The following is a 116,012-nucleotide window of genomic DNA, read 5'->3' on the forward strand; positions in this document are numbered from 1 at the left end:
CTAGGGCATCCTGCAAGTTTAGAAACGCCATCTGCCTGAATTGCCAAAAGAAGGGTCACCTCGCTAGAGTCTGCCAAGCAGGGCGCACTTTGCCTCAAAGACCTCCACCACCTTCTAATTCCCAAAGGCAAGTGGAGGACTGCTATACCTGCTACCATGCTAACCATACTTCCCAAACCCCTGATAAAATCAAAATTTCTGTTTTCCTAGAAGGTAAACCCTGCAGGATGGAGGTAGACACGGGATCTGCGCTCTCAATCATCTCCTGGGAAACCCTGAAGAAGATCCAGCCCAGACTGTCAAAGAAGCAGCTTCAAAGATGCCACCTGACACTGCGGGACTACCAGGGCAAGAACATCCCTGTCCTCGGGAAAGGCAAGTTTCTCGTTCAATTCCAAGCCTTTAAAGGCCATTTGCCTTTAGTGGTTGTTAATGGTGCCCTCCCCAGCCTGTTGGGGCTAGATTGGTTTCCCTCCCTCGGCCTTAGTGTAACTGGGGTCCAATTATTTTCAGATTATTCTGATGTGTTTAGCAGCGAGCTGGGTTTCTATTCTGGCACCCCCATCTCGTTCTCTGTAGACCCCCAGGCAATCCCTCTTCGCCTAAAGCCACACAGGGTGCCTTTTGCCATCCGTCCCAAATTGGATGCAGAATTAGATAAGCTACTTAAGCAAGGGGTCTTAGAACCTACTGATTTTGCCAAATGGGAGACCCCCATAGTCACCCCACTCAAGAAGGATGGCAGTTTGAGAATCTGCGCAGACTACAAAACCACACTCAACCGTTACCTACAGGTCAGCGCATACCCTGTCCCGGTTATTCAGCACCTGTTACACACCTTCGAACCCGGCACCATTTTCGCCAAGTTAGATATGTCCCAGGCATACCAACAGTTCCCTGTTGATGATCAGACAGCGGAATTACAAACCATAGTCACACATAGAGGGGCATTCAAGTGTAAACGCCTCCAATTCGGTGTAAGTGTGGCCCCGGGTATATTCCAATCACTCATGGAAAGGATTCTCCAGGGTCTCCCAGGGGTTGTTCCTTATTTTGATGACATCCTAGTCTCAGCTATTGACCGACCTCAACTCATACAGAGAGTCAGGGTGGTTCTAGAGAAGTTTAGGTAGCATGGCCTCAAACTTAAAAGGGAGAAGTGCACCATCGCCACTAGGCAAGTGGACTTTCTGGGTTATAGGATAGACGCCTCTGGCATCCACCCAATTGAGTCCAAGGTAAAGGCCATCCATGAGGCACCCACACCAACTAACAAGACGGAGCTCCAAGCCTTCCTGGGGCTACTAAACTTTTACGCCTCATTTCTCCTGCACAAAGCATCTGTCGCTGAACCCTTACATAGACTGTTAGATAAAGACTCACCCTGGCATTGGGGACCCAAAGAAGCCCATGCTTTCAAGTCAGTCAAATCCTTACTCACATCGGAGGCAGTCTTAATTCAGTTTGATCAACGTCTTCCCCTGGTCCTAGCTGCTGACGCATCCCCTTTTGGGATTGGGGCTGTCCTAAGCCACAGACTTCCTAACGGCTCCGAGGCACCAATTGCCTTCTTCTCTAGGACCTTCTCTACGGCAGAAAGGAACTACAGTCAAATAGATAAAAAGGCCCTGGCTGCGGTTGCTGCAGTTAAAAAGTTCCATGAATTTTTGTTTGGGCACCATTTTGAACTTGTAACTGACCATAAACCTCTCCTGGGACTCTTATCTGGAGATAAGCAAACCCCGCAGGTACTTTCACCCAGAATGACCAGATGGACTTTGTTTCTGGCCGCTTACTCATTCAAGTTGGTGCATCGACCTGGCAAGAACTTGAGTCACGCCGATGCTCTTAGTCGCTGCCCCCTACCAGTCCCAGTCGAAGACCCAGCACCGATTCATGCCATTTTTGAGGTCAACGAACTTCAACTGCCAGTGACAGCCGAGGACATTGCTGCGCACTCAAAAAAAGACAAGATAATTGCCCAGGTTCTGGACTGGGTGGGAAGGGGGTGGCCGGAAACTCAATGTACAGTTGACTTTACTCCTTTTAAAACCCGTCAGCAGGAACTGTCGAAGCTACAGGGATGTCTATTGTGGGGTACCAGAGTAGTCATCCCAGCCACCCTTCGTGTACCCATCCTGAAGGTGCTTCACGAGGGCCACCCGGGCATCGTAAGGATGAAGGCTTTGGCCCGCAGCTACGTTTGGTGGCCAGGCATGGATGCCCAAATCGCCAGCTGGGTAAGCTCATGCCAACCTTGCCAAGAAACCAGGGCTGCCCCACCAGCTGCCACGCCCACCAGGTGGGAAAGTGCTAGTGCCCCTTGGTCTCGCCTGCACATCTACCTGGCTGGACCGGTGCATGGCAGGACCTTCTTGGTGGTCGTGGACTCCTACTCCAAGTGGATAGACTTGGCCCTGCTCCCCACGACCACCACCCAAGCAATAGTTAAAGCCCTGACCCGTTTATTTGCCACCCATGGACTCCCTGACACGCTGGTGTCTGACAATGGCCCGCAGTTCACGTCATGTGAGTTCAGTATGTACGTTGCTAACTTGGGCATCAGACACATCCTTACAGCTCCCTTTCACCCCGCCAGCAACGGGGTGGCTGAGAGAGCAGTCAGGTCAGCCAAGGAGGCACTCGCCAGGTTTGGCCAGGAAAACTGGCACTCTAAACTGTCTCGTTACCTTCTCAGCCAACATACGACGCCTTGCACCACTACTAACAAATCCCCTGCCGAACTCTTGATGGGGAGACGCCTTAGGACCACCCTGGACAGGTTACATCCCCACTACTGCCCAAACACCCCTTTAGGGTCTGACAGTCTGGTCAGAGACTTTGCCTTGCATGACCTGGTGTACGCCAGGAACTATGTGGGGGATCCTTTGTGGGTACCAGGTCAAGTCGTGTCGGTCACAGGTCCAAGATCCTACAGGGTCCTCCTGGAAGATGGACGCTTGTGGCGGAGACACGTAGACCAACTCAGAAGGCGACGGAGAAGTGCGGCCGATACCAACCCAACCCAACCTGCCAGCGCCAGAGTCTCCCTGCCGGTGCCAGATGGAAGCTCCCTGCGGGACCCAGTCTTCCCCGTCGATCAGGAGAGTTTGCTGGAGGACCCGAGTTACCGGCTAGAATCACCGAGCCAACAGCCGAGCGAGCCAGCTTGCCAACCGGACCTAGAGACTCGCCCAGGTCAGCCCGAACAGGGGGAATCGCCGAACTCTCGGAACACTACGCCAGGTCAAGCCCGTGCCCCTACGACCGGCGAGGCGTGTCCCGAGGGCCTGGACTTGACACCAGCCAACAGTTTACCCGGGCTGCGACATTCTGGTTGCCAGCGCAGACAGCCTACTTACCTGCAGGACTACGCATGTTCACAGCTGGGGGAAAGGAGTGTTATGTCTGTGGAACTGGTTGGAGTTCCCAACCAGATCCGCTGTTTGAGCGGGAGCACCAGCCGCTCCCATTGGCTGGCTCCGTTTGACAGTTGGCTATAAAAGCCGGCTGTCGAGCAGAGCCAGCCCTGTTGTCGCCAGCTAGTCTGCCAGTTAGCAAGCAGACGCGACAACCCTTTATTCTCTGCAATAAAGCCTTGTTCGTTGTACGCTCTGGTTCCTGCCTCTTCCTTACCATCGCTCCACAACAATATGGTTAGTAGCCAATCTTGCACAACAGGGTGAACAACAATGTCACAATACTTGTTTTGATAACTGATGCACCATTTTAAAAGTGTCAGAAGAGTATAGCTAAATTTGTTTTAAAGAGATAAAAAAATGTGACTGGTCTGACCTGTACCATTTCTGATGTCTGTAACAAGAAAATCCAGTTCTAGCCTTGCAGCTTTAGTGGAGCAAAGAGAGAGCAGTAGTATAAAACTAGATGTTCGTGTAAAAAGGAAACATTTGGGACTAATACTATGGAGGACAAGTCTCAAGTAGATTGCTGAAAGGTATGTACACTGTGATCATTCCACAAGTGGTATAATAATGTTACTGAGATTTCAGACTGTCTTGTAAATGCAAATTTATCTTTCACTGTTTTTTGCCAAAAATTAGTAAATGATGCACATCTTTAGATTCAATATCAGGCTAAATGCAAAGATGTTATTGTTTTGGTTGCTTTATTGGATTGCTATCATTTTGGCAGATTGCTAAATGCATAAATATGCCCGATTCTTCTGAATTAGGAACAGACAGACTTAAATTTACCAACTAGGGGTTGGTAAACAATTGTAGGAGAAGATTAGCCAGGATGAAAAGAGGGATCAGTCTGGAATGATTATGTAAGTAAAAAGAACTAAGTCCAACTCACCCTGATTGCCACTGACCCTTCTCTAATCAGATGTTGACCATGAAATGAGAAGATTCATATGCATAGGCTTTTAGTAATAAATCAAATTGAACCTTCATATATGGACATAGTTTTTTTGCTATTGATCAATTTTTCAGCTGCAACTCCCTCAATTTTTTTTTTTTTATTTATTTTTTTTTTTTTTTTTTTTTTTTTTTTTTTTTTTTTATTTTATTTTTTTTTTGTATTTTTTTTTTTTTTAAAAAAAAAAATAACAAAAATTATAAATTTTTTTTTTTTTTATTATTATTTTTTTTTTTTTTATTTAAAACAAAAAAAAATAATTTTTTTTCTTAGGGGGGTGGTGGAAATATAACCTGTTAATAAAACCAAAGTACTTCTTTCCATAAAACAGACCCATCCATTCATCTTCTTCTTCCTTTTGTTGGCTCACTCAAAATTGCCACTACAATTTTCATATTTTGGGAATCTGTAAAGTGCAGGTATCTTCGAATGTGACTCTCCAATGCTATCTTCCTCATACTTACTCTAATACCATCTAGCTACATTTTACATTCTAAATCTACCCATAACCAGAATATACTTATTTCAATCCAGAAAATCAGATTAATTACATAACATTTGTTAGACACGTGTCATTAGAGTACTCCTTCAGTTGCTCCAAGTTTGTTTATAGCAATAGAACAAATACTTAAAGACAGCATTTTATGTTCCCCAAAAATTGATAGAAGAAAAAGAAGAAGAAAGACAATTTAGGGAGTAGATGGAAAAAGAGTAGAGAAACAATCACATTGACTTTGCTTCTCTCATTCTCATGTGACTTTGCAGCTTTTTTCCAATCCAAAAGTCTTATCCCTTCTGCTCTATCAGCGCCAGAAGAATAAACATGCAGGTGGAGATGGTCCCTGGGACAATAATACTGTTCATCCTCTTTCTGCTCATATTCTGGGCCTTCCAGTTTCAGCAAGCAAGAGGCAGGTTCCCTCCTGGTCCCAGGCCCTGGCTCTTTCTGGGGAATCTACTGCAAAAAGATGTTCTGCCTCTGTCTGAAACCTATCCAAAGGTAAGACTGTTTTGATATGACTCCTTTCTTAGTGGGAGAGAGATTAATAATTATTTGGGAGATTACCAGTTAGTCATAATTTGAGAGTTTAATTCTTTCTTTCCGTTATCCAAATGGAAGAAATAGCCCGGCCTCTCAAAAGCAGAACTGACAAAGATAGAATAAGTATACAAGTCAAAATAGCCAAGAAAATAATAAGAGAATGTCTAACTACTCTGAATGAGTTCAAATCACCTGCACCAGATGGTTTATGTCAGAGGGTTCTGTAGGAGCTGTCTCATCCACTGAATGTAACCTTTCAAAGCTCCTGTAACATACGAGAACTACCAGAGGACTGGAAGAAGCTGATGTGGCCCCAATCTACAAAAAGAGGGGGAAATAGATCCAGGAAATTATAGGCCAATCAACCTAACATCAATACCTGGGGAAATCCTGGAAAAGATAAGCAAGTGGAGGGTTTCTGAGCATCTAGAAACAAACAAGGTGATTAATTAAAAGCCAACATGGGATTCTTAAAAAGAGACCTTGCCAGACAAACCTTATACCTACCTTTGACAAAGTGACTAAATTGGTGGATCAGCAAAATGCTGTGATTATACTTGGTCTGTTTTTCATTGTTCTGTTCACAGTATTATATACATATTTGTTCTGCTTTTCATTGTTCTGATTACAGTAATTAGCTTATGACTTCAGAAATTTCACTTAAAATAGCCATGATATTTGGTCACGAATGAAGAAATATACCTATAAAAATTGTAAGAGTTCTGTATGTAGATATATATTTTAAAAGAACTATCTTCTCACACCCAACAATAGTGTCTTTGCTAGATATTTCAAGTTACTTCTGAATTCTACATATTGAAATCACATCTAGTGCTCCAATATTGTAAAGGGAATATTAATGCATGAATTGGTTTTACCTAACTCATTATCATAATGTTAACTTAGTTTTGAAAGTATATTGAAGAACCACTACCAGCAGGGGTGGGATTCAAATTTTTTAACAACCAGTTCTGTGGGCATGGCTTAGTTGGTGAGTATGGCTTGGTGGTCATGTGACTGCAACAGTCATAAGTGTGAAAAATGGTCATAAGTCACTTTTTTCAGTGCCATTGTAACTTTAAATGGTCACTGAATGAACTGTTGTAAGTCAAGGATCACCTGTACAGTAATACAAAAAGCTTCTTTGCTTGCAAAAAGCTGCCCTAAATACCAATCATTAGATTAAAAATACCTGCAAGCTGGAGTTACAAATCAGGCAGAGTGCCAGAGCACCGTGAGGAATTAAAATAGTTAAAGTACAATGATAACTATCAGCAGCCAACTCTTGCTCATAAAGTGAAACCCTTTAGCAGAGAGGTCATTTAAGTTCTCCATTTGCACCACTTAAAGATACCAGCCACTCATCTCACAAGATTTTCTAAGGAAATCATCCAGGTTTAAGGAAAGGTTGCATGCCCCCCAGAAAGGCAATTAAAAAATCAGTGCAAGCTATACCCTAATAGGACAGTACCAGATACCATTAAAGCAGTGAAAGAAGAACCCCTCCCCAGATAGAAAAAGAAACCATGAGGTAGGAAAAAATTCAAACACAATACAAATAATTAAAACATAACAGTAGCTGCTGCTTGTTAAACCAATTACCATAACAAATAGACATAGGATTTTTTTCCCCTTCTAAACAAAACTGAATAGGGGAAATTATCCCATCAATAAACACAGGATTAAATGTCACCAAGCAGAGATTTAAACTTCACCAAAAAACAGGTTTTGGACCAAAACTCAGAAAGGGTATGTAAACTCACATTTGAATGTCAATCTTTCTAGCTAGCCAATAAGTATTTTTAGGGAAGTATTTTGTCCCAACAGCAGTGTAAAAAGCTTAAAACAACCCTTCCCCTTAAAGTATCAAGAAAAAAAAAACCCTCTTTCAGAGACAGTAAGTTTAGGCATATTGCCAAGAATGTAATAAGGGTGGAAAAAAACAAAAAGAGATTGCTTCTAACTACAGGTTCTCCAAACTGCTTAGAAATTTAATAAGGGGTTCTATAGAATCGGTCAGAACCGGTAGAATCCCATCCCTGACTGCTGAACAACCCATGACACACTTCACTTAACAATTGCAGTGATTCATTTAATATCTATGGCCAAATAGGTTGTGAAATGGGGAACAATTCACTTAACATTGCTTGGCTTAACAATGAATATTTGGGGCTCAGTTGTGGTCATAAGTTGAGGAGTATCTATAACGTCTCACTGAAAATTGGTTGGCCATTGGAAGAAGGTTTTGCACCAGCCAAGTGCCCAGTGGAAGAAGGATATTTAGTTATTATCATCTGTTACAGGTTTTCAGCTGCTGTGCAGATAACTATATGCAAGGCATTCTGATTAAAATTGGCCTGAAGGAAACAGTTGGGATTGCTGCTGGAGTATCATCCTCTCTGCTGCCAAATGTCATCCTCTTGAGCAGATGGATATTATTTTTTGCTGAGTTGACAGTAGAATTTCTTAGACTCTCTTAGAATAGAATGAGCTGGAGGGGACCTTGGAGGTCTTCTAATCCAGCCCCCTGCTCAGAGGTAGTTGGTGCTTGATAGTTGATGTCAGCAGACTAATGCACACTGACAGCTGCTTATTGGACCTAGTTTTTGTCTTTGGACTGTTGAGATATGATCTGGTCATGGAGGTCACTGACATCAATCTATTGCTGTAGACAAATTTATTCTTATTTATTAAATTTATACACCACCCATCTCACTCTTGAAGTGACTGGGTTTCATGGGACTCTGGGCTTCAGATCACTCCCTGGTTGCCTTTTGACTCATTAGGGTAACCCTTATTATGGGCAGACGGGGTCTATTGCAATGACCTGCTCAGAGTATTGATGGACCAAATAGGATTTCAGGGTTTTTCCTTGAGAATCTGCCGAGGCCATAGTCATATATTTGGCCTTCTCCTGAGTGCCAATACTAGGGTGTACCATGGTTTGCAAAGGAACTCCAAAAGATTGAACACTAGAGTGAGTTCCTAGAACATCATTAGAAGAAGACTTGAAGCAGGTCTGTCCCAACGCAGGTTTACTAATAAATTTATTATATGCTATCGAGTCATTTTTGACTCCTGCCATCCACAAAGAGTTTCTCCATGATAATATATTTCTAGCCTGTTCTTTCAAGAGTCCCAATGATGCATTCTAAATCCATCAGCCTTACTGCTGGTCGTGCTCTTCATTTTCTTCCTTCTGTTCCCAGTATAAGAGCCATTTCCAGAGAGTTAGGGCATTACATAATGTATCCAAAGTAGATTTTGAGTCTTGTGTTTTGTTTCTTGAAAAAGGTCTCAGGTTGATTGGCTTATTGGTCAAAGACTTGTAAATCACTTAAGAATTGCTGAGCAATCAGAGTTCATAAAAATCAGAAAATTTTAACCACCCACAGCAAAACAAGCCAAGCTGAAAAAATAGTAAAATAATACCACAGCTTTTTACCCTTATGTTTCTCCATCGGAGTTAAAAAAAGATATTCTAGAAAGATATGCTTCCTTATTTTAGCTTGATTTCAGCAACTTTCTTTCTTATAATTTAACAATAAAGAAGTCCCCAAATGGCACAGATTTTCAAAAATGAGTAATAGACTGTGGCTGAAAAGAGCCCTTTTTAATATTTCATTTTAGTTACATTTCTTCCACTGTATCTCAGAACTAGAGCTTTTTTTGTTTTGGAATGTAGATTGACTTATTCCACTTGGTTGGCTGCTGGGTTGTTTTCTAGGTTTGCTTGGTTAGAACATCGACAGATTTTTCTTCTCAGGGTTGCCTTAATACAGTGGATATGCCATCAGTTCTTGTAGCCATTTGACTTCGTAATGATCATACGTGCTCATCTGAACTTCATCCTCTAGTCAGTGTTCTAACCAACTCTCCATCCCAATTCAGCACTCAGAGACAAAGTCTATCCAAGTAAGAATTTATTAGAGAAGTCATATTAGAACATAAATTCCTGCGTTTTACCCTGCTTTACTAAACTCACGCCCAGCCCCCTTACTGATGACCCTCAAGTCACACTCTCCAACCCACCTCCATTCTGAGCTCCTGCTAAGTCCAGTCACTCCCCTCCAAACTCTAACAACTCAACCTTGAGCTCTGGTGAAAGAATGTTGTTGTGACTACCCTCTCTTTTCACTTCGCTCTCATTCCTACAGTTACCTATCCTCCCTTGTGTCACACCCAAATCTGATTCAAGATGGATCTGGGGCTGACAGGCTGCCTCCCCTCAAGTGATAACAACCTGAAATGAAACAAGTGACAGGGGTTAGAATCCACAGCAACTAACCACCCCCCACCCCAGGTTCCGGTGCTGGGCATCCTTATGCGAGTCTTTATGGTAAAAGGGTGGATGGCTCCACTTACCATCACGTCCTCATTGCCACTCCCTCTGGAGCCAATCACTTCTGGGACCAGAGTTTCACCATCCTCAAATGGGAGAGGCTCCTTCATCATGGAGTTGGGTGATCCAATCAGCTTCTTCCCCTTCTCTCATGTTATCTGCAATGGCAGTAATCATATCCCAGTCTGATTGGTATTGGGCACCATAATGATCAATGTGTGCCCAAATCCAGCTGAGGAAGTAGGACAATTGGTCTGGGGTGCTGTTAAAGGTGACTGGGAATTGTGGCAGGGTAGTGGCTGGAGGGAGTACAGCTGCGGCTAGAGAAATTGGTGGCAGACCTGGAGCCAGCATCCACTGATATTGGATCCACTCATGATGGGATAAAAAGCCCTCCTGGGCAGAACATGGTCTGCAGGCAGCATCCCTGGAGGTGCTGGTGGGGCTTGTTGGATCAGTCTGGGTGTGCCTCCCTGCCTGCCTCTGTTCCCAAGGTTCAATCAGTCCAGTGGCCCTAAGAGTCACCCTACTGCATCAGGTGATTGGGCTGCAGCTGCAGTGGAGTGACTTCATTGCTGGGACCCGGGTTTTGGGCTAGTCACTGTGGATGCTCCACTCTGGCCTGCTACTGCTCCAGGTCCTGGATAGTGGAAGACAGGCTGTGGCAGCACGCATCCTGGCTGGACTGCATGTGGGGTGGTCTGGACCAAGGGACCCACATTCAGCAATTCAAATTTTCTGGGTAACCTGGCTAGCGACTGGCTCCACAATGCTAGCTTGGAGTCTCCACTCTTGAAAATCTCCAGCCTCTAGGAATTGTGGTGGTCTCCACTCATAGGCAGCCCCAGCTCCCAGTCGCCACTGTGCTCCAGAGGAGGGGTAACACCAATCCCTTGTTCTGTCAGCAGGGTCTGCCAAAGGGTTGGTTCCTTGAGTCTCACACCACTCTGGACTTCAGCCTGCGTGGCCTTGGCTGCTGCCACATCTGCCTCCAAGGGTAACAGCGGGTTTCACAGGCTTCCTCCTGCATGGGTCCGGTGGCCCCTTCACCAGTCTCTGGTTCTTGCTCCATCTTCCCTGAGTCTTTACACTCCCAGTATTTTGGGGCTCAGTATCCTGGGCAGCGGCACCACATTTACCCCCACCCTGAAGAAATTACATATCTTATCCAAAAAATGTCTTCTGTTCAGAATTGAAGAAAGTCCACTTGCCAATTCTGAGCTGACTAAAGGAGACTGACAAAGTCCTGCCTAATTGCCTGGAGGCTGTAGATTTGAAATGGAAGGAACCATCTCTGACTCAATCCAGCCAAGAACAAGAGGCTGTGGGCATCTCAGCCATCGAGATCTAGAGATGTTCCATCTCAGACTTGGATAGGACAGCTCTTCTCCATTCATGCATTGTACACAATGTCCAAGTTTTCTTGGCTGACAGCTGACAGCTCCTGCTCAATGAGCAGATGGCAACTCTGGTCAGGAAGGCCTTTGCACATAATGGAATATTGTTTACATGGAGCTATTGTTTAAGAACACCTGGAAGCTTCATCTGGTGCAGAATGAAGTGGCATGGTGTGGGGAAATGGTTATAACATACAAATCCAACAATGAGAGTACATGTGGATTAATCTTAATTAATTTTTTTATAAAATGTATTGGTATTTGTCATGGGAAATTTTTTTTAAAGTACTCCGAATTCATGCTGGAATAGTGAACAAGAAGGAACTTTTTATCAATCTTGGTATACATGTAAAAAAGCTGAAAACAATTGTATCAAAATACACATGTTAATTTAGAAGATTTTAAAGATGAATATGTATAGAAGGTAGAGGTATTTCTTCAAGATCACGTGAAGTGATAATACCATTTTATAATGCCTTGAAAAAGCCACACATGAAATACTGCATCCAGTTTTAGTTGCCATGATGTAAGAAATATGTCAAGACTCTAGAAGTACAGACAAGAGCAACAAAGATGATTAAGGGACTGGAGGCTAAAACAAATTAAAAATGGTTGCTAGAATTGGGTATGTCTAGTTTAAGGAAAAGAAGGACTAGCGGTGACATGATAGCAGTGTTCCAATATCTCAGGGGCTGCCACAAAGAAGAGGGAGTTTTAGAGTTTTGTTTTAGCCTCCAGTCCCTTAATCATCTTTGTTGCTCTTGTCTGTACTTCTAGAGTCTTGACATATTTCTTACATCATGGCAATGCACCTGAGGGCAGCAATGGATGGAAATTAGTCAAGGAGAGAAGTAACTCAGAACTAAGAAGAAATTTCCTTTCAGATAAAACAATTAATCAGTGGAACAACTCGCCTCCAGAAGCTGTGATTGCTCCAACACTGGAAATTTTTAAAAAGGGATTGGACAACCATTTGTCTGAAATGGAATAGAGCAGAGGTTGCCAATCAGTGGTCCACAGATCACTGGTAGTCTGTGAGAAAATTTCGGTGGTCCGCAGCACACCAGTGTCTGCAACAGGGTTGATACCAGTGGGGGATGGACTGATGTGCATGGGGAAGGAGGGTAGCGCAAGGGAGATCGTGGCATCAGAGCCCTCCCAGGTATTCCCTGGCCTGTGAGGGGAGAGTGCGATCTCCTGCACCCCTCCCCTCAGGAGCTGCAAAGTGCTTGCTGCTTCTCTGGCAGCCACCAAGCCTCTTCCCACTGTGCTTCTCTTCCTCCTCACCAGAAATACTCACATGCCCAGTGGGAAGGAGGAGGCTTGGTGGCTGCCAGAGAAGCAGCGAGCACTTTGCAGCTCCTGAGGGGTGGGGTCAAGCCTCCCGCTTGCAACATCTTCACCTGAGGGCATCACTGGCAGCCATTTCCTGTGGCTCAGGGGGTCCACACTCTTGCCGCTGCTGCTCAGTCTCCTCGATGCATGAAGGCAGGAGACAGGATGCAGCAGCCATGACATGGGTTTGCTAGGGAGATTGCAGGATTGCCCCATCTCCCCACCAGCCAGATGGTCTTCAGCACATGGCTCATCAGCCTCGGGACATCAGATTCCCACAACCCACTCAGAGGTTCCTTCTCCACCCCACCCCCAGGGACAGAGAGGGGGGAAGAGAGAGAGAGAGAGACACAAGACACACAGAGAGAGAGAGAAAGGGGGAGAAAGGAAGAGAGAGAGAGAGAGAGAGAGATGAGAGATCCCGGTGTTTTGTTTTCTGTGGGAAATGGGTCCAAATGACTTTTTGATGGTTTAAGATTGCAGAAACAGGCAGCCAAGCTAAATGCCTGAAGGACCCCATCCTGTCAGTAGGAGTCCAGGCGTTTCAGCAAGTGGCATTCTGGATTCATATTAGTGGTCTGCGGGATTTAAAATAATGAATTTGGTGGTCCCTGAAGTCCAAAATGTTGGAGACCCCTGGAATAGAGTATCCTGCCTGAGCAGAGGATTGGACTAGAATGTCCTTTCCAACTCTGTTATTTATTTATTTCTATATATGTTCAGTACTTCTTCTATGTGCACAACAATGGAAAGATTCGAGACTACCCACAATGGAATAGTAAATGCTAAAGATGATGGAGCTTGAGAGATGGCTAAACTGAGTGCCTTGAAACACTAATTAATTGTTCGGATATTTTTCATGAAACAAAAAAAATGAAATTATGATTTGATGATTATAAATGATAGATGGTAGAAAAAATGAAAATTACCTTGTAACCATAGATTAGGAGTTTAATGCAAAATTATAATGGTTGGGAAAAAAAATGGAAAGTCAATTTCTATTTATTTTGTCTTTCTTTTTTCCTGCACATTTGGCTTTGTTATTTTTTCTGTACTTCTTTCCTTTCTCTTAAATACTGCTTTCTGTAAGTTATCTTTCTTGTTTAAAAATTAATAAATTTTAGAGATCCTGTCAGCCATTAATTGAATCAGATATCCAACAATAAGACCTCAAATTCTACTGATTCACGCCTTTGATGGATTTTGTCCTCAGCTCAGTAAAAAGTATGGCCCAGTTTTTACTGTCTGGGTAGGAACAAAGCCAATGGTTGTGATTTGTGGACACGAGGCAGTAAAAAGTGCTTTGGTAACTCATAGTGAAGAATTTGGTGGACGACCTGCAGTACCTATCCTCGATCAAGTAACGAAGAGCAATGGTGAGTGTACAGATTATTTTCACTTTGATTTCAGATGTAGTTTTCATTTCTAGAGAAAAAAAAAAAAAGAAAGATTAACTTTTCCAGGCAAGTGATTGCGTCCAATTTATTTTTGAAGAAGAAAAAATGAAATAGCTAAAACTGTTGGAGATACTCAAAAATCTGTTTAGTCAAAATGCCGAATAAAGGATGAAGTATTAAAACATGAAAGAGCAGAGCACTGAGACCTGTGTTAAATATCTGCTTAGAAGCTACCAATTTCAGAATGGTCATCTCCTCAGTTCTTTTTAAAGCCAAATTTAAAAGTGAATTAATTAAATAGGGCCAAATCCAAAATTTAATAGTGAAAAACTTTCAGTCAGAACCAGCAGAAATATTTACAGATATGCTTTAAAATACATCAGATAATGCTAGATATGTTTTTTCTTTAGAGTTTCATAGTCATTAAGTATCAAGTTTCAGCTAGAAGATTTGACAAAATTTATTTCAACCATTAGTTTATGTTTCCTTTTTAAAAAGAAGGAGGGAGGGAAGGAAGGAAGGAAGGAAGGAAGGAAGGAAGGAAGGAAGGAAGGAAGATAGATTTGCCCTTTGCCATTTTTAGGACAAATTTCAATGCCAAAACTACAACATTGTGCAATACTGAAAGTATCATACTTACAGTGCACTTTGAAGCCATCAGATACTACTTGCTCATCTTGCTGATCTGCAAATCTACTTTGAGGGGGTGAATTGAAAGAAAATTTATTGAAATGAAGAACTCTTTCAAAGCTGGGCATAGCCTTACAACTTAAGATTCAAATGTTCTAAAATTAGTAGTTTGCAGGTAGGTGTTGCAATCAGGAGGCCTTTTCAAACTTTATCCAGTAATTCAGTTCTCATCAGATTGCTGTGAAGTTCCCAAATTGAGGATGTCAAATTTCGGGATATATTGAAGCAATAGAAAATAACACTTTTTCAAATATAGCTTTTGTATATGTATGTTGGTGGGAAGCACATAAACAGGTATACTGAGTAAAATGAAAAGCTCTTCTATTCTTTTCACGTGTTCATTACAATTATCAAAATCCTTTTTAACATTACCAAAAATATAAAGTTGGATAGAAAAATTCAAGCCCATAATCAAATTGAACTTCTTTTCCTTTTGCCAAAGTATCAATGACTTTTGAACAAAGAAATACAATTTTATTTGAGAAGGGTAAATGCTTTGTGGATGGCAGTGATAAGTTGCTCTTTAATTCTTTAAAAGAAATGTTCTAGTGTCTCTCACATGTTGTGCCAACTTTTATCCTTCAAGGGTTTTTGAGTGAAAAGAAATGGAAGACTATCCGTCGTTTTACTCTCACCACACTACGGAACTTTGGAATGGGACGGAAGTCAATGGCTGAACGGATATCAGAAGAAGCTCACTGTTTGGTGAAGAAGATGACAACCTTTGAAGGTGATCTTACATTGCAAAAGATTTTTATTTATTTATAGAATTATATCCCACCTTTAAGCATATAACACAAAGGAGTGCACATGATATGCCTCTATTTGCCTCGCAATAACAATACTGAGACATGGTTTATTTGTTTATGTATAAGTCCAGAAACAAATACTTTATTTTATTGAATTAATACTCTGCCTTATGTACTGGATTATTATATGCAAATTCTGTGAGGGGCAGCAGTCATAGCCAGTAGTCCTGCTTGTCAGTCCAATAACATGTCAAATATTGTTGCAACATCTGATTACTTTTCTCAGCATTTCCATTTGCAATAATGGGATGGGCAGATGACAAACTGAACTTAAAGAAGGGAAAGAAGAATACCTTTATTGTCATTGCATTCCATGAATACAACGAAATTTAAAAGCTACTCCAGCACAGGGCCCCAAACACCACATCACAATGATACTACAGAGGAATAATAATAATAATAATAATAATAATAATAATAATAGTAGTAGTAGTAGTAGTAGTAGTAGTAGTAGTAGTAGGACTAAATCACAAATGTACTGTTTGATTCAAGACAATTACTGCCTTGGAAAAGAAACTGTTTCTCAATCTATTAGTCCTCATTTTAAGACAGCTATAACGCCTCCCTGATGGTAACAGATCAAAATATGAATGTCCAGAATGAGAACAGTCTGTGAAGATTTTTAGTGTTCTAGGGAGGAGTCTGGTCTTCACAATCTCTTCCAAAGAAGAAAGAGAGCAACTGATGATTTTTTATGCTGTGTTTATAACTCTCTGGAGCATCTTCTTATCCACTGCAGAGCATCCAGCATACCACACTGTTACACAGTATGCCAAAATGCTCTCGATGGTAGACTGGTAAAAAGTAGCCAGCAACTTCTCACCCAAACCATTCTTTTTCAGCAATCTCAAAAGTGCAGGTCCTGTTGGGCCTTCTTTGCAATGGCCATAGTGTGGATTGACCAAGTAAGGTTGTTGGAAATATGAGTTCCTAGAAATTTAAAACTATGAACTCTTTCCACACAGTTTCCATTGATATATAGTGGGAGTGGCTCTGTTTTGCATCTTCTGAAGTCTATAATCAATTCTTTGGTCTTTTTGATGTTCAGGGTGAGGTTATGACTCTTCCACTACAAGACCAGTCTGAGAACCTCTCACCTGTAGGCTGTCTTGTCTCCTCCTGATAGGAGTGCCACCAACTTGATGTAATCTGCAAATTTTATTATAGAGTTAGTGGGACAAGAGGGAGAGCGATTGTAGGTGTAGAGTGAATACAAAAGGGGATTCAGCACACATCCCTGTGGAGAGCCAGTGCTGAGACCAAGAGTGGAGGAAAAGTAGCTGTATCTTCAAAAGTTGGAACAGTACCCTCCAAAACCTGGAAGTAAATTGACACCAGTCCATTCCTCTGTAATGAAAGAAATGATCCAAAAAATATCTGAGTAGACTCCCTTGCCTTTGGGAAACCCTAGCAAGGAATACAATGTGCCATTTTGGTGAAAAGGTCCACCATCATCAACATGGATGTATAAACCTGCACTGCAGTCAAGACTGTTATTAAGCCAATTGGCACTGAAAGCCAAAGCTGGGAAGAGGGTCTATAGCTAGGGATTATAAAGTCTGTTGGCTTGCAATAGAATAGAAGAATAGAATAGAGGAATGGAATGGAATGGAATCAATGGTGGGATTCAAAATTCACCACCACTGGTTCTGTGGGCATGGCTTAGTGGGCGTGGCTTGGTGGGGGTCATGTGACTGAATGGGCATAGCCAACTCGATGTCACTTATGGCAAGGTGGGGCAATACCTTGCTGTGACATTGAGTTGGCCATGCCCACTCAGTCATATGACCAATGCTGCAGAGACAGGCTGATTTCCTACATACCTCCACCCCCACTGCCCTTGGGCTGACAAAATAAAAAGCTCTTCTAAAGATTGTGACTGCCTGCTGAGCCTGCCTGCAGAATGTTGACAAAAGGAGGCTTGCAGGGGGAGTGGGGGAGAGAAGGCCAAGAAGGGAAAAGAGAAGGGTGGGGGGAAAGCACAAAGCCTATCCGGCTCCTCACTCCTGTAAGTCCCATCTGGAAAGTGCAGCAGCAGATACAGCATTCAACCTGGCTGCTTCTCTCCTCCTTCTTGGCTTCATACACTGAGCAAACACACAAACATCTCACAGCACCAGGATTGGGACCTTCTGTGTCGGCACCTGGGAGAGCAAGAAGCCAGCAGCCTCCACCTTTTTTCAGCATTAAAAGCCTGTAGCCGCCGCTTTTTGCCAGCCAGAACTGAGCTGGAAGTGGCAGCTGGAGGTTGTCACACTGGCAAAGAGGTGGTGGCTGCAGGCATTTTTCTGACAAGTGGGGTTAGATGCGGGCTGGCAGGGAGCCCAGTGGTGATGTCTCAGCCCTGGCTTGTCTTCCCCTTTGCCATCAGCCATGAGAGAAAGGTAAGGTCATGGGGTGAAGAGGCGGTCATGGAGGAGGAAGTGGGGAGATTGAGTAAGGGCCAGGGCCTCTGAAGGAGAACGAGGTGACATATGGTGAAGAGCAAGCAGGCAGCAGGCAGGAGGATGCCCCAGGAAGGTCAGAGCCAGGGACTGCCATGTCCCTTGGCCCCAACCTGGCCGAGACAAATGGCAATCAGGCAGAGGCTCTGGTACAATGCCAGAGCCAGGGAATGGTGATCCCCAGGACCTGACCCGAGGCAAAGGGCTAGTAGGCTGCAGCAAGTTACCTTTGGTGAGCAAAGCAGCCAAGGCACAGAGGCGAGGCACAGTAATTACCTGGCAGCATAAAGGCAAGATATATAGGGCGGCGGGTGGGGGCAGTACTCTCTTAGAACCAATCAAGGTGGTGTGATTGTTTCTATGAGAGCACGCTTCACACAGAGCAGCTCTCAAAGACCAGCCTCAGTGTCAGCGCTGGTGAGGTGAGTAGTTTTTTAGCTCAGCTGAGAAGGCAATCTGCCCTGCCACATGAATCACCTGTGCTAATAAACAACAGAATATAGGAGAGGTGAGAGGGCCCCCACTTTTCCCTATCGGTTCTATGAATCACTTAAAATTTTCCTTGGAGGTTCGCCCAAACCCCGAATACCACTCATGAATGGAATGGAATGGAGTGAGAATAGAATGGAGTCGAGTGGAACGGAGTGGAGTAGACATATAGCTCCAAGCCAGCCACTCAAGGCTAACTGCAATGTGGTTAGATCTGGTCTCGTCTGGAATTAGTGAGGGGCAAGCCCCACTGGCCTTGGCCTCAGCGTAGCACTCACAGGAGGCAGCAAGTGTTCAGGGGCTGTGGTGCCTGGCAGCAGCTACAGCTTGTTGCCCTCAACTCGCCAAACCCTGCCTGGCCTTGCAGAAGTTATCACAGGGGACAGGGAGGCGCTAAGCAACTTATAGCAGTGGCACCATGCAGGAACTATAGCAGACAGGTGGGGGTTGGCAGCACCAGACAAAATATGCCAAGCCATTGATGCCACATTTGGGGATCTGTGGGGCACACATACTGCTGAGGGTTAGCAAAGCTGTAGGCAGGACAGGCTTTGGCCCACTTTTCTAACCAGAAACAATTTGGAGCCTTCATTTAGATTCCCCTACCTGCACCCCTGCAATATAATTCGGCAGTGTGTGTAAGTGGTGAAGGGGCGGGGGACTAATTGAAAAATTCGGAGATTGTCATACCCTCAGAATCAGGTTATAACTCCCCTTTTCCAGATAGATAGTAACATTTAAAAGTCACTAAGCAACTGGCCACTTATTACCTGTATAAAAAAACTATTACAAAGTCTTTAAAGAAAAAGATTTGGAAATAAAAATGTGGTCACACAATCTCTTCTTTCTTTTTGATGTTACAGGTCATCCCTTTGACATAGTCCCTCCTATCACATCTACTGTTTCTGATGTTTTTTGCTCTGTTATCTTTGGGAATCAATTGCCTTATGAAGGCAAAACCTTCTCTGAACTATCAGAAATCTCAGACACATTCTCTGGATTCTTTGCAAGTCATCTAGGAATGGTATGTTGACTATATGTTCTTCTGCAAGCAGAGATTTCTTCTTATCAGTGATTCTTGCCAGTTATCGAATACATTGAGGGATGGTGGCCCAAGGTTGACTCCATCCTTTCTTTCTTTTTTTTTTGAACAAATTTTATTGATTTTCCAAAACAATACACAAACAAAACATAAAATATAATGACATAGGAATTTTTTTTTCTTAAAAAGCCAATACAACAACTTATTTAAAGACAGAATTATTCCAAGTTATCACATTTCCAAACAAGCACAATTTGATATATATATTTACCTTATCTGTTCATCTTCATATCTTATCCCAAACTTCTCTTTATTACTTCTTTTCCTTCTATTTATTCAAATTATATCTCTTTAACTTTAGATTGTATACATTTTTTATATCCATCTGTCTTATACATTTTCATTATTCTCTTCCAATAAAAAAACAAAAACAAACAAGACATAAAACATAAAAACATAAACATCTTTTCTGAAAGTTGCTTGATCCCGGGTTAAAACTCATCATACAGACACCTCTTCAAAAATCACGTTCCTTTTATATATCATTCCATATCTTATTACCGTTTTCCATTTTCTATATAGCTTCTTCCTTTTTAAACTCTCTTAATTTTATTCTACTCATCTCAGTTCAGGTCATAATACTTAACATTCTTTGTCTGTTCTCAACTATCCATTCATTTTTTCTCTTTAAACAAAACCTCTCCTGTACACTAATTAGAGTATGACGCCTTTAACTCTTTCCCTAACCTGATAATACTTAGTATCACACATAACTTGTATTGGGATTCTGTTTAGCACATCCTAAAGTCACACAATATATTATATAAAGAGAAAAAAGAAAAATTTTAATCGTACCTATTAATACTTATTTATATATTTATATCTTGAACATTTTATTCTATAAATGCCTATAATAACACAATCGTATGTACCTTACAGAATGCCTTTTTCAATTAAATTTACCCATTGTCTATAAATAAATTTTGTTTCTTCAAATCTTGCTTCCCATCATTGAGACTTCTCACCCCTTCCTTTCTCCCTTGCTTCTTTTTTTCCTTACCCTGTTCACCCCTTTGTTTTTCCACCTCCCTTTCCTTCTTGTGCTTTCCCCCTTCCTGTTGTTTCCTTATCTTATATCCACCCTTCAACTCATTTTTATCTTTTTTGGTTGTTTTTTTAAGTTTTAAAATCCCTTTTTCCTTTTCCTCTTCCTCCTTCTTCTCCCCAATAGGGTCACATGTTCATCAAAAATGGTTCCTTCTTTGTCCCAATTATCCTGCTGCGCAATCAATTCTCCATAGGAATGCACCGCCATTTCTAGAGATTGAAAAAGAATGTCCAAGGTATCTTTCCAGTCTTGTTCTTCCTTTTTATATTTTAGATATTCAGTTTTAAATTCATCCAAAAGTGGTGCCATTATGAAGAGGAAAATTTTTCCCAAACAACCACCTGAGTGTTTTTAAACAAAGAAAAAAAAGTTTCCCAAAAGATGCAAAGTCACCAAACAATCCAGATAAACTATTTCATTTAGCACTTTTTCCCTTCTTCCATTTCTTTTCTGGGGTTGCTATTAAATCACAAAATTCCAATTATAATATGTCTTTTGAAGTCTTATTAACGTTCAAATGGCTCTTTAAAATTCTAGGCAGTCTGCTCCTTATTCTCAATTTCAATTTTTTTCCTCTCCCTTCCCACTCACAGCAGAAGAAAAAAATTTCTTTAAATATTTAGAAATCCATATCCCTTTGGCATTAGCACAGTCTTTAGCATTTAGCATACCTTCAATGCGGGTTTCCGATTTCTCTCAAAGCTGTTCCGTTTGGAAGGAGAGTGAAAAGAAAAAAGTTTTCCTTTGATATCCATTCGCTGCTTACTCAGTCTGGGAACAATGTGTCTTTAGTAGGTGTTAAATACCAGGACACTTTCACTGTTCCTTTGTCCCGGTCAGCAAAATCAGTTTCATTTCTTCACAAACCCCTCCAGCACATTTCTTTCCCGGCTGGGCTCTTCAAAATGGCGGCCATAAAAGATCGCCGTTCAGTTGCCATCGGAGAGGGAGATTTAGCTGGCTAAGGAAGAGAGATGCGATGTCTCTCGTCCCTGCCAGAACCCCCCAGTCTTCACCACCTTCTACAAAGGTGGCTTAGCCCCGAAGCCAAATGGCTCGAGGCACTCAGGCAGTGAACACAGGCAGAAACTGTGCAGAGCCACGGAATCCTGCCTGCACTGAAGAACCACAAGCCGGAAGTGTCGACTCCATCCTTTCAAGGTCCGTAAAAGAAGGACCCAGATATTTTTTGGGGGGAAGGGAACTTGCCTTTAGGAGCCCCTTGCAGGTCACCTTGGCTAGAGCACCCATGGGTAGACTTGCCTCTATCTGCCAATAGAAGTGCCCTGCGGGCAGAATCGCCTTGCCATAAGGTCACTTCTATTGAATGATAGAAGGTCCCCGTTGGCAGAGTCACCAGCCGCTTCTATCAGCTGATAGAAGTGGCCTCGTGGCAAGGCGCAGCTGCGCCCGTGGGGTGCTCCTAACAGGAATGCCCCATGGGCAGCCACGCCTTGCCACGAGGCTGCTTCTATCGACCAATAGAAGCACCCCAAGGGCAGAGTCACCAGCCACTTCTATTGGCCAATAGAAGTGGCCTCATGGAGCACCCCGCGGGCAGCCACACCTTGCCACAAGGCTGCTTCTATGAGTTGTTAGAAGCACCCCGAGGACAGAGTCACCAGCCACTTCTATCAGCCAGTAGAAGTGGCCTCGTGGTGAGGCATGGCTACGCATTGGGTTCCCAACTGCAAACTCAATCGCGTAAGTGTACCATTGTCAGAGTAAATATCAGATGATCTCAAGATTCCCACTGCATTTCTTTTTTTTAAACAAGTTTTATTTGTTTTCCACATTTTAACATCTCTTTTTAATGAACAGCATGATTACAGGTTTCACCTTACATACAAATATGACCATAAGAACATTCAATTCTGTATTCAGTTTCTTATCTTAACAATACCTTTATGCATTTTCTATTTTATTATATTATTCCAAGTGCTTATCTCATTATTTAATTCACGTATATTAACTTCATAATTATTATACTTTAGTATTTTTAACTGACACATTTGCATAGTCTTCTTAAGTTCTAGTTAATAACATTCCTTCTATAAATTAGTTTCCCCCCTAAAATATCAGTTTAAGTGCGCCACCTCTAAGTTACATATTCATAAATTATCTCCCCTTTTAAATCCCATTAAATGCTAACATTTCATTTCATTACATTACATTAAAATTAATAATCCTATTTAAAACTACATAACATATGTAAATCAGATTCTGCATGGTTTCCCCTTTAAATTTCATAAAGTTTATCTATAATTTCAAAAAAACCCAAAAGCACATATAGTCTACTCATTTAAACCTTGATGTTAATTCAATTTCAGCTCTCCTCCTATATCATTTTATTTATTTCAATATATTTAATGCACATATTCTATTAATTATTCTATTCATATTAAAAAAATAAATAAAAAATCAGCATTCCAATCCTAAAAGTATGTCAATATATTTAATAAACATATTCCATATATTTATTGCATTTATCTCTTATACATAAAGGAAAAGAGCATTACCAAAAGATAACAATTCCATTTTCCATCTTATTAATCTTTATGTCCCTACTTCACAACTACAAATTTATTTATATTATTCCCCAGCACCTTGCAGAATCCCCTCTCCAAATGTCATTTAGCCATTATCTCTGTGTCTAGTTAAGCAATTTTCCCCCATTTTAAAAACATTCCCATATTTCTTTGTTCCCAAATCCTGTTTCTTTTTCCTTCTTTCCCCTAACATTTCCCCCTTTTTTATTTCACTCCAGTTTTTAATTTATAACTCCCTTCTGCACTTCTCCCTTCTATTTATAACTCCCTTCTGCCCTTCAAATTTCTGCTGATTCTTTTCTCCTTGCTACGACACCACTTCTATTGGCCAATAGAAGTGCCCCGAGGGCAGAGTCACTAGCTGCTTCTATCAGCCGATAGAAGTGGCCTCGTGAAGCGCCCTGCAGGTAGCCATGCCTCACCATGAGGCCACTTCTATCAGCCGATAGAAGCTCCCCAAGGGCAGAGTCACCAGCCGCTTCTATTGGCCGATAGAAGCGGCCTTGTGGAGTGCCCCACAGGCAGCCAAGCCTCACCATGAGGCCACTTCTAACAGCTGATAGAAGCACCCTGAGGGCAGAGTCACCAGCTGCTTCTATCAGCTGATAGAAGCGGCCTTGTGGCGAGGCATGGCTATACATCGGGTTCCCAAATGCAAACTCAATCACGTACTTATACTGTTGTCAGAGTAAATATCAGATGATCTCAAGATTCCCACTGCATTTCTGCTTCCCAAGCCAGCCACTCTTCTTTGTCCCCTCAGATAGCCCTATTTCCCCATGCCCCTGATTTCCCACTGTAACCAATTGGATGGAATGGGTCACAGGAGGGTTGCTAGAGAAACTGATTTCACCTATCACCTGCAATGGGCAGTTCCGGGCCCCTCCGCTTAGGCTGCCAATTAAAGGAACTTGCAGTTTTCTCAATTGCTCAACTGGTTTCAAAGGGAGGTCGGGGGGATCTTTGTGCCCCTTGTCATCCACTAGCATTTTTGAGGGGGAAGGTATGCTTCAAGGGGGAATGCGAAGATTGCTGTCCATAAAACTGCGAGCTAAACAGCCCGTCTTTCTCCTACCTTCTTCTCAAAGTTTTGCTTGCAGCCCGACCACTGACAGGTGGTTGAGCCTGGCTTCAGCTCTCCCTGGTGTGCTTGGTGGGGTATTTTGGTGTCTCTTTTTCAGACGGTACAAGGGCGAGTGTAATCCACAAATATATTTTTGGCTTCTGCACAGAAATTGTAGTCTGTGGTGTGGTTTGTGCAAATACAGTACCTACCTCGCCCCATTCCTGTAGTTTGCCCGTAGAATAAGACAATACACATCTCTTAAATCCCCCATTCCTAGATATTCCAGGACATTCAAATAACTTAAAAAAAGAGTGGCTAATACTGCCAGTCAGAAACACACTGCAGTTATTTCACCTATTATTTTTCAATGGATTTTTGTTATTGAAGAAAAAAAACAAAGCAGAAAATATAGATTGATGGGTTGAGTATGAAGAAATCTAGATATTTACAATAACTGCAGTGTGTTTCTGACTGGCAGCATTAGCCACTCTTTTTTAAAGGGTCCAACCAGGCATGCAATAGGAATGAAATATATACATGACTAAATATGGGGTGAGCAATCCTGTCACTAGATCAGGGACAGCTTAGTAGTTCAACTTTGTGCTTGGCCACAAAGTCTCTTGAATGACTTTGATCCATGCACTATTCTATCTTACTTTTTGTTTGAAAATTATTAATTAAAGAAGAATGCAGTATTCCCCCCCTTTGGAGGAAGGGTAGAATAAAATGCAAATAAATATTGGACTTGTGATTATTTGGACTCTGGGGAAAAGTAACACACATGCAACCCCCCTTCCTTTGTCTATGTATATTGTAATATTTAAGTTATTTGAATTTCCTGGAATATCTAGGAATGGGGGATTTAAGAGATGTGTATCATCTTATTCTGCGGGCAAACTACAGGAATGGGGTGAAGTGAGTACCATATTTGCACAAACCACACCACAGACTACAATTTCTATGCAGAAGCCAAAAATATATTTGTGGATTACACTCGCCCTTGTACCATCTGAAAAAGAGACACCAAAATACCCCACCAAGCACACCAGGGAGAGCTGAAGCCAGTCTCAATCACCTGTCAGTGGTCAGGCTGCAAGCAAAACTTCAAGAAGAAGGTAGAAGAAAGACGGGCTGTTTAGCTCGCAGTTTTACGGACAGCAATCTTCGCTTTCCCCCTTGAAGCATACCTCCCCCCTCAAAGATGCTAGTGGATGACAAGGGGAACAAAGATTCCCCCCGACTTCCCTTTGAAACCAATTGAGCAATTGAGAAAACTGCAAGTTCTCTTAGTTGGCAGCCTAAGCGGAGGGGCCTGGAATTGCCCATTGCAGGTGATAGGTGGAATCAGCTTCTTCAGCCGATAGAAGCGGCTGGTGACTCTGCCCTTGGGTCACTTCTATTGGCCAATAGAAGCAGCCTCGTGGCCAGGTGAGTGTGTGTGTTGCTCTAGGTGGGGGTGTGTGTGGGGAGAGAAAATTAAGTCACCCCCCAAAAGATGGCCTAGCCATTTTTTCGGTGCTCAAAAAAAAAAAAAAAAGACCCGGCCTTATTTTGTGAGAAACACGGTACTATTTCTCATAGTAGCAACTGAGGATATACATAAACAAAGAGGGGTGGGAAAACATAACTAGATAAGCTTAGTGTCTATAACATACGTATTTTGATATTCATTTGGTCAGGAGGCACTGCAGAAAATCAATAACTGGTCTTGCATAATGTTTATTTTTAACAAATAGAAATAAAAGGGCACTTAATAGAGAAATGGGTTTTTCTGTGTAGTTCTTAAAGCAGAGCACAAGAGATGAATTGGCAATGGTTAATTTTTACTATTACCATGTTTTAGGTGTACAGCGCTTTGCCAAATATAGTGAAATTCTTTCCTGGACCTCATAAGAAAGTTTTCTCTGGCTGTAACAAGGTCTGTGACTTCATTAGGAAAAAAGTGGATGCTCACAAGAAGACCCTGGATCCAGACAATCCTAGAGACTTTATTGATTGCTTCCTTCTTAAACTAGAAAAGGTACTATAGCAAGGATATTTTATTTGCAATGATCGTTCACACACAAGTACAAAACAGGCAGGGTTTCAGTTATGCACTTGTGCCCTATTTTCTTGAGACACCCATGGTGGTGAGCAAACTGTACTAGTGAAACAGTAGAAAGCAAAAGAACTGATGTCTCCCAACTGCCACAAATGCTATATGAAGCCTTCTATGAGTAGTGGCCATTATAAACAAACAAACTCACTCCTTAAGAAATGGTTGTGTGGATCTGCTCCGCAATGTCCTTTTCAGCACTGAAGGAGGCACCATAGATCACATCTGCATCCTGTCAGGAGTTGGTAAAGCCAGCTTGGTAGTAGGTAAAGCTGCAGAACAGATAAACGTTATCTTTTGGGGGGCTGAGAGTCCTGAAGATAATGATTTGGATGTGCTCGCTAAAATGATTTGAGCCAGGACAAAAACTGAGTGAGATTTAATTGCCTTAAAATAAATTAAATAATTACCAATCCATTCAATCTTTTGCACTTAAACTATAATTCAGTGGCAACTTTTGAAAAAGATTTCAGCGGCTACAATGGCAGTTGAATGGCAGTTTTAGATACTGTTTTTTTTAGTTTAGTTTTGTATCAAAATTAGGATAAGATTGAAACTTCTTGAGGATTGCAGTCTCCTATTTCAATCCTGTAATCCTCCAGTCCACTTCAAAACACACAAAATGACAGCCACGAAATCAGTAGTATGATTCTAGAACTTCTTGCATTGAGCTCTTTTTAAAATGTGGAAATAGGAGAATGTTTCTATGAAAGGACTCCTACTCATTTTTCTATTCTTAAAAATGGAGGAGAGGCTTACAGATATCCCTGTCCTTGTTGGACAGTCCCTGGAAAAACTCCTGTGTTCCTTCTACTGGCAAAGGAGGGCTGTGTTCCAACACAGGAAAATTACCCATCTGTTATTTATGTTCTTGGATACTTGGCAGTATCAAAAAAAAAATGCAATACTGTGCTGGGTTGTTAGACTGTAGCCAGCAAAACATTCAGTGAATGAGTAAAATGGATGCTGTTGAGTTATGAGAGAGCAAATTCCCCTTTGAACATTAAGTGGAGCAAAGCCTTGTGGCTCTTACTTATGCAGAACTTAAAAGAAATATGAAAGGGGACATCAGTGAACAAAAGTTTATAAATGAAATGTAATACTTCAGAGCAAGATTTCAAAAGCTCAGTTTGTGTGATGGAGATGGATGTTCTATTCCATGAAGAGGAGATAAGAGGAAATTTTTGTGTTACGATAGTTACCAAACTAGTAAGTTTCTGGAAAAGACTTGATGATACAGGACAGAAAAAGTAATCACTACTTCATTTGGATTTCAGCTGTTTCTCTTTTATTTAAATATTCATCCATCTGACCCAACCACACATTAACTTCATATTCAAATTAATATAGACAATATGGAAAACTCTATCTTAGATTATTCCCTGCTTACCTATAAGTTGGTCTGAAAGAAAAGTAAAATGAGAAGAACTAGGTAGAATTTTCATAACATGATGATGAAGCTATATAAACTGCTGCATCTTTATTTTATTTCTGCCTTATCTTACAGGAAGAAGATTCTTCAGTTCTCTCTATTGAAGACTTGGTTATGTCTGTGTTTGAGCTTTTTATTGCTGGGACAGATAGCACACGGATATTCATCTCATATGGTCTTAACCTTCTAGCCAAGTTCCCAAATGTCCAAGGTTGTAACATATGATTTTATGCACTATGCTTAAGTCCAATCTTAGTCAGTTTAGCTAAAGGTTGTCTAAGCCTAGAATCTCAAGTCTGGTGGTGTGGGGTATTCTGTTGCAAACAGAGGAATGTCATACTCTTCTGGTAAAATACTCTGGACTCACTCAATTGTATTTATGTCTGATATACAATGCAGATTCCAGACAGCAGAGCTAAATTCAAGTATTGGTCTGGCAAAGGTTTTGAATGCCCTAGTTTGCAAATCAGTATTAACAGAGGAGAAGCTTCGTAAAATTAAATTTACAACTCTTAAAGCCTTTTTGGCAATACAGTTGCAGTGAGCTTTGGTGCTTAGGTCATTCGATATGAGAACTCCAAGGTCCTTGACGAAGTGAGGTTCATCAACAAGGTCATATCTGCCTAGATTGTATTTGGTATATAGATTTTTTTTTACCAATGTGTTGGGCAGAGCATTTGTTGGTAGAGATTTGGAGTTGCCAACTGCTAGACCATTCAGACATATAATCAAGGTCTTTTTGAAGGACAGTAACATTGATGGTGGTGTTGAATAGTTTTACATCATCAGTGAAGAGGACACAGTTGCTAATAAGGTGATCACAAAGATCATTTATATAGAGTATAGAGAGCATGGATCCTAGAACGCTCCCTTGGGGAACACCATTGATAACTGGTGCAGGGTTTGATAGCGTTTCCTATTTTTACTATTTGTTGCCTGTTTGAGAGCAAGGCAGTAATCCGCTTGTGAAGGGATCCGGAAATGTCATAAGAATTTAATTTTAATAGCAGTTTGTCATGTACCATTGAGTCAAATGCTTTGCAGAAGTCAATGTAAATTACATCTATTGCTTTACCCTGGTCAAAAAATGTAGTCCATATGTTTTTGTAGTGTAGAAGTTGCAAATTGCAGGACAATTTTTTTCTGAAACCAAATTGTTTATTGGAGAGTAAGTTGTTTCACTCTAGGTAATGCATTGGTTAATAATTGATTCCATAAGTTTGCCTGTGACACAACACAATGAGATTGGTCTGTAGTTTTCAACCAGGGAGGGGTCACCTTTTTTGAAAATAGGGATGACTGTTGCTAAAGACCATAGGTTTGGTAAGGAGCTGGTTCTGAATGATAACTCATATATTATATTTAGGGATTCTGCTATGGTAGTGGAGAGCTTTAAGAAGAATGCACATAAACCATCAAGGCCAATAGATAAGGATGGTTTAAGATGGTGTATTGCATTTTCTATGTTATCTTCAGTAAAGTCAATTTGTAGATCATTGCAGTTAGTTGTCATACAATTAGGAAATGTGGGGCACGAGCCATTACTGTTTACAAAGACTGAACTGAAGAACATATTGAAGAGATTTGCCTTAATGGCTTCATCACTATAGTCTTTCCCATTAGATCTTTTAGGGATGGGATGGTTTTTGAGTCTTTAAGTTTGGTGTTTACAAAGTTATAGAAGGCACAGATGGATCTTGTGCATAGAAGATTTTCCTCTTGCTTGCAGTGGTAATAGGTGCATTCTGCCTTTATCTGTCAGCATAAGGTGTTGTATCGCTTTTTAAAGTTAGCTGCATATTTAGTTTTGTTTTTACGCCATAAGGATTTTCTTTTTAGATTGAAGTTTTCTTATTATTTTGGGTAAATTGTTTTTGTTGTTGTTGTTGTTTATGGGGGTTACTAATGGAACATATAGTTTAATGACTCTTTCAAGTTCAAGCAAGAAGGTGTTATAATGTTCTTCTGTAGTGTTACAGCCAAAGAACAGAATGTACAAATCAAGAGATGATAAGTCAGCAGCTGTGAGTTCATAATTGGCTTTTTAAAAATTGTATTTTGGAGATCCATCATTATAATCCTCTTTGAGAGGGTGTAAATTTAGACAAAAGTCAATTATGCTTATGGTCACTGTTTGAAAGTGGCTCCTGTATTTGTACACCATAAATTGAGTTTGAGCTGTTGCAGAAGATGAGGTCAAGGCAGTTGTTTAGTCTAGTTTTGTTATATACTAATTGATCCAGTCCCAGTGTAGTAACGGCATTCTACAGAGTTGTATGAATGGGTTCAGATTCATTTAGTGTCCAATTTATAGGAGGTAAGTTGAGATTACCAAGAAAAAAAAGAGGGTGTAGGCAAGAGGCAGCCCATGTCAGTAGTGAAGTTAGCTTGTTTGCATGAATTATATCATAGTCAGGGGCTTGATAGCAAATTAAGAAGTGGATTGAGGTTCACAGATGATGGTTTCAGGAAGAGCAAGCTCTTGTATAATTTGAATCTTTTTTAGATTTAGAGACTTTTTAGAGAATATAGCAACTCCACCTCCTCTACGGATTTCGCAATCAGACCGATAAACTTGATATTCTCTTACAGTGGTAATGGAGTCTGAAAAAGATTCATTCAACCACGTCTCACAGACAAATATAATGTCGAATGTGGCTGTGCTTAATAGGATGAGGAATTCATGCATTTTATTTGCTACGCGTCTTGCATTGAGTAGTTTTCTTTTAAGATATGAAGTAGTGGGTCTGGATTAGATGTCACCAACCTTTTGGACCTCAGGGACCACCAAAGTCATAATTTTAAATCCCATGGACCACTAATATGAATTTTGACTAATGGTAGTTTGCTGACATTTTCCCAGGGGCTCTGCAGAAAGCAGCAGAGACCCTGGGAAAATCCCCCCAAAAGTCTACAGGAAAATCCCCCACCCCGTTTTCCTACTGATCGATCATTCTTTATTTGAGATCACAGGATACCCTCTCCAGCTCCGTTCTCAGGGGGGAAGAGAGAGAGAGAGACTTTTGGCTTCATGCAAGGAAAGCAGAAGCAGCAGAAGTCTTTCTTTCTCTCCCCCAAATTCTGCTAGAAATTAATCTTTGCTGGCGCAGCCTCTTGGAGCAGGAAGCTTTGCAGGGTCCCAAAGACTCTTTTCTGGCAGAGTTTGGGGGGAGAGAAAGAAAGTCTTTTGCTGCTTTCCTTGCACGCAGCCAAAAGCAGAAGAAGCGGAAAGAAGCAGCCCGGTGGCCAGGCCAGGCACGTGGGGCAAGTGAGGCAAGTTCCCCCCTCTGCCCTTTCCCATCCCCTCACTACCTCATGTTGTTCACAATGCAAGCAATGCAAGCCTTGTGTTCCCCTGGTCCATGTGGGCAGTGCAACCTTGTGTTCCTGTGCAGCCTGGATTAATTGCTTTGGGGGACCTCTTTGGACCACCACAATTTTCTCATGGACCACCAGTGGTCTCCGGCCCACTGGTTAGCCACCACTGGTCTGGAGGAAGTAAAGGGCGTGCATCCCTAACATTGGATGTTTGGATGATTATTATTGTGACGTGGGTTGTGGCTCTAGCTTTTGATACAATCTGCATGATAATCAATGCATAGATTAGTATTACCTAATTAATGTAGTCTTTTGAGCTCAGAATGTTGTTCCCGGGATTGTACACATTGCTGTAAGGTTAGATCAGGGTGGTGAAGGTTTATTTGGTTGTTGTTGCTCTTTGAGAGTGAATTTATTGAGAAGATGAATTTGTGTTTGCTTGATGTGTTTTTGCAAACGACCCTGCAGAGGTGTGCGGTTATCAAGCTTTCTTTGTTTTTAAGTGCAGGACTGACATGGGAAATATCAAGTATTTCATCAGGGGAGATGGTTGATGCTTAATATTCTCTGATGGTGTTAATTGTTACCAGATTCCTCAGTGCTTTCAGAAGTGTATCTGCCTTGAACATAGCCCATATTAAACACCAGTACAGGAAATGTTCTATAGCGTTTTGTAGTATATCACAAAACAGTTTTATAACAATGTTTAATTCATGCTATGGTTTATAAAATTTGCCTAATTTCAATTCCACAGGTGTCATGGATCATAGGTGATTGGTTTTAACAATCTTTGAAAATGCATGCCATTTTTAAATACAGTTAGTCCTCCTAACAACCATTCATTCAGCAACCATTTAAAGTTACAACACCATTGAACAAGTGATAATACAAGTAGTCTTAAAAGTTCTAGCTGTCCCAGCAACTCTGTGACCATATGGTCATGTTCTAAGCACTTGGCAACCAGCTCGCTGTTCCAACAGTGCAGTGTCCGTTGGTCATGTGATCAGTGGTGGGATTCAAAAAAAATTACTACCAGTTCTGTGGGCGTGGCTTGGGCATGGCTTGCTTAGTGGGCATGGCTTGGTGGGCATGGCAGGGGAAGGATACTGCAAAATCTTCATTCCCACCCCACTCCTGCTTTCCAGCTCCATTCTCCTATGCAGGGCAACAAAAAGAAGACCCAGCTGATCAGGAGGCAGAGAATAGATGGGAACAGGGACAGTCAGAGGTGGTATTTGCTGGTTCTCCAAACTACTCAAAAATTCTGTTACTGATTCTCCAGAATTGGTCAGAACCTGCTGAATAACATTTCTGCATGTGATTACTATTTGCAATCTTCCCTGCTGACTTTCCACAAGCAAAGTTGATAAGGAAACTGAAAGGGAAGGTTGGAAGTCACTCCAGTAAATCTCTCTCCCCTGTTGGCAGAAACCACTCCAGGCCTTGTCATGCTTCCACCTCACCAGCTTCCCCTTACCACACAGCAGCTGCACAGCTATGCCATTACGTTGCCACATACTATTTTCCCATCTGGCTATATCCCCACTGTACTTGCAAAGTGCCTCTCTGGCCTCTAGAAATTACATATTCTCCCTCTGCCGCCACCGCTGCTTTCGCCTCTGTCTTAAACCCTGCCAGCTTCCAGGTGTCCTGTTTGCAGTCCTGCCCAAGGACACACCCCCTGCCCCATTACCTGTCTATCTGGAGCACCTGAGCCTGGCTTCTTGAGTCCTTTGGGGCACTGGGTGTAAAACCACATCCAGCCAGCCACTCCTTTGTCTGAAGGGAAGATTCCTGGTTCCTTGTGTTGCCATGTTTTTTTTTCTCCAATGGACGGTGGAGGAATCAAGAGTTTCCTGTATTTGTGGTGTGGGTTCCTGTCACAAAATTGGAGCTTTTGGCAAGGCTTCTTGTATTTTATGTTGGCTCATTGCAGGCTGATAAATATAATAGTTGGGGTAGAGAGGTTGTTGAGAGAAAGAGAAATTGTAATATAATGGCAAAATAGTTCTATTTTATTATACTGGTTGGAGGGTGGCTTCTGATAATCAAGAAATGCAAAACAGTAAATGTTTCCCCCTCCTAATCAAGGTGACAGTATTTAATACCTGAGGCAATAAGCAGTAGAAATTCAACAATACAGAATGAACCATTTTAGTGTGACTCTGTTGATACTTAGAGAGAGACACTTTTGCCTGTTAGCAGAGAGAAGCAGCCAGAGTCACTCTCATCTCTCTTGAGAGCCTGGCCAAAATTTCCTGTGCCACCATCAGTCAAAATTCAAATTAGTGGTCCACAGCAGGGGTCGCCAACCTTTTGGACCTCATGGACCACCAAACTCATAATTTTAAATCCCGCGGACCAGGAATGAATGGAGCACTGGATCAAGCACTTCTCTGGCTGGCGCGCTTTAGTTACAGGTGCAGGCAGAAATAGCATCCTCAGGGCCGTGCCACTGGAACAATGCTGGCACTTTGGGGATGAGACCCCTCCCCCCAACCTCCGTTAGCAAGATGAATAACATTGTGCTCTCTTTTGCACAGGAGTTTGGCGAAGCTATCTGCAAAATTGTCTCTCTTGAGGAGCGCTGGATAGTTTGTAGTAGTCACAAGACTCCCTTTGGTCATCCTGGAGCAGCTCATCCATGGCAGGCCGGTGCACAGGCCAGTCTGTGACTACTGCAGCTCTGGAACATGGGACCAACTTTCTCACCAACATCAGCAAGCCACTCTGGGGCGGATTTCCCTCCCCTGCCATTACTCTTACCTTATCTTCCAGTTCCAGCTCATGTGGGGGCATTCCTCTGAGGCCCACCAGTGGGCTGCGGCCCACCAGTTGGTGATGGCTGGTCCACAGGATTTAAAATTATGAGTTTGGTGGTCCCTGAGTTCCAAAAGGTTGGCGACCCCTGATCTATTAATCAATAAGTTAACTGATTGGATGGAATGACTGAATTTTTGAAGCATCCACCACCTTGGATCACATTCTGTATGGAATTAGCGGTGGATTTACCCAAACTAAATGAACAGTGGTACTGAATGGCCTGTTTAGCTTAAGGGCACATCGTGGGCCAATGTATTTTATGTTGATCTGTTTTCCCCCCCAATTCCAGGATGGGAGCAAAGTGTGGCAAACATCTTTGTGAATGACCCCAAAGTGCTGTGAAATTGGTAAATGAGAAACTAAAGTGCATTTTTTATTATCCATATCTAAAGATCAATGCATTTTGAGTTTGGGATAATTTTTAAATTAATATTTCTGCTTTTAAAACATGATTAATTGCAGCCAAAGCCCAAGAAGAAATAGATGATGTTGTGGGGGCAAACCGTAGTCCCTCCATAGAGGATAGAATGAAACTGCCCTACATCAATGCATTTGTTCATGAGATCCTACGTTCTCCTCAAATGAGCAATGAGAACTTCCCACGTATGACAACCCAGGATGTGAATTTCAGGGGACATTTCATCCCTCAGGTGTGAAAAATCAAATCATGATCTACCTTGCATGTAAATATCTATCTATAATTGCAGTACGATAAACTTTATCCAATAATTGTTGCTTATATTTTGTGAATATCATTTGAATTTTAGGCTATTGGGTTTTATAGAATGCTTTATTTATTTGCAAATGTCATCAACGATTTTACCTATCTCTCATCCTGCTAAGTTTCATTGATAGCTATTATGGTTCTTAGCTAAGTTAATTCTTTTTTATTTGCATCACTGACCTGAGGATATTTAGAAAGAAAATGAGCACTTTGTTCAACTTTTATTCCTAATTCTTGAAAAACTCTGTTTATACAGCCTCTGTTTATAGAACAAACCAAATGTACAGTCCACATGGGCCTTTCTGCTTAACAGTAGCAGGAAAAGGGAAATTCTACTCAGAACAAAAGGGCAGAGTATAACCTTATAAAACAGATGCAAACTTATAAAACCTGCCATCTACTGGTTGGCTGTAGTTGTTGCATAAAATATATGAACATGTATTCCAACACCCCCACTCAACAACTACTCCTTATATTAGTCCCATTTTGGATCTCAGTTCTATAAATCTCTTTCTTGTAAATGGTTTTGTCAAAGCATCTTCAATCATGCTATTAATTTCACAATACATAAGCACAATTACATTTTGATCAACCTGATCATTAATGTAATGATGTCAGACATCAATCGGCTTTGTTCTTGCATTGATATTCTCATTAGTTGGCAGGTTCGATACATCCTTGATTGTCCTCATATAAGTCTGTAGACTGGGATAGTGGCTCTCCAAGATCTTCAAGCAATTGACATAACCACACAACTTCTTGACTGGCATAGGCAGCAGCAATGTATTCTGCCTCTGTAGAACACAAAGCTACTGAGGTCTGCTTCTTGCTGGACAAAGATGTAGGACTATTTCCTAATTTGAACAAGTAACCACTTGTGGATTTGTGAGTACTTAGGTCACCTGACCAGTCAGAGTCCCTATCCTGTGAGATTCAAATCACAAATTGCAGACAGCTTCAGACTCAAGTCCTACGTTTGCTTGAAATATCTCATGACTCTTTTGACTGATGTCCAGTGTCTTTGATGTGGTTCACTCACACCATCTTTTTTACACTGTATTTTAATTCCTAGGTAATATGTCACATCTCCAAGATCTTTACTCTCAAAATGCAGTTTAAGCACTGCAGTCAACTTTGCAATTTTCTCATTTCTTTTGTGAGCAACAATCAGGTCAATCTATATAGAGTAAAATATACATGTGTTCAAAATCTGCACATTTTGAGTATAGACATGGGTCAGCTCTGCTTCACATGAATCTGTCATCTAACAAGACTTTGTTTATTTTCACATTCCATGCTTGAGCTGATTGCTTGAGTCTGTAAGATATTTCTGCAGATGGTGATTTGCACCTTATAAGATATGTGGACTCTGATTGGGCAGGTGACCTAAGTACTCACATATCCACAACTAGTTACTTGTTTACATTAGGAAACAGTCCTATATCTTGGCCCAGCAAGAAGCAGACCTCAGTAGCTTTGTCTTCTACAAAGGCAAAATACATTGCTGCTGCCTATGTCAGTCAAGAAGTTGTATGGTTACATCAATTGCTTGAAGATCTTGGAGAGCCAATGTCCCAGCTTATATTCTTAGCCTAACTTCATTCATACATTTCCATATACCTTTCCTTATTAGCAGCATCTTCATTTTGAATTCCAAGACTGGTAGTTCTGGTTTGTCAGATTTGCAAATGAAAGTTTTGTTGCAATTGTGTTACTGGTCATTTTCTTTTATTCTGTTGCAGTCTTCTTTCTGTTCTGTATCTTGCACTTATTTGCTGTATCTTGCTTATTTGCTATGACTAGGCCCAGAACCTGTTAAAAATTCTGTTTATATAGCCTTACAGAACAAAGTGTACAGTCTAGATGGGCCTTCTTGCTTATCTATGACAGGAAACAGGAAACTCTATGCAGAACAAAAGGACATAGAGCAAGGGTGTCAAACTCACATTATCATGGCAGCGTCAGGTAACGTATAGGACTTTTCCCCCTTCACTAAACTGGGCAGGAGCGTGACCAACATGTGATGCATCCAGCCCATGGGCTGCAAGTTTGACACACTTGACATAGAGTATAGCCATAAATGCAAATGTATAAACACTGCCATCTATTGGTTGGCTGCAGTTGTTGTATAGAATATATGAACATGTATTCCAACAATGTTGGAAATCTTTCCTCTGAATGCAAATAGTGGAAAAGTAGGAGAATCAAATATGTTTTTTTAATTTACATTTGCTTTTCATCAATCATAAAACAAAGCCAGTTTGGTCTAGTGGTTAAGGCACCCAGCTAGAAACTGGGAGACAGTGAGTTCTCATCCCCATTTGGACATGGAGCTAGCTGGGTGATACTGGGCTGGTTACTTTCTCTCAGCCCTATTAAGGAGGCAATGGCAAGCCACTTCTGAAAAACCTTGCCAAGAATGCTGCAGGGATTTGTTGACTATTTTTGATTTCTAATTAAATGTGTTTGGGTATCCATACAATGATTTGTAACTGTTGTGTGCTATCATTTTTACTGTGATTACAAAAAACGGCATATTGTTAGATAACTATAATTATAATCTAGCCATATAAGGAAATAGCAATCACACACTTCAGCTGAAGCAAAATGGATCTCTCCATTATCTGTGACATCATGAAATTTTTAAAAAGTTACAATGCACAGACAAGTTGAACTAGAATTTCAGCTAGGAAATTGTAGATTTCTTATATCAAGAATGGAACAGAATTCCTAGAAGTTTGGTGCTCTGAAAAATGAGCCATCAGCAAATATATAGTAATAAACCTAATTTATAAATCATCACATACACCAAAATGCCTGCAAGAAAAATACAAGTTGAAAGGAAAGTCTGTCAGAAAATTGTGAAGGACACATACGACATTATCAGTGAGCAACCGGACAGGTAGTCCTTGACTTATGATCACAATTGAACCCAACAGTTTATATTGCTAAATGAGATGTTTTAAAGTGAATTTTGCCCTAATTTATGATCTCTCTTGCCACAGTTGTTAAATGAATCACTGCTTATTGTGGTATTATTAAATCATTGTTTAGTTATTGGCGTTCTTGTTAAGTGAATCTGGTTTTCCCATTGATCTGGTTTCCCATTTGCTTGTCACAAAATCTCAAAAAGTGATCACATGACCCTGGGACACTGAAACCATCATAAATATGAATCAGTTGCCTCTGAATTTTGATCATGTGACCATGGGGATGCTGCAACAGTTATGTGAAAAACATTCAAACATAACTCTCTTTTTTCAGTGCTAATGTAATTTTGAAGACTTACTAAATGAATTATTATAAGTCAAGAACTGCTTCTAAGGAATTAAGTAGTCAGCCATTGTCTCTGTCCAAGTCTTCTGTTTTGGTCTGGGATGTTTTAATGCCCCAATCTCATTCTGGATATAGAATACCATACAGACACATGTTAAAGCCTCTCAAGTCAAATGATGCTAATGTACCAAAGCAATACAATATTAACACAATTAGGCGGCATTTCTAAAATAACTCAAAATAAGGCTTTTCTTCATCTGGAAAAAAGGAGTAAGCTGTTGAATAAATAACTTTAAAATATTCAAGTGTCTCTAATACTGTCACTCCAATTTTTTGTGACTAGATTTGTTTTGCTAACTTAAACAACAGTGTAACTTCAGAATTTAGGATCTATCTTGAATTTCACTTGCCATCCCAAAGTTGTAAATTTTAATTATATAAATTGGGATGAAGATAGTTTACACTGATGAAATATTAGCATGCAAATCAGTCTTGTTATGCTATACATTTCAAATAACATAATTTGTGTAAAGTCTTTAATCACGTGACTTGATCAAGCACCAGATGTGAAAAAATATTGTAAATTGGATCAATATTACATTTTATATCTTCCTCATTTTTAAAAGAATTAAGAATGGTCTGTTTCATTATGAGGAAAAACTTACCTTTGCTCTCCATATCTTGTCTTCATAAAGGGCACTACTGTTCTTCCATTAGGGGTTTCAGTACATTTTGATCCTCTCTGCTGGGAAGATCCAGAGACGTTTGACCCAAGTCATTTCTTGGATGAGGAGGGTAAATTCCAAAAGAAGGATGCCTACATCCCTTTCTCTGCAGGTAACAGAGAGGTTATGGCTGATTTAGTGACCTGGGGTTTTCAGTAGGGGTGGTATTCTACTGGTTCGGGCCAGTTTGGGTGAACTGATGTTAAAGTTTCACCGAACCAGTATTTCAACCAACTGCCTGGCCCCACCCCACCCCTTCCAGGAGTGTCCATGTGGCCCATTCTCGATGGAGGTAAGTGCAGGGTCCATGTGCAGGCTCTGGGAGGGGGAAAAACAGGCCTTCTGGAAGTCTGGAAACAGGCCTGTTTCTGGCTTCCAGAGAGCCTCCAAAGCCCAGGAGAAGTTGTTTTTGCCCTCCAAGAGGACTGGGGGAGGTCTCCAGATGCTTGGGAGGGCAAAAATGGCTTCTTCCAGGCTCTGGAGGTCCACCAAAAGCCGGAAACAGGAAGTTCTGGTAGGCCTTGCCCACCATGGCCACGCCCATCCAGCAACTGGGCAGCGAACTGGTTGCTGGGATTTTTGAATCCTACTTTGGTCTTCAGGGTTCGTCCAAAATTACCTATAATGTTTCTGAACTGTGACCTCACCTATGCTAATGGGCTGTTCTTTCTGCCTGCCCTTGCCACTAGCTATACCTGTTCCCAGATTTAAGACAAGCATCCCGAGAACATGCTTAGGCAAATGGCAAAATCATTCAGTAAATCTGACTGAAACAAGAAGGAGAGTGTCCAGTCTTTTAGAACCAGAAGACATGTGGTGATTGCTTTTTTTAGATAATAAAATTATTGAAGTTTAGAATTACAATTTTTTAAAGAAAAAGCTAACATAGTTAGAGTAAAAAGTAAAAGTATAAATAGTAAAATGAGAAAATATTAAAATTAAAATATCTCAAAATATTTTACAACATTTTTAAAATATGAAAAAGTTGAAATAGATATCAGTAAATCCAAAGACAACCATTCAAAATAACCACATATCACACCTTACCCTGGTCTAATAAACTCTACTTCTTTTTTAAGTATACAGAACAATCCTTCTCTGTAATCTATTCAGATGGTTATTGATCATTGCTACAAATTACTTCAATATACTCTTTCATAAATCCAGCAAAAAAAAACAACCAATTGTACTCTGAGATTCTCATTGTTATTTCCTTCTTAATTTAATAGTGTTTGCAGTCTTGTCTCTTTGAAGGTGACTAACTTCTATGGAAGAGTTAATAGACAATATCCAAAGTGGTTAGCAAGGGAACTACAAACTTAACATCTTGTGAATAACCTTGTCTCCCAATTTCACCACCCCACCACACACATTATTTTAATGTGAGGAGCAACAATCAGGAGAAACGGCTTAGGCAATCTTGTGAGAGTTGTAGGAAGCAACCTACTAAGCAACTCTTTATTTTGTGGAGCTGTCTTCAGTTGGATAGCTTCAGTGGTGGGATTCAAATTTTTTTACTACCGATTCTGTGGGTGTGGCTTGGTGGGCGTGGCAGGGGAAGGATACTGTAAAATCTCCAGTCAGAGGTGGTATTTGCTGGTTCTCTGAACTACTCATAATTTCTGCTACTGGTTCTCCAGAACTGGTCAGAACCTGTTGAATACAACCTCTGGATAGCTTCCCTGGAAGTGTTGTCTGTTGATTCAATCTTAGGTTATTCTTTCTTTAAAAATTAAACAACAGAATAGGGTTTGCAACCTTCAACAAAAGTTTGTGTCTTTCTCACTATGTCTTTCTTTTTTCTGAGATAATGCCTTATATTTCTGTAGCATAAATAATGTGGATATTTATTTGATTGATTGCTAAAACAATCAAACAATTCTCAATGAGTCACTGATTAATTAATTGTCAATAAATTAATTATCTTCTTCATTTTGTATGTGTGTGTGTGCAGGGAAGAGAGCATGTCCAGGAGAGGCTTTGGCAGATATGGAAATCTTCCTGGTCTTTGCCATTCTGCTCCAGCATTTCACTTTTGAATTGACGATGGACCCTGAAGAGATGGACTTAAAAGATTTGTTTATGGGCTCTAGGAAGAACGGAAAGTATCGCTACTTACGGGCCATCAAACGTAAAATTTAATAAGCAACAGAAATAAATATTGTTTCAACTTTCATCAGCCCAAACCTATATCATCAGCCCAAACCCCAAAATACTTGTGGGAAGAATTTATAAATTTATATAACAGTGTTAGAAATATTGTACAGGGAATCATATGTGAGCTTACCCAGGTCTCCAACAAATGAACCATTTGATTAATGAAACAAAATTGCAAACATTGCATGGAAAAGCTGGCAAATGATGAGAACAAAATCATTTAAACTCACAGCAAAGATACAAATTAATTAAACATTTATTTCAAATTGTAAACACACACAAAATTCAATTAACACAATGTAAATATAATTGTAACACTCACAGTTCAACCAAGAGACTCAATCTACATTGCTTGATGTCACATAATAAAAGTGGCAGCGTATACACCCACCCACTCAAACTTGTGGACTAGTTCCTTATAAAACAACCTCTCTGTTCTCCATTTTCTCTGTAGCAGAGGTGGTATTTAGCAGGTTCTGACCAGTTCTTGAGAACCCCAAGTTATTCTTCTGACAGACTTCAAATAACTTTTTGAATTTAACTACAAGAATATTTCCTGTGAGTTGTTCAAAAACAAAAAATTGAGGGGAGCCACACCTCCTCTCCCTGGCTAGATATACTTCCCTTGAAGACAGGAGGTAGCAGTCTGCCCTGAAAATGGGAAGCTACCTGGGACCTAAGTGAGTGCTGGAGCAGTGAAGTGGTGAGTGACTTGTTGACCAGGCAAAATACCTGGGATTTTTGCAAGATAACCCTGAGAAATAGAAGGAAAGAACTCTCATTTAAAATCGTGGCAGCGGCAAATGGAAAGTAAGAGGAAATTATAAGGTAAACAAAATTGAACTATAAAAGGACTATAATGGAATCAGAGACTAATTTTGGAATAAAGTACAGAAATTGGCATTAATCAGGCATTGGCTAGAATGCTGGACTTGTTGGAATTGATTATATTTTAAGATACAATAGCTAATGATTGAAAATTAGCGGAATAAATATAAGCGAAAAAAAAGGAAATAAAAGAACTTTAAAAAGTGGAAAGTGATGCCTCTTAATCTCCACCCTCTTGATCTCCACCCTCTTCTGTATTCCTCTTTTCTGTTGCTTTCTGACATTGTATCTATTTTTCACCTTATTTTTCCCTTTTTTGGTTGTTTTTTTAAGTCTTAAATTCTCCATTCTCTTTCCCCTCTTTCCCTTTTCTTCCGTTGCTTGTTCGTTAAAGATGGCTTCTTCTTCATCCCAATCTTCTTGTTCTTGTAGTTTCTGATAAGTAGAAATTGACATTTCTAAGAAATGAAAAACAGAGCCAGAAGCACCCTTCCCTTCTTGTTCCTCTTCTTTTACCTTTTTGAATTCCATTTTCAGTTCATCGACAAGTAATGCCATTGTGAAAAATTTTTAAACAACCCAAATGTTTTTAGCCTTTCAAATAATAATTTCCAAAAGTCCCAAAGTCACCAAGCAATCCAAATACACACAGACTGTTTCATTTAATACTTTCTTCTTTTTACACTTTCTCTTCCTGGGGTTACAGTTCAGTTGCAAAGTTAAAATGCATTATATTATAAAATATATATATTATATTAAATATAAATATATATAATATATAAAAATATATTATATTATATTATATAAAATACATTAAAATGTATCTTTTAGAAGTCTTGTTACAATTTATCTCTAGTCTTATAAATTCCAAGCAGCCTCCCCCAGCAAAATCCTAATATTAATTCTTTTCCTCTCCCTTCCCACTTATAGCAGAAAAACAAAAAAAATTTTTTCCCCCAATGTTCAGAAATCTTTATTGTCCCCTTTCCTTTAATTTTCCAGTTTAATTACCTGCTGATGCCAAAATGGGTTTTTCCAATTTCTCTTTCATCTGCTATCACCGTAAGGAAGGATAGTGAGAAAAAACAAACTTTCCCTTTTTACTTTCATTCGCCGCTTTTTTCAAGCCTTCTTTGGGAGTGATATCTTTAATGAAATTTAAATTCCAGGGTATTTAAATGTTACTTGTTATCCCGGTCAGCCAACACTTTCACTACTCAGCTTCCTCCTGCACATTCTTATCCAGATGAGAACTTCTTTGTGGCGACCATTGCTGACTGATGCTCCACCGCTTTTGGAAAAGGGAGTTAAGCCAGCTGAGGAGGGGTGTTTTGATTCCCCGGACCCCTGCCAGATCTCCCCTATCTTCAGTTACCTCTACAGGGTAACTATAGCCCCAAAATTGGCTGGATTGGGGCACTCCAGTGGTGAGCACAGCAGAAACCACGCATGATAGCGGATTCCTGCTGCTGTCGAAGCCCAGCAAACTGGAAGAGGGTAAAGAGGCTAGATTGGAGAAGAAAGGAAGGGAAAAGGGCAAGAGATGTTACAAAAGTTTTAAACAAGATGTAAAGAAACAGGATTTATTTAGAGATAATGGGTAAAAATATAATTAAAAAAGAGATTCTGCAGAGTACATAAGATTGTATTGTTGTATTTGTATTTGAAATAATGTTAGAAAACTGGAACATTATATGATTATAAAATGGGATAAAATATTAAAAGGAATGTGTAAAATGTTTAAGACTTAACGATAGAGTTTAATTTGCTATGGATTATTGTTTTAATTATATTATAAACTTATTATTTTTTCTTATTTTAAAATATAGTACGTAGTTTTAGAATGTACTAAGCAGAATCCGAATGAAAATTATATATTATTTTAAGTGTTAAATTTAGGGGGAAGATATAAAGGCATCATACTTCAATCAGTGATTACAGGAGAAATTTTGTGTTAATGTGATAATTGTGATAATTGAAACAGAACAGACAAAAGATATAAGCATAATGATTTAAAGTGAGATGAAATAAATAAAACAGAATTAAGAGAGTGAAAAGAGAGAAGCTATATAGAAAATGTAGAATGGTAAATAAGATATGAAAGGGTATATAAAGTGAGCATGAATTTGAATTTATGTCTGTGCAAAAAGATGTAACCCGGGATTAAGCCGCTTTCCAAAAAGAAGTTTTATATTTTCATGTTTTGTGTTTTGTTTGTGTATGCTTGTTTATTGAAAATTAATAAAAATTTTACAAAAAAAAGTGGAAAGTGATGCAAGAGCACCACCTAATGGTTTTAATGGCTATTTCCTATGATTATATTGAAAACTGGTCTTGCAAATGCGTTAATGGGAAATGAAATTAAAAAAGACTATAATATAACAATAACCCCAGAATATGCACAGACATACAAAAAAAGGGAGATTGAAGCAAAGGGACAGATGAAGATAATATCTTGGGACTGTTGGCGGATTAGGACTGTGATAAGGAAACAGAAGGGAAGAGAAGTTGATTAAAATAGAAGACATTTGCTTTTAACAAAATAGAGAATAACTCGATTGATTAAGTAAAATGAGTGAAATATGCAAAGAATTCAGATTGGAACTGCAAAATGTGAGAGGAATGATAAAAGTAAGCATAGAACTATGGGATATATTAGCAGAAAAATTAAAAATGGTGATGCAGTCCACAGAAAAACAAAGAAAGACCAGGGAGGAGGAGTTAAAGAAAGAGGAAGTTAGCCTAAAAGAGCCAAAGAACAATGGACATTGCAAAAAGACAAGAAAAAAAACTAAAAATAAGACATTGATGATAGATGTGATAAATTAAAAGGGAAATACTTCCAAGACTAAACAAAAGAAGAAGCTGTACAAGAAGAAATTGCAAAAGAGAGATCAGGAAAGGGAGGGGGAAAAACAAGTGAATGGGAGATGAAAGTAAAAATAATATTGGGGGGGTAAATGAGCTAAGAGAAAGGACTAGGAAAAATTAGAAAAGGGAAAATTGGCTAAAATTGGAAGAAACTATAGGGCTGAGAGATTTAGAGATGAGGGCTAAAGATAAAATAAAGGGAGGATACCACATGGAAATGTACTTTTTTTTTTCTTTTTTAGAAATATAGACTGGGGAGTTTTGAAGTTTAAAGTGTATTGAGAATCATCTTTAAAAATAAACAAATAAGCTTAATTGGAATTAAAGGAGAATAAGACCTCAGTGTAAGATCATTACATAATTATATACAAAAAATGATAATACAATAAGAGAAATTAAAATGGTTTTATTGTTATTGTATCCTTTTCTTTTTTAACATATATTTAATGGGAAATGATTATAAAATATTTATAATGAGATGGTTATATTATGATTAAAAGTGAGGAATGAAAATTAAATATAATTAAATATAATTTTATAGGCTAAATTTTATTAAATGTAAACAAAGAGGAAATATGAATTTTTTCTTATTTTTATTATATACATATTATGCTATATCTGAAACAGAAAATGTAATTGATTGTGCAAAGGATATTAGAAAAACAGAGAATATGGTAAACCAGAAATGATTATATTGTAAAGTATATATGTAATGGAGATTATTATGTTATGATTTTAAAAAGTGAGGTATGAAAACTTAATAAAATTACATAGGTAAAATATGATGTAATGGAAACAAAGAGGAAACTACAAATTCATTTGAGATAGGAAAAAGAGTCAGGCAGGGATGTCCACTTTCACCTCTGCTCTTTATCATGACACTAGAAATTTTGTTGAGGAGAATTAGATTGAATTCAGAAATAAAAGGATTAAGAATTAAACAAGAAAAATACAAGGTCCAAGGTTTTGCAGACGACTTTGTATTCTTCATAGAAGAACCAATAAAATCAGGGCCAAATTTGATTAAAGAGATAGAAAGATACGGAGAAGTGGCAGGTTTAACAATTAACAAACATAAAACCAAAATGATAACAAAAAATTTACTAAAGAATCAAAAAAAGAAATTAGTAGAAGTAATGGGAGTACAAATTGTTAAAAAAATCAAATCTTTGGGAATCTGGTTCACAGCAAGATGTTCAATAATAAAAGAAGATAATTATGTAAAATTGGTACAAGAAATAAAAAGGGACTTGGAAAAATGGGGAAAATACAATTATCAATGTTAGGGAGAATCGCAACCATCTAAATAAACATCTTGCCAAGACTATTATTTCTTTTTCAAACTATCCTAGTAAAATTGGACAATTTTTTTTTAATGAACTAAATAAAATTACCATGAAATTCATTTGGGCAGGAAAAAGGGTGAGAATAAAACTAAGCGCATTACAAGATAATAGTTGCAGAGGTGGATTTGGACTCCCTACCTGGGAACTATATTATAAAGCAGCAGCCCTAACGTGGATTAAATAATGGGCCAATTTGAGAAACAAAAGAATTATAACTTTAGAAGGGCATGATTTAGGGTGGCATGCCTTCATGTGGAACCCTGGAAACAAGATCTACTCTTACTTTAATAGACATGTAATTCGAAATTCACGAATGAAGATTTGGAAAGAGATCAAACATAGACATTATATGAAGATTCCAGGGTTGGTATCCATCATGGCGACATTGATCCACCCCATTGCTTTAGAAACTGGAAGAAAGATCAGATATTATGATGTTTTAAACTCCCAAGAAATATTAAAGACAAATCAAGAACTTAGAGAGCAAGGTGGCCATATTTACAACTTAAAGCGAGGTACAAAAAAGACATAGAAGAATTTGGAATTGAGGAAAAGCCGAACCAGTTAGATAAAATATTAGAGGGAACAGATAAAAAATTAATTTCCAAAATGTATAATTACCTATTAAAATTCAAAATGGCAGAAGAAATAGTTAAGGGCCCAATGATTGCATGGGCAAGGAATGTAGGGCACAACATCAACCTGGAAGACTGGGAAAAAATCTGGCAACAAAATTATAAAGTAACAAAATTAGCGGTCTATAAAGAGAATCAATACAAAATGTGTTACTAGTGGTACCTGGCACCCTCAAAGCTGGCTAATATGTACTCAAACCTAAGTCCGCTTTGCTGGAAATGTAAGCAAAGGAGGGGTACCTTCTTCCACGCTTGGTGGCTTTGCCCAAAAAGTAAAAAACACTGGAAAAAAATCAGAAATTGGATAAAAGAAATAACAAATATTCAACTAGAATTTAAGGCCAAAATATTTTTATTGGGAATGATAAAAGGTGATCATGCAAAAGAAATGAAATATTTAATTCTTCATATAATCATGGCAGCAAGAATTGCATTGGCACAATGCTGGAAGGGTGACCAAATGCCAACAAACAACATGATAATCCAGAAGATTCAGGACTGTGCAGAAATGGACTACTTACCCAAAAACTAAAGTATGAGGTAGACTCAAAATATAGTACAGTTTGGGAAAAATGGCACAATTGGATTAAGGATAAAAACCAGGGAATAGAAAGATAAGGAATGGAAAAAATAAAGTGGTTAGATTAAGAGTATTTACCAGAAACAGGAAATGAATATTAGAAAAATTGTTTTTGAGAAAAGAACACACCATTTAATTGATTAGAAATATATATATGTTTGATGTTTATTTGATTTGTTTTTCATACTGATTTCATTTGCAATGAAATGTTTTATATTATGTATTGATATACTTTTTAAAATCTTTTATAAAGTTTATTTTTAAAATAAAAAAAGGAGTGCCCTGTGGGCAACCATGCCTCACCTACAGCTACTTCTATCGGCCGTTAGGAGCAGCCGTGGGCAGACTCACCTCACCACCAGGCTGCTCCTAACAGCTGATCATAGTGGAGCGCAGACAGCTCCCTACCCCTGACAAGAACCTTTGCTGCAGACCCGGGTATGGTGGTGGCTGCAGGAGTGTTAGGAGTGGCCTGGTGGAGAGGCCAGACTGCCCACGGGATGGTTCTATCAGTTCTATCTATCAGGAGTGGCTGGTGGTGAGGCATGGCTGCCCGCAGGGCACTCTAGGCGAGGGTGTGCATGGGGGGAAAATTAAGTCACCCCCGAAAAGACAGCATAGCCATTTTTTCAGGGCTCAAAAAAAATAAATACGGCCAAGTAGAGCTTTCTGACATGCCTGTGGGAACGGCGCTTCGCAGCGGTGGCACTTTGGGAAGCTCTCCTTTCCCAACATGCCGTCGCTTCCTGCCCTGGGCTTCCTCAACCCTGCCCTATACTGGCTCCAGGAAAGAGGCAACAGTACCGCCCTCTAAGAAGTGAGTGCCCCAGGAGGAGAGCAACTTGGGAGGCTGATCCCTGGCAAGAGGGGCTGCCTGTGAACTTGCTGTCAGGCACGGCAACTACAAACTGGTCTGACCTGTACTATTTCTGATGTCTGCAACAACCCTGCAGCTTTAGTGGAGCAAAGAGGAAGAAGAAGGGATTAGACATAGAGAGCAGCAGTATAAAACCAGATGTTCATTTAAAAAAGAAATATTTGGGACTAACACTATGGAGGACAAGTCTCAAGTAGATTGCTGAAAGGTATGTGCACTGTGATCATTCCACAAGTGGTATAATAATGTTACTGAGATTTCAGACTGTTTGTCTTGTAAATGCAAATGTATGTTTCACTGTTGTTTACCAAAAATTGTCAATGGTATAAAGTCTAAGTTTAAAGTTTTTGGGGTTTGGGGAAGAAACCACAGAGTCAGGTAGAGTATTCCAGACATTGACCACTCTGTTGCTGAAGTCGTATTTCCTGCAATCAAGTTTGGTGTGGTTTACCTTGAGTTTGTATCTATTGTTTGCTCTTGTATTGTTATGGTTGAAGCTGAAGTATTCATTGACAGGTAGGACATTGCAATGTATGATTTTATATATTATACTTAGATTGGACCGAAGGTGGCATAGTTATAGGTTTCCTAGGTCTAGAATTTCAAGTCTGGTGGCATAAGGTATTCTGCAACGAGTAGATGAGTGGAGAACTCTTCTCATGAAATATTTCTGGACTTTCTCTACTGTGTTAATATCAGATATGTAATGTGGTTTCTAGACTGATGAGCTGTATTCGAGTATTGGTCTAGCAAATGTTTTGTATGCTCTAGTTAGTAGTGTAATATTACCAGAGAAAAAGCTATGTAAGATTAGGTTAACAACTCTTAATGCCTTTTGGGCTATGTAGTTACAGTGGGCTCTAGCACCTAGATCATTAGAGATGAGTACTCCAACATCCTGGACAGAGATTGGATCATCAACAAGGTCTTGACTATTCAGCCTGTATTTTATTTTCTGATTTTTTTTGCCAATATGTAAGACAGAGCATTTATTTGTTGATATTTGAAGTTGCCATTTGTTTGACCATTCTGATACATAGTTGAGGTCTTTTTGAAGGGTAGCAGTATTGTCGGTGGTGTTGAATAGATTTACATCATCAGCGAAGAGAACGCAGTTGCTCAGGATAGTTTTAGAAGTAGTTTGTCATGTACCACTGAATCAAAGGCTTTACAGAAGTCTATGTAAATAGTGTCTATTGCTTTGCCCTGATTGAGTTGTGTAGTCCATATGTTTTTGCAGTGTAGGAGTTGCAGATTACAGGATAGTTTTTTTCTGAAACCAAATTGTTTGTTAGAGGGTAGGTTGTTTGTCTTTAACTGGAGGATAATGGATTGGTTAATGATTGATTCCATGACTTTACAGGTGATGCAACATAAAGAAATTGATCTGTAATTTTCAACTAGGCTGGGGTCTCCCTTTTTGAAGATGGGGATGACTGTGGCTAGTAACCATAGGTTTGGCAAGGAGATGGTCCTGAAAGATTTTTCAAAGATTATGTTTAGAGGTTCTGCTATGGCAGTGGATAGCTTTTTTAAGAAGTAGGCATATATTCCGTCTGGTCCAATAGATAGAGATGGTTTTAGATTGTGTAGTACTTTTTAAATATTATCTTCTGTAAAATTGATATGTATTAGATCATTGTTTTTGTTTGTGGTTCATTTAGGAAATATTGGGCATGATCCATTACTGGTTACAAAGACTTGCTTTTTACAAAACACTACTGGATAATGGTTAATGTGAATTGGCATCAGATAAGAATCAAAGGAATTCAATGGAGGATGGACTTTTTAGAATAGATTTCTTTATTGGCCAAGTGTGATTGGACACAGAAGGAATTTGTCTCCGATGCTCTGTTTATTAGAAAGAGACTTGGTTTCTTTCAGGGCATTATAACTCCAGATTAATGATGCATTTGACCCCACTCTCACACTCAGCCTAGTCATCTCCTATAAATGTCATGTGTTATGGATTTGGGATTGTGTAATTTAGCCATTTGAGGTATCTTGATTCAAAAATTCTTGCCTCATGATGCACCATTTCACCCAGTTAAAGGTCATGATAACATTGTATTATAATCATAATACTGAATTCAGGGCCATGATAACCCAGTTGGGAAAAACAAAAAACTTAAGTTCCACAGGGTTCAATTAGCAAAAGTTAATTAATTACTCTTTCATATGCTGCTGTGTACTCACAAATAGAGGGAATGTGTAAAATGAGCTATTACTTAAAGGATCTAAGCCAGGTTAAAAACATGCCAAGATCACAGATAAATAGGAAAAAAAAGTAGATTTAATTAAAAAGAAATCTTTACTCTTCAAGCTGCAGAACTGGTGTACTTGGTGAGGGGAACTACAGTATGTGTGTCACAGAGTCCTTGGAATCCCCAACTAAGTCTCCCTATGCCATTCATATAAATCACTGAGGATAATTGATGCCAGAGATGTTTGAATTTCCTGTTTCCATTTATTCCACAATTAGCATTTCCCCCAGTAATAAGATTTAAAATGACTTTGAATGAATTTTAAATCCTAAATGACAAAGTCAAAATCATTTTATTTTTTTTATTTTTGTGCTCAAATTCTTCCAAGAAGTTTCTATGTAGCCAATGTCCACCAATTAAATTAAATGAGTACTTGCTTTATGGAGTCCTAATATGATTGATTAATATAGTAAAGCTTTTTTTGAGGATCATTTTTTTCTTGCATCAGTGTAAATACATATCTTTTAACTCAAGATATCATCCTGGATGTTTAAAGTATACTGCTTCCAAAAATGACAATGTAATAAATCTTAATCTACAATACCTGTCAAAATTGATTGACAGCTGTATCCTGAAGCCCTGCTTCTTTGGAAATGGACTTCAACATTTTCAAGGGAATAAATTGTTTGTATTCTGCTGGTGTAAATATTAATTAATGTGTATATTTAATAACAGGTTAGTAAATTAATTTAACTACATTAGTTTTTCTCCTGATTACTATTTATTCCAAATTTGGATGGGGATTTAATCTCCAGAAGTCCCAAATGGAAATGTGTTCCATACTAGCAGGCTTGTAGGCCTGCATTCCTATTGGTCCGGAAAAGCCGGGCCGTGATTGGACAGAACTAAGCATTCTGATTGGTTCTTATTCGGCTGCCGCGATTGGGTAAAACCAAGCACGGCAAGCTCAAATGCACGTCATAGGCTGCCTAGCCGCAGCCAGCTCTATAAAAAGAGCTGCCTCAGCTGGGAGTCTTGTCTCAGTATCTGGTTTCCTAATAAAGAGCTGTTGTCACTATTTCGAGTCTCGTCTCTCCTCGGGACCCACCGCCCAGACTTAACACTGGTGACAAGGATGGGATACTGAGACAACAGAGCTGACTAGCACGTGGCAGAGAGTGCATAGACGACCTGCAAGATGGCCAGCAGCGCCGTGCCACCCGCACCATTCAACCCGACCAGCGAGGACTGGGAGTCCTACATTGATCGTTTCCAAATGTTCTTGGAATCAAACAACCTGAAGGACGCCACCGGCAGCAAGAAGTGAGCAGTTTTTCTAAAACAGTGTGGACCCGCCGTTTTTAAAATGGCCAAGGCGCTCGCGAAGCCAACAAACGTCAAGACCATGGATTGGGATACCCTAGCTCCCATCCTCCGGAACCACTATGCCCCGGCGATGCCGATTCTCATCTGTCGGCATGAATTTTACCAGAGGGATCAGCGTGAGGGCGAGAGCATTGGAGAGTTCGTAGCCGACCTGAGGGACCGAGGAGGCTTGTGCGGATTCACCAATCTAGATGAGGCCATGCGTGACCGAGTCGTCCTCGGCCTGAAAGACCCAACTCTCCAAAGCAGACTGATGGCTAAAGGAGACATCTCCCTCGCCGACGCCGTAGCCGAAGCCACTGCAGCCGAGGCCACCTGTAAGTCAGTGGCGTGAATGCGACGTTCAAACGGAAATGACCGCCAACCCACCAGTGAGACGGCAACCGCAGCAGACAAACACGCAGCATCCACCCACCACGGCGACATCGAATCCCCCTCTGACAGCGAAGAGGAAGAAATTCACAGACTTCAGTCAGAACGCGAGCAACGAGACCGGCGCGGTCGTAAGTCGCGTTACCAATGCGCCGGCTGCAGAGGAAATCACCCATGTTCCGAATGCAAGTTCCTGGAGGCTGTTTGCCGTTTTTGCGAAAAACGAGGGCATATTGCCAAAGTATGCAGTAACAAACAAAATTCCAGCCCCCGACGATGGGGAAACAGCCCAAGAAGAAGAGATGGCAACCCCACCATAAACCGGGACCGCCATAATGACAGCCGATGGAACCGGGACAGCTGACCCAGGAAGTTTGTTGAGGCACCCAGAAGAGAAGAAACGCACCAAACAGTCACCATCGGCCACGTTTCATCAATAGATGCACGAAAGATACGTGTAGAGGTCAACATCGAGAATCAGCCTTGCACCATGGAGGTAGACCCCGGTTCCTCCCTCTCTATGGTCTCCTGGAGGACCATCAAAAGACTAATTCCCAGCATCCGCTGCCAAGAGCTTAGCGACCAGAAGCTAATATTAAGAGGCTATCAAGGTAATCGCATTCCGGTCATTGGCACTGGACATTTTCAAGTCTCGTTCAGAAACCACACCACCATCCTACCACTCACAATCATCGATAAAGACAGACCCAGCCTACTCGGGTTGCAGTGGTTCGCACCGTTGGGGATCGAGATGGCAGGCATCAACCACACAGAAGATGGAAACTGGGAAACAACGCTCATCCAGGACTTCCAAGAAGTCTTCAGTGAATATCTAGGCAAGTACAAGGGGTCCCCTATCTCCTTTAATCTCAGCCCTGACATTGCTCCCATCCGTCTCAAGCCGCGCCGAGTGCCTTTTGCACTCAAGCCTAAAATAGATGAACAATTAGACAAACTAATAGCGCAAGGCGTGTTAGAACCCATCGATCATGCCCGTTGGGAGACCCCAATTGTCACCCCCATCAAACCCAATGGCTCCCTGAGAATTTGTGGTGACTACAAGGTCACCCTCAACCATGCATTGCAGCAGAGCGCCTACCCGGTGCCAGTAGTCCAACATCTCCTGCACTCAGTGGGTGGCAAGGTCTTTGCAAAGCTCGACCTGGCTCAAGCTTATCAACAAATACCAGTTGATGCTGAAACCGCCAAAGCCCAAACAATAGTGACACATAGAGGGGCGTTCAAATGTAACCGGCTCCAGTTTGGGGTCAGCGTCGCACCGGGCATTTTTCAAAGTCTAATGGAGAGATTGTTGCAGGGAATTAAAGGAGTCGTGCCCTATTTCGACAATGTCCTGGTAGCAGCCCCTACCAAAAAACAATTAGAAAAATGACTGAGGGCGGTCCTACATAAATTCAAAGATGCTGGCCTCAAGGTGAAAAAGGAAAAGTGCCAATTATGCACTGAAAGGGTTGAATTTCTTGGCTATCTCCTTGACAAACAAGGAATTCACCCCACAGATAAAAAATTGAAAGCCATCAAAAACGCCCCCAGACCAAAGAACATAATGGACCTCCAAGCCTTCCTTGGACTCATTAATTTCTATAACATTTTTCTACCCCAGAAAGCAACTGTCGCAGAACCTCTGCATAGACTCCTTGATAAAAAGGCTTCCTGGATATGGGGACGGCGAGAAGAGCATGCTTTTCACCAGATAAAAAACCTTTTGACTTTAGACGCAGTCCTCATGCAATACAATGAAACGTTACCTCTGACGGTTACTTGTGACGCATCACCTTTCAGGGTTGGTGCCATCTTGAGCCATGTTTTACCAAATGGAACGGAAGTCCCCGTTGCATTCTTTTCCAGAACATTGTCCAAGCCAGAGAGGAACTATAGCCAGCTGGACAAAGAAGCCCTCGCCATCGTTTCAGCAGTAAAGAGATTCCACAAATACATTTATGGTAGGACATTTTCCATTATTACAGACCCGGTGGCGAATGGTAGAGCTGAACACATGGTTCAATTTACAAAAAAAACTCTGCACAAAATGGAACATGGCAATATCCACGAGAAGATCACCAGGATGCTTCTTCTACAACATATCACACCAAATACCACCACCAACAAGAGCCCAGCAGAGCTATTAATGGGCAGAAGACTCAGGTCACCTCTAGACCGCCTGCACCCTGCTTACACTCCAGAAAAACCCCTTGGTTCCAGCAGCAAGCACCGCACCTTCAAGGTAGGAGACACTGTATTTGCCAAAAACTTTACAGGGGACCCACTTTGGACCCCTGCAAAAATCACCCAAGTCACAGGCTCGAGACCACCGATGGGAGGTCGTGGAAACGTCATATCGACCAGCTAAGATCCAGGCTGGCTGCTTCCCCCCTCATAGACTCTAACCAAGAAATCAGAGGGGGGGGAACCTCAAGTTCAGAAAATGAACGAACTGTACAAGTAGAACACCCCCCACAGACATTAAACAAAAACCAACAATACTTACCAGCCAGAAGGGAGTCGTGGCAGACGGGCACTTCGCCTGAAAGCAGTGGCCGGACAAGCTCCACCAGCCCAGAGAGCCCAGGCGGGAGCAGCAGAGCAAACGACTCAACCAATCCACCAGGCAGGAGTCGCTGCCAGAGGACTGGCTCACTCTTCCAGGCAGTTCCATCTTGCAGCTTGAGAGCAACGCAGAGCCCGTCCGAACCCGATGGTGAACAGAGACACTGTGAACTGTGCAAGTCTAGTAGGCAGGTATGAAGACCCGCCTACTTGCGTGATTACGTTACCCCGCCCCTTGGACGGAACCAAGAGGGGAGGGGTGTTCCATACTAGCAGGCTTATAGGCCTGCATTCCTATTGGTCCGGAAAAGCCGGGCTGTGATTGGACAGAACTAAGCGTTCTGATTGGTTCTTATTTGGCTGCCATGATTGGGTAAAACCAAGTGCAGCAAGCTCAAATGCATGTCATAGGCTGCCTAGCTGCAGCCAGCTCTATAAAAGGAGCTGCCTCGGCTGGGAGTCTTGTCTCAGTATCTGGTTTCCTAATAAAGAGCTGTTGTCACTATTTCGAGTCTCGTCTCTCCTTGGGACCCACCGCCCAGACTTAACAAAATGCTTTTAGGTTTGCTGCTTTTCAGCACATCAGTTAAGGTACAGAGATGAACATAACAATAAGAATCTCAGCTTCTTGGACTAGAAAAGTTGAAATGGTCTCCACTGAGAAATGACTTTGTGACGGAGCCATTTTCCTGAATAGAAGTGTTTTCCCTGAATATGCTTTGGAAACATGTTTCTGTTCAAGTGATAGCTGAGCATAGAGGTACTCAGCGTAACACAGTAAAAAGCCATCAATCTCATCTCAATATATTTTTCTCACAGCTAAAGTGCAACAAGAGATTAATGAGGCAGTGAGCACAAATCACACTCCAAGCATGAAAGACACGTTGAAGATGCCTTTCACAAATGATGTGGGTCCACAGGGCTCAATGTTATCGGATTGGGAGCCTTGAGAGCTTTCCACAGGCAACAATTTGTGATGTAAAATTCTATGGTTACAATATTTTCAAAGTTAGCTGATAATAACTACTAGTCAAGATAGACTGCATTAGGAAAATGGATGATTAGGATGATTTAGGTGGTCAGAGATCTTACAAGGCAGTTCGAATAAATACATATTAATATGCATTATTTATGACATTGTAAATTGCATAGAGTCACTTTGGAGAGAGAGATGGGAAGTATATAAATTTAACTCTGTTACTCTGTAATCTGTAATGAATACATTAGTTAAAACAAATCTCTCTCCCTTCACTCCATTTCAAATGTTTGCAGATTGTCCCCTGCTGGCCTATTTTATTTGAGGCAAGTGAGGATCTTTCTAATCTGCATGAATCAACACCAGCTAATGTCATCTGATTTCTCACTACCCTCTTCTAGTAAATGTTTGTTGTGCCAGTCCTCTCCTTGGTGCAGAGAAGTTCAACCCAGATCATTTTTTGAATGAAAAGGGCCAGTTCAGGAAAAGAAATGCTTTCATGCCATTCTCAGCAGGTACCATCTTCTGAAACAGATGTGTTACCATGAGCTGGCCTGATCCATGTTATTTTTTTATCAGGCACAATACCAGCAGGTATACTTCCTAAATAAGCTATTTTCTTGTTTGCTATTGCAGGGAAGAGGCCTGCCAAGGAGTGGCCCTGGCTAGGATGGAGTTCTTCCTGTTCTTCAGCACTTTGCTCCAGAAGTTCACCTTCTATCTGGACGGGGACACCAAATACACAGGTGTAAGGTTTTCAGATAACAGATAATCAGAATTGGAAGGGACCTTGTAGGTCATCTAGTCCAACTCCCCGCCCAAGCAGGAGACCCTACACCATTTCTGACAAATGGCAGTCCAATCTCTTATTGAAAGTCTCAAGTGATGGTGCTCCCACAACTTCTGTGGGCAAGCTGTTCCATTGGTTGATTGTTCTCAATGTCAGAAAGTTTCTCCTTATTTCCAGGTTAAATCTCTCCTTGTTCAGTTTCCATCCATTATTCCTTGTCTGGCATACAGGCACTTTAGAAAATAGCTTGACCCCTTCCTCCCTGTGTCAGCCCCTCAAATATTGGAAGATCGCTATTACGTCTCCCCTGGTCCTTCTCTTTACTAGACTAGCCAAGCCCAGTTCCTGCAACTGTTCATTGTATGTTTTAGCCTCCAGCCCCCTAATCATCCTCGTTGCTCTTCTCTGTACCTTTTTCAGAGTCTCAACATCTTTTTTATGTGGTGAACAAAACTAGATGCAGTACTCTAGGTGTGGTCTTACTAAGGCTTTATAGAGTGGTATTAGTACTTCCCTTGATCTTGATTGTATCCCTCTATTAATACAATTTAGGATTGCAGAAGAGGCTAAGCCACATGGCAGAGAGACCAAAGTCTTTTATTCAGAAGACGGTGAAGCTGTAAGAACATAAGATGTAAGGAAAACAGCTTTCCCCATCTGAATAAAAGTCTTCGGCTTCTGTGTCACGAGGGCCTGCAGGCTTAGTTTTAGCCCAGTGTCAGGCTCCAGACATGGTGACATACCTTGGAGCCCATCAACTCAAATGAAGTGCTTCTGGGAGAACCTTGGTCTGTGTTTAGACTCTCCATTCTGCCGCTGAACCGATACACCACTCAACAGCTGATGAACCGCTGAACAATTGATGAACAGCATGGCAACAACAGCGTTGGAGACTTCTGAAGGAAATCCAGATGCTGATGACATCATCAAGGGGCTGGGACATACCCTACATTCAGTGACAGACAAAGAGCAGCCTGACGGGACTATCATAAAGACACTTGCTCACAGGGAGGGGGTGCAAATGGGTAATATCTGGGCCAGGGATAGACAGGGATGTTAGGACAGGCGACAATAGGAGAGGCAGGGAATGCTAATCCATGATCAAATGCCAGAAGCAGGGAATGATTACTGAGGGAGTGATTAGTGATTAGAGTGGAGCAGAACTCAGGAGGTAGATGCGTTTAGGTGGGGCATGGCTGCAGCTATAAACAGCACTGGGGGGCAGATGCTCACAGCACTAACCTTAACTGACTTCCTGCCGTTCTTGTCAGATGGAGAGTTAGTTGTTTGTGAATAAACCTTTATTCAGCTTTACTCAGTCTGAAGTGTGTGAGTTGATTTGTTTTTCCTGCAAATATGCAGGCTTCCAGGAGACCGGCTGAGACCAGTCTGTTGCATATTGGCTAGTTTGAATGAACAGCTTCAGGGATTGGGGCGTGGCAACCAACAAACAAGGGCCTTGCAGTTCAGTCCAATGAGACAAAGGAAGCAACCTCCCATTTGGCTGCTGCTTCTGCTGCCTCAGTCCCTGAAACAGGAGGCTGATGTGGCCCAGTCCAGTCCTAGGCCTGCTTGCCACATGGCGCCAGTTGAAGTCTTTTACTCAGTAGCTGATGAAAATGTTTTCCTTAGATTTCACATACTTACAGCTTCACCATAATCTCAATAAAACACGTTGGCTTCTGTCATGCCCCTGGTGGAGACTGAATCTGAGGAAGAGAAGGAATAGCCAACAGGGAGTGGGAGTGTGGCTCCAGAATTGGTGGAGGAAGCTGGGGAAGGGCAGAGGCCAGCTGAGCAATCAGAAGAGGATCCAGGCCCATCCCCTATCCACCCTAGGGCACGCAAAGAGGAGAGGATCAGGGAAAAAAATGAGGTCTACTCAGGAGGAGATTACCATGATTCTCCTCGTGGCTTACAGCTGGGAGCTATGTATATAAGTTTGTAACTGCGTAGTCAGAATTGCTGGAGTCAAAGTTTAATGTTTCCTGTGAAAGAGGTTTATCTTTGTTGGTGTTCTTCCCATGGACTCTCCCTGTTATCTTCCAGGAATGTATGATTAATTATCTTGGCTTGCTTCGGAACTCTCATCAATGCAGTTTGTTTTGGTTTTCTTTTGCTTCATTATTTACTTTTGTGACTTTAAACTGTGCCTAATAAAACAGTGAAGTTAAGTTGAAGGCATTACCGGACTTTAATGTATGCTTAGGGTTTTGCATTATTTTGAGAGACTATGGGTCATCACAGCTTCTCTGCCAGTGGGTCAGCCTCTTCTGGACCTCTAGAGATCTTCAAAAAAGTAAAATCTTCAAAAAGTAATGAATAAAGTAAATGGCATGATTAATATTTCCATTATTTTCAGTGGGAAGTAAAGGTAATTAAGTTAGCATGAATGTAACCTATTAAAATTATGTTTAAAAATATAAAAGAACTGTATGTTAAAACTGTCCCTGGTTTGCGTCATTATGTCCATCCTTTGATTTATGTAGCAAATTGTATATTTTTGTTTTGATAAAAGCAAAGTGAATATTCAATGAGAACCAATCTGTTTCTTTAGAGTAGTTCTTCTTGCATCATCCTCTAAAGCTCTACTGATTTTTCTTAATAATTTGTTTATTTAGACAACATAAAGGAAGCAGAAAAAAAAGGCAACAGAATTCTTAAGGGAGCAAAATCCTTACAGCTATATAATGAATGGTCTCTAAAGTGGTCTTATTACCACCATAAAAAGCTGACTTTAAAATGCAGCTATTACTGTTTCCAAAATATATTGTTAAAATTTTAGAAGTTACCTATATTAACAGATAGTTAATAGGGGATGGGAATAATCACAGATCCAGCAAATTTTTATATTTTCTTGAGAGTCTGTGAGAAACCTTTTGCTAATGTTACAATGAGACTTCACTGAGCAACTAATATAGTTTTGTCTTCTTATGGTTCTTGAAATCCATGTCACAGAATTAAATGTTTCAAAGGTATTCATATCATTTTAGCCATTTTTGACATGATTGCCAGATTTAAAAATTCTGAGTGGACATTTCATGGAAAAGTCTTTATATAATACTACTATCAAGCATTATACATTAGGCTTGTCAAATTTCTAGTTTCTGATCAGATTGCATTTCACAATGCTTCAATTGCATAATGTCTTGTTTAGTTATATTAACATAATAGATATCAGTAAAAATTATACCTTTATAGCAAAAAAAAGTAAGTAATCCATGGTTAATGGAATAGGGAGGAGTAAGTGAAATCTGAGATGCTACCAAAGCAGACACAGTCTGTGGAGACCCAGCGAGGCAGGATGGGGTGGGGGAAGCAATTGTGGAAGCATGAGGTATCTCAGTAGATTGGGGGATGTCTTGGACGGTCTGCTTCAGCACTAGGCCCCACATGCTGTTCCCCAGCCTGAGATACCTCATATGCATTTAAAGACCTGCACATTTGATTCACAAATGCATGGGGGAAAGCAGGGAGTGATCACATTCATTTAATCAAATGAATCCCTAGGTTACAAATGTAATTGGCAGGCTCTATGCCATTTGTAACTGTCTCTCAGATATAACATTCAAGCTTCTATGCTCAGATCTAATCTTCTCCAATCATACAGCTAAAGACTTGCTGTAGTCCAGTTCTAAACAACAACCTTAGTAAAATTCAGTGTCCAGTCTTTAATTCAGGCTATTTCTTGTGGTAAATATTTGATAGGTAGAGCAAACAGGCAAGCTGTTTCCTCCACGTATATCTTAGAATTGAAAAATTTCAGTCTGGTTGAATTAGGTTTCCTTTAATTGAAAGAGACACTATGAAGAGTTTCATTTAAATCAATTCCAGGTAGAATTTTCATCATTCCCTTTCTATTTTCTTTTCAGGAGCAGAACTTATCTGAGGTTATCTACTCTTTCGAAAATCTTGTGATTAATGTGTTTGGTCTCTTTACTGCTGGGACAATAACCACAAGCCATACTTTGCTCTGCAGCCTCCTAGCAATAGCTAAATTGCCACATATTCAAGGTAGAGAAATACCCAGAAATACATAAAGATGTCAGTATTCTTAGAGCGTCCAGTGTTAATCCTGGAAAAAATAAACTAAATATGCCGTTAATTAAAGTAAACTCATTGCACTTGCAGCTGCAATAAAGTAAACACTGCAGTTGCTTTATTGCTTGCTAAAGTACTGAGCCAAATGCCTTTTTGTAGTCAATGAAAGCCATACATAAAAATATGGTGTACTCATTGTTGCTTTCAATGATTTGCTGAACAACCTGCATGTGATCCATTCTACTGTAGCCACTTCTGAACCCTGCCTTCTCCTTTGGCTAGTCTATTTAATGTTCTCACTATTCTTTTTCCTATTATCTTGGGGAAAACTTTGTAGATGACTGAAAGAAGGCTTATTGGATAACAGTCTTGAAATAATCTCTGGCAGTGGTGCAATTCAAACATTTTTACTACCGTTTCTCTGGACATGGCTTGGTCGGTGTGGTCATGCGACTGGGTGGGCATGGCTTTATTTTATTTTTATTTTTTTGCTTTTTTGCAGCCACCCCACCCGGTTTTTGGGCTCTCTGGGCCTCAGAGGAGGGGGACATTTTGCTCTTCTAAGGCTCCTCTGAGGCTCAGGAACGAAAAAAACAGAGCATGGGAGGGGCAGGCAGCACCCTTCCAAGCTCCATTTTGGGAGCTTCCTAGCCTCAGAAGAGCCTCTGTGAGGCATTTTTGCTCCCCAAGGCTCGTCTGAAGCTCAGGAAGAAAAAAAAAACAGAGTATGGGAGGGGCATGCAGCACCCCTCCACACTCCATTTTGGGAGCTTCCTGGCTTCAGAAGAGCCTCTTGGGGGGGCATTTTTACTCCCATAAGGCTCCTCTGAGGCTCAGGAAGGCAAAAATTGGAGGGAGGCTGAGCCATTTTTTGCCTTCCTGGGCCTCAGCAAGGGGAATCCTGGCACAGCTGATCGAATGTACAGCTGATTGTCAGGAGGGGAAAAAAAGAAAGAAATACCATAGGCGAATGTCAGGCAGGTGGGGTGAGTGAGCATTGGGTGGAAGGGTGACCAGGTTGGGGCTGTCACCAGCCAGAATTTACCACCAATTTGGTGACCCACACCAAATTCTTGCTACTGGTTCACCCAATCTGGTGCAAACCAGCTGAATACCACCACTGATCTCCAGCCACTTTCTTGTGTATAAGAATTCAGCATTTTAACATGTATTGGGTATTTTTTTCTCTTCTGAGGCACCTCAAGTATAGTTTTCTTAGTATCTTCTGTAAACTGTGGCCACCAGTTTTCAGCATTTCAACCGTAACAGTCATTTCCTGAAGTTTTGCCATTTTTCACTGATTTTATGGCATTTGATACTTTCTCCACTAAGATATAAGGCATTTCCTTTCGTGGATGTTGTTTCTTTTGAGTTATCTTGATCTTTATATAGCTCTGAATAGAATTTAATTTGTATTAATTTTTAATCTAATTAATTAATAATCTAATAATTTTGTTGGAATTATTTCTAACATTTCTTGTCTTGTTCTTCACACAGAGCTATCTTCATGTTTTAATGCAAAACCTTCTTTCTTGAATTTATAAGCTTGCATTTGCTCTATTAATCCCTTTGGTTTCTTCAATTTTCTTTTTTACAAGCTTCATGTTAAACTGGTGCATTTCTTCATGGATATGCTTTCTTTTGGTCTTGCAAAGTTCAATGTACTTCAGTTTATTAGTGAAACTTCTGGTATTCTTCATTGCCCATTGTTTTTTCATTAACTCAATAGATTTCTGGCTGTGCAAAGTGTTTTTCCAGATGTGCTATATGTATATAGTTCAAGGAATTTGGACTATTTGTTCATTTCGGTCCATAATATTCATCTCTTCCAAATCTTGCAATAGAGCAAAGTGATTTGATAGAATAATCTCAAAATTGCTGTTTTCCTCTAACGGCTTATATTCTTTTTTGTGAAATCTTTATCATTTTCATATGCTCTTTTCAACTGTCTATCTTCACTTTAGCTTGCACCTTCTATGGTCACTTCCAATGTTAATATGATCAATGACAGTACAATTGCAGAATAAGGTTTTAACACTTGGCATGGTAAAGTCAATTTTACTTGTATACCCAGATGGACTTCACCATGTCCATTTTCTGCTAGCCTTTTTCTTGTAAAATGAGTTCATGATATAAAGTTCCTATCCTTCAGCAAAATCTACTAGTCTGTCACCTCTATTAGCTCAATCACCATTTCCATATGGGCCAGTCACTTTTTCTCCAGTTATTGTTCTTCCTATTCTTGCATTAAAGCCACCCATTAGCATTTTGTACTGGCATTTTTCTTTGTCTTGAAGTTAGGCCACATAAAACTCTTAGACCACATCATTTCTATAGCTTATTGTTGGTGCGTAACCTTGGATGATTTGAAGCTAGTATTATTTGTTCAATTAAATGATGCATTGGGCTATTCTGTTTGGTATACTTTCAAATTTTACTAAAGAGTATTTCAGCTTTTGGTTGATGAGAAAACCAACTCCACCACCTTAACCATCTTATCCATCTTATTCATCCTCTAGTGTAGAATGTTTTCCTTTTTGTCATGTTTCACATGCATAGTGTTGAGTTCAATCAATAGTTATTGTAGTCGAACATCTGTTTTCATTGTTCGAATGTTGACCATTCCTATGTCCAAAGTCCAAAGGCAGCCTGATTTAACCTGGTGATTCTTAGCATCCTCTGGGGAATGAGTGCCATTTTTGAGGTTATATTGGCATGTGGAAGGAATAGACCATAACCAGACACATTAGGCTACTGTGGGTGGACAGATGTGATCGGTGTTAATCTGGAGTATCCATCATGACCAGTTCACCTTAGGAGACCCTTCTGGACATATACATGTCCAACATCATAGACCATGAATTCATTTACCCACACAATACAATAACAGTTTAGGAAATTAAGTACATTAGTTGTTTTTTTTTCTCTTGATTACTATTTATTCCAACTTTGGGTGGGGACTATAAATCTTCTAAAGTCTCCTATGGAAACACTTTCGCTTTGCTAGTTTTCAGCTTAATAAGAAAGATACAAGACAGAGATAAACAATACATATCTCTTCTTCTTGCACTAGAAAAATTGAAATGTTCTCCACTAAGAAATGACTTTGGAGGGAGAGCCATTGTCTTGACTAGAAGAGTCTTCCCTGAATTTGCTTTGAAAAAATGTTTCTACTCAAGTAATAGTAGATAGCAGATGCTCATCATGAGAAAGTAAAAGGCTGTCAATCTCATCTCAATATGTTGTCTCACAGCTAAGGTGCAACAGGATATTAATGAGATAGTAGGTAAAAATAGAACTCCAAGCATGGAAGATCAGTTGAAGATGCCTTTCACAAATGCTGTGGTCCATGAGGCTCAACATTATTGGATTGGGAGCCTTGAGAGCTTTCCACGGGCAACAACCTGTGACATAAAATTCCATGGTTACAACATTCCCAAGGTGTACCAACAATACTAATCTACTAATCAAGATACTGTGCAGAAGAAAAAAAAAAAGATGACTGTTAGTAGCCAGAGATCATATTCAAAGTTTAGTAAAGTTTAGTAAATATGTATTGATATTCCTTATTTATGGAATTGTAAGTTGCCTAGAGTCACTTTGGATAGTGAGAGGTATATAAATTTCATAAATAAATTACTTAAATCAAATCTCTTTCCCTTCACTCCATTTCAGAATGTTTGCAGATTGCTCTCTGCTGGCTTATTTTATGTGTGGCATGAAGCAAAACCAACTAATGTCATCTGTTTCCTCACCTCCCTCTTCAAGTACATGGCTGTTGCACCACTCCTCTCCTCAGTATGTTTTGATCCTCTCCATTGGGAAGTTCAACCCTGATCATTTTTTGAATGAAAGGTCCGGTTCAGGAAAAGAGATGCTTTCATGCTATTCTCAGCAGGTACAGTCCTCTTGGACATAGAGTATTACAATTTCACATGTTGGCCTGATCCATGTTATTCCTTTATCAGGCACAATTCCAGATGGTGTACTTCCTAAATAAGCTTTATGTTCTTGTTTGCTATTGCAGGGAAGAAGGCCTGTCCAGGAGAAGCTTTGGCTAGGATGGAGCTCTTCCTGTTCTTCAGCACCTTGCTCCAGAAGTTCACCTTCTATCTGGATAGGGACACCAAAGACACAGATGTAAAGTTTTTGTTTATGGTCTTCCAAAATAAGAATCAATACCTCCTTATACGAGCTGTTAAATGTTCAATGGACCCTTGTGTTCAATAATTAAGACAAAGAAAGAAGCCAAGATCATGATGAGTGTCAACTTCCTTCCTTCCTTCCTTCCTTCCTTCCTTCCTTCCTTCCTTCCTTCCTTCCTCCCTCCCTCCCTCCCTCCCTTCCTCCCTTCCTCTTTTCTCTTCTGTTATTTTTGTTTTCCCCTCCCCTCCATTTCCATTTTCTCCCTTCCCTTCTTTCCTGGCACAAATGTATCCTACAATTTGCTCTTTTTAAGATCTAGAAATTGGATTGGCTGACCTACAGTATATTAATAAATATTCAAATAAAGCACATGGGATAGCTTTTACTTTTAAAGGCAATCTTAAAACTAATGTGGAATACAGATGCTATGATTGTGAAGGACACTTTATTTTTTATGGCAAAATGATTACTCTTATGTGCTCTGATAACATTTTATGGGCAAATTAAGAATATTTTTGAAATATTTCATACAAGCTTCTCTAAACTGTATTCTGCAAATAACCAATGTATAATTCATACTAAAGATTCAAATTCATTCTAGATTCTCATTTAGAAGTATTATGAGAAAATGATGTGGAATAATGTAACATTTGAAACAGGATGCTGAACTGGTGGTGACCTATTAGCTCATCTTTTCCAGTTTTAGCAAATAGCATCTGGCTTAACACTCATTTTTCATTTTATTCCACAACGATTTGGTTTTATTTTGTATTAAGCCTTAGGGCTTAACCTTAAGGATGCAAGAGATGAGGGAGATCTGGGGAGAGAGGCTGAGAAGGAACACTGGGATGTAATGGGTAAGGGAAGATAGGGTCGGATCTTGGGAATTGATCCTCACTTGATGATGTCAATCTCACTGGTTGAGAGTGATCCAATTGTCTAGTTTCAGGATCTTCCCTTAAGGCCAGATTATAGGATCCTGTAATGGGCACTAGTAATAAAGTTGATGAACAGGAAAAAGAACCTCCTATTGGCAGTTGTAATCTGCAAATTATTGAGGGTTTCCAGGCAGTAAAAACTGGATGTGAGGCCCTTTGGTTGAATTTGGGTTCTACAGAACCATTTTGATTGCTGCTAGTATATTTCCTTTGCCCAAAATTGTGCCTGCCTGAGTTGCTGGATCTGTTACTAGGTTGACAATAGAGATCCTGATGCTATTGATTCATGAAGAATTCAATTTTGCATCTGGTAGCCTTTAGTCTAAAGAAATCCAGGGGTTTATGTCCATCATGGCAAATATGGACATATTCCAAATCGCTAGATATAACACTTATGAGGGACCACTAGCTTTTCTTTTGTGACAGGTATGATATATCTAGCTTTGGAGAATATCATTATCATTCACTAAATATTTTCTGGCTTGCTGGTATCATTCACCTCACGGGGATCCAGGACTTGTTCAATCAGCCCATGCAAGTTGGGTATCAGACAGAGCTTGGGTGAGTCATCTGGTAGGCTATCTGGCTGAGTCCTTAGTTGCATAAAGTTTCATAAAGTTGCATAAAACTCCAGTTTCACAAGAACGCCTCACCAAGCTGACCACTTTGATTGAACTGTAGCAATGTGGGTTGCTAGGTGCTGCTATAGTGTGTATTTAGCAGAAGGTCCCATTGCCCATGATAGGAGGCAGTGGTTCTTCCCCAGCCTTGCAGTTACAGCCATTAAGTCTAATGTGAGATACACTGGTTACCACCCCAGATCCTTTTGTTTACAAAGGACTGCCTCCCTTAAAAAAAAAAAAAGTTTAATTGATATGTGTTGAGTTTTTGTAGGAGATGACCAGGCAGAGCACAAGGAAGGGGTCATATCTGTCATGAGTCCCCGCCTACAAGAGATCTAAATTCAGCCCATCTTGAATTCCTTATCTACTGCCAATTTCTTTTGGCCATTATTTGTACAAATTCTAGAGACGAGGTGGCTCAGTGACTAAGATACTGAGCTTGTCTATCAGAATGTTCAGTAGTTCGGCGGTTCAAATCCCTAGCACCACATACCGGAGTGAGCTCCTGTTACATGTCCCAGCTTCTGCCAACCTAGCAGTTTGAAAGCATGTAAAAATGCAAGTAGAAAAATACGGACCACTTTGGTGAGAAGGTAACAGTGTCCCATGCACCTTCAGTGTTTAGTCATGCTGGCCACATGTCCAGGGAGCCGTCTTCAGACAATGCTGGCTCTTCGGCTTTGTAACGGAGATGAACACCGCCCCCTAGAGCCAAGTATGACTAGCACATATGTGCGAGGCGAACCTTTACCAGAGGTGGTATTCAGCAGGTTCTGACCAGTTCTAGAGAACTGGTAGTGGAAATTTTGAGTAGTTCAGAGAACTGGCAAATACCACCTCTGACTGGCCTCACCCCATCTATTCTTTGCCTCCCAAATCCCAGCTGATCATCTGGGTCTTCTTTTGTTGCCCTGCACAGTAGTACAGAGCTGGAAAGCAGGTTAGTGGGATGGGGAGGGAATGGGATTGTGCAGTAATCTTCCCCTGGAGTGGGGAGGGAATGGGGATTTTGCAGTATGCTTTTCCTACCATGCCCACCAAGCCATCCCACAGAACTGGTAGTAAAATTTTTTGAATCCCACCACTGACCTTTACCTTTAGTACAAATTCTTATAGAGAGTTTAAAACTTTCAATAAATCTTTGTATAGGGTCAGACACATGAATGTTCATAATTAACCAAGTTTACTTTGACAAAAGAAATAGTCCATAGAAAATCAACCCAGAATGAAGAAATAAATACCATAGGGAAAAACTAGAAATTTGTTTTAGGGTGGCGTTTCCAACCGTCTCTCTCAGGTTTGAGGATTTTTTCAGCTCACACAGAATTAGAATGTAAAGATGCTGATGAGTTGAGATTTCAATTTCCGGAACCAAGGAATATTGATTTTAACAAGAACAAATGAGTAAATGAGGAGGGAAGTCCAAAAGTAAAGTTAGAAAGTATTACTTCACAGAAAGAGCAATGGAGGGAGGAGGTTAAGCATCAGTAACTAAGTTTAATCATGTTTGTGATAAACACATGTCCATCATCTCACCAAAATTAAAAATAAAATAAAAATGATGAAAAAATAATAATTTAAAATAATAAATAAATAAGTTAAAAAGAAAAAAAAGAAAAATTCAAAAGGCAGACTAGGTCTTTTTTTGCCATCAAATTTCTGTTTTTCTTTTTTTAATAAATTTTATTAAACATTTTCCAACAATTAATAACATATCAATACTTTCAACAACATTACAGCATCAATATTCATATTCATAAATTAGTTACTATGTTACTTTTGTATCTATTGTTTAACTAAGTGTACCAGGCATCCCAGACTAAATAATACTCTGATTCACCTTTATCTTTTAACCCTAAAGTCAGCCTGTCCATCTCTGCACAGTCCAAAATCTTTCTTATCACAGTCCCCTCAGTGATATATTATCCTGTTTCCAGTACTGTCCATACACTATTCTTGCCGCTGTTGTTATGTATAGAATGATGTATTTGTCAGTCTTAGTATTAACCCTAACCCCCTATAATTTCCAATAGAAACAATTCCAGTCTAAATTCAATTTTTTGTTTTGTTATTTCCTCTATCCACTTTTTAATCTTATTCCAATAAATTTTAGCTTCTAAATGCTAAAAATTTCTAAATCAGCTTACTTAAGAGAAGAGGGAAGACCTATGGAGAAAAAGACCATGAGTGTTGGGTAAAGACAATCTCCTTTTTCAGACTTGAGCAAAGTATGATAGAATCCTCTTATAACTTTCTCCAAGGACAGAAGATAGAGGGAAGTATGCAGTGGGGTACCCCAAGGCTCTGTTTTAGGCCTAGTACATCTTCATCAATTATTTGGATGAAGGGATAGATGGGGAACACATCTAATTTGCAGACGACACCAAGCTAGCAGGAGTAACCAACATTCCAGAAGATAAGCTGGATACAGAAGGATCTTGACCAGTAGTGGGATTCAACTGGTGTAACAACCGATTCAGTGAGCACACACTTTGTGCTGGCATGCGTGCTGCGTATGTGCATGTGCGTGTGCATGGTGCATTATAAAATCGCTCTAAACTTACCTTCTACTGCAGCCCTAGTAAGTAAAATAGATCTGCTGCACCTATCAGCTGGGCTCCAAACAAAGGAAATATAGCGCAGGGGTGGGGCCAACTTATCGCAGGAACTACAGGTTAACCCAAACAGGTCCATACCAGCAATTAATTGCTGGCATATTTAAGGGGAAGAAAGGAAAGCAGAAAAGAAACTGAGTAAATATTGAGAGGCTGATTGTGGAAAACAAAGCAGAAAGCAAGAAAAGTGTGGGACTAAGAACTTGGAGGATAAAAAGACACTAAAACAGGCTCAGTGCTATAAATAGTTAGGAAGCAATATTACCTGTTTCTCAGTCTCTGATGAAAACCATGTCTATTTGAAGGTCTCTCTCATTCAGCCAATATTTGCTGCTAGCCAGTTTCTCCAAAAGGGAAAGTTTTTTTAAAAAAACAAAAGATACTTTTTCTTTTCAATAGAAGTAAAGAAGACTTTTCTGAAATTCATATATTTTAATGGCTGCATCTTGAATCATTGGCACAATCTAGTCCTAAGTCTGATAATATTCTATGTTGTTTGATTCTGGTTTGTTTAGAAAAGGCATGAAATGAATGTGACAGAGAGAGGAAAAAATGATGGTTAAATGTATTTCTACTTCTGTTCAAGAAATAACTTCTCTATGTTTACAGCAAAGGAACCAATAGGTATTATTGACTTCCCAAGACTTCTGCATCTAGGATTTTAGATTTCTTCCAAGATAATATTGACCTCACTTATCTAGTTACAGTCATCTTTTTAATCTTCCTCAACTCTCTAATATTTATACTCATTGTTAAATTCTGAAGCTGGCCGCTGTTCAATTATCTTTCCTGTTTTCCATTAATTCCTTGATGTGCTTTGTCTAAAATGCTATGCTTACTGCAAAAGTTTCCCCTCAAGCACATTTTAGGAGAATTACGGTAGCAGCTGAGTTCTCCGAGGAGTTTTCGAAAAAAAGCCTTCCACCAAGAGAAACTTGCCGGTCTCTTATTAACTGTTTTGGCTTGCCGCTGCTAGGCGGAATTTTAGAGTTAGGAAAGGGGAGATTAGGAGGCCTTTTACTGATTGTCTTAGTTAATGGTTTGTGCAGGCTAGTCACGCAACTCAGTGGATGTTCTTGGTGAGGATCACCATCCGATTCCAAAGCGACGGATTTTACCTATTCCTGTTTCTACGTCGGCTCCGTCTTCAGAGCCTCTTCTGCTCTAGATCGGGCAATGGATCCACAGAAACCGGCGCAATCCACGGTGGGTCTTTGGAGATGGTTCTTAGATTCCTGTTTCTGGATCAAAGCAAAGGACATACTTCTTTTGCTGCAAATGTGCGACTCACAGTTGTTGCTTATGGATGCTACTCTGCTCCGTATCCTCTTAGGTGAACACGAAAGTGTCATGTCTGAAAACACGGGAAAAGGTAAATTTTGCAATGTGTTGGCAAAAGTGCAAATGCTATTTCTGGCATCCAGCCAGCACTGAAATACTTTTTGGGAGGAGGGAGAGGAGGAGAATGCACTGCATGTTGATATTCAATCATCAAAATTTAATTAAAGACCAAGGGACTGTCCCCATTTTTATCACCCAAAGTATCTGATCTGGCGGTGTTTATAGTTGACTTGCAGCATTGTAAAATATGATGCTTAATAGTACAATTGATAAAGAAGAATATTTGTAGCTGTAGGGTAGAAATAAGGGGGTTCTTGGCACTCTCAGAACTTTATTGTTTTTCTACAGACATTTCATTACAATCCTGCATTTGCTGTTCAAGAAAATAATACGGTGAATGCAAAAGGAGTTATTCCAAGGTAAATTAGGTATAAATATAATGTGACTGCATTTATAGACTTATTTATGAAGTAAGTTACAATGTGATTTATAGTTATCCCTAAGAATCACTTATGTTCTTGAATTTTATAACATCAGATTCCTGTCAGAGTCCTGGTGATGGACTGTAAAGTATAAAATATAAAACAAAAATTAAAATAAAATTGATTATGATTGAAATTGACTTCAGACATGATTATGTGACATCAAGTCCTTCTTTACTCTTATTGACCACAGAGGTAGATTTTCTCCATTATCATCTATTTCCAGCCAGTTCTTTTAAGGCTCTCAAACAATGCATCCATCACCACTGTAATTAAATCTATCCATTTCGTTAGTTCTCTTCTCCTTCCTTCCATGTTTCAGAATAACAGAGTTGGAAGAGACATTGGAGGTCTTCTAATCCAATCCACAGATCAAGCAGGAGACCTATACTATTCTGGATACATGGCTGTCCAATATCTTCTTAAAAACCTCCAGTGATGGAGCACCCACTTCTAACCAGTCCTCTTAGTTAATTGTTCTCACTGTTAGGAAATTTCTCCTTAGTTCTAGGTTGCTTCTTTTCTTGTTTAGTTTCCAACCATTTCTTCTAATCCTGCCTTCTGGTGCTTTGGAGAATAGGTTTGCCCATTCTTCTTTGTGGCAGACCCTCAAATATTGGAAGACTGCTATCATGTCACCCCTTCTTTTTACTAGACTAGACATACCCAATTCTGAAAACTATTCCTCATATGTTTTAGTTTCCAGCCCCCTAGTCGTCTTTGGTCTTCTTCTCTGCACTCTTTTACAAAGTGTACATCTTTTTTTATACTGTGGTGACCCAAAACTGGATGCAGTATTCCAAGTGTGATCTTATCAAAGCATTATAAAACACTACTAACATTTCACATGATCTTGATTCTATCCCGCTATCAATCCAGTCTAGCATTGCATTGGTCTTATTGGCAGTTGTATCCCACTGCTGGCTCATATCTAAGTGATCCCTCTTGCAGTTAAGTGCTATTGAGTCAGTTCCATCTTTCCATACTGTACATTTGTTTTTGTTTTTTCTTATCTAAGTGTAAAACCTTACTTTTCTCACCATTGAATTTCATTTGTTAGATAGAGCCCAGATTTCAAGTCTTATCGAGATCCTTCTGGACCTTGAACCTATATTCTGGGATGTTGGCTATGCCAGCTTGATGTTGTCTGCAAATTTGATATGTTCCCCTTTTTATTCTGTCATCTAAATAGTTTATGAAGATATTGAAGAGTATGGGGCCTAAGACAGAACTTTGGGATCTCCACTGCTTACTTCCCTCCATGTAAATGACTGCATGTTGAGTGCAGTTTGTTAGCCAATTATAAATCCATCTGTTGGTGGTGCTGTCTATCCCACATTTTTCCAACTTACTAAGAAGTAGGTTGTGGTCTACTTTGATAAATGTCTTACTGAAATCCAAGTATTCTATGTCCACAGCATTTCATCCACTAATTTAGTTACTTGTCAAAGAATGAAATAAAATATTGTTTGGCCTGATGGTTTTTGGCAAACCCATGCTGGCTTGTAGTTATAGTGTTGCTTGCAGATCTGTATTTGTTAACATACTAGCCTTTTATGTAGTATTATGATGAATTATCAAAATTGCACTAATTCAGGGATCTTCTGTTCATAACTTCTAATATTTACAAGCTCTCTGGATCTGTATTTTTACCATCTTCTTAAATATTGGAAGGAGGGTGCCACTTGGATCTCCTGGATCCAGAGTGTAGGAGCTGCCACAGAGAAGAATTGATAATTCACCTATTCCACTGAATTTCTTGCAAACGTGAACCTTTAGCATCCCCATGTGGACATTTCAAGCCACACTACAGAAGCTATTTCTTGTTTAAAACAAACATGTTGAATTATTTTCTGGGGCCTACTGTCAACCAATGAAGAACTTTCAGCTTCAGTGTAACATACAAGTTGAAGTTTTCACCCACCAAAAAGTGGATTGCTGGATTTAGTTTCTAAGTAGCCTTCACAACAAATTGGGAGGGAGGGAGAGAGGGAGGAAGAACGGAAGGAAGGAAGGAAGGAAGGAAGGAAGGAAGGAAGGAAGGAAGGAAGGAAGGAAGGACGGACATTGTTCCACAACTTCAGAATATGTCACAACAAAAATAACAGAATTGAAGAGTGAGCAGATGAAGAGTTAATAAAGCTTTGCTTGGTGGGGTTCAACCAGGGGTGGGTTTCTACCGGTTCTGTTCACCTCTGTAGAACTGGTAGCTCTGAACAGCAATAGACATAGAACCGGTTCTATGTCTGCTGATGTTTTTGCCCACCCGGGCTCTTACCTGATCTTTATTTCCTGATTTTTCAACTTCAGCTGCCGAAGGAAGCACAGCTGCAGTTAAAAAAACAAGAAAAGAGGGTTGTTTCAAAGGCTGCTTTTTGGCAGGCAGTGTGCTAATGATAATTAACAGGCATGCAGCTCACAGCAGGCAGGGAAGCTCGTAAATTCCGAACCGGTAGTTAACCCTGTCGTATCCCACCCCTGGGTTTAACCAACCAGAATAAGAAGATACCTTATATCTACATGGTGGACCACACAACTCTCCCATCTTGAGCTGCTGTATTTCACAAGCTGTATTTACATAACACATAAAGTAAGGTTTTACCCTTAGATGAGAAAAACCAAATGTACTGGTACAGAGTGGGTGAAACCTGGTTCAACAGCAATTACTGTGAGAGGGAACTTGTAGTCCTAATTCAGTTAAATATGGACTAGCAGCTGTGTGGCAGCAGTCCAAAAAAATCAATAGGAAAATAGAATCAAAATCATGTGAAGTATTAGTAGCATTTTACAAAGCCTTAGAATATAGTATCCAGTTTAGGTCTCCATATTATAAAAAAGATATAGAAATTGGAAATAGTGCAGAAGAGGACAAAGATGATTAGGGGCCTGGAGACTAAACCATATGAAGAACAGTTGCAGGAATTGAGTTGTCTAGGGATGACATGATAGCAACATTCCAATCTTTGAGGGGCTACCACAAAGAAGAGGAGATCAACTTATTTTTTGAAAGCACTAAAAGGCAAGAAAAAAAACAATGGATGGAAACTAATCAAGGAGAGAAGTAACCTAGAATTAAGGAGAAATTTCTTGACAGTGAAAACAATTAACCAGTGAAACAGCTTGCCTTCAGAAGTTGTGGATTGAAGCTTTTAACAATAGATGGGATAGTCACTTGTCTGGTTTGAGCAGGGGGTTGGAGTGTAAAATCTCCAAGGCCCTTCTAACTCTGTTCTTCTGTTTCTGTTTCTTGTCTCTTTCTGGCCTTCATATGTCTAACTTCCTTTTATAAAACAAAAATTTTATTTTGTTGTTTACTATTTCAGAAAAGAGAGTCTGTCCAGGAGAGGCTTTGGCTAGGATGGAGCTTTTCCTGTTCTTCACCAAAGGTTCATCTTCTATTAGGATAAGGACACCAAGACATGGATATAATGTCTGTTTATGGACTTCAAAAATAAGAATCAATACCCTCTTATATGAGCCGTTAAACATTCAGTGGACACGTGTTAAATAATTAAGACAAGGCAAAAAGTTGAATGTCTAGAAACATCTACAAAGTCTTACAAATTGTAAGCTGTAAATCCAGAAGTAGATTAGATAATACAAAAACTATTGTACAGGTGGCCCTCGTTTAATGATCATTCATACAATGACCATTCACAATTATGAGCCAAAAATATCTCCATGAACATATGCAGAAGTTTAAGATTTGAGGACCGCTGGAAAAAAAATAATAGTTTTTTAATAATAGGACTGTTAATTAGTGCCTAGACTGGGGAACAAGGAAATACTCCCTTTGGGCAGATACCTTCTTTCTTCATTTGTAAACATTACATAACCAGTCATCTCAAGAATTTACTGAGGGCAATAGAACAGAGGTTAAGTAACAATTTGGGATCCAATGAAATATCTGGTACACACAAGCACTTACAAGCAAATTAATCTGTCGCCCCTGTGCACTTATACACATCAACATATACATATGTAAACAAACAAAAATTGGTTCCCAATAATACATATACTTTTCTATCACTCTCCCTTATACATGATTTTGACTGCATTGCAAGATCTTTGGTGGTAAACAGAAGATTAACTCCTCCTGCAAAATCATAATAGATAATAACAATACAATAATAATGAAATAGCATTATGGTTCTGGCAGAAAAATAATGTTATTTGCCATCAGACTGATAATGTGACCCAACAATTGGAACCTATTCATTGGTATCTGTCTTCCAAACCACCGTGATACACAAAATGGCAATATAACATGAATACAAAAGTGGTAGAGTTTGTATCCCCAAAGTGGATATCTCTGTGACTGTATTTCCATAACACACCACCCCATTGGGATGTTTGGAAAGGATAGGTCCATTTATGTCCAGTTTGTGAAAGTCTGTTTCATTCTCATTACTAATATGTGGTTAATTATATGGAGGTCACAACAAGACTTGCAAAGTAGATGTGTACATGTCCAAAAATTATTGGAAAAAAATACTGAATACAGAGAACAGTAATTTCTTTTCTTTTCTTGGTTCGTTAAAATTGTATACATAGGGGACATATGGGTGATTTAGTGTGCTGGACACTTTTTTCTGTTTGCTCTCCTCACTTTCTTTCTGTTGAACACTTGTAAAGAAACCAGGTTTATGTTTGTGCATTTTCAACTATACCAGCATTGTAAGCATCTATCTTCACAAATCACTAAAATTCACAAGAATGCAAAAGTTGGAGCAATGGAGGGCCCTAGACTTACTGGGAATCTTGAACTGAGTAAGGCAATCATTCAGGAGGGAAATTATTCTTCTGACATATGTTAATAAATCTTTGCTAAAGCAATGCTTCATTTATTGCCCACACCTTCATCAAGCAATGTAAACTCAGACTTCCACATGCTACTATCAGGTACAAATAGTAGTCTGTTTGTACCTGATAGTACCTCATAGTCTGAACAAAACAGACTATGGAATAGGAAACAAATCCAGGAATACAGGACATTTCCAGCTGCATATTGTTTGGGGGAGGAGGAACCAGGAAATGAACAAAAAGTCAATGCATTATCAATATATGAACTCAAGAGCATGCAGTCAGAATGTAAATTTAGCCCCTACTCTAATTCTCTTACAGTGAAACAAGCCTAGCCATTGCTCAACAGATGCCGCCATCTCCTACCACGTGAAAGCAGAAAAGATGTTCTAAAGCAATAGGAATTACATGCTTGAATGGGAAGAGGAAAATGCAAGGCTTTAAACTTCTAAAACTTTTTTTCAGATAGAAAGGGATTAATAGTGGGATTAAATGGTTGTGGGCAGGGGCAGGGGTGGGATTCAAAAATTTTAACAACCAGTTCAGTGGGCATGGCTTAGGTGGTGGGCATGGCTTGGTGGTCATGTGACTGGGTGGACATGGCTTGGTGGTCATGTTATTGGCTGGGTGTGGCCAACTCAATAGCACTCACATCGAGGCACGCATCTCCTCGCCTGGCCTCTCATGAATGTGGGGATGCTGCAACAGTCATAAGTGTGAAAAATGGTCATAAGTCACTTTTTTCAGTGCCATTGTAACTTTGAATGGTCACTCCACACAAGCAAACTACCAGCAAAGGAGGGGAAAAAAACTCCAGAGATGTTCCTGAGACAGGTAGTCCTGCCAAGAATGTAATAAGAGTTAACGGAGAGGCAGTTTCTGTAAGCAACACCAGAATGTTTCTTTCCTGCCTTCCTTACAGGATTAGGTCAGTAATTTCTTCTAACAACCGGTTCTCCGAACTGCTTAAAATGTTAACAACCAGTTCTAGCGAAAATGTGCGAACTGGTAAAATCCCACCCCTGGGCAGGGGGTATACAGTGTATTACTTTGAATATATTGAGAGTGCAGTGCAAATAGAGTGTCCTGTTTCAGCATTGTATGATAGCTGTTTTAACTTCTGAAATCCTTGTAGGCTTTTTTGAGAGGTTTTCATTTGGGATGTCAGCAAAAGTTCCTTAAGGAGGCTAATAGAAATTGTTTCAAAAACAGACAGCAATTTTCAAAAAAATAACACTCATATTTTAAAGACCAAATTATTTCTGCTAAACCTGCTCAGCAACAGTTAAGCAACTAAAACAAGATCTTAACTGATATTCCTTCTATTAAAACAGAAATGTACATAAAGTCTTCTATTTCAAAAGGGAAAGCAACTTCCAACCTTTTTGCTAGGGAAAGAGACAGATTCTAATCAAAGGAGACATCTCCTGTCTAATCATCAAAATCATAAGTTCATTTTTTTCTGCCCCACGCAAGAGTCTATAAAGGGTTTCCAGCTATTGACAAATATAGCTATTGTCTTTTCTTTGATCAAATAAATCAATTTAGCCATCTCACCAAGTTCCTGCATTCTTACCAACCATTCATCCATTTTGCTTAAGACTGAATCTTTCCACCTTGTGCATACTTTCTTTTGTTGCATTTATCATGTACAAAAAAATGTTCCATACCTTTTCCAACTGTTTGTCCATGACTCCCAAAAGAAAAAAACTCTGGTCCCAATTGTACATTAATATTTAAAACAGCCTAATATTTTTTGTCTATAAAATGCTTCTTGTTCTGGGCACAACTTGGGTCTGTATCTATTCCATATTCTCAATATGTCATGTCTAACATAATAGCTTTTAAAATCTATTTTAACTTTGATCACAAATGTCTATACCATTTAAATCTCAGGACATATCTTTCCAACTCCAAAAGGCTTCTATTTCTTAGCAACATCCCCTTGTTTATCCAAATAAAACAGCAAATTGCAAAATACAATTTTAAATCAGGTAAAATATCTTTACATCTTGTAACATTGTAATAATACCTGTTTTGATAACTGATATATCATTTTAACAGTGGCAGAAGGATCTAAATTTGTGTGGCAGTGAAAAAACTTAAAAGAAAAGCTGTTTTCAGCTGCATTATTTCTGATATTTGCAACAAGAATCCAGTTCCATTCCTGGTGCTATTGGCTGGAATGAAAAGGAAGAGGAGGGGATTAGAAAGTGCAGCAGGTATAAAACCAGATGTTCATGCAAAGAGGAACCATTTGGGTCTACTGCTGTGGAGGACAAAACTCAAGTAGACTGTTGAAAGGTATGTGCACTATGATCATGCCTTAAATAGTGTTGTTATTGTTATTGAGTTTTCTGATTGCATATTGTAAATACAAAATTGTATTTCTTTGTTATTCACCAAAAATACATGCCAACCTTTAAGTTGAACTTCAGGCTTTAAATGCAAATAGTGCATTGCTTTGATTGCTTGATTGGTTTCCTGCAGTTTTGCTAAATACAGAAATATACCCAGTGCTTGTGAATTAGGAACAGGCAAACCTAAATTAATAGCTAAAAACAATTTTTTTTTTGCATTATTATATTGTTCATGGGTTATTGTAAAGTGAGTCTATGGTAAAGTACCCTTGATTGGATTTTGTGGCAACTTGCAAAAACAAACACTCAAGGCCTATGTGACATAACAGGATTTTGCTTCAACAAATGAAAACCAACACAATTTCATTGCCAGAGAATAGATGGGACATGATTTGCCTCAGTGAGGTGCTCTATGTTCCTTCTGGAGCTTTAGCCTGTAATTTTAGTAGCCAGAAGAGACTTGTGCAGAAGCAGTTCCCATTACTGCCTTCATGAGTCAGAACCTCCCCAGACACAACTCAATGCTGATCTTGCTTTACTTTCAGAAAGTGGGAGTATCATTGTTTTGAAAAACAGTTTCATGGGGATGCTTTCCATATACCTTCGTGAAAGTGAAAGTTCCTTCAGAACGTTGTCCATCCCTGTTAATTTGATTGCTCTTGAGATTTTTCAAAAATTTAAAACTATAAATCTTCCCTGTATTACCTTTATAAACAGCCTTGAGCTGTAGCTCAGACTGAAGGACAGAAACTGTATTGAGTTCCGTATGAAATAAAAATATCGATCTTGGTCTTTGCATCTCAAATTCAGCATTGTAACCAAGGACTGGTAACAAACCTAATGTGCAATCCCATTTTGGAATTGCAATTCTCACAATATCTTATTGCTAACTATGCTAGCTATGCAGTCTTAGAATTGAAGTCCAAATGTTTGGAATTGGACAAGTTGCTGTTCCTGCTCCTATCTCTCTGCTGTCTGACCAACTGATGCAGAGATGAGGAGAGCCCTCATCTGGGGGTATATTAAAACAGGCTTATCTGTTCATCCCCTTCTTCCTGTTGGCTGACTGGCCAACACTTGGTCTTATCACACAATTTCCTTATTATGGAAATCTACCAAGTCCAGCTGCTTGGCCAGAACATGACTTTCCAATACTATCTTCTTCACACTTGTTCTAATGCCATTTAGCTGCATTTTACATCCTAAATCTACCCACAATCAGAAGATACCCATTTGTTTCATTAGAAGCATGTTAAGAGGGTATTACTTCACTCTGCTTCAGATTTGTTTATGGGATCAAAATGAATACTTAAACACAGCATTTTATGTACTGGAATAACTGGTAGCCTGCAAGCTCACCAACAAAAGAGAAAAGATAATACGGGGAGTGAACTGGAGAAAGCTAGAGAAAAAAATCATATTGACTTTTCCTCTGTAGTTCTCTCTGTGTCTCACACTTTGCGGTTTCTTTCAAGCCTACAGTCTCACCTCTTTCACTCCACCAAGGCACGAATAAAAATGCAGATGGAGCTGATCCCTGGGACAGCAGTACTATTTATTGTCTTTCTGTTCACACTCTGGGCCTTCCGGTTTCACCAAAGAAGAACCAGATTCCCTCCTGGCCCTAGACCCTGGCTCTTTTTAGGAAATCTATTGCAAAAAGATGTTCTGCCTCTGTTTAACACCTACACAAAGGTAAGACAGTCTTAAATAGGTTTCTTTTCTTAATGGTTGAGAGATTCAAGAATCGCTTGGGGATGATATCAATTTCCTTTATTTTGGGAAAGCTAAAGCCAATATTTCAAGGTTGGGGTTCTTTTCAATACTATTAAAGATGCTCTCAGCTCCACTTCTGTCTGTCTTTTGTTTGTTTATTCATTCGTTTGTTTGTTTATAGGTTTAACCACAACCATATTTTATTGAAGACTAAGTGGTATGAATAAGAAGCATAGAATGTTGTACAGGTCAAAATAAGTAATATCTAATAAAAATAATACTGTTTTTTTCCTGTTAGCATTATTCAGATTAGACTTTATTTTAGTCTTTTGTTAGTCTTTTTAGTTGATAATCTGAGAAGTATTTTCAGAAGCTACTAAAACAGGATGGCTGATTTTTATTGATTTTGAAATAGATGAAACACATAAAAGTTAAATTCACACATTGTACTATAAAAGGTGCACATTATTTGCTTACAGATGGCTTTTATGTGGCTTTGGGTGAACCCACATAACATGGATTTAAATCTCTGGCTTTATGGGATGCTTGAACCTAGACAGCTGTAGCTTATTAAAGAAGCCGTGGTGAATAGTGTGACATGCTCTTTCCACTTTCTTTGAATGTCCTGTTCTGGAAGTACTGGTTTATTAAATGCATATGCTGACAAATTCTTGTAGACTTTCACAGCTTAGAACAATAGCAAATCATATAATAAAACTTTTAAACATCCACAATGTAAAAACCCCAATCTGTTTATGTTCAGAAGATAATATAATACAAAATCTAATTTAAAGTGTAACAATATCAATTAATAGTTTCATGTAATAGAACACCATTAGACGAAGACTTCACGCAAGTCTCTCCAGACACAGGTTTACTGATAGATTCATTATATGCCATCAAATTGTTTTTACTCCTGGTATCCACATAGATTTTCCCCATAATGATCTAGCCCTAATCACTTCTTTCAAGTCTCATAATGATGCACTCATCATCACTCTGAGTCCAATCAACTTTGCTCCTGGCCGTCTTCTCTTTCCTTCTACCTTTCCCAACATTAAGAGCCATTTTCAGAGAGCTATGTATTCACATACTGTGGCTAAAGTAGGACAATTTGAGCCTGGTCATTTGTGCCTTGGGTTAATTGGTTTGCTGATCCATAAGTTTGTTTTCTTGCATGTCTGCAATAGTCTCAAGAGTTTTCTGTAACATCAAATTTCTCAATATTCTTCCTATCTTGCGTCATACTTTAATTTCCATAGAACGTTAGGAGTAATGCCATGGCTTACGCAATTGTGATTTTGAAGGTATAGACACATCATAGCATTTGAATAGCTTATCTTTGTATTTGATCTATCAAGTGCTATTCTGTGGCATATTTCTTTTTAAATACTTTTAATTACAATTTTTTCAATACACTAAGTATAAAAAAGGGGGAAAATGAAATGAAAAAAGAGAATAAAATTAGTAAGATTAGTAAAAAAAAAGAAAGAATAGAACTTGTAGATGTGGTGGAGCTGGGATGGAAGTGGTGCATTCATTCTTACTTCTTGATCTCTCAGTGGCTTTTGATATTGTCAATCAGAGTATGCTTCTGAGCCAGCTTGATCAGGTGGGTTCAGGGCATCATTTTGCTTTTTAATGTAAATTTGTAACTATAATTTATGTAAAACAAAATCTGAAGTTATTTATTTGTATTTTTTTTCTTTTTGCTGTAGTTTTGGCTTTAATCTATTCTACTTTTTTTTCTTAAATATTAGTTTCTGTAAGTTTTTATCTTTCTTGTTTAAAAATCTAATAATTTTATTACAGAATGCAATAGCATGAGTAAAATATCTTGTTAGCTGCTAATTGAGCTAGATATCCAAGAGTGAGTTCACAACTCCTGCTGATTCATGCCTTTGATGGATTTTTTCCCCTCAGCTCAGTAAAAGGTATGGTCCAGTTTTTACTATCTGGCTAGGAACAAAGCCAATGGTTGTGATTTGTGGAATTGAGGCAGTGAAAGATGCTTTGATAACTCATAATGAAGAATTTGGTGGACGACCTCCAGTACCTATCCTTGATCAAGTAACCAAGGGCTTTGGTGAGTTCACAGATTATTTTCATTTTGATTTAAGATGTACTTTCCAATTTCTAAAGAAAAGGTAAAAACATAAACTTTTCCAGGCAAATGATGGTGGACATTGTTCTTTTCAATGAATAAAAAAATGAAATTGCTAAATCTCTTAGAGGTATTTGAAAATTTGTTCAGTCTGGTTATAAGACATAGTATTACAAGAAGAAAAAGCAGGGCACTGAAATTGCTTATCCCATACTCAGCAGGTTGACACAAAGGTCCAGTTGATGTGGTGATCAATTAGGTGATCTGAAAATGTAACCTCAGTTCAATATTCTCTCAGAAACAACAGATTTCAGAACTGCCATCTCCTCAGTCCTGTTTTAGCCAAATTTAAATTAAAACTGGCTCATATCTGAAATTTAAATAGTGAACTTTCAGTTAGAAACCAACAGCAACATCTAGCAAAGTATTTCAAAATGCCTTATACAAAGCTAATTAATTTATCTTTAGAAGAAATTTCATAGACATCAATCTATCAAGTTTCAGCTTGAATATAAAATTTATTTCCAGTTTATATGCTGAAAGAGAGAGAGAGAGAAAGTAAAGAAAGAAAGAAAGAAAGAAAGAAAGAAAGAAAGAAAGAAAGAAAGAAAGAAAGAAAGAAAGAAAGAAAGGTGTCCTTTTCGATTTTAGAGTATATTTCAATAGCAAAGCTGCAACATTGTGTAATACTGAAGTTCTCAAATCTCCAAGTCTTTCAAAAGGCTACAAAAAACTTTGAAGCCATCAGATATCATTGATTGGTTGGAATGTTTAATGTGCTAATCTGCACATTAATTTGAGGGGATATTTTGAGGGGATGACTCAAATCTTTTAAGGCTAAAAGTTTGTAGGTAGGTGATGCAATCATGTGACCTTTTCAAACTTCATCCAGTAATCAAATTGTCATCATGTTCCAAAACTAAAGATGTCAAATTACAGGAAATGTTAAAGCAATGCAAAATAACATGTCCCCCACCCCCAAGAATAGATTTGGTGTATGTTTATGGGTGAGAGGCAGAAGAATAGAAATATTGAAAAAAATGAAAGCTCTTCTATCCTTTCAAAATATTCATACATTTTGTAACTTTACCCAAGATATAATCTGAATAAGATGAATACAAACTCATAAGCAAATTGGATTTCTTTACCTTTTGCCAAACTATTAATTACTTCTGAAAGAAGAAATGTAAATTTATTTGGGAAGAGTAATACTTCTGGGGTGGAGGGGAGACTATTGGGCAAGTAAAAATGCTGCAGTGTCTGTTCTTTGTTATTGCCAACTTCTATCCTTCCAGGGCTTATTAGCGAACACGAGAAATGGAAGATAGTGCGTCGCTTTACTATTTCCACTCTACGAAACTTTGGAATGGGAAAGAAATCAATGGCTGAGCGGATATCGGAAGAGACTCACTGTTTGGTAGAGAAGATAGCAAGCTTTAAAGGTGATCATATGTTGCTGATTTTAATTTAGCTATCAGTTTATTTATACAATTATATCCCATCTTTATATGCACAATACAAGGCAGTGTACATAAACTTCCTGCCTCCACTTCATCACAACATCTTTGTGAGATAGTTTATTTATAAGTTCAAAAATAAATACTTGGTTTTTGTTGAATTAATACTATTGAGTTATGCTACTGAAGATAGCTCATCTCAATTAAAAAGTGGACTGAAACCTAACTGCATGGTTCATCCTGTGCTTTGAATCCCCAACTCCTAGACTTGTTCACTAGGTTGAAAAATGGTCCATCTGCACTTTTATTGTCTTTCAGAGATGCACAGATTATGACCATGATATGATTTACTAGAATCAAGCTGTACAATAGGAAATTTTCTTGGCAGATGTTGTTTGAACCATGAAGTTCCATAAGCGTTAAACTCCCAACAGAATGTAATACAGGTAGTCCTTGATGTACTGTGTGACTATAATGGAGCCTGCCCATTATGGCCATATGTTGCGATGATCATAAAATGGATCAGTCACATGACTGACCTGATTTTACAACCATTTTGGTGGTGATGAAGTGAACACAGTGATCACTGTTTATTATGATGCAGTTTTGCCAACAATTGGAAGTAATTTCCAGTTGCTGATAAAACCATTATAAAGTACAATCACAGGACATTACAAATGGCCATATATGCAGCCATGTTCCTGAGTGCCTAAAGTACAGTGCCATAATGGGGGAGAAAAGTGATAATCAGAATTTCAGAACAGAGTTATAACTCCTTTATTCCAGGGATATAGTAACTTTAAACAGTCACTAAGTGACCAATCATTAGTTAAAGATTACCTGTAGAAATAAAATTTACAAAGTCATTACAGAAAAAGATTTGAAAATGCAAAATTTGGTCAAACAATGTCTTTTCTCCTTTAACTTTGTTTGCAGGTCAGCCCTTTGATATAATTCCAACTGTCAGAGCTACTGTTTCTAATGTTATGTGCTCTGTTATCTTTGGGAATCGATTTTCTTATGAAGATAAAAAGTTCACTGAACTTTTGGAAATCTTGGAAGCATTTGTAACTTTCTTTGTGAGCCTTCCTGGATTGGTAGGTCAATTTTATGAACTTCTGCAATATAATTTTCTCTTTGTTTAAGGGAGGGGGGGTCAGTTAGTTCCCTTCAATCTAAAGAAAAGCTTTTAAAAATGGCCTTCTACCTACTTCTACTTCTAAAAGGTGAGTTGGTAAGAATCACACTGCATCTCTTGATCAAGTACTGATCCTCTTTCTCTTGGTTAGTTCAGATGTTGCTATTTAACAGTGATTGTTTTCAGAGTTATCGAAGATGTATACAGCTTCAGCCCTACTTCTTCCCAGCTAAATATTCTAATTACTGTCCATTTCACAGAGGCATAAATAAATAAGTGATTTTTAAATATACCATAACAGATCAGCTTTCATTATATTATTTAGTTTAATAGTAATTGAGGAAATATAATCAAAGAGGAAAAAAATCATAACTAAATAAACTTGGTGTCATATATGCACTCATATTTTATATTTATTTGGTCTGAAGACATTGTAGAATAAAATGAAAATGTTTCTATATGATGTTGCATATAGTTTATTTTAAAAAAGAAAAGAAACAAGAGGGCACTTTATAAGAGAACTAGTTTTTCTTATGCAGCCCTGAGTGAAAGCAAAAGAAGTAAACTGGCAATGGCTAAGTTTTACTATCACCATGTTTCAGGTATACAGCACTTTGCCAAATATCATGAACTTCCTTCCTGGGCCTCATAAGAAAATCTTCTCTGACTGTAAAAAGGTCTGTGACTTCGTTAGGAATGAAGTGGACATTCACAAGGAGACCCTGGATCCAGAGAATCCTAGAGACTTTATTGATTGCTTCCTCCTTAAATTAGAAAAGGTATGTTGCAAGGATATTTCACAGACAAATAGACAAAGAACAGTGGGGTTCCATTTGCAGCTCATTTTCTGATGATATCTAGGAAGGGGAACAATTTGTACTGTTGAGACAGCAGAAAGCAAAAGGACTGATATCTTCCAACCCTGCCACAAAAACTGCAGTAAAATATGCAGCCAGTAGTGGCCTCCTAAGAATAGTGGCCTTTATAAACAAGCAAACTCACTCCTTAAGAAACTGTTGTGTGAAAATGTAGAAATAGAAGTGTTTCTATCAGAGGACTCCTACTCATTTTTCAATTCTTGAAAAAGGAGGAGTGGGCTAAAAATGTCCCTGTCCTTTTAGTACTGTCCCTGGAAAACCTTCTCTGTTCCTCTTGCTGGCAAAGAAGGTTGCAGCTCCAACAAGGGAAATTATATCCATCTGTTACTTATCTGTTAGGCTTCTTGGTACCATTTGAAAAAAAACACAATACTGTGACAGGTTGCTAGTTGTGGCCAGCAAAACATTCATTGCAAGATTAATCTGGATGCTATTGAATGATGAGATAGCAAATGCCCTTTGAGGGAATGTGAAAGGGAAGTGAAAGGAAAGGGAAGTGAAGTCTTGTGGCTATTGCTTGGCAGAATGAAAGGGGTTGTGGAAGGGGATATCAGAGAATAAAAAATGTATGAACGGATTGCTTAGAAGACTTAAAAAGCTCAGCTTGTGAGTTGGAGATGGAGAGAAGATTCAATAAAGAAGAGATAAAAAAAGAAATTTCTGCATTGCAATAGCTACATAACTGGTAGGATTCTGGGGAAGAATTGATGATACAGGACAGAAAAAGGATGAATTTGATTTATTTGGAACTCAGCTGTTTTCCTTTCATTTAAACAATGATCCATCCAACCCAAACATCTATTAAGTTGAATTGGATATTCAAATTAATATAGAGAATATAGAGGACTCTATCTTGAGTTATTTGCTGCTTACCCTCTAAGTTGGTCTAGAAAAAAAAAGAGAAGGAATAAGGACATCTTGATGACGTTGTGATGAGGCTACACATTACAAACTTCTGTCTCTTTATTTTATTTCTATCTTAACTTACAGGAACAAAATTCTTCCATAATCTGTATGGAAGACTTGGTCATGTCTGTGTTTCAGCTCTTCATTGGTGGGACAGATACCACAAGCAGTGTCATCTCATATGCCCTTGTTCTTCTGGCCAGATTCTCAGATGTCCAAGGTATATGGAGTGATAAACCTTGTTTATATTTTCTCCCTCAAATATGGATTGCCAGATACACTACAAAGATCAACTACTGGCTGGCATTTTCCTGTTGCTTTTCATTATATTTTCAGATATTTCGAGTGACAATCCAATGTATTAAAGAGACCAAATTAGCCTTTTAAAGAGACTTCAAATAATAGAAACCTAATATAAATGTTACATTCCTCTAAGCATGTTTTCTTAGTATTTTATATGAATTCAGTAATAATTTTGGAGAACATACGTGGGTGTTGCAGATAATGTTCTCTTTCATGCAGCAAAGTATCTTTCTTGAATTCTGATTCCAAGAACATTTATGAAACAGCTGCATCTGGATTACACAAATCTGGATGACTGCTATCTTGCAGTTAAAACAGATGAAGAATTAGCTGCCATTCAGGGATCAATAGGCTAATTGTCCTACAGTGGGGTGGAGAAGAGGGTAGGAAGAAAAAAATTATTGGATGGAATGCCTAAACCCTTAAGCATCAGCTTGGCCCATTCTGCATGCCGATTGGTGATGGCTTTCCCCAATTTCAACGTTCAGCCAAAGAAAATTGCTAGTCACTGCGCTCACAGTGTCAGGTGGAGAAGCTAAATGGACAGTGGTACAGAATGGCCTGTTTAGCTATTTTTTAAGAGCACAAGGTGTGCTTTATATTTTATATGCTTTCTTCCCAGCTCTAGGTAGGAGGAAAGCAGGGCAAATAGCTAGGTGAATGAGCCCAGAGAGATGTGAAATTGGGAAGTAAGAAACTAGAGTACATCTTTGATGATCCACTACTTAAAGATGAGTGCAGCTTAGGTCTGGATAGTTTTAAAAAATAATATTGTTTGTTTAAAAAAAAAACTATGATTCATTCCAGTAAAAATCCAGCAGGAAATTGATGAGATTGTGGGAGCCAACCGTGCCCCCTCCATGGAGGATAGGATGAAGATGCCCTACACCAATGCATTTGCTCATGAGATCTTACGTATTCTACGCATAACTAATGAGAACTTCCCACGTATGACAACTCAGGATGTGAATTTCAGGGGACACTTCATCCCTCAGGTGTGAAAAATCAGACAATATCCGGGATTCTCTCTGCATACAGATATGTATCTGCAATTGCAGTAAAATTAAGCTTCTGCAGTAATTGCTGCTTACAATACATTTTGTGAATGTTATTTGAATTTTAGGCCACTGGATTTTACAGAATGCTCTATTTATTTGCAAATGTCATCAACCGTCCTAGACATCTCCCATCTCTGCTGAGCTTCATTGATTTTAATTAAAGTTCTTAACTACAAAAGTTAATTCCTTTTTCTTTGTACCAAGGAATTGAACATGTTTAATAAGAAAATTAGCATTATATTTAACTTTAACTTTTAACTTTTATTCATAATATATTTCTGGAAATATTCTTCCAGAATGCAAAACGGAAGCACAAATGTCATCAGTAAAAATGATGGATTAATTAATTTAACATGCCTCTTTTAGAGTCTAGAATTCTGCCTTCCTAATAGTGGAAAAGTAATATTTTGTAGGAATGCCCCCCCACCAGCTCCATTTTTGCTGGCAGAGGCATGCAGGTCAGTCCTTTGCTATGCCCAAGCCAGCCCTGCGGGCCAGATATAAGCACCCCACAAGCCAGCTCCAGCCCACAGACTTTGAGTTTGACACCCCTGGTTAAGGATCAGGCTAGATACAGAGATTGCAGTTTAGTTCTTCCTTAGACACAAAACTACATGAGTGACTTTAGGTCAGTCACTTTCTCTCAATAAGGAGGCAATGGCAATCCACTTTTTAAAAACCTCGCAAAGAAAGTTGCAAGACTGTCCAGGCTGTCTCTGAGAATTAGACATTATTGAACAGAAGAAAAATAGTTAATAAAAAAATACTTTGGAATCTTCCCTCTGAAGAGGCTTCCATGAAGCACCAGTTGCTATCTTTTTGGTTTCTAATTAAATGTGTTTTGGTATCCATACATACTGCAAAACTGTTTCAACCCTCACAATGATTTGCTTGTGTGCTAACATTTTTACTGTCATTGCATAAAATATTATATAATTGAATAAATATAATTGTCTCCTAGCCATATTAGGACATCATAACAGTATATTTCAGCAGATACAAAGAGGACCTCTCAATTACCTATCAGAAGACATGATGAAATTTTTTTGAAAGGTTACAATGTACAGATAAATTGAACCAGAATCTCAGCTTGGAAGGTATAAACTTCTTACATCAAGACAGGTTGCAGAATGCAACACAATCCCAGAAGCTTGTCATTCTGAAAAATTAGTCATTGGCAGATATATAGTGATAAACCTAATTGATAAACCATTCAAAAGTAACAATCAAAGGGGAAAGCAAGAGGCATCAGCCCTGAGTACATCCTCCCTAATACACACCCTTTAAATAATATTCAAATAAGCAGAACAATCAAGGGGGGAGAAAAATCTCTCCAAATCCACACAAGGCTGTCGACAGCAAACCAATTTAAATTCCCCACTTAGGTCACTCATGACATTATTAATCTGGTAATAAAATATCTGCAACAAGAAAACCAAGCTGAAAGGAAGGTCTGCCAGAGAATGGTAAAGGCCAAGTATGACATTATCAGTGAACAACTGTAATGAACTAAGTAGGCATCCATTGTTCAAGTCTTCTGTAATGCTTTAAGGTGTTTTAATCCCTCAACCCCATTCTGGATAAAGAGCACCATATACAAATGGATCAAAGCTTCTAAATAAAAATGGTGCTAATGGACCAAGGTGGTACAGTATTAACACAACTAGAGGGCATTTTTAAATAATTCAAAATAAGGTTTTTCTTTTGTTGGACCAAAGGCGTAATATGCAAACACCAGCTATGGAGAAATCTTGCAAATTGCATCAATGTTAACTTATTATACCTTCCTAAGAGTCTCATTTTGGAAGGAATTAAGAACAGTCTATTTCTTTATGAGGGAAAAAATATATATATAACTTTCCTCTCTGTATCGTCTTGTTTCCTTAAAGGGCACAGCTATTCTTCCATTGTTGGTTTCGATGCATTTTGATCCTCTCCACTGGGAGGATCCTGAAAATTTTCACCCATTTCATTTCTTGGACAAGAAGGGTGAATTCCAAAAGAAGGATGCCTACATGCCTTTCTCTGCAGGTAACAGATGACCTATAGCTGATTTAATGATTTGGGACTTTCAAGGTTGGTTAGTTACCCGTAAGGCTGCAGAACTGTTATCTTACCTATGCTCATGGATCAGGGGTGGGATCCTACAGCCAGTTCAGTGAGTGTGTGCTTTGCGCGTGTGCGCAGTACTTTTTAATCAACTTCTTCTGCAAGCAATAACCTTCTCCTGCTGACACACGGCACTCAGCTGTGCCATGCAAAGCAAATAAGGTTGCTTTAGCAGGGAATAAAGGACAGCCTAGAGCCTGGGCAAGTGGGATGGCCCAACCGAACCAAAGAAGATCTTTGGAACGAACCAGTTCAGTGTCAGCTGCTCTTCAGAGCTACCGTTCTATAGAACTGGGTCAAATTGGTAGAATACCACCCCTGTCATAGATGCTGGAAGAATCCTGCTGCCCTTGCCAATATCTGCATTAGTTTTAAGAGGTGTGTCAAATCACTGAGAGAATAGATCCACCTATTGAATCATTCTAAAAAAACTGGGATAGGCAGATGTAATTTTTTCATGTTGTTGATTAACGGTGTAAAGGCACTTTTATTTTAAAAAGCAAATTAAACATTAATGGCAGCCATTTCAAAAGATCCAGGTATTTTGGAATGGCTCTAATACTTTCCCAGTGCTCAGACTACAATGTGCTCTTTTTGGTGTTCTGTTTTTTACTTTCCAGTGCTGATGGGAGACCATGCCTTACTTTCTCTCTAGCATAAAGGCATCAGATATTTATTGATTTATTTGAGGTGTATAGCTGCCTACATCAACAAGTGACTAATTGGCAATTAAGTAATTATCTTCTTTGTTTTTTTTTGTACAGGGAAGAGAGCTTGTCCAGGAGAGGCATTGGCTGATATGGAATTGTTCCTGATCTTTTCCATTCTGCTTCAGCATTTTACTTTTGAATTGATAATAGACCCTGAAGAGATAGACTTAGAGGTCTTGTACATGGGTTGTAGGAAGAAAGGAAAGTATCACTACTTACGGGCTATCAAACGTAAAATTTAAATTAGCAACAGAAATAAATGTTTAATTTTTTTCCTATCCACATCTACATTTCTAATGCTAAATTTAGGGTTCTGAAAGTATTTAAAAGTTTAAATAAGGCTTTAAAAATCAATGACAAGAATATTTCCTATGGATTGTGTAAAATTGTACACACATATATATATATATCCAGATAGATAGATAGATAGATAGATAGATAGATAGATAGATAGATAGATAGATCTTGAAACTTAACTGTAAAAACACTTCTTGTTGGAAGGTGTTCCTGATTAAAAAAAAGTCCACCTTGTTAAAAGTGGACTTCTATGGTTGACTCAAGGGAACAAGAGAACTAGAAATTAAAATTATAGAAGAAGATACCCATTGATTCAGAATAGAGCAGTATTATTTGATTATGGGAGAATTCAAGGATATCATAAGAATGTCTGCTATCATGAAAATGGGATTCAAAATAAATTATGCAAAGGCACAAATTTTCATAAATAAAACAGACTGTGGTTAATTTGGATGTGGATCAGGGATGGGTTTCTACCGGTTCTGTCCACCTCTGTAGAACCGGTAGCTCTGAAGAGCAGCAATAGAACCGGTTCTATGTCTGCTGATGTTTTTGCCTACCCGCCCACCCGGGCTCTTACCTGATCTTTATTTCCTGATTTTTCAACTTCAGCTGCTGAAGAAGCCACAGCTGCAGTTTAAAAAACAAGAAAAGAGGGCTGTTTCAAAGGCTGTTTCTTGGCAGGCAGCATGCTAATCCCATAGATTTAAAAATGCCAGGTTATGAGACTTTTTCCCAAGACGGTTACTGAACAGTAGGAATTTTTCTTTTTCTTATTGACAATCTGCTGATTTTGTTGCCAAAGATGGAGTGTTGCTCCCTGGATTTGAATAGCAATAGCACTTAGACTTATATACCTCTTCATAGTGCTTTACAGCCCTCTCTAAGCATTTTACAGAGTCAGCATATTGCCCTCCGAAATCTGGGTCCTCATTTTACTGACCTCAGAAGAATGGAAGGCTGAGTCAACCTTGAGCCAGTGACAATCAGACTGCAGGCAGTCAGCAGAATTAGCCTGAAATACTACATTCTAACCACTGCACCACCATGGCCCAATGACTCAAGATGGCTTTTGGATAGCTGAGAACCCACCTGGGAGAGGGAATCTTGAAGATTCCAGTTTCCTGGTCAGAAAATTACCAGTTATTCATCTTCCTCTTGACAGTTCATGTTCTTAACTATGACTGAGTTTTAACTTCACTTTTTGAATCTTTTGTTTCATTTTGCTTTTTATAGACAAGCAGTGTGGCTAATATCTGAAAAAAAGATGGCGTGGTATCATGCAATCCCTAACGGAAAGCTTTTAAAGCCATTATCATTTGATGAAATGATAATGGTTGTAGAAAAATTCAGATGCATGTAGCTCTGGATAAATTAGATTCACAAAAGGAATATAATTTGAAAGCAGCAGATTCACTGGAAAGAAATACGGCCTGTACAGATTTAGAACTGAGTTGATTGCACACATCCCTGAAATTCAAGCCTGCATTCTTTTATAAAAACAGAAACCTGACAAAGTTGAAGAGGTGATAAATTTTCATCTAGGAAGATAAAAAAGTTTGGGGAATGGATTTATCACACTTAACTGGAAAACAATTTCATCTGGATATTTTGGGAAAGATAAACTGATTTTGCAGATTGAATTTATTATATTTAACCAAACAACAATTGATAAAGTAGTATTAAGAAACAAACATGGATGTTTGATTCAAGTTGTTAACTCTTGGGATAATTTAGGACTAGTAAAATGGCATAGTAAATTTTCTACAAGTTGATTACAATAGTTCATTCACAAGGGTTTTACAATTTTAATCTTGCTTTTTTATTATTATTGTTCTTGTTAACTATGGTATTTTATCCTTAATGTAATATATAGATGGCACGTTAATAATTTGCAAATAGATTTAGTAGTTTTTAAAAAATTGGAGCCTGTTTGGAAGGGCTGGAAAACTAATAATGTAGTAATATTACTATTCAGCTGAGGGGATAATACGTGTATATGTCTTAGGTCTTTTTTTCTTTTTAATGCACTTGTTAATGTTTTACTGTTGCTTTGTGTATTTTCTTTGTTTGCTTTTAAAATAATTTGGAGTTTTGTATTTTAACCTGAATAAAATATAAATAGAACAAAAATAATGTCAGATAACAAGAATGATACAAAAAACAAGGTTACACTGGATTTATAAATGAATTGGCTGATGTCATCATAATTAAAGAGGATATAGAAATAATAAATCAGAAGAATGATTTAGACAGCTTTCTTATCTTGGATTAACAAAAGAAACATCTTAAATTTGTAAAGGAATTTCTATTTTTAACATTTTTTATCTAGAAGATTAAAATACAAAAGAGAAAAATTAAACAGAGACAAAACAAAGCTAGATAAAAACATTTAAAAATGTGAATTTCTAAAACAAAGGACAAAAACACATGTTATTCTCCCCTAGTTGAACACTGACAAATCTATTGAACCAATAATAGCTTCCCCCTTGCAAAACAGGCCCAAAATTTATGAACTTGACATGACATACATTAATGAAAGAAAAAATAGCTAACAGATTAAATAACAGCAAAGTTAAAGTTCAAAGCAGTCTGTTAATAGTCTGTTAATATAATTTACTCATAGAAAGTCTACATGGTTTCTTATTTTCCACAAATCATCTCAATCATTATCTCGGAGTCCAGGATCAAATACTGTTCTTTGGTTCTTAATAATGAAACCTTTCCTTAGATTTTAAATATTTTTTATAAATCTCTGTTATAAATACATCTGCAAGATCCATTGTTGAATAATTCTTGATAACACAGCCAAGAAAGTCCAGTCCAACCATCATCCTATCCATTATCCCAGAATCTCTTACATTCTTTTCAATCTTTTCTGGCAGATCTATATTTTTAAAATCAAGTACAGTTGAACTTCGGGTCACGAATGCTTCTGTTCATGACCAAATCGGGTTCCGACCAAAAAATCCAGTCAATTTTTGAATTGGGTCACGATCCAAACATCAGATGGTTAACAAACTTGGCCGTGGCAGATTCTCTTTCCATGCCAATTTCCCTTCCATGCATACTCATTCTGCACAGTTTTTGTCTGCGCGTGCGCAGTCGGTTGTGCTTCTGGTCGCGACCAAATCAGATGGTGACCGTGGTCCTGAAATGGATTACGGTTGTGACCTGAGGTTCCACTGTACTTTCTTCTTCACATCTGACAGCAAAAGATCATGTTTCAATTCATCAAATTGCAAATCAAATCCAACTATTGTCTCCTACTTTTGAATATTATCTTGAGTGTGCATAACCATTACCGACCCATCAGTTTTTTGGTTTATATTTTCAAATAAAATGCTCTAAGTTAGAGAGCATTCTTTTTTCAATTGCCCCCCCCCACCATTTAATCTCCTTTTAGAGGCAAGATAAATGCTGTTCTTTCTTTCTTCAGGATAAGAGAAGCAGGTAAGTCATTACCCAGCATCCACACAGAAAGGTTTTTTTCTCTAGGGTTAAAGAAAGGGGAATTTTCCCATAAAAGTTAAGAAATAAATGACTTTTTTAAAAAAAAACCTAAAAAGAGCAAAATTTATAGTGTAATCCTGTGTAAATGTAAGTCCCACCACAAATCTCCTTACGGCTAAATAGTAGTTTGGAATTTAATAGCAAACAGTGAAAGAACAGGAAAAAAGGTTGTAAAAGTCCAGCAAGAGGTTATAAAATAGATCAGAAGTCAACAAGTCATAAATCAAGAAATTGTAAAGCTTCAAAAACTGCACTTAAAACCCATGTGTACTTAAGGGAAAAAAATGAGCATCTTAAGGGAAAAGGTGGCAAGAGACCAGACTTCTTACTGAAAATTATGACCATCAAGACCCTCTCTTCTCTTTTGGTACACAATTGTCCCCAATGGTCATCTTGGGTCCTTCCTCGTCTCCCCTTCAAAAAACTGGGAGCAGAGCCATCAAATAACCAGCTTTAGTGACAAAAATCATGTGTTCATTATTGGGAGAAAAAGAATCATCCATCTGTTAACGCCATCTTGAGGGAGGGGCCATCTTGGGAAAAAAATATAAAAGGAGAGAGAAATTGTTACTAAACCAATTTTAGGACACTATTTGAAGGGATTAAAGATCAAAGTTCTTAAAGGTGAATGGAAGGGAAACAAAAAGGACTTATTTGGAAGGGATACAAAAAGGACCTATTTAAAACAGTTCCCAAAAGTCCCAAAATCCCGCAATCATCAAACAGTCCAGGCAGAGTACAAACTTCTTCTTTTTACAATTTCTCTTCTAGGGGTGAAGTCAAGTTAGGGAAAGAAAAAACGTCCAGTCTGTGCTTTAAATCTTTTTTAGAATTAATTTCTATTCTCTTTATCTTCAAGGCATCTCCTCCAGCAAAGTCTTAGAGTAAATTTTTTTTTTTCCAAGCCTCTCCCTTCCCACTTATAACAAAGGAGTTTAGGTTTTACCTTCTATTAAAAGGCTGGTTTCCCTTGTCCATTTGTTAATTCCATAAGGGAGGGAGAGTGACTTCCCCTTTTCGTCACTTTTCTTCGCAGCTGAAAACATCAATCGGGAACATTATAGCTTCCAAGTCATTACTTTCCCAGGTGTTAAATATGTCCTTAAGGTCCCAGTTCGACCAAGAAAAAACTTTCGTTTTAAAACTCCTTCTTCTTCCTCCTGCACATTCTTTATCCAGTTGCCGGCTTCTTTATGGCACCATAAAGACCGCCGCTCCACCGTCTTGAGAGAAGGGGGTTATTGCCGGCTGGGGAGGGGGTTTGCGATACCCCTCAACCCCTGTCCAGATCCCCTCTTTCTTCAGCTGCCCTAACAGGGCAGTCTTAGCCTCCAAATCCGTCAGGATTGGAGGTACCAAGGCAGCTAGCACAGCAGGGATCACGGAGAAAAGCGAATCCCTGCTGTCACCGAAGCCGACAAACCGTAAGTGTTTTAAGTTTGGAAATAACTGATTGGCTTAATAATAAGAAGAGGATACAGAAAAAGAAGAAGAAACAGTTCAAAATGGCTCTATCTCTTGATGAACTAAAAAAACAATATTTAAAAATAAGGAAAGAAGGCAAAGATGTTATGGGAGAAGCCCTTTGTTTCCTAGATATGGCGCTTGTCATGTGTCAGCAAATTAAACAACAGCTGGAAGAAGCCGAGGAAGAAGAAGCCATTTTTAATGAACTAAATGGTGTGACTAAGAAAGAAAGGAGAAAGAGAGGAGCGAAAAGGAAGGACTTAAGAAATAAAAAAATGTTTATGAAAGAGAAAAAGAAGATGCAAAAACAACAGAATGCTAGAAAGCAAAAGGAAAGAGGAATGCAACAGAAAGGGGAAACCAAGAAGGCAGAGGTTTGGAGAGGAGGGGGTAAAAAGTTTAGGTGGGCTAAGAAGGAAAGGGAAAAGGGGGAAAAAAGTTACAAAGGTATAAAACAAGATGGAGAAAAGAAAATTTTTTTTAGGTATAATGGGTAATGTATGGGTTTGTTTTTTTTTAAAAAAGGGGGATTCTGCAAAGTACACATGAGTATTGTAATAGTGGTATTTGTCTCCTATAAGTAGATAATCAGAACTTTTTAAGATCTAATAAAAGACTAAAATATTAAGGTATAACTTTAAAATGTTTAATAATGAATGATATTAAGTTTTAATAAAATACTAAAGGGAATGTTTAAAATATTAGTTTAAATATAGAGTTTAATGGATTAATGTGTTGACTGTTATGGATTTATTATTGTAGTATTGGTTTCTGAAATAGTAGAATGTACTAAGTAGAATCTGATTGGGATTTAGGTGTTATTTTAAATTTTAATTTAGGGGAATGATAGAAAGGCATCATACTCTGATTAGTGATTGCAGGGAAACTATTCTTTTTTATATTGGAAATGAGACAGATGTAAATGGAGAAATGGACAAAAGATATAAAAATATTTTTCTTTAAAGCAAGATTAAATATATAAAACAGAATTAAGATGAGGCAAAAGTGGAGAGGAGTTATATAATAGATATAGAATGGTAAACAAGATAGGTAATGGTATATAAGAAGAGCATGAATTCAATTGAAGTCCATACAAAAAGAGGTAATCTGGGGCCAAGTTACTTTCTAAAAGAAAGTTTTATGTTTTTATGTTTATGTCTTATGTGTGTGTGTTCAATTAAGAATTAAATAATAAAATCTCAGAGGAAGACTAGATGAGAATAATTATAAACAAGCCAGAGGAAAATATAAATGTGATGATTGAACAGCAGATAAATTAGAAAGGAAATATGATTGAATAATGATTAAAGAAAAACAATGTGGAATTTGGTAAAGGGAATTTACGTGTTTATATGGAAATGGGATAAATTATAAGTATGTGATATAAAGCAATGTGTTACCTGCCTTGTAAAGATTTATAATGGAAAGAGGTTTTATGTTTGTAATGTTTAATGATGTTTTGTTTTGTTTGTTTGTTTGCAAAATCAATAAAACTTGTTTTAAAAAAAAAGGACCTATTTAGAAGGTTAAGCTATATATTGTTTTTGGTACCGTAGTTCGTAATGAACATTTCTTTAACTAGGATCAAATAATAAGGCTCTAAAGCAGACGTCACGTTGTCATCACGCGACATATTGTGACATTTTTCCCCTTCACTAAACTCAGGATGGGGGTGACCAGCGTGTGATGCATCTGGCTGTGGGCCACAAGTTTGACACCCCTTCAAGATTTTCTTCCTTTGCTTTGCATCTTTTGGCTGTCATAAGTAATGAGGGAGGAGGGGGCACATGGTTATGGGAAGTGAGCTGGAGGTGTTACAAAACAACTGTATAAGTTGTGGGGGGTTCTTGCTTAGGCTTCTATCCTATGCTATGCACAGCTGCAACTCTTTATCAAAATATGTCAAGGTCAATGGACAGAGGCCTCATCACCACCTGGAGATGGCAACATGATGCTATACACAACTTTTAATTGGATGAGCCAATTGAACTATTGGGGTTGGGAATGTTGCCATCACTTTGTATACGTGATTTATGCGCTCATTTTCTCTGATTCAGAATTCTTTTGTTGCTACCACTTGACTTCCAGTAAAAGATATCTTTTCTCTAATTAATGGAGTCTTAAGTATTTCTTTCTTGGATTTTGAATGGAGCACCATCTGACATTATTCTGAATTTCCCTTTATTAGCCCACCTGGAGAATTAATAAATTTTCTTCCGAGTAGGTCTGAACACAATGTATAATGCAGCCAGTGATCAAGAAGACCTGGGAGCAACTGGAGGATCAGATTTCCTGCTGTTAGAAGAGACAGGAATCCGACTTGTTAGTAGAATTAAGTCTTGGCCAAAAACCACCTGTAAAGCCCAAATAGTCCCTGGGAGTCAGCTGCAAAGATCCTGAGGAAAAGCCTCCTCCAGGAGTGACCACTACCCAAAGTATGGAAGAGAAGAGCCATGGCAAGAGAAGGAAAGAAAGATTTTTTTACTAACTCAAGCCCTGCATGTTCTAAATGAAGCTGTCGGAAAAACTCAGACTGATCAAAGGTATGAAGGACATGAGGGGGAGGCAGCCCCAACCAGAAGAATCAGAGCAGCCACCCCATAAATCAACCTGGTCTGGTGCAACAGGTGGCAGCAGCCCAGGGGCCCCTGGCAGGGGGAGTAATTGCCAGAAGGCATAGAACTCCAAAAGTGCCTCTGTTGGAAGTAAAATATGGGGGAGGGGGATCCCAAGAAGTTAGGATGCTTCCTGGCACAAGTCTAGAGCCACATGGAGGAATATGGAGAGGATTTTTCCTTGGAAGCAGCCAAAGTTAGATGTGTCTGGAGGGAACAGCTGCAAAGTAGATGGTGACTTTGCATAATGATAATGCCCCCCAGCTGATGAATTATGATCTGTTCATGATTGTGTTGCGGGTCGGGTTTGAAGACCCACTTGCTGAACGTAAGGCCAGAATTATGATAAAGACTATAAATCAGGGGCGGAGATCAGGGGCCGATTACACCCAGGAATTTAGAGAGCTGGTGTGTCATATTTGAAGCTAGTCCCAGGGAGCCCTGATAGAAGCTTTTAAAGATAGGTTGAATGAAGATGTTTATAAAAGCTGTATTGCCAGAAGAGACCCCAGTGAGCTGCAGCTGTGGTATACACTGGCAGCAGAAGTGGAAATTGATCTGACTCGAAACAGATGCCAGGGGGGCTTGTTTGGAGCAAGTCCTCCCCCACCAGCCCTTGAGAAACCTTAAAACCTCAAAAAGGAGGGATGGTGGCAAAACCCAAGACCACTGCATGCGTCTGATGTGAGAAGGAAGGTCACCGGGCTGCAGACTGCTGTGCCAAGCTAGAGTCAAAGGGGGCACCAGGAGGAGGAAGAAAACCTGAAAAAACCCCAGCAAAGCCTTGTGAAATGGCGCTTAAAACAGAGGAGGTTGTAGAGATCACTCCTCCGAAAGGAGAGAGGCTGGGAACTCCAACCTCTTCTGAAGAGAGTGAATCCGAATCGGAAGACGACTCACTGGTAAGTCCGAACAAGGGCCCTATGACCATTCCAGTGAGATTAAGGGTACCCACGTCGGGAGCCAAAGGGGAAATGTTGGCCTTGTTAGACTCTGGGTGCACAAGGTACGTAATCAGCTCAGAGGTAGTAGAGAAAATGGGCTTAAGGCTAAAGACTTTAAGAACACCCATAGCGTTTTGCCAACTGGGTGGATCAGTAGCTGGGGGCGGCCCTGCACATTTCATAATGGAGCCAGTAGAAATGATGATGGGGAAGCATAGAGAGACTTTGTGTTTTATTGTGGCTCCTGGGATGGAGCGCCCCCTAATACTTCCCTGGCTCCAGAAATGGAACCCCCACGTCAACTAGAGGAGGGGATCATTGTGCATACATACTGACCAACCCCCAGAAGGGGAGGGGCAAACCCGAGAATCCCACAGAGCTGGCCTCCACTGGCACAGAGAACCTGGGGGGGGAAATTCCAGAGGAATATTGGGACTTGAAGGAGATATTCAGTGAGAAGGCCTCAGACGAGCTTCCTCCCCATCGCTCAACAGATTGCAGTATTGAAATTTTGCCAGGAGTGAAACTCCCAAAACTGAAACTGTACTTGATGACACCACAGGAGCTAGAAGAGCTGCAGTCATTTATTGATAAAAATTTGGAACGTGGTTTCATACAACCTGCTAAGCCCCAAGTAGCGGCCCCAGTATTATTCTGTGAGAAGAAAGATGGCTCTCTGTGTTTGTGTGTTGACTATAGGAACCACGACACCATTTCAGTGGAGAACGTGCACCACCTCCCCTTGATGAAGGGTATGTTGGTCCACTTGGCCAAAGGGAAAATTTTTACAAAACTCGGCCTGAGAGAAGCATACTACCAAGTTCGAATTAAGGAAGGGGATGAATGGAAAACTGCTTTTAACTGCCCAATGGTCTGTTTCCAATTCAATGTTCTTCTGTTTGGCCTACAGGGGGCCCCTGTAGTATTCATGCAAATGATAAATCGGGTGTTGCATGAACATTTATACAAGGGGGTGTTGGTTTATCTTGATTATATTCTTATCTATATGGAGATGAACATGTGAAACTAGTGCGGTCAGTTCTGGAAAAACTTCGAGCTGCTGAACTGTACACAAAGTTCAAGTGTGAATTCCACCAAGAAAAAATTGACTATTTAGGCAATCACATATCACATGATGGCATAGAAATGGATCCGGGGAAGGTTCGTGCAGTTTTGGAATGGGCCCCTCCCCGCACCAGGAAACAACTTCAAAGTTTCTTGGGATTTGCTAATTTTTACCATCAATTTATCCCTGCTTTTGCGAAGATTGAGATGCCTCTCACAAATCTCCTAAAAACCAAAGGGGAGGTGAAACCGTAGCCTAGTAAACCACTGGAGTGGTCCGTGGGGTGCCAAGCTGCTTTTGAGAAGCTAAAACGACTGTTTGCTGCTGAACCAGTACTCAAGCACCCAGACATGGACGCCCCTTTTGTAATCCAAGCCGATGCAAGTGATGTAGCAGTCGGGGCGGTGTTACTACAAGCAAATGAGATGGGGACTCTGCACCCTATTAGGAATGATAGTCACCTAACAGTTGGGTTGGCAATATATAAACCAGGATAATTATTTAATACTGTTGTATCTTTAAGAGAATGTCGTAATTGTGATTCACCTTTTAAGTTGCATTACTGAAATAAATGAACTTTTACACGATATTCTAATTTTTTGAGTTTCACCTGTATAAAACTGATTCGATTAAATATATAGGTTATTATTTGTAGTAAATCTTAATGACTTTTCCTGATTAGGACTATTTTATAATTTGTTTATTGATAAGAGATGAAATATAGAATGAAGAGATTTTTTTTATTGAAATACTAGGGAATGTGATAGGTTACTGGTTTGTAACCAGTAATCTTGAGGGAATCAAGACTTTATATATTTTTTCTTTATTTTTTTAAATTTCTTTTTCTTTGTAATTATTTTTTTCTTTGAATATTCTTAGTTTGCATTAGTTTTTCATCTCTATATTTGTATACTTTAATAAAAAGTATTAGAAAAAACTATCAGAAATACATGAAATCAGAAAAGTAGAAATATTTAAAATATATATCAATAAGTGACTGGTCTATGACAAATATCAGCATCAGCATCAATATTATTACTTCTTTGAAGTTCTTTGAATTTTAATTTCATCTAGAGAGTTTGATTCACAAATGTATAAACTTTTTCAGGCTAACTGTTGTTTTTGCTCTTTTAGTGGTATAATAGCTCCTAAACCCCAATTTTAGATTGGGTAGAAACAAGGATGAAACCTAAGATTTATTTCATTCTAATGAAATTAAAATAAAATGAATTAAAGCTCAACATTTAAGAATCTTTTAAAAATATGTCATTAAGAAACAATTTGGCAGCTTTTTCAGAAATATTTTCAGTGACTCCAATAACCAAATTCAAATTAATGCTTCCTTGTCTCTGTTACAGTACATAGACAGAATTTTATAGAATCAGTCTCATATTTTGATTCCCATGTAATAAAGTTTTCATTAATGTATAATTTCAGCATAACCTGAGAATAGCTTCTTACTATTATCTAAAATAGATAAACATTTCTGTCTTAAATACTAATCCTGGTTGTTTATTTAACCAAAAATATGAATGGTTAAATTTAAAGGGACACTTACAGGTATCACCTGAAAATTAGATGTATTAGGAATTTCCAAAATTACACCTATAACTTTTCAAAGAAAATCACAGGATTTTATATCCATTGGCTAAAGGAAAAAATCTGAAATAAATAAAGCTGAATTTATAATAAGATTATCATTTTTAACAGAAGGATGCAGAAAGTTCTCCCCTCCCAAATAGAAAATGATTAAATTAATGAAAAAGCACCACTCTGGGAATCCAATTGTGAACTAACTGTATGAAAAAAAACAGTAAATAATTGGAAACTACCATAATGGTAATTTTTAGGGGCCATATACTACAAAGGTAGTCCTTGACGTATGATTGGTCATTTAGTGACAGTTCAAAGTTATGACAGCCTTTGAAAAGTTGCTTTATGGCCTGTAAAGTACTTCCCCCCCCCCCCCAAACACACACACACCCTGGAACACATGCCTTTAGTTTGGATGGCAGGAAATGCACAGTGGAGCAGGATGGAGCCAATGAAGAAAACAGTGAAAAGGTATCTCCCCTTTCCTTTCCCTCCCCTGTCTATTTTTTCTTTTCATTTTTTTTCTTGACCTCCAGCTGGTTTCTTTCCCTTCTTCTCTCCTCTTCCTCCGTTATTTTATGCATCCCTCCTCTCTTTTACAAACACACACGCATGCATGAACATTTTCTTTCTCTCCATTTCTGCACAGATTCTTAGAGATTATCTTTGACTTGGCTTCCTGAGAGTTAAAACCATCAAGAAGATTCTTAAAGAGGAAGCAGAATCTGGTCACTTGTCAGAGAGGATGAAGGGCCAACTTGTGCAGCTTGGACTCCTCTTCATTCCTGCCCTGGTGTTGCTACTGCTACTTCCTTAGCCTAAGCGGAAGGAATGAAAAGGGATGGAAAGAGGGAGTCAGAAGAAAGAGAAAATGTCATCTGAAAGAATAATGTTCCCCTGATATCAGACCAACCATGACGTTTTCCTACACCAATCAGAGGCATGTACATAGCCCAAGAGCTGCAGTAGGTTTGATGTATCATGTTGAGAACCACACTCCAAAAGTGGGGCCATATCTCCCTTACTTTAAACTGTTAGTTCATTCATTTTTATTTTAATAGTCCTTGACTTATAACCATTTATAACCATGTTTGAAATTCTGAGAATGCTGAAGGAAGGGACTTCAGACTTGTACCCAAAGTTACAGCGCTTGAAGTGCCCCCCGTCCCATCACTTGATGACAATTTGTAATCCACCCACCCTTATGATCAACCTGCCCTGCTGGGTCCCTTGGGCCTACTTCTCAAAGGCATTCACTCTAGAAAGGCATGACATGGCTTTCACATAGGAAGGTCACATAGCGCATTGGCTAAGTCTTTCTCTGAAAAGATGATTTCTGGAAATTAAATTTCAGAAAGACAATCAGCCAGTGCACAGCATGGTCTTTTATAGAGACTGCCTCGCATCATTCTGGAAATGGTTGCCATTCTCATGACTCTTTTTAGATGGGTGCAATTTCTGAGAGATGATGCAAATGGTGCCCACCTCCAGAGTGGTGCAAAGTGTCCTCTGCAACATCTGGGAAATGCCATCTTCAGAAGAGGTAAATAGAGTCAGATATGATGGGAAGTGAAGACCCAGGGCTGTGAGATCAAGTGGGGTGGGAAGCTGTACAAGGGATGCCTCAGAGGATGAGGGGAGGCCTGGATAGCCCATTACAGGCCATGTGAACTGGGGAGGTGTTACAGTGCAGGTCCCCCACTCCCTGAGGCATCCTGTGTGCCATTTAAGAGACCTGCATAGTCTCTTAACAACCGCAATGCAGATTGTCTTTTTATGAGATGCATCACATGGATGCATAACTTAATATCCTCAATTACTTGCAAACAATTCTAGAATCAATCATGGAAGGAAGCAACTTCTTTCACCTTCACCAGAAACTGCAGGACAATTAGTCCTTGAGATAAACTGCTTACTTAGTGCTATTCAGACTTACAACAGATCACCCATAAGCTGCAGACGATATACCCCACCTCTTCCCTCATCCTACCTCACCAAGACCCACAGCACTTGGAGTATTCCCCATGCTTCCTGGAAGCAGCTGCTATTTTCAGTTCTCCAACAATTATGGAAGTGGCAACTGCTTTCAGAGGTTTTTGGCTTGATCAGCTGGCCGTCAGGAGACTCCAAAACTCTTAAGGAAGCCTAGCATCTGCATCCAAAAGCGGCAGCTTCTGGAATGAGCTTCCCAAAATCTTTCCTTCCTCCCCCAAGAAATCCACATTTCTTCAGTAAAGGAAAAAGATGGGAGGGAAAGACTTGTTGATCTTTCTCTTCTCTCCCCCACACCCCAACTCCATATTTAGGCACCAAAACTTGACTCCTCTGCCCTCCAATCCTGATCTCTTTTAGAAAATGAATTTACAAAATTTACTGCATGCCTGGAAAGAGTGACAAAATCTATAAGTTAATTACCTTGATGAGTGCCTGCCACACTTAAGAGGAAAGGAAATAAGCAAGGAAAGAAAATCTTTCTGTAACTTGTTTGCTTTGAGGAACTGAAAAAAAAGTTCAGCTCAAAAGAAAAAGTGGCTAAAGCAAAAAATGTGCAGCAAACAATAGGCAATGAGTCCTAAAGGAAGACATTGAGTCCTAAAGGAAGACAGACAATCTTTGGAAAAGCAAGAATGAGACAAATAGAAGGAAATGAACCAGTTCACAATGCCTATCTTGTGAAATCTGGATAGGGAGAAGAAAACAATGTGTGAGAGGATACAGGAGGTGGTGATGGAAACAATCACCATTCTTTTGCCCAGCTGATTCCCATCTCACCCACTCACCACAAATTAAAACAGACTAGGACAGCGGTCGCCAACTGGTGGGCCGCAGAGAAATCTCACCCCCAGAGCACCCCCACAAAGCAATTAATCCAGGCTGCACAGAAACACAAGACTGCCCCACCCACATGGCCCACGGGAACCCCACGGGAACCCTCCCCACCCACTCACTCCTTACCCGGTAAACTTGCCTGCTAAATTGCTATTTTTCCTTTTTCTGACCATCGTTCTGCTGTGCTGGGAGATTTAGATTAACTAGGAAGCAGAAAATGGTTGGATTTCTTGCTTTCTAGCTAGTCTTTAGATCTTTGGCTCAGCACAGCTGAACTTCCCTTAGGACTGAAGGTTTGCTTGCAAGCAAATTCAGTGCAGACTCACGGCAAGCAAATTTGAGAGACTGAGCTAGCCGATGGCAGATAGATAGATCATTGAATGATTCTGTGAGCAACTCAATCTGCCTGCCTTGCTTGATTTTGGATAAAAGTTGCTCTTTTTTATAAAAAAATTCAATATTTACATGCATGGTGTGTTGTGAGTTAATTTTGTGAGTTTGCTTGCAAGCAAATTTTATGTAACAGACTGAGCTAGCCAATGGCAGATAGATAGATCTCTGAATGAATCTGTGATTCTGTGAGCAACTCAATCTGCCTGCTTTGTCTGATTTTGAGTAAAAGTTGCTCCTTTTTTATATAAAAAAATCAATAGTTATATAAATATTTATAATATTTACATACAAGCCATGCCCAGCCAGTCACATGACTACCAAGCCACACCCACAAATAAGGCCACACCCACAGAACCGGTTAGTGGTCCCTGGGATCTAAAATTTTGAGTTTGGTGGTCCTTGAGGTCCAAAAGGTTGGTGACCCCTGGACTAGGATGTCTTGAGGGAGTGGTGGCTTTGGAAGGGCAGGGCCTATGCTATACCTGCAAGGGCTTGCCCCACCCCTGAAGCACTCCATGCTCTATTTAACAATCTGTACATTTGTTTGATGATTGCACTGGGGAGAGCAGAGATGAGGGGTCATTAAATGAGATGTTTCCCTGAATGGGCATTGTGACACGTTACTGTAACAGGCTACATTATGGTCATATTGAGTACTATCTATATTTTCTTGCTTATTTAGGCTTCTATATTGTTCAGTTTCTTAACTCTGAGCAGCTTAAATAACCAAGCCACCTAATGTAAAACATGAGTTTTCAAATAAATACTTATAAATAATCCATAAGGGATATGCTACCCAGTAGATCTGAAAATCTTCCATATCTTCACAACCTTTTGCAATGAATGAATGAATATTGTAATCTCTCTATTCATTCCAATAGGCAGGGTGAAGAATAATCTGGTGATCATTTCTGAAGTCCTTCTCCTGGTTTGAGTTTTCTTTGCTCAAATGCCTACCTATTTTCAAATGTTACCAAAATACTTTGCTTTTCTGAACATATCATATTATTTAATTTACATATTGTTAATGTTGAGAGAAAAAATGAAAAGTGACTATTTTCGATTTTAGTGATATCCTCACAATCTGTGGTGACTGAGATATTTAACTGCAATGTGGTTATAATTCATACCAGATAGATTGCAGGAGGTTGATTTAATCATGAGAGGATTTATAGTCAAAGAAATATTTAGGGTTAAAAGTTGTAATTTTTTTGGATATCAGCTGCCATTTTAAGTATTTCCTTAGTAAAATTGCAAGACAGAGGTCACTGACATGCATAACCCTTAGCTGCAGGACTTGCTCTTCAACATGGTCTGTTTTTATCTGCTGATCAGCCCCTTCTCAAATGTTGTATTTGCTTCTTCCTCCAAACACTTAAGTGGCTGGAAGGAAAGGTCACAATAGTTTTTCAGTAAATGGTTCCTCTTCTAATTTTTAAATATTTAAGCTATATTCATTCTGATATCATTAGAGATACAGTGTCTAATGGACTTAACTGCAAAAAATAATAATAAACACAAGGACCAATTTCTTTGACAAACTTTATACATTTATACAAAATTATTTCTATTAACTATATTGATAAAGTGTACTTCATTTGCCAGCATTCACTGATTTTCGAGTTCTTTTTAATATGAAAAATACTAGAGTATTGTTTTCCCACATTTGGCCTTGAGACAGTAAGAAACAGAACTTCCTGTTATCCAGTGCCCTCAACTAAGTCTTTGAGACTCCTAACATGGGGACAATCTAGGAACATAGGTGAATTCATTCAGAAAATTAGGTTCAATGTTTTACTAATCATACAAGGCATTTTGCCATTGCATGAAAATTTCCCCCTTTTCCAAAACAAAGCTGCCTCTTTCTCATTTAGGGGACTGGAGACTAAGGCATACGAAGAATGGTTACAGGAACTGGGCTTGGCTAGTCTAGTTAACAGAAGGATTGGGGAGACATGATATCAGTCTTCCAATATTTGAGGGGCTGCCACAGAAAGGAAGGGGTCAAGCTATTTTCCAAGGCACCCAAAGGCCAGACAAGGAATAATGGATGGAAACTAAACAAAGAGAGATTTAACCTGGAAATAAGGAGAAACTTTTTGGCAGTGAGAACAATTAACCAATGGAACAGCTTGCCCTCTGTGTGGGAACACCATCACTTGAGACTTTCAAGAAGAGATTGGATTGCCATTTGTTAGAAATGGTGTAGGCTGTAGGGTCTCCTGCTTGGGTGGAGGGTTGGACTAGTTGACCTACAAAGTCCCTTCCAACTCTGATTATATGTTATCTGTTATCATTTGCTGCCAGGATTGTAATTTAATGCTTGAGAAGGAACATACTAAATATATTTAATTCAAATATATCCTGTGGTTCCAAACTGGAGTCTACTGTCTGATATATCATTTAAAAGATCAGCACAACTTCAGGCTGAAAAATGATCAGTCTTTCCCCAAAAAAACTGGAATAGGAGTTTCTTCCTTACTCCATACATGGATGTAATATTATTTCTTTTTCATTATTTACTTGAAAAGTATAAAGAAAATATTTAATCAGCTCATACACTGGTCATCTTTGGATAAAGAACAACTAAGGAGGCCAAGTGTAGTCTCCTATTCTAATTACCAATAAGTATGTCATTTGAAGAAAAAATCAAGTCTAATTTGAGAAAACAGCATGAGCTAGAAATTAGAAAAAGTGGCTATTCAAAACATTCTCACCTATGCCACCAATATCTCAGGATGTGACCAAAGCACTATCTATAGCAAGGGTCTTCAAACTTGGCAAGTTTAAGACTTGTGGACTTCAACTCCCAGAATTCCTGAGCTAACACGACTGAAGGATGAATTCTCGGAGCTGAAGTCCACAAGTCTTAAAGCTGTCAAGTTTGAAGACCCCCTGATCTATAGCTTAAAAGAGACAACTGCTAGCTATCATGGTAAACTTCCTCTCTGCAATGCAATTTAAATTTTTCTTGAAAAGCTAAGAATCTTCAACTTTCCATTTAGTACTTTATTCATTCCTAATTACTGATTTGTTCTATTAACAACAGAAATAAATGATAACCTATTGAAAAATAAAAAAAAATATATCTGGCAAGTGAATGGGAGAAATTCTATGTTGTATATTTGTCCATCACAAAGAATAAAAACATCTGTATACTGTGGAATATATAATAACCGTATCTCTGTTATCCTAAATAAGGCAGTATATATTCTTTAGAGTAAGACTATGCCACACTCTGGATTTGATCTTCATAAAAGTGCTCTGAAGCACAGGAGAACATCAATGTGTATAATACCTTAAAGCAGCTGAACACATCTTGACATGTTTTTGTTTTTTTGAGAATGAAACTTTTACACATTAGAGAGGGAATCTAAAGGTTAAAGCAACAAACAAGGCTCCAGGCAAACACTGAATCGAAGTACTTGGAACTCATTTATATACAGTATTTCTAGAAGCATGAAAACTGAAAATATTTCTTGTGCTTTACTTCTGGGACCCAGCTTTCCCCAAAAATATATAATTACCTCCTGTTATTTTGCAGAGGAACAATCTTTAATAAACCAGTTGGTTGGTTAACTGTTTCCAGTCAGACACCAATTCCCTAATCAGGAACTAGGTTGCAAAATTTGCTGTTGCTGCAAAAAAGTTACATGTGCCTTATTTGAACAAGATAGCAGAAGACTGAAAACAAGGAAAGCCTGCAGAGCATCATTTCTGGAATTCTTTCCAATATCTTAACACTAGTTTGGTTCTTGTGCCTAGATGGGAGGAAGAAGGGGGCCTGAGAAGGAAACAATAACAAACATTCCCAGCTGTTGCCCAATTGCCTGGGGGAAACTTTTTTTTTGAGCACAAGCCCAAGCTTGAACTTGATTCATTTTCAAATGCAATATTTCTTTTGTCAGCTGCTGACAACGAGCAAAGTTTGGGGAGCTTTACTCTGTTAATGGCAGATGGGTAGGCAGATCTTTTCCTCCATCATTCTATTAATTTGGAAAGAATATAGAATGGGCTTTTATTAGTTAATTATTTTATATTTTATTTCTATAAAATGGATATTTTGTATTTTAACTCTTTATGGCACAATTTATTTTTTGTGGTTGGTTATTTTATGAAGCGGTGAGCAATCTTTAAGCCAAGAAAGGCATGGGAATGACACATTAATAGCATTGAAGGGCATAGGGCAAAATGCTGCTCTTTTTATATATTTTGTTGTAGTATTTCAAGAGTGAATAATTTGCCCATAACATGAAATATATCGTTCCTGACATAGAAATACCTAATCAATGAATAATATATACCAACAATAAAAAACACTAATTCTGAATAATATTAATATTGCATAATACATTGATTGGATATAGAATATAGTTTTAAAAATGGATAAAAGGTAATTTAGCTCAGAATATCATATTTCAATGGCTAAAGGGACTTTTATTTCACAAAAGGAAAGCTTACCCCCCTCCAAAAAAAAAAAAAAAAAAATTATCGATAATAAATGCCTTCAACTAGTTAGAAATCATTATTGTATTAACAGAGTAGTCTTTATTTAACAATTGCCTTGATAGTGATCATTCAAAATACAATAGTAATAAACAGTAGTAAAAATTCATTTCCTGACCAATGATGCATTTAGAACAAAAACCTTCAGTGTGAAACTGGTTCAAGTCTGGTCAGTTTCTAGCAGCAGATGCAACCAGAGAGTTCTAATGAACTAATTAAGGCCCAGATCTGAGCTTGTTAATTTGCTTAGGTCATTAAAGGATTGGCACTTCTTAGGGAAGTGGAACAAAGCAGGAAAAAGCAATTCAGGGAGAAACAGCCCCTGCAAGGGGGCAAATAAAGAAAAAAATAGGTCATGCACAGGACAGGTCAAGAGAATTTTATCTGAATGAGATGACAACAACCAGTGCTCGTGGCCTGCCTCTCTTAGCTATTTTATTTGTTTAGCAAACATTTTGCCAGAACAAACTGCAATCACTAAAATTTATTCAATTTTTTTTTATTTGTTTGTTTAATTGTGTGTGTGTGTATAACCATATCCAACATACCTTCCTCCTCCTATTTTCCCCACAGTGACAACCATGTAAAGTGAAATTATTCTCTATGGGCTTTTGACAATAAATTTTTTAAAATCCAGTTTCTCTTCATATCTTCCTATTCTGTATCTCGTATATTTTTGTGAAATTTCTGACCTCTATATCTCTTTTGTCTTAAACCCTCTTTATCCTATGATCACTACTTATAGAAAATGTTTTTATAGAATTCCGTCTGATTTTTTAAAAAATCTTTTTAGTTTTTGTTTTCTAGTTCTGTTCTATCAAAGTCTTTACTTTTTCTTTGTTTTTCCTGCTTGTTTGTTCCTGGCTGAGCTTCACGACTCTTTTTCTAGTCCATATTATCTTGGCTCCATCTAACAGAAATGGCTGGAAGAACTTTTCCCTCACACGCCTGAGGGAAGAATCTCTCTCTCCCCGCAAATTTATAAGATGCTGGCTCCTCCCTATAGCCACTTTCTTAGGAGAAAGATTTTATTTTATTATTTTAGTCATTTTATTTTACTTTATTTTATTTTTAAAAATTTGCTTCTCCTCCATCTCTTCTAGTTCTTTACTTTGATTCCTGACCTTTCGCTGTGTTTATTCAGCCTCTCCATCCAAGGTATATCCTTCAACTTCTCTGCCCTTCCTCAACCTCTCAAGTGCTACTGTTTGATTGGCAGGTGCTGTTTAATTGACAACCGGGTTTGTTGGTACTGGGGGCAAGAGAAAGAGGGAGTACAGGTGTTTATAATCTGCTCAGGCAGCCTGTTCTTCCACAGTTTGTCCAGGTAGGCAATATCTTATTTTTCTGGGGAAAGTGCTGGAAACCAAGGACAGATATGATGAGAGTACAAATATTTCATTGGTAGAGAACATATTTTAAATTTACTTCACTTGAAAAACTCATGATAGAATGGAGTCATCCGCTAGTTTGCGTCACATTATTGCTAAAGCACCATACTGTAATGTTCAACATCATTTACCTAGAAATAAATGAAATTTGACAATGAGAATAAAGCAAGTACCATTTTTTAAACAAGGGTCACAGTAATCAGGCTGCTATTTGCAATGTTTGTTTTATTGTTTCATTTCATTATTGATTATGTGCCATAAGTCATTTTCTTTCTTTTTTTAAAATAAATGTTATTAAAGAAATGTTTGCAAGATAAAAACAATACAAATTTTAGAAAGGAAATAAAAGAAGAGAAAAATAATGTATAGAAAAATTAAGAAATTAAGAAAAAAAGAGAAATATTTCTTTTCTTCTTGGTTTCTTCTACTACAAAAAGTCCTAAAGTGTTTCCAATTGCTAATAAATGTGGCTATTGTCTTTTCCCTGATCAAACAAGTCACCTTTGCCACCTCTACTAATTCTGCCAATTTTATCAACCATTCCTTCATTGTGGATATTTCAGAATCTTTGCATTTTTGTGATGTAATAGTCTCACAGCATTATCATATACAAAAGCATTATTTTTTGTAATTGTCTATCCACTAGTGCTACAAAAAAACCCCTTCTGGTTTCAGTTGAATATTGATCTTTAAAATCCTTTGTATCACTATATGCATTTGAACCCAAAACTTCCTAGCTTTATTCATTAGGCATGTTAAAATGATCCTTCATATTGTCCACATCTCCAGCATATATTTGAGGTGCTCTTATATATTTGGGACACTTTTTCTGGAATCACATACTGAAAGCATATTATTTTTAAAAAAACGCTTTTAAATTATATAATAATATAAATTTAAGCCATTTCAACCACATATTCTTCCAATGTTCCATTTGTGTATCTATATACAACTAAAACTCTCATTGCTGTGACCTTTATATTTAAGTGAAATTATGTACCATAGAGCAACAATTTTTGAACCATGGTACATTAAATGGGCTAACATATAGAATGTATCCATAATCCAGGACCCATGAATCCTGAGAGTATGACATTTGTGAAAGTTGTGGCTGCTTCTAGGCTACTGGCTGCTGCTGAGCAGCTGCTATGGTCACATGATCATCATTTTCAATGTACCATGACAATTTCTTAGCCAGTCTTGCAATGCCTGACTTCTCCTTCCCTTAGCAGCAACCAAATACTTGGGAAAGGGAAGGGAAGGGACATTTATGATGCTGCATGCCAGATTCCCACAAGGAAACTCAATGGGGAAACTTTCAGGAAGTCAGAAATTGCTCCTTCTCCCACCCTTGGTCATTTTGTTTCTCTGAGGAAGTATCTCTGAAATGATGACCCAATGGTAATGGATTTATCTGGTTATATCCAACATTTTTAGTTTTCACATTCCATCTTCTTATTGTAATTCTGTCTTTGCAGCTTCAGATTTTATTTTCCTATATGGCAACATCAACAACTAAACTAGCTATTAACTTTAATCTAGCTGTTAGTCATAAATATTCTTACTCTGAAAGTTTCCTAGCATTTCTTCAACAGCTTGAAGTGCCAATCACCTGGCACAATATTGTTGATCATTTTATATTTTCTATCCATGTGGGTTCTTTGGTAAAAATGCAGATGTGGCCTTTCCTTATGCAGTATGAATGGATGCCCTTATCCTTGTCATCTACCCCCAGCATCTTCCTATATTTCTGGAACTCAGTATAGGTGCCTGTTTCTTTAGTTGGACAGCTGATATGATCTTCACATCTTGTGTGAGCTTGCTGTAATATGCATTCTTAGCATAAACTTCCATCATTCTTTGCTCGAAGAGGCAGCACAGCAAAACTTGTGGAGGGGGGGTATTCAACATGGGTAAAAACCCATATTAGGGATGGTTATAAGGACTTTGAAATACCAGTGTTTCTACACTCCTATTGTGTCCACTGATATCTGTTCTGCAACCCTATTCAGGGTGACTGAGGTTTGTTGTGGGTAATGAGAGCTACTGTGAAGCTAAATCAGGCTGCTTGGTGGAGAAAAGGTTCGGATTCACTCTGTTTTGGACTGTAACTTTTCAGATTTTCATTAATGTCCAATCTGAAACCCCAGCTTGTGCTTTCTTCCTATGATCTTCTAACTCTCCTTAAAAATTCACCCAATTCTGTAGGTAATAAGAAGAACAACCTCAACAAACACTAAAGTAATTTTTGTTTTTTTAAAAACTAAATAATGAGTGGACCAAGTAATGGAATTGGATCAGATTGCCCCCAAACAATCAGAAATAAACTGCATTATGTACAAGATTTTAGGTCCAGTCCTTAGGATAGATTGGAGAGGCTTAACATAGTTCTAGAAAATAAGCAAAGGTTTAAGATTACAGACCACTGAAACAAATGACAATGGCTTTTTCTGATAAGCGCGTATTTAATGGGACTGGTAATTAGTGCTTACATTGGGAAACAAGGAAATATTCCCTTTGGGCACAAACTCTATTTCCTCATTCATAAACATTATAACCAGTCATGTCTAGAGTTTGCTGAAGGGAATAGAATAGAGGTAAGTAACCATTTTGGGTGCACTGATCTATTTGGTGCACATGAAAACATATATGAGATTTTAATGTGTTTTTCAACATATTAATATGTAAACAAAGAAAGGAATAAAAATGGGCTCCCAACAATACATGTACATGCTTTTCTATCTCTCTTCTTTGCCACATGACAGTGACTTAGTATTTCTGTACTGCAGGATCCCTGGATGATAAATAGAGGACTAATCTCCCCCCCACTCCAAAATCATAATGGGTAATAGGAAAACAATAATAGTGTAATGGCAATGTCTTTCATGATCAAGCTAGAAAGACAAATGGTACACATGTATTGGGGTCTGAGTCCCAAACCACAATGATGCCAAATTGACAAAATCCCCATAAATGGCAGCATTTGTACCTCTGCATCACAACACACATTGCCTCACTTTCCCCTTATACTCCCTCTCGACATCTTTGTGTCTGTATCTCCATAACATACCATCCCATTGAGATGTTTGGAAAGCATTGGTCCATTTATGTCCAATTTTGTGAATGTTCATGTTATTCTCATTACTAATATGTGCTTAAGCATATGGAATCCAGAAACAAACTTGCAAAGTAAAGGAAGACATAATCCAAACATCCTTGGAAAAATTCTTGAATATACACTGACATCAGCAATTTGTTTCCTTTTCTTGGTTCATTAAAGTTTTATACATAGGAGACAGGGATTATTTACTGTGTTGCACATTTTTTTTGCTTGCCCTCTCATCATCTTTCTGTTGATCACTTGCAAAGAAACACAGTTTATGTTTGTGCACTTCTAACTATCCCATCACTGTAAGCATCTAGCTTCACACATCACTAAAGGTGATAGGAATGCTGAAGTTGGAATGATGGAGAACCCTGGAATCCACTGGAAATCTTGAACTGGGTAAGACAATCATTCGGGAGCTACTTTAATTAACTTGTGCTAGGATAATACTTCATTTATTACCCACATCCTTCATCAGACAATGTAAATTCAAACTTCCACAAGACACCATCAGATACAAATATCTCAACCAAATAAACTACGGAATAGGAAACAACTATGGAGAAGTACTATCCAATCAGACAGGATTGGATCCATTTGACATAGATGAATTGTTACAAGTATCAGTGGCGGAATTAAATGTTTAAAGGTTTAAATTATTTAAAGAGCAGAAAGCAATGTTCACAAAAGAACACTCATATTTTGAAGATCAGATCATTAGGGCTATCTCTGTGCAGATAAATCATTTCATGATTTGAAATTTGGACTAAAAATTGATAGAATCCTGTTATATTCAGTATCAATTAGTTTTCATGGACTCAGTGACTTTGTTTTGATAAACCCATAGTTACTTAAGAAGGGGAGTGTTCTATTGAGTAGTTGTATATTTCACTTTCTCATGCACACACATACATGTACCACATGCACAATGGAGACAGTTCAAGATTATGATTTGTCCATCCAGTCACCAAAAGATAGTTCCTTTTCTTTGTAAAATTATCCATTTTATATTCATGTAAGAATATGTATTATATTACCTTAATTAGATATTAAATATCTTCACATGAATGAAGCAGTAACATCATAAGTCTCATAGCTAAAAGTTTTGTGATATTTGCTGCAGTATTGTTAATTAACAAAGAACACAGTTTTATGGTAGCAACTTAATTTTTTTTATTACAATTTTTTTTTCAAAATAAGTATTTAAAATGCCAAACATGCTTTTCTGTTTTCACTGCAATAAATTGACTCTGTTTCCCTACTTGGAGTTTTTAATTACTGTTTCAATGATGCAACATCAAATCCATGCAAAATTATAGGTACCTTTATTGAAAATCAATACAATTAAGCTAACACAGAAATCTTGACACGCTTTCATTTCTTCCCTGTAAATCTAATTATTCTGTATAAGCTCATGCTTTCTTTTCATCTATCAAGTATGCGTGCAATTGTTTTTAAATCATGTGAAAATGCCTGTCTAATTGCTTATCCATTATATCTGAGTCATGGTGTCCTATAAACAGTAGTCTTATTTCCTAAATGTGAGATAAACTCTCTGTCATTTTGTCTAAGTTCATTAGAACAACTATGTTGATAATATATTAACTTGCATGATATTGCAAAATAGATGGTCTTGTAGATAAACAACTATGTTCAAGGTAGTAAAATTGTCTGCTAAACTTGCTCAGCAAAGGTTAAGCAACTAGCACAAGATCTTAGCTGATATTTCTTCCATTTTTTCTGCCTGAAAAACAATAAAGACTTCCTTATCAAAAATCAACCTTTTTGCTAGGAAAAGAGCTACATGCACAGTTAATAATAAGTTAGAAGTTCACAAAAGTTGGATTTCAAAAACTAACGAGTTCAGAACAAAAAAATTGTTTCAAACGTTTTGAAATCATAATACAATATGACATTCCAGATAAAATGGAGCTGTTTGTTTATGATTGAAATAATAAGGTGCACTTCTACCTGTGCTACTATTGGCTGGGACAAAGAGGAAGAGGAGGAGATTAGGGAGAGCCAGGGCATAAAATCTGATGTTCATGCAAAGAGAAACTATTTGGGGGTATTGTTGTGGAGGACAAGACTCAAGTAGATTGCTGAAAGGTATGTGCACTATGATTATTCCACAAGTGGTGTCATTAATGTTTTTGAGATTTCATATTGCATATTGGGAATGCAATATTATGTTTCTCTCTTGCTTACCAAAAATTAGTAAATGCATAGCATGCATGTACAATGCTAGGTTGAATTTCAAGATAAATTCAAAGATTTTACTGCTTTCGTTGCTTGTTTGTTTGCTATAGCTTTGACAACTTGCTAAATGCAGAAATGTGTTCACTGCTTATGAACGAGTAAAAGAGAAAAAGTTAAAAGACACAGAATTTTTTTTTCCTTGTTATATTGTTCATGGGTTATTTTAAAGCAAATCTATGGTGTATTGCCCTTGACTAGATTCTGTGACTATTCATACAGACTGCTTGAAAAA

The 116,012-nt window shown here is 38.8% G+C and overlaps 2 protein-coding genes across 2 annotated transcripts; both read left to right on the forward strand.

The window, feature by feature from the left end:
• Window positions 1–5,215: 5,215 nt before the first annotated feature.
• Window positions 5,216–64,588, forward strand: LOC113437259 (cytochrome P450 2C5-like). The gene is given in 9 exon segments (XM_087924742.1): window positions 5,216–5,380; window positions 13,710–13,878; window positions 15,170–15,313; window positions 19,189–19,349; window positions 25,934–26,110; window positions 59,946–60,087; window positions 63,368–63,555; window positions 63,883–64,012; window positions 64,142–64,588. Coding segments are annotated over 9 exon segments (1,479 nt in total). The 3' UTR covers window positions 64,345–64,588.
• A 14,358-nt stretch (window positions 64,589–78,946) lies between these two features.
• LOC113437258 (cytochrome P450 2C5-like) lies at window positions 78,947–90,043 on the forward strand. The gene is made up of 9 exons (XM_026702178.2): window positions 78,947–79,117; window positions 81,062–81,224; window positions 82,538–82,684; window positions 83,636–83,796; window positions 84,440–84,616; window positions 85,706–85,841; window positions 86,732–86,919; window positions 88,872–89,013; window positions 89,856–90,043. Exons 1-9 carry the CDS (start codon window positions 78,947–78,949, stop codon window positions 90,041–90,043), a joined length of 1,473 nt encoding a protein of 490 aa, XP_026557963.2.
• Window positions 90,044–116,012: the final 25,969 nt, after the last annotated feature.

The sequence above is a fragment of the Pseudonaja textilis genome, chromosome 2 (genome assembly GCF_049901715.1).
Source record: "Pseudonaja textilis isolate UNSWEBS1 chromosome 2, rPseTex1.2, whole genome shotgun sequence".
Classification (NCBI taxonomy): domain Eukaryota; kingdom Metazoa; phylum Chordata; class Lepidosauria; order Squamata; family Elapidae; genus Pseudonaja; species Pseudonaja textilis.

Bases quoted from the DNA above. Each gene is read 5' to 3' on its own strand.
- LOC113437258 (XM_026702178.2), top strand. From the start codon at position 78,947: ATGGAGCTGATCCCTGGGACAGCAGTACTATTTATTGTCTTTCTGTTC. The intron at 83,797-84,439 runs GTAGGTCAATTT...ACCATGTTTCAG, and splicing joins TTGTGAGCCTTCCTGGATTG to GTATACAGCACTTTGCCAAA. The intron at 84,617-85,705 runs GTATGTTGCAAG...CTTAACTTACAG, and splicing joins TCCTCCTTAAATTAGAAAAG to GAACAAAATTCTTCCATAAT.